Below are 121,896 nucleotides of genomic sequence, written 5' to 3'. Positions count from 1 at the left end.
AGCCTAAATTAGTTCAGAGTTACATGTAGTATTTGGTTTAGTTCTTTGTCTTTCCTGTACTTCCATTCCCCTCACTGGCTCCTGGTGCACCCACCCAGGACACCACCTGCCAGCCCCAGAGGGGGTTTGAGGCTTGCCAAGGCTTGCTGTAGTGCAAATAGACCTGCAAGGAACACCTGCACGGAGTGGAAGCACCCGCTTTCCCCAGTCACAGGGAAGTACTTTAGCAGCTGAACATGGAGAGAGAGGAGGGAGGCAAGACAAAGGGAACCGAAAGAAACGCTTCCAAACAAAAACCCCACTACACACCAGTGTTACAAGTCACATTCCCCTACGCCATTTGGTCAAACAAACCTTTAAACACATTCCCTGACAAGACTACCTCTAAGAACAAGCCTAGACCATTGACAATTGTCACCTATATACTCTGTGATATTTATATTATGTAAACAAGGTTGTGTGGAAACAGGTTTTTTCTATTTTTTCCAAAAGATAAGTGCAGGTCCTTACTTAACACACCCAGCCTAAATCTACATCAGCATCTTCAGCTTTCAAAAAACCTCACTGACGCTCATACCTGACAGTCCTCTGGCTCACCTTGGCCATACTGGAAACAGAGGGCTAGAGAAAAAAAAAATTCAGCAAAAAAATTCCTGACCACAGACTAGAGTTTACATAGAACACAAAAATAAATTAAGTAGTGCACAGTAAAGCCAACAACAGCTAAATATTTTTATACATCAATTATATGCAGCATGAGGTAATATTGCTCACATTATGGAGGGAGATTCTTAGTTGGTTTTGTTTCTTTTGAAGAGATTGGATTTGTCCTGTGCGTATAGAAACTCCTGTAACGTAACACTGAAGTAACAGAGACTTCTGTAAAATATATACCACTATCAGATAGAAACACACACGCTCTTCATTACTTATGTATACCACAATTAAATAGGTAAGTGATTTGATTCTTAGGATCTAGCTGAAGATGATTATAGTAAGCCATCCAGATTTTTATGAACCGTTCGGTTCTCCTTCCCATTGTTGGAATCCTCTGATGGCGTGTATTGGACCTGATATTCTTGGAGAATTTTAAAAACATCATGGTGTCCGAAATGTAAAGCTTCATCCATAGGAGTGTTATTCCACCTACAAGAAGCAACACAGTATTTTTAAGACCAGCATGTGAAGCACAGAGCCGAAAGCACCAAAAATCTAGTTCTTTACATGCTGTGCTGGTAATTCAGCACACAGACCACACTCAGTTCAGTAACTGTGGAATTACTTCATTAAGCTGAGCATAATTTTTTATTCCTGCTTGCTCTGCAGAACCTACAAAAAAGGACCTGGTTCCTTTTGCTTCAGCGGACTGGATCAATACATTTCACTCTTATTTGACAGACACCTCACTCAGAGAGTATGGAGACGCTATTGGAGCATCTTTCCCCCAAAACAGCAATAAAACCACTCACCTGTCTTTGGGGAAAGGATTCACTTTGCATGCTTCCAGTAGAAACTTAACAACATCTACATGTCCTATAAGAAAAGCAGGTTTGTGAATATATGTACTTATATACACCCACGTATATACAGACAAAAGCAGGTATGCACAGAGAGAGCAAAGATACTCTAAAGCAAGCTGACCACCTCCCACTGACAGAGAGAGCAAATGACATGTGAGGAGACATTACCTTCTGCAGCTGCCACATGCAGGGCTGTCCGTGAGTCATAGTCTCTTTGCTCCATATCCATTCCTGACAGAGCAAATCTTAAAAAAAGATTACAGAGAAAAGTCTTACATAATTGAAGCAAGTTACAAAACTAGCATGGAACAACATCCCTCTGCTGAGGGTACCTCTTTGATGGTTAGGTTTGGGTCTTTCGGTTGAGTTTTGGGTGAACATATTCAATCTCTAGCTCATGCAGCTCAATGTCCCCAACACAGAAGCAGTGCATGTGTATGTTCATAAATAAACAACAGCAGGAACCAAACAAGCAGCATTCCTGTTCCCAGACCCCCACTGATTTTTACCTCCGGAGTGCAGACACATCCCCTGTGTAGGCAGCAAACAGCAGATTTATCACAGACTTCACCTATAAAGAGAGATGAAGTCCAGTTTATTGATCTTCTTTCCTCAAAAAGGAAACCCAGAAAAGCCCAGTGTGGCCAGCTGGTTCAGTGCTTAAGAAACTTGCTCATTGTACCCCCTGGCTTGGCCACATTTTGCAGTACAGCATAAAACACTGGAAAAATTCACTCCAGCTTGCTTCGCTACCAGTACTGTAAGGTCTGTCTTTCTAAGGCTGAAGTCATTAAAGACAGTAAAAGAACTATAAAACATGCATTTCTGCTGTACTGTGGTAAAAAATATGAGCTTGCTGGATGGACAAACCGTATTTCTCTCTTTGATTGCCCAATGACACCAAGTATTCAATTGCACAAACAGTATCACTTTAACAATTCATAAAACCATGAACTCCTCATAAGACCAACTCATTCTGGAAAAGTAAGATTTTTTTATTTTTTTTTTTATTAACTGCAAAGATTCCTAGTGCCAGGACAAATCTGTGTTAGCAGAAGAGAAGAAACAATACTGTCAGGCTACACCAACCTTGCCCCATGCACATTAAAAATGTGTCCTGGCTATAACAACTCCACAAGTTTTAACAAGAGCCAAAAATGACAAGCTAGATCGTTTCAAGTGTCCCACATCAGCTTCTTTCATGAACTGATACAGCCACTTCTAGCCACTGTTTATCAGTAATTTCCAGTAAAATTTCTAAATGCTGCTTTTGCTTTTTGAGTCTACAAAGCTCTGCCGCTGCCACCAGCCAAAAACAGAGATAAAGGAGGAAACCGATGCTGCATTGACCTTCTACAACAAGGAGGAGAAACAAACAAAACAAAAAAATCCCCACCCACAAGCAAGTCTCCCACAGATTCCCGCAAGAACACTGGCATATTTTCACAAGGCCACAGATGAGCCAACATCTGTGCCTCTTATAAACCACACTTGTGGAATTGCTTGTTGTTTTTTACACCTCAAATATGCACTGACGCAAAGAGAGACCCAACTATAGGGAGAAGGTGGCGCAAAGGCCAGGATGGAAATACAAAGGGGACACAGAGCCATCCTCACTCCAGTACCCACAAACTACTGCAGCTCCTTTTTAGCTTGCATTATGAGCCCACCCACCCCACAGGCAGCTCCCCCAGCTGCCCCATGGCTGGGCTTGCCTCCTCTCCAGCCCTGGCTCAGCATCAGGGTTGCAGGACCACGGGAATGAGCCACTGCCCCGCAGGGTTACGGCGTTTCTACCTTCCTGGGGTGATCTTGTAGCTGTCACAGATACACAGACTTGCACCAGCAAGTCCAGCTCAGGGCACCCAACCACAGTCTCATTGGGCTTTCCATAGCAAACAGCACAGCCATACCTAAGTACCAAAATCTCCCAAAAGAATGCACATCTTTTACAGTCACTGGGCTGCAAACTGTATTTAAACACAGGTGTGAAAGGGCAATTTGGTTGCATAATCTCTACATTTCATCAAGATGATTCAGGCGTTTTCCTCAGGGAGGGAGAAGCTGAGCACTGCTCTGTTGCTGGGGCCCTGCAGGCAGACCAGGCTGGCTGCACTCCCACGTTTCAGGTCCTGCAGGTGCTGAATACTCTCCCTTTTCAGGATCTAGGATGACCAAAGGACACTCTTGTCTTTCATAAAAACCATTTCAGAGGTAGCTGACCATTTTGGCTGGGCTTCTTGATGTTTCTGGGAAATGCAAATGTGTAATAAAGCAATAACATAAAAATAACACACATTCCATTTTTCAAAAAACCTTCCAAGTGCAGCCAGGGCCCAGAATCCCTCTGGATTCAGCTGAGCATTTTGCTAAGAAGCCATTTTCTATAATGATGTGACAAAATGTAATTTGGAGGTTTCTGAGGTTTTCTAACACAGTCATCTTAGGCCAGGTCTCTCAGCAACCTCTGGGAGAGGTTAAAGCTGCTCCTTTTTTAAGATATAGTGTGTAAAATCCAAGGCTGCATTATTATGCATCTAAACTTCTTAACATATCAAAACAAAGAAATACAAATCCAGACACATAGAAAAAAAATATCTGCTTATTTAGTTCAGAAGAAGTAAAACTGAGAAGAAACACGGCTGCTCCCTGTACAACAGCAAAAGTAACAGGATACAAAAAACAGGAGAAAACCAACAAATTCAGCAGGACAATTACTAGTCGAGTAATTATCCGAAACTGGTCAAAAATGAGCTCAAGCTGAGAAAAAAAAGCAAAATGTAGCCATCATAGCTGAAACAATCCCTTTGGGGCTACCATCACTCCTGCTTCTAGAAAGACTTCAATGATTTTATGGAAGAATTGGATTTACTAGCAACAAAACACACCTTGATTCCGTAACTGAACCCCACTCTACCAGCAGCATAGCCCAGGCCAAAAAGTTAACAAATTTTATGAAGTGAAAATTTGTTAATGAACAAATGAAATTGTTCAAAAGGCATCCATAAACAACAGAAGTTTTACTGGGTTCACACACAAAGAAAAGTTAACTCAATAAAATTTAGAAATCTGCAAACACAAAATACATTTTGAATTCAAAGTAAGAATATACCATTTCCATGAGCACCTTAAGGGTCTTAGTTTTCAAGAGAGTATTAATCCAAGAAGGATATATACTAAATCATCATGTAAGAGGCCATCATTTACACTGAGAAAAAATTACTATGTGAACAGCACTTGCTGCCAGAAGCTTTGTATCTGTGCAGAATCTCACTTAAGCTGCCATAAAGTCAAGTACAGATTCTTTACCCCCAAACTCACACAGTACTAGCCTGAAATAAGAGGTCCATTGCAAAAAAATCAAGAACCAAAATAAACTCTAAAGTGGGAGTGGCAAACATAAGATTTTGGGAGGTTTAACAGTAGGGGAGAAAAAAACCAGTGAAGATGACAGATGAGCTGTGTCCATTCAAACTAGGTAGGGCAAAAAGCAACTAATTTAAGTGTTTAGAGACTGTGAGTGAGTTTCTCACCAAGTGGCTCACGATCCTCATGATCCACATTCAGTGCTGGTGCTTCTATAACTGCACTGGTGAACACAATTTTTCCTAATGTTTGGAAACAGAAAGTTTACTACCTTCAACCCAACAGCCATGAAACTACCTTTTCCTACTGCACATAATTCCATAACTATGAAAATTTAATAAAATGAGAAGGGATGGAGTCCCTCTGCTATATATGAGCTGGATCACACATTACCATACAGCTGTATGGCAGGATCAAACCAAGAGTGGAAACTGTTCCACCTTCTGTCAAATGGGAGAGAAAACCCACATGCACTGAAGCAGAGGAACTTGGCAGTTTTCTTCTCATCATGCCATCAGCACAGAGCACTGCTCACTCAGCTACAACAAAACCCTCTTCTGCACAACACTCTTTCCTCAGTGCTGGATATAGTCCTGGTTATCCAGGCAGCAAAACCAGCACAGAAAGGTTCCTCAGGAATACTTGTATCATTCAATGCTAAAGATCAGAAACACACCTCGTTTTTTCACCTTCAGGTTAGTAGGTGTTAGAGGTCTTGGACTCAGGTGGATGAAGTTATGGAGGATTCAAGTCCTGCTTCACATTGGAGGTGACCAAATGACCCCCACCTCCAGAGGTCCTTTCCAGCCAACAGTCCTGCCAGTCTGTGGGTGAGGACAGGCATAGCACAAGAAAGAAAAATCAAGACTGTTGTTGCTCAAGAACTACACCGAGGCCAAGGTAAAGGAAGGAAATACCCAGAGTTCAGAGTGGCAGGAAGTCACACCGCTGCACCAGACACTTCAGATAAACACAGGGGACCAAAAGGCAAAGAAAAAAAAAGCACCAACCCAAAACCCCAAAAGCACAAACAGAGTGTTCTACGGCACTGAAAGCTGCAAAGGGAAACTCAGTGTTAGCATGACTCCTAGTCCAAAGCTTCATATTACAGTTATTTTAAATACCTCCTAAGCCTGGATATGTTAAAAGTTTCAAAGAAGTCTCCTTCAAGCAGTGCTAAGATGTGAACTGACCACACAGGAACAGAGAAGAACAAGGGCTGCCTGCCTCTGCCTTTCAGGGAGCACATGCCCAGCACACAGCAAGTGCACTGTCAAAGGACTTGGGCAAGACATGAGAGTTTTTCTCTTGTTTTTCAATTTCTCAGTGTACCAACTTGAAAAATCTAATAAAAAAAAAGTTTAATTTCAGTGTTAATATGCTGAAGTCACTGCAAGTGAAATTTCAACACATCTACTCGACCTGAAAGGCTTAGCTGGAACATGCAAATTGCCTTGGTGGAGCATTTGTAACAACAATCTTTCCTACTTGAGCTGCACACCCAAATCCAGACTTATTTAAATGGTCTCATGATGGCTAATAGCAAATGACTGTACAAGACTGAGATGGAATCAATTCCCTCTTTACACAGACTGGGTTTAGAGGATTTTATTTTTTAGTGAAGAAAAGTGTGTCTATCACTGCCTGGCTCTAATTCCATCAACAGAAGACCACTCCAAACACCTCACAGAGAGAACTCTGACATCATTTTTGGCACTCAGATGGAAAAACGAGGCCCAGAGATGGAAATTAACTGCTACAGTCTCATGACAGGAGAGTGACCTGACACCTTCTGCCCACTGGCTCTCACGCTTCAGCATTAATATAAAACAACCAAAGCTCAAGTGGGAACCAAACCCAAGCAGCTGACCGTACTAACTCTATGCTCTGTCCTGCCTGCATGTCCCCATCACTACAGGGCTCTGTCCCTTTCTGCTACTGCTGCAGCACCTCCAGCATGGCAGGGAGAGCCTCTGCTCTGCACTGCACTTGGGTCAGAAGAGAAAAGCCAAACAGCTGTGCATGCACGGAAAACAAATCCTTTAGAAAAAATTAATTTAGCTCAAAGCTGGATTAATTCCATGAGAAGCTCTTAGCTAAAAAGGTCACTGAATCAGGATTTTAATTTCCTACTCTGTCCTGCTTCCTGAGAACATCTCCCCCTCCAATTTCTTTGAAAACATAACAGAATTTACATTCTAAAAAAATATTACTTACAGCTTTACTGTTTCTCCAGGTGGCTGAGCAATACAGTCAAGCCCAATAGTTTATAATAGTGCTGCTCAAGGCAATACAAACAAGGATAAATAAACAAACTCCCCTAAACTTTCCAGTGCTCTTTCCATGATATTTAGGGATGACGTCACAGGCTAGCCTTCAGAGATGTTAAAAATATTGAGGAAAAAAAGGGTTTAAATGCATATTGTTTCTCAGGAACTTTACCATATCTGAACTTTACTATGCACCAGATTGAGTGTGCTGACAGGAGACCTTCAAATACAACAAAAGGAGTTAAAAAAAAGAGAGTAGAGCTAGTTGAGAGAAAATGAGCAGCACACTCTTCTCTCACATCCCATTTTCTGTGCTTAAACTGGGACGCAACATTTCCCTTTGGGAACCCTGCCCTCCTGGCCAACTGGCTTGAAGAACAAAGTTTTAAATGTTCCCCTGCACAGCACAGAGGTATAGAGACAGTTTGGGATATAAACTTCAGCTCTTGCAGCTCAGGACTTCCCCAATGAAATCTGACTGTCACCCAACCCCAAGGCCTGATGCACTGGGATCCCAGTGTGGGTCCCAGGTAAGCAGGGCCATGGGAACATGACACCCAGCCTCCTGACAAATCCTCCCAGCTGCAGGAGAGCTGCATGGCAATGGGAATGAAGTCCTGCAGCTCTTGGCCAGCACAGAGCACAGCAGGACAATCAGCAGGGCTTGTCTGGAAGTGACCTGACTTATCCACACCACCACCACCCACTCACGCCAAGCACGGCTAATCTGCACGCACGACATCCTGGCTGCCTTCCTGGGGCACCTGCACGCACAGCAAGGGTGACACAGCCCAATTCCCTATTTATACCAAAAGTCTGTCAGATGATAGTTCCAAACTGCAGATCCTGGTAGCACACTGTTACAAGCGGGAGGACGACGAGCGCCAAAGGGTTCAGCGATGTCCCACACATTCCCTCCTCACCCTGCTGAAGGCCACCCACCCCGTTAGACGGCGGGGCCATACTGACACAGGGAGCACATGAGCCAAGGCCCGGGGGCCAGGCGGCCCCAGGGACCCCATGGCCAGCGGCAGCCACTGCCCATGAGCTCAGCTTTGCACCCATTGTTCAGAGCACACAGCACGGCTAATCCGGCTCAGCGCAGGATTAACTCGGAAACTCAAAAAATAGACTGCTAAGCTGTCCAAGGTGAGCACTCGTCTAGTGAACGGGGATTAACGCTTCACAGCGGAAAGAGACCGGCTACTCCAAACTCTGCCTACTCCAGAGGCCTCTGCAAGTGGCCAAGCACTAACAAGGACAGCAGGAGCAAAGAGTTTACGTGAGCCACAAGCACAAAGCCATAAAAGCTCCTGAATCAACAGAAATTCAACTTCACAGTAGCGCTCTTCAGCTGCTGCTTTTCCTAAAGCTGATGAGGGTCATCGGGGTATGCAGCAAAAAGCAATCACTCCTCCTGCTCTCCAGAAGAACTGCTGGTTTTTAGATGCTTATTTTATCCATGGAAAAAAAAATCCTGAAATATAAGACACCAGTATATATTCCGAAACTGCAACGCTGACCTACAAAACCCAGGAAAAGTAAATCTAGAGCACAAAGTAAACAATTTAGTCATCCAGTTTTTACACACTGAACTTGTAACTCAACTATGCTTGAAACACAGCCTTTAGACAGCTTTTTCCCTGGATGCAAGGTTTTAAAATCAAACTGGAAAACAAAAGAGAAAACCCTCAAACCTGCTCAAAATGAATTTTGAAGCTTAACTTTGAAATTAAACACAGAATATAAGCAGCCCGTAAAAGGACAAAGATAAACCAGGGATGAATCCGAGAGAGGATGCAAATGTCTGTACCTTCAGACACTAGACAGGGCCACTTATTTTACAAATTAGCCATTTTTGTATTTACATTTAATTTGCAATAAACTGGAAACTGCTCTCTCCCAAGCCTAAAAGAGATTGTCACAGTTTTCTTTTAAAATACCATGATTCAATACGAAGGCAAGTTGTACTTTTTAGGGAAAGAAATCTCAGTCAGAAGTCTGTTTTTGCAATTGAGCTCCTGCTTTGTTTCCCATGAAATAAAGTGAAAGCTATTACCCAAGGGGAAGTGAAGCATTTACTTTTAAAAGTAAAAACTAAGACTGACTTGTAAACAAATACCCAACCAAAATAATATGGATTTGTGAAAAGCACATAGGTATTGCTCTATCCACAGGCTGAAATTCATACAGCTTTTAGAACTGCTGGTGTTCAGTCTGGCACACACAGATCTCTAAAATCCAGGGTATGTGAGGAGTTGGAAGTGGTATTTCGATGGCCACAGTGCCAGAGCTCGAGCAGAGCACACCTAACACCCCTCACGCAGAAACCTCCAAGCACAGCCTGGACCTGACCTGCCTGCCCCACTCCAGTGCCAGCAGCCTGTCAGGATGCAACTCCTGGACTTAAGTGCTGTGTCTTCTTCACCAAAAGACCCCCTGACTAGTTTAAGTGTCCACTTAGGTGAGGGCTGGCTCTGAAGCAGCCTCAGAGCTTGCTGGTCAGGTTCTGCCCATGAATATTTCTAGGGATAGGTAATCCTTAAAGGCACTCAGTCTCTAGATTAAGCCTCAACATTACAGTATTCTACAGAAAACTAAGTTACATAAGAACAGATAATTTATCTAAATAATTTCCTGAAGCATGCAAGAGGCTCTCAGCTTCAGTAAGAGTGATATCTGATCCCACATATCTCTACAGCAACCCAACACCGACTGCCTCCGACAGAGCCTCTTCCCCTGACTTCAAATGAACACACGATCATAATATAAAGTTAGAATTCTTTGGGAAGGTCTTTGTTCCCATTATACTATGAATAATAATAAGATACATCCAAAAATTAATACATATACTTACACACATTAAAACACTGACATTTTTGAAAATACAAACAAGGCTAGCTGTTCCACAAAACTTTCATTTATTCTTCCAAGACTTTTCCCCTCTCTTTACCCTATCTTCTGCACCATCTATCCTTGTTTCCTCATGTAATTTGAAGAAAGTGCAAAAATAACTTTAGAATCTGTCAATATTTACTCTTCTGTGTTTTGAAACTAACACAGGAAACAAGATTTTGTCAATATTTTTCCCCAGCCCATTTTCTAACCCTCTGACTATCCCCTCTCTTCCTCAAGATGGTGCAAGGTCCTCTTCACAGCTGGGGACAAAGGACCATACCCAGCTCCTTTAGTTTCACGAGCTGTGGGTGCAGTGTTTATTTTTGGACTCAAAGCTGCCACAAGTGACTTTCCTAGCTGCTACCACAGAGTTTATTTTTGGAGTTTCCCTGGTAGAATTAACTTGAAATGCTGTTTGCACAGTATTTATTCATATAGCTTGTGCTGTTGATAGAAAACTAACAAGACTCACAAAACACTTATTTATTACTCCTTAGAGTTTCCAGCAGCCATGTTCAAACACAACCCATGCATACAACCAAAAGCTGCTTCTCCCATGAGTGATGTCTAGACTGCAGCCACACAAGAGGCTGTATTTCCATACCTAAAGCAGCTCTAAATCAACTGTACTGCTATAGCTGCAAAACCCTCTGGTAAACCAGTTAGTTATTATTTTTATCTTTTTTTTTAAAAGCTGGACAAAATCCCAGTAGGCTTTTAAGCATCTTATTGCAATTCAACGATTAACATTTTCAAATCCAAATTTAATCTTTTAGCATAAAGTTAGTAATTTTCTCCTTCTGACTTCCTACATTTTTTAACTGCCTGGTACATACTGACAAAAAAAATTTTGGGTGGTCCTAAAAGTGTCTGTTTAAAATCCAAAAACAGAGCAAAGAGTTTTCACTAGGTTCAGTAAGCATCCAAACAAGCCTGTACCAGTAGCTCAGTCTTGGTACTTGTCACAGAAGCTGTGCATGAATGTAAGAAGTATTTAATTAAACCAAATACATACACCAAAGATTTCTCTTGACACCAGGAAAAACAGAAGTCATAAACCCCTTCCTTCAACCTAAGAAGAACTGTCAATCTGCTTTCCTGGAAAACATACAGGTTAAAGCTGCCAAAGGAGAATTGCAGCCTTCCTGGATGGAAGGTCAAGTAGAGATGGTTTGTTCCCCTCTTCCCCTACTCAGCCACTGGCTTCAAATGGATTTCTACCATTCGTATCTCCCTCTTATTCAAACCTTTTGGAGATAAGTCAAAATGTTTAAAGTACTAGATTATGCCACTCAAAATTGCAAGTAAGAGTATTGATATCACATGTTTCAGTAAACTGCACTTCTTTGCCCATCTCTGCCTGAAGTCCTTTTTTTGTCATCTAAAAATGATACTTGCCACAAACTAGCACAACACCATAACTGTTTGTTCTTTTTTCCCCTGCTCTATTAATGTACTATTTTGAATAAAATTTTAAAAGCTTAAGGACACAGGAAGCAGTAACTGTAAACAAAAGGTACTTTTCCTCTGATCACATTTGGAGCCATGAAAGACAGACTAAACCAGAATTCACCTCTTCCAACACCAATTTCTTGCTCATAAGATGGCCACCAAGTGGACATAAAATTTTTGGAAAGAGGTTGGTGTTCCTCAAAACAAAATCTGTCTACTTGTGAAAAGGCTAATTAATCCTATATTAACTAACAGGTAGGAGGTGCAAACTCTTCAAGAGTACAAAAATATCCTTTGACTCATACAGAACACATCAAGAGTCACAGACAGTGCTGAGCTCAGTTCCACAATTAATTCAGCCAGTGAATGCTCAGAGATGATTACACTGAATTATTCTAATTTTTAAACGCTAAATGAGATTCAGTGTCTTGTAAACGAAGTCTAAAACAATCCCTATTTCAAATCCAGCTTGTGGATCCATAAGTAACAGTCTGCTTCATACAATGTTTGGTTTTGCTCAAGTGCCTGAAAGATGGTAACAATGGCACTGACAAAAACGGCCTTGACGACAGCAAGCGACGGAAGCAGAGACCTGGTTTCATGGCAACAAACACTGGGAACTTGCAATGCCTTATTATTTACAGTTCTGACTATTGATTAATTCTAAAAGTATTAGTAAACCCATGCAGTTTAAATTACAGATAAAACTATTTCATTAAGATGAATTAAAAGTAACTAAACAAAATGTTTACTAGAATAGGTGAAACATCTACTTACCTTGAGTAACTGAGATTCTTTCAGAAAGATCATGCCCATCTATTCCACTCCCGAGATGTGCAAACCCCATGGGGTGAGCTGAGGCTATTTTGGCCAGCCAAGTTCCTGAACTCCCCCACTCCCACCCCCGCCTCCCCTGACGGAGGCAGAAGAAACAATCCTTCACCAATCCCAACTCCAGAACTTGATCTACAGACGTGGAGAGTGCGTCACACAAAGCAAAGTGCAGTTGAATCCTTTCATACAAGCCTCTCCCCACAAGAATCAGGGCATTCAAACTGAATTTTACTAGAAAATAGTATCATAACAGGGTGTGCACATGGGGCAGTTCCTCCTTTCCAGTACCATCATCAGAAGCAGGACAGCCCAAAATGTTGTGGGAAGCAGTGCATTACTGGTTTTGCCTTTCCCCTTTCTAGCACATAAAACCACCATTAAAGATGAATTGGTTCAAGGGGTACACAGAAAAAAAACCCCTACACAAGTCAGAGCTCAAGATTCAGAGTCATTGACTCCATCAGTATTAGATTACAGGACCTCAGGAACACACACTGCTGTAGTTGAAAGAAAATTCCTGGTACAAAGTGTCAAGAACAGGTACTAGGATGGACACAACCAATACTGATGTCACAGACACCCCTGAACAGCTCACAGACCATCTTCAGCTTTTAGGCCTGAAAGCACCTAATGCTGAAGCTTCCCCAGCACTCAGAGGATGATGTAGTGACTGGAGAGTTTCCCTCCCCATGCACATGTGCCTGGACAAACAGACAAGCCTGGAAAAAGAGGAGCTAATCTCAAGTGCTACTCACTAACAAGTACTGACAGATGCCTTATCCTTTGCTTGATACCCATGTTGGTACAGACATACCCATCCCCAACCCTGTGTTTTGGGGATGATTGTGTTGATTTCAGAAGGTACAAATACTGGGAAGAGGAGAGAAAATTAAGTACCAAAACTGCCTTGACTAGTTTACAATGAGCATGACCATGCTTGGTTCCACCTGCTGTTTCCAATTTCTTCTGGTATCAATGAATTAACACACTTCTTACTTTTGGAGACAACAGAATTAAGCACATCACTGAAAAGACCCTCAAAATATCAAGCAAAAATTCAATCATCTTTCACTAGACTTAAGACCTAAAGTTGGCTGATTCCACATACTATTTTTTAACAAAAAAAAACCCCCACCCTTTCAAGGACATTTATAAACTCACAAATTGAGCTAGCAAGTAAATTTTTTTAACACCTAATGAAGAAAACCAGGTTAAAACAGCAATAGGGAATGATAGTGAACCAGGCAGTTCCAGAGAACCATAATTTAACAAGAGGGAGTTATAGAAAAATCCGACCTGGCTCCTGTCCTGATGACCAAGGGTGTTAGAGTTGCATTTGGCCATTAACGGTATGACAAAGGAATGGTAGGTGGATTAATTATTTCAACAAACAATTCAGTAGATCAAGTGAAAGATTTAAACCATAAAGACTTCCACCCTCCAAGCCAGAAGATGAAGACTAGGCAAAGTTTCTGTTCTGGGTGGTATGTGTTTGCCATCAGTAGTTTGGTGGGAAGTACACAAATGATTCTTTGGACAGGACAGGAACAAAGTTATGAATAAAAATTACCCTCTCAAAGACTTTAACTTACTCTGCTGTCAAACTTTTTCAGCATTCCTCATCAGCAATGAAATGTTTTGTCAGTGAATTACGATGACTTGAAGCTACAAAATGGTAAAATAACAATTCCTGCAGTAAACTATTACAGGAATCTCACAATACAGACTTTAGTAGTTCCTGCTCAGTCCTTTCAAAGACTAACCCCCTGCTAACAGTTCTGCAACAAAAAGCATGGGGGATATATACAGAAACCTTAACAAGTGGAATGAATGCTGAGCCATTGGTTCTGGATGCAGGAAAAAAACAAGAGCCTTTGAAGTAGTGGATACAGACATTACTAACACTGCAAGATTTGGGACCAAAGGACTGGGATCAACGACAGTCACATGAATAAAGTGGAATGCTGATGGGTGCTTTAGTGACCTAGCTGTGTTAAGCAGACAGGACAAAAGGATGTCTGCCTTTTCAAGGACCTATTGACAGGACTGATATCCACACAACAGAGCAGAGTGGAGTCATGCTCTGGCTTCCCAGGCTGTAGGTACTTCCCAATTTATGGATGACAGTTTACTCTTCAATACAGAACTTGGAACTGGAATTATTTCCAAAATAAAGGACTCTGTTCTCAGAAGATATTTAGGGCAAGTGCACTAGCAACAGACTGATTCCAACCTACCAGCTGAAAGAAGAATGGGGAACTCTTACCAGAAATCTGTACTCTACTCTAATTGGGAAGGATTGTTTTAAACTACTAGGATCAAGTTTCTATAAATCTTTTTCTAATTTCTAGGTTGTGTATTCAGTTTTCCTTGTATTGGAAATATTTAGTAGCTTAAACAAATCTTCCACATCCATGCTTTTATCTCCAAACCCTGCAAACAGGTATTATTCCCCATCAGCCTTGGTATATGGAACAAAATGTACTCAGCTGTTTTAGTCCATTTCTCTATGTCCTCAATCATAATTCTTAATCCTGTTCTGCAATAACAAGAGTGGGATTTCTTTTTTAAACACATTTAATCAGAAGACTTTATTCTCAGACCAAGATTGCATCTTAATTATTTGACTTGTAATAATTACACGTTGGAGAACTTTAAAAGACAAGTCCTTTAAAAGACGTGTGAAATGCACTTCCCATTCAGAAAGCCAAAACTACACATAAAACCAAAACCAGGTCTATCAGTCAGAAAAACCCAGATATTGAATGAGTAATTCCTGAAAAAACAATAAAGTTGCCTGCCTCAAGGAAAAAGCTGGGCTGGTGAATGACATCAACAGGAAGTGAGCAATATTATCTCTTCCTATCACTCCACTTGTGTTCTCAGTTCATTGTTTGGATAAGTGCTCTGATCACAAGGGGTCCTAACAGTAACATGCCATCCTTCAGCAAATAACATACTTCCATGCTGGCGTTTAGCCTGATAGGCTTCAATAGAAAAATAGAGGGAATATGGTCTTTTCAAATCCTTAAACAACTTTATTTTCAATGATAAAATGAAAAAAATATTTAGAATGCAGGGGGAAAATACAACAGGAACTGAAAATGTTGGTTATGGCTGACAAAAAGCCAGTTTTACCTATGCCACTTCTAGGACTCCCTAGAGGCCAACAGATTACAGCATGATGGTAAGTTCATCATGCTCTGTGAAGAGACAGAAAGGGAAAATTCCAACTGTAGGTTAGGAAAAAATTCTTCAATTACAGTGTTAAAGCATTCAGATTACAGAAACCTAGTCACTGGAGGTTTTCAAAACTTGACTGACAAAGCCCCTGAGCAACACCATGTGACAGTGGATCGTTCTTTGAGCAGGAGGCTGGACTGTAAGACCCCCAGGAATCCCTTCCAAGCTCTGCAACCTTGCGGAATCCCCTGCACTTCATACAGATGGGTTATGGTGGCTGCACCCCAATAAGTAAAACTGACCTGAGTTAAGAAAAAAGATACAGCAGGAACATAAATTTCCAATTTACAGTGTGCACACGAATTTTGTAAAAAGACATGAAGGCACAGCTATGTGCCAGGCCAGCTGGGTCAGAACTGGAGCAGAGCAGCAGCTAAAACAGGAAGCGGGACCTTACAGCAGATACACTCCCCCACATGCCTGCTCAGTACATGAAATACACCAACGTAGGGCTGGCTGGAACATTTTTGAGAGCAGAAAAGCATTCTAGAATTACTTCCTTTTCCCCTTGTCCTTCCTTCAACCTTGTTTCCTGATCAGCCTTAGTGCCAAGGTGTCAAAGCGTCTATTATTCTCCCCACGTGTGAACACGCCTATCTTGTCCTTTTAAAAATCTGCCTGGTCCAGTTAACTAAGTCAAGCATCCCTTCTTCACTGCCTGAATTAAGTTCTGTTTCAATTACTTAAACTGGTAAAAAAAAAAAAATCAGAAAAACAATAAACAAAACAGCCAACAAGTGTGTCCCCACCACACTTCTGCCAGTCTGAACTCTATCTCCTAGGTTTTAGTTAAACTGCAGCCTCAGACGTAACCATCACACACCCCTGCTACACAGAGAAGAAATGCACCTGCATTTCCAGAAGCAGCTGGACCACGTGCAGAGCTGTGCCACTCTTAAGTCTCGCAAAAACTTTTAAATGCTAAGTGTCCAAGTGATGCCAAAAGTCTGCATAAAGCAGTATTAAGATGCTGATAATAAAAATTACCTCCTCCTTGCATGAAAACCAAAAGGAAACAGGGCATTTCTATTTCGTATGCAATATTCTCTAGAGGGAGCAAATGGCAAGTCGGAATCCACGCTTGATTCAAGGTAGGTATTTTAATAATTTAGACTATTTAAATTATTCAACATACTAGGACATAAATTCCTGAAAGAAAATGGGGCCGTGCATGACCCAAGCACGTCGTTACACACACTAGTTAGTCACACACTTTCTAGACTGGACAAGAAGTGTGGAACAGACAAGATACTGGCATGATAAAAAAATAATAAGGCTTTAGTTAGATTTCTACCTGATTTAAAGCCTCCTGCCATCCCTGAAACTACCAGAGACACTTGCAACACTCATGCTCAATTAGACTCTGCAACGAAGGCAAATTATTAGGTGTATTTAGTCATCCCAATAAGAACTCTACTGAAACAAGTCTATTCTTCTTTCACTGCAATAACTGCTCCAGGACTCCCTTCAGAAAACTACAGAAATATTTTTTAAATTTAAAAAAAAACCCCAAACACTAAAAGCCTACAAATAACATTTAGGATACTAAAACATCATACATAAATTATGAAGTTCATAATTAATTGCTCTGTTCACAGCTAACTACTGTGCATCAATGACATGTATGTATCAAGACCAAGAGCTATAAGACAAATGAAAAAACAACATATGCCATCCCCCCTCCCACCCACCCTCTTCTGAATTCATTGCCTTTTTATTCATCTACCCACCCACTGGTCTTCTGACACAAATACACAATGAAAACCAAAATGTAAGAGCCAAAATAATTCCACGGTAAATCACCAGTGGCTCTCTCTTCGTATGTACTACTCTTCTACCTTTTATCATCTTTATGACTTCTACAGAATAAACTCTTTTGATATGGGATATTTTTATATTATTTCATGTTATAATCCAGTCTACAGAAAAGCTAAATTAATAATTATGGTCGTCCTCAGTATAGGCAGACCCCACTATCACTACTAAAACAATGTGGGGTTTGGACCACCTTCCTTGCTACATGTGATTATTATTCTGTATTTTTCCCCTCATAATGCTCAGGATCAGCAGTTACTACCCTGGCACTAGTACCATTAGCCACATATTTTCCAAGTGACTGAATCTGTATCTTCAAAACCAGACAAATACACAGTGATGCTGATATTCTACTGCACCAGGACTTTTTTATTAAAAAAGTCACAGTGAGAAAGTTTGGCTTCTTTGACTTTTGCTTCAACTCTCTAAGATAACAGTTCAAAGAGAAAAAATAATTAGATTACTGTACAAAATATTTAAGAAACCTAAGGAAGGTTTTCAATGACTGGTTTAACTAAATCTGCTTATTCCACCTACTTTCCCAAAATCTTTTTAAGAATGGAGTGCTTGCTATCTCAACTTCAACTTCAAAAACGTGTTCTCAATTGAGAGAAAAAAAATACAATAAAAATCAGCTTAAAATAAATTTATTAAACAATACAAAAATAAGCATGCTGGAAATCAAGATACATAAATAACATACAATGCAAATGAAAAATGGAAAACGAGACAGGTAACTTAACAACTGAGTCAAAAGGTACAACACAAATGCTAAAATAAAACTTTAAAAAGCATTTACATTTCTAATGAAATGTTAATGATGCTGACAAAGAAAAACAAACAAACAGCTAAAATGCTTGAATATCAAGAATTGCTATTACTGTAGCACAGGTGAACACTAAAACCGTTGCAGACTTCACACATGGAATGACCAGCCTCTATCACCCATCCTTTGGGACCCGCTCACCAGACCCAATGTAGGTGGGGTAAGTCATCAGGGCAGACCTAACTCTGGCCTCCAGGCACCCTGCCATGAAAAAGAGCCATCTGCAGACATGGCAGGCCAGGACAAGAAACTACAAGTGTAGGCAAGTTACAAAATAATTGGTTCAAAGGAATCTCCTCCTGAGATTCTCCTCCTAGCTAGAGGCTGCCTTCAATTCTGAGACAGGCTTCAAAAGCATATATTACAGAACTGTAATATATATATAAATATATAAAGATTGTTTAAGCTGTACCCTAAATATTCTTATTATGCATATTAAAGATCTAGTAGTTTCTTTATTTTTCTATTTCCCACGCAGGACTTGACTCTACCACAAATTCTGTATTTAACTGACAAACATAAATAGGGTAAAACTTTTTATTTTCAAGTTGAAACCCAGATGGAAAAATCTTCCATCTTCAACCACATGAAGTGGCTTCAAACAGTACTAAAATCCAGATGGGTAGAGTCAGATCAAGCAAATCCTGCATCATGTATTTTTCATTTTTAATTAAATCAGTAATTTAACCAGCAACGTCATCATTGTAAATACTTTTCATTAGCAGCACAGACACATTACATTCCCTCTTGCAACTGAGGGTATTTCAGGTAAGGACATGTAGTTCTGCAGGATCTGAATACTTGTTATGTCTCTGTATCTACTAGTTTACTGTAAAATCCTCAAATGGGTGAGATTTTAATAATACAAGACTTTGCCTTTACTCACTTTATTTTCAGGATAAGCACTGACAAACTTAACCTTATCATCAGTGATAAGATTATAAAATAATTCTTATTCAGCAATTTATGACTGACACTTATTACTGACATCTGCACCACAGATCTACCTCTTCATCCCAGTAGGGCTTCAAATTCACTGAAAATTGCTTAAACACTTTTCATCCCAGGCTTCAAAGACAGGGAGCCTATCCTTTTACAATATATTGCTAAATGAAGATTATTCAGGGTTTCGTCAGTTTTTTTTTCCAAAAGTTTATGCAAAATAACAATACCTAAACAGAGCAATTAAGAGGAGCTTGCTTTTTCAGAGAATATCAACTTTGCCTTATGCATCTTCCTAAACTCATAAACATCTAGATGGGTCAAAAGAGGGGCAGGAAAAATTGAACTCTCCTTTTAGCAAAACTCACATATGAACACACCTTGGAGTTTTAGATAAACTAAAAAGGGAGAGGGAGAGGGGAAGGTGAGAAGAGGTGAAGGAATTGTATGTCATTGCCTCTTAAAATCCTCAATCAGTTAATACCATTTATCATTGCTTGGACAAGTTTTCTGCAGTTTTATAAACTTGGACTCTGCATGATGTGTAATGGGGATGGGATGTATCAGATTATTTGCAAACTTATAAAAGTGATACAGAGAATAGTTTTCTAAGATTTTTAGCATCATTAAGAATCTAATACCTACAAGTGTCAAGAATTTAGCAAATCTTTGACCTCTGTCCAGCATTGCCTACAGAGCCTATCTGAAGCTTAAATATATCATTTTAAGCTACACCCTACTAAAGATACTCAAATTATCAAATGATGCAGCTTGACAGATGCTCTTGTCTGTAGAAAAATGCAAGTCCTGTTCTTCAGCAAACTGACAGAGCTGCAAACTCAAAATCATTTGAAAAAGATATCAATTAATGATAACTTTTTAAGAATTTGCTCATGTGTAAGTAAATTGAAACCTCTCATCTTCATATGTGAACATGGGCACATATTAATGGTTGAAAAGTAAGTTAATCGTAAACAGTTTTAATAAGATCTACCTATCTGCTCTACTCTGAACATATTTCCTGCTCACTGCTCAGTTAGTTAGCACTCTAAACCCCAGATTGCTTACATTCCTCTCCAGGGTGGAGCACTGCACTATTAGTAAGGCAGACTTCTGAGTCATAACTACCAGCTGGCAGCACAAGCAGCTAGAGAACAGTTGGGTCAGAAATCTTTCTGCTTTGTTAGTTAACTTGCAAATAAGACAGGTTTTTTCCTCCTCCTCCCCGCTTCTCCCACTCCTCCCCAGCCATTTTTGCTCTTTTTATTTAAATATTGGCATCAATAATTATTAATGGTCTGATTAAAAGAGAAAAATAATCTTCACTAGCATGGCATATGCAAAGGGTCCATTTCCATTCAAAGCAATTTGAAAGCTCACATTAAAAAAGAAAGGATATGATAATAACATGACTCAGAACCTATCTCCACTTAATATACAATTATTTAGAGATTCAGGAATTTGCTGTATTTTGCTGACACTATTTTATATTTTAATTCATATTCTCCTATCTTTACATGCTGACCCTTCTCAGAGGACACGTAAGTTCTTGCTTAGCTCTACAGCTCATTTACTCAAAATTCTGAGATATAAACAAAAATAAACAGATATACACAGAAATGGTATATCTTTGAAAACAGTAAGATTTACCTTTTTTTTTTTTAACTAAATGTGTTCTAAGTAACTACAAAAGTCAGTTAACAGCTTTGGGTTTGTTGTTTGCATATGCTTTTTCCCCACCCCGCCCTTGAACTTTGACAGTCTTTTTGGTATAGCATACAGAATTTACACAAAATATATATATAAATGGAACACCAGGCAAACAATATTCAAATCCAAGTTAAATCTAGAGATGCTTGAGGGTTTGTAAAATGAAGAATTTAATGAAACTAGAACCCATTCGTTTAGTTCTGCTCTCCCCGACCTTCCATTCTATACACTATGGTTCTGGAGATGTCCTCGTTTGATTCAGGTGACACTTTTTTCCACACTGTTTCTTTTAAAGCAAGTTCTTGCTGGAGATTCTCATAGTCCATTGGTCCAAAGGAATGCTAGTTGTTCAAGCAACATACATTATTTATTAGTGTATTTGAAGGAAAAAAAAAATCCATTCTTGCAGTCAATGCTAATAGACTCAAGTTTTTCAGCTCTTCACATAAACTGCTATTTTCTCTTTTCCAGTTATAAAAAATTCAAATTCAAACCTGGTAATTTTTAGATGTATACATGCATATCGAAGCACTTTAAAAATCATTCTACTGCATCTTCTCCTACTGAAATCTTCATGCCTTAGTCAAAACATTAATGGTAATGAAAACAAAGAAGTTTTCCTTACCTCAAGCACCCTCACACTTTTATCTTTTCAGTCCATTCCCAGATATTGCTTTTGCTGCTTCTAAGTAACAGGCTCTTGTCTACAGGACTATTCACACCTGAATTCACTGCCTATGCAACTCTCAGCAAGACATGTGGTCTCAGAGATATCCCCATGAAAAGTACAGCTAAACACAGATCTCATGCATTGCAGCACAGAACAGAAAGGTTAAGCCCACCAGCTGGTCAAGTCTTTATTAAAGGCAACCAGTACAGTAAAACTCTTAGATCAGATATCATCTACTAAATCTAGCAGGGGAGATGAACTGCATGAAATGGAGTAACAAATCTAATATGAAATTCTGCTACATGAAACCCTGTGACGGTGTGGTCCACCCAGGTAAGTGTCCACTAATAATGTAAACTAACTAGATCATCTGAAAGCTTTGATGCAACACATGTCATTGAGCAGTTTTGTATTTAGAGAAGAACTTCCCGTATTTCCTCTGATGTCTACTAGCAATACTCACTAAACACAGACATCAACTTACCCGCTGATCACCACCTTCTCTGCGAGGATCAAGCTTTTTTGCAAAGTGTCTCAAATTATCGTAGTTATGGAAATTGCACAAAGAAACCAGATCCTGTAAATATTTAGAGAATATTCATTATTATCTGCATATGATAGCCAAGTGCATATGAGATAACAATACTACTACTAATGTTTTACATCATATCCTAGCAACTTAAGCCAGCAATAAGTTTATTTAATAAATCAGTATCAATGTCCATAGGGCCCTTTGAACGTAACATAATTACACTGTAAAGTTCTAATAACACCTTAAAACTCCTTCTTAAACAAGTAACAATTTGCAAAATATCTATTTTAATACCTTTCTATTCCAGCTGTACAGAACACTTCAGGAACAGAAAGAATAGCCTGGGCTAGTCTAGTACATCAAACTTCAATCAAAAGGGTGAAACAAGAAAACATGACATAATGGATTCTAATTCAGTTTGAATTACAGCACGAAAGGTTATAATTACAAAACTTGGCTATGCTGTTCTATTTTTAAAAGTGAATGTTACATTCACGTTACTTGTACACCATGATCATGAATCAGTTTTTAGGTCTCATTACCACACACATAAATGCAGTAAATCCTGTTGTTCTATGATTTTATAGTTAATTTGTTTGAATGTTAGATAAATAGAAGCATGAAAAGTTTTAACTGCTGCTCAACCTCCCATTTATAATTACATAATTGGTACTACAAGGTACTTTTCAGGAGAAAAGAAACAAGGAAGAAAACATTTTTCACATTCTCCTCTCCCACAAAACATCTTTATTAATCATTACATAGTACTCGACAAAATCTCTCCTGCTTCTAATGCTGCTATCAACAGACTATCCACAGCCTTTTCACTGGCAAGAGATGAAGCTAGGAAGAGCTTGCCCAACAGCTGGGTCTGATCTATAAAGACATCTTTTATGTCAGATGGTTTACAAAAATCAGTTTAAAAATACATCAGAATGGCAATATTTCATTACAGCCTTCTTCTTTTATTGCAAAGAAATAAGAGCTGCATTTGCAGTGTTTTGCAAATTGTTCACTTTATGACAGGAGAGGGGAAAAAGTCTATAGAGCTCTACAGCTTCTAATACAGTATATAAGAGACCAACATTTTCATTACTTCATGAACTGTTCCTTTTCAAAGCTTTTCCACAATAGATTTCTCTAGTGTTTTTGGCATCATATTTCCTTAATGGTCACTGAATTCAAGTGCTATTTATTACTAAAACGCAAATGTGTATTCTTGGACTTCCAGCCTTGAACCAGATGAAACTTGCTATGTAGGGAAGAATCACAAATCACTATTTAATTCACTTAGACCTCAGCTATGCTAACTGAAGCTCAGTAAACATCAGCTGCAAAAGGAAAAAAAAAACACAAAAAACCCCAAAGACAATGCAGCTTACATGACAAAAGTGAATTCCTTTAACACTGTTGCCCATCTTGTCCAAAGGAGGTGACCAGCACATCAACCCCATGACATTAGGAACAACCAGAAGAATCCCACCAGCAACTCCAGATTTTGCAGGAAGACCAACCTATAGAATAGAGAATTACTGGCCTCTGCAAACATTCTTCACTATTATAACACAATGCATCACCATTTTACTGAAGATTATTATGCAGTATTTATAAAACATGGATCTGGAAAGCACTTTAAGCTGGGAAAGCATTATTACTTCTCTCTTTTTAGACAGACAATAACCTGAAGCAAAGTTGTGGCAATCCAAGGTACACAATCATAAAACTATTTGCTGTCAGGAATACAGTGAGTCAGTAATACAGTGAAAAAGGATAATTTAAATCTATTATAAAAAAGCAATTATGACTAAGCAGTGGTGCACAAGTGTATCTGTCATGAACAGCTTGCAACGATGTAGTAGCACAAAGCCGTATAAATTTTTTAAAATCTTGACTGGAAAAGGTAAAAACCAAAACCACAAGAAAACTGAAGAGTCTGTCTATGAAATCACACAATAACCTACTTATTTACAATCTGGACAAAGGCATTACTTTTTTTCCAATAGGAATTAACATCCTTGTAGCTCTCTAAGCAGTAACTTTCAGGTCACACAAAGCATCATAATCAGTTTTACATGGATGAAGGAAACAAAACAAAACGCTGAGAGCACAAATAAGGTACAGTCCATCTTGAAATACTTACATGTAAGGAACATACTGCTGGAAAACAGAAAGGTGGTACATGTGCTCTGTGTGACAGACACTTTTACAACATGTAAGGACAATTTATGAGCCTGAGTTAGTGAAGAAAAAGCCAACTGTCTGCAAATGCTTTCTGCTACCTTTTACTCCCATGTAGCAGGATTTCTTCAGTTATGTTTTCAGTTACACCTGCATCATGACCTGTTTCTCCCATGAACAGCCCTTCCTAGTGAAGAGTATTTATGTTTTGACACGAAAAGGATTCCCAATTGTGAAGTGGCAGAATGCTATAATAAGGTATGTGATATTAGTCGTGCCATGAACCCTAGGTGAGATTCTCCCTTTTGGTGTGCTCACTTTCTAAACAATTCCTGGAACACGGAAAACAGTTGCAGAGATTTATCTTCCTGGTCAGCTATAATTAATATCTGAAAACTACTTACATGGAAGGCAAACTGCCCTGAAAAGTCATACATGCCACAGGAATGCATTAAGCTCAAGGTATTCCGGACTGCTTCAGGACTCAGTACTCTTTCACCAGTGATTGGGCAAAAGCCACCGTTAGCCAGAGTTGCTGCCATCACACTTGCTGATTCACATGTTACTTCTATTGAGCAAAGCTTATGAAAAAGAAATAGAGATTATAAGCACTGATACTTCTAGCACAGTAATGCCAACTACTGCAGGATCAACAATATGTCTCTACACAAATAACATCTCAAAATCACCTGCAGCATAACATTTGTTACAGATGACACTAAAAGCATCAATTAATACAGTCTGAATCTTTCTACTACAAAGATCCCAGCGACAGTGTCTGTAAGCCCTCTCAAAAGTTTGGGACAGTATTTTTATGGGTTAGTGTCTCTGCTTGATTCCTCCCCCCACCCCCCCTTATGTTCCTTTGAGAGGACGAGGTCTGTAAAACAATCTCAGTATTTTGCATCTGCTTAAATGTCAAAGCCACAGAACGACTGTTTTTTTCAATTTGAGCTCATTTTGTGTGGGTTTTTTTTTTTAAAAGCCTTAGAAGATCCCACACATTATTAGAAGTACATTTTAAAGCTGCAAATTCTAGCACATGCAAGTCTTAATGCCAGCACTTCCTGCTGATGCAGCCTTATTTCACCTTTCTCATATATGCTTTTTTATATAGTAATGATACAACCACACAATAGTTTTTCCCAGGATCCCTGCTTCAGTACAGACTATACATACTTTGGTGACACATCAGGAAATGTGATATGATGCCATCACCTGATGCTGCCTCATTTCTGCAGAAACCAAAAGATAAGTTGGTTTCAACCTGAAGCTGAAATGCTGCTCTAAAAAAGTAAACAAACTAATGCTCGTATTCTTGCTTTTGCCAAACAGTCATTACATGATACTTCATGAAGTTACCTAAGCCACGTTTGCATGAGTAGTTACTACCTGGAATTCTTATTTTCCGGGTGCCAAACTCAATACATCCTAGTCCAATCAACTGGAGTTGCAAATCAAGAGATTGTCAGAGACGCATCTAAAATGGCAACTGTGTTTTAAACATATGAAGTATTACATAATATCACCTACTTTGAAAAAAGAAAATTCTTTCTAGGTTCTCAGTTTAAGCACCTGCATTTTGTACCTTGTTTCTCTAAACTGAGAATAATCCATCCTCACTTTACAGAGATAATAAACAAATAAGTTTATTCCTGTTCAGAAAGTTCCCAGTTACACAAGGGATGAAGGAGCATTACAGAAAACCCAAAGAAAGAAATAACTAGACTTTTAAGTAGAATCTGAGTGTTGGAAAGCTAGTCTTGTACCATAACAAGAAAACAGAAATGCCGCTCGTGTATGAGCTACCCTTTCTGGGACTTTTCAAGGGAAACAGAGAGGATGACACACAATCATTAAATTAGAGATCAGAATGCACAAAAATGAGGCCAAATTAAATACGTCAGACAAGTTAGCTTTAGCATTTCTTAACTTATGAATAGCTTTGTCTCAGAAGCATATCAGGTCTCGAGGCAGTGGGGTACGAAGCATTTAAAAAGCATGTTTAAACAGTAAATTCAAATAAATATCGGTTCAAATATCAAATTCAAATACTGGTTTTGTTCTGTCAGAAGGGAAGTTCAGAGTAGACTATTAGCTTGTACCTAGTTTCTAACTCAACAAGAAGTCAACTACAGTTAATCACACACACCTTACTTCATAAACAATCATCCATCTGATCTATAGATAAGAGCAGGTGCATCCCAATAGAAAAAACTCAGACAAAATTTGCATTTTGAAAATAATGGTTTATACTTTGCATAAGTAAGAGCAAGTCTCTGAGTCAAAAACAGATTCATTTTGAGAACTGAACTCTTTATTTTTTTAAACTCTCCCAAATGAGCTGAATCAGTTACACAACTTGAACTGCCTCCTGAGAACTCTATACAGCAGAGCTAACTGAGCTGGGAATGTTTTAACATTAGGAAACCCTCACTCAGGAAATACCTCGCACTTGCCAAGTTCTCATTTTGTGACAGTTGCAAATAACTTGCTGAAAGTGAAAATGAAAAAAAAAAAACAGAGGAGGGCAGAATATATGGGACACGACTATTTTACTGGTAACCACTGAATAAACAAAGAGGAGGAGATATTTATATTACTTCACTTGTAACACTAGGCTTGAGCTTACAAAAGAACATGCATTCTTCAGTTACACAGAGTTTAAAATACTTGGCAGTACTGTAAGAAGCAGCAACCCGAAGAAGCAGAAATGTTTTGTCAAACTCACTGAAGTAATACAAGACATTTTAAGCCTCTACCTATCAGCCTTTTAAAGATTATTGCTAGTTTCCATCAGCAATAAAGACATCTAAGTACATCCCTTAAGCAAAAGCAAATCTGGATACATCAAACATACATCATTCATTTCCAGAGTCTAACAGAAGCTGACAAGTTTAAGTCATTAAAACCTTCATATCTAGGCACAAATCAGTTTTTACTGCTTATATTAGCAATTCTAAGTCTACAGTCAATCTCAATTTTAAAGTCAGTTACCTGAAAATAGAAGTCTAGTATAGCAACCATATCCGTGCCTTCAGGAAAGCACTGAGGAAGAAAAACAAAGAGTCTTTAGGTAAAATTATTATTTTTTTACAATATTGCTTTTAGAAAAACATAAATTAAGCTATATTTTTGTCAGCATGCTAAGCATTAGGCATATTTTAAAATAAATATTTAAATGCAACAAGTAGAAATATTTAATCAAATCACATTTTAAATAAGTGCAGTGAAATCAATAAGTTAGGTATTAAAATATTTTTCAGTACAGCTTTTAACATCTTCAAATCAGTAAACTGAAAAATGCAACTAGGAGTTTTATGAAGTCATCTGGACAGCACAGATTATGCATTTTACAACAAACAAATTAACATGGCTATGATAAAAAAAAGTTTAGAGGTATTCTATTAAAATTACATAAGAATCACACTCTAAATGACAGCACTTTGAATAACAGTGAGAAAACATATACAGTAATAATTTGTGCCATACTGTACATCAAATAAATTAAAAATCTTCACAGACTATGAAGAAACCCCCACGGAGTCTTCAAATCACATTTAAAAGAGATATCAACCTTTTTTTCTTTCAAGTAATAGCCAATTGCAAAGTTTCTATCTCCACTCTCTCTTTCAGACTGGAACCTAAAAGTGAAAATAAAAACAAACAAAAAACCCAAATAAACACAAGGCAACATGTCAATCTTGAGTTATGCATAATGTCATTTATGTCTGAACACACATATTCTACTAATGGGACAGAAGTTCCATAGATGCTCATCCCAGTTCACCCAGATGGAATGAATTAGCCTTGACATCCAAATACACACAGTAGTGGTGACCTACACATACATAAAGGAGATAAGACTTGGAGATAAGGTAAAGAAGGGTAAGATCCTACTCTTGGAAGCCTTTCTAGATAGCCCATAGTGGAATGAAACATCCCACACTGAGATAAAGTGAGAGGGTCATTCCCTGAGAACTCTGACCAAACCAGAGCAATCTGGGGATCAAGAGGCAGCTCAGACAATGATCAGACTGAGGGCTGCACTCTTTATCGTGATGATTAAGGTAAGGATGTAACCTAAAGGAGGAATACGTACGACACAAGGATAAGTAATTCTCTCCTGCCTGGTTCCTTCCATGGTACATACCTTTTACAGGAACAAAGTTCAGGAAAAACACTAGTTATCTCATTCTGCTTCTCTGCACCTGCATGCCAGCTGACATAGAAGCAACTCTATGTGGAATCTTCTTGATTTTCCCTGTGCTGCCTCAAAAAGCTCTTGAGATTTCTGGAATGCTATACATTAATTTTATAAGGGAACTGTTTGTTTGAGAAAAGTATTTAAATATGCAAAATAAAAAAACAGAACGAGTGCCAGCTGTATGAACTATGCTTTCTAAAACATTTGATATGCAGCTGTCAACATGTAGGGTTTCATTTTTAATACGAATGCCAGGAAGAGAAGAGTTGCACTTACAGCTCTCACTGCCATAGCACCAACAGAGCACTAAGACAGAATAACGACAGTTCAAAGAGGTAACCAAAAATTTTAGGTGAAATTTAGCCACACTGATGTCAGAGACATGCACAACTTTAGTTTTAAATTTTAAGCCAAGGAGACCCTCTGATATTAGGGATGAAATGCTGATTCAATGTAAATAATTGAACTTATACCAATTATCAGTTAAAGTGCTTTCTGCTCAACCTCATTAAGTAAATAAAAAATACTTACGTAGCATTACTGAATCCAACATACTCATTACCAGCCATTTTATTCATGAACTGCATCACCTGTTAGAGACAAAGAGGGGGAAAAGCATGCTAACATCTTTACACAGTAAAAAGTTATGAACTTTCAACCCAGCCTTACCCCAAAATTTTGTAACACAATTTTACAGATGCAATCCAAATCACTAAATGTTTAAACAACCAAGTGCAGCTACAAAGACAAAACATATATTACTAATATTTCACTTGCAATTCCCTCGCCATCTTTAAACTTTTATCACTGAATTTAATTAAAAAAGGAATGTTGTAACATTAACTTACGTAGTCAAATTTTTCTGCATTATTTGCTCCTTGCTGCAAGAAAAGAAAAAATAATTTACAAAAATTGTTAACGTAAGAAAGAAGTTAGTTCACTTAACAGTATTAGGATTTTAATGCATATAACTAAGGTATGAGGCTAATTAAGAATAACAATCATTTCATATATTAATGAAAAAATTAAAGTGTTAGGTAAGTAAATCTTTAATTATCATTTAAATAATCCTATAAGAGTCTTATCAAATACCTGTATGTTGGAAATTAATTTAAACTGAGAAAGGTATGCTTTACTTTAAGTGCTCTCTATTCAATTTTATGTGCTTAGCATAAGCAAATGCAGTAGCTAAAGCAAAAAATACAAAAGTAACTACAGTCAAGCTAATTACAGTAAAAATACTAACTTTTTACAGGTTAGTAATCCAAAGGTATTCTCATACTACCAACAGAGCTGAGCATAGGGAGGTTCAGGCTACTGAAGTTAAAATATTTCCATGGCTAGTGCCCATACTTAGAATTTAGATTAAAGACTTAAAAGAAAGTGTTATCCCTTACTAAGAAAATAATTGCACTTAATAAAAAATATCTGATTAATGTCCTACCTATCAAAAACTGTTTAACAGCTGGAAAAACAGAATCTCACAACATAGGGCATATCATTGTGCTAACAATGTACAGGAAAATCTAAATCCAACTTAATAGGGATAGTTTGTTGGTTTGTTTTTTCAGGGAGGATAAGGGGTGTTACTTTGGGGCTTTTTTCTGCCCTCTCATTTAAGAAGATCCTCCAATTTAGCAGCTGCCAGTTAAAGATGTATTAATTCTTTAGAGGGCTCTGATGGGTGATCTTTCAGAAATTTCGATAGGAAGAGACTGAAAGAGGAGTGGGAGGTAAAAAATAGTGCAAGGTCTGTTGGGGGGACTTCTTAATTTTTTTAAGTAGCCAAGTAGAATTTTTTGAAGAAGTTTAAAAAATAGTGGCATCGCACACACAAATGGAAACAACGTATCTGGAGAAGATGTTTTAATACATAATTTTAATATTAAAGATACTCTATTTGGAATAACAAAACTCTAACAAATCTCAAACAATTCAAGACACTACTTGCACTGCGTTTAGTGTGGGGACGGAGAAGGCAGTGGAAAAACAGGAGCTTCATATCAACCAGTTATTTTACTTAATGAAATGCATAAAGCCAGTCTTATTTCCCACTCTGCATGTGGAATTAAGGTGTTGCAGATAATCTCTGAAGCCCATGCATCAGCTCATCTACCAGAGGATGTGCAGCCATACACGTACAATCACTAGTGAAAGGAACACCACACTGTTTTGTCAGAGTTATGTGCCAGTGGTTGCCTTATGCTAAGAGGCTAATAACCTTATTCTTAAAAGGCAATAATCTCTAGCTAATTTGCAATAAGATTAAAAAAAAAATCATGATACATTTCATCAAAATGTTCCTGTATAATATACCAGAACACAAGTCTTAAAAATTTAACTCCAAATCTGTTCAATGAAAAATAATTAAAAGAAGAAATTACCAACTTCATTGAACTGTTGCAGTTGTCAAAATATTCCATAGATCCTAATGCTGTAAAATATGTAACAACATTTAAACCACAAAAACCTTTTCAACCTTTCAAATGCACAATGAACATCTTTTTCTGGGAAAGTGGGTCAGCATTAGTTATGGGATGCTGCATTGATAATTGTATGGTTAGACATGTATAATAAATTGAAACAAGTTCTTTTGTTAAAAAAAAAGGAAGAGGGAGAAAGGGATCATGCTTTCTGAAAAAATATAAATGCATAATACTTCACTTTTTTGTTTTGCCCAGTTGAAAAAAATTCCCCTCAACAAAAACCTAGCTTTACCAGCAGCACACAAAATTGGTGGGCAAAAAGACTCAATGCAAACTTTTTCCACATGAACTCTTTATAAAAAAGGTTCCTTTTAAAGTTTACAACTAAAGTCACAGTTTGGGAAGAAAATCTTCAGTATATTAACTCAGGCAATGCGTTCTTAGTCCTTGATGATCCACACACTTGTATAGGTATTTTATATCAAACCAAAAGCATTGTTACTGAAATTAGACTGCTCAAACACCTGAACTATTTGCCAAAGCAATCACATGATCACGACCTCAGTAGATTTACTACAACGTGTAACTGAAATAGAAAACTCTGATCCATACACACCATGACTAAAACCCCAACATATTAGTTTCCCTCTTTCAGCAGCCTCCTAAAAAGCTGAAGAGACAGTGGCAACACACATTCTATAATTAACATTCAAGTGCAAATATAAAATCCTAACACTCAGAATACTGAGTAGCTTTTCCAGAATAATTTAAACAAACATGAGAGACAAGAAAACTTCTGTCCTTCCCACAAGTGCTTCTTATTTTTTTGCTTGACTCTATAAACCTCTGAGGTTGGGGGCACTGTGACAATATTTCTTAAAAAGCATTTTTTAAGTTCAGATGCAATTCACCTGTCCAAAACATCAATGAAAACATTCCATGCACTAACTCCACAAACACTCTGTACATTTACTGGAACATATGTCCATATACACACTTACTTATACATGCTCGTGTGTATATACATATGAAAAAACATTCCTAAATGAATACAAAATTAAATTTAGAATGTTAAGATTGAAGCAGTTTGATAGTCAGAAAATTCAAACTTGCAGAAGACAGCTCAGTACAATTTTGTAAACACTTCAAATACCAATGGACACTATGGCTGGCGATCATAAATTTGAATTTTTTGACTGTGTCAGGTTTTAGTGATCTTCCCTTTTTTTTCCCCTAAAAAACCCCAAGCTACTTGCACTGTATTATTTGTATTTTTACTAGGAAAATATAAACAGTTGCAAAGGTTGCATGTCTACGTAGAAAAGAGACCCACAGATACTTATCAGAGTTTGCAATAACAAAATTAGGCAATATTTATTAGAAAAGTAGTTAACATTAGCCACTTTTCATTGATCAATATTCAGTGTTTACATGATTAGGCCACATAAGCTCTTACTATGTGTCTCTTTTAAGTAATTTTTCAATTTTGAATCTAAGCAAAATTAATAGAAACATCTTGATCATGAGAAGTTTATAATCTTCTAATAACACAAAATTACTTAAAAATTAATTTCTGGAATCTTTAAAGCCAAATTTATAATCTAACACTATACTGTGATGAAAACATCTAGAAACAGAAAATCATAATACTATGTCGGAGTGCAAGAAAACTGTTTTATATTTGTGCACTTTTCATTCAATTATCAATGTCTTTATTTCAGTTTTCTGTACTTAAATGCACTTTCTAAATTTCATTTGTTAATGTGGTTCTGTCCTGTGAGAACCAGTGCCTTGACTGTTTAGTGCACCATTTTCAGCTCTGAAATAAGTACTTGTCACAGACAGCATTTGACCCACTAAGACCAATACTATTACCATTTCAAATACATATAAAAATTATTTTTGTGTCCTTCACTTATGGGCACATGTGACCACTGAATACATGTAATTCACAGTGTCTATCGCATAGTCTATGTCAAATAACACCCAGTACACTTGAGTTACAATAAAAAGCAAGTGCAGAATAAAGTGGACGTATGTTCTATCCAAAATAAGTTACTCCAAGAAAATTAATAACCCAGGAAGAGACGACACATCACCAAAATAAAGACAAGTATCTGGTAGAGAAGATCACAATGCCAACACATGTTTTAAAAGTGGTATGTACATACATTCACACATCAGCCTATCAGGAAGGATAACTGGAGTGGTAGCACAGAGCAATTAAGCTAAATCAGTACTATTTATTGTAACTATAATAAACCCAATAAACCATGCCTTTTCCCACCCCTCAAGTATTAGACTAACTGCACAGATTTCCTAATAACTGAATCCTGACAGCAAACAGATGCTCAGCACAGCTAGGCAGGTTTTTTCCACCACTCCTTGACTCATTTATTTTATGACTTATCAGGATATGCAGAAAGTTCTTAAAGTGCATTGCATACGCCTCTGTGTTTTATACAAAAACAAAGCTCCCATTGAATTAAGGGTTTTTTTAGGGTCAGCAACAGCAGTATTTTCATTTTCTCATACACCAAATTTTTGCAAGGACTATGAATATCGTTGTCCTACCCCCAACACGTCTAAATGCTTCCCACCTTAATTCAAGACCACAGAATACTTCCCTTCAAGGAGCATTCAAATGTCTACAACTGTCTGTGTAGGGTCCTACGTGTGGCTGTCAGCACTTGAGGATTTACAGACGCTTTATGGGCCTGAATCTTTGCTGTTAGATTAGGAAAACTTTTATCTACAGATGGAACGTTAAAACATACAATAAAAATGACTTATGATTAATCCCTTGTCCTCTGGAGATTCCTTCCACAGCCATCTGCCTCCTTCCACATATTTCACTCTGAACCCTTCCTCTTCCTCTCACCCACACTTCTAACGTGCCAGTCAGTAAAGGTAATGTGGAAGTGGCAATCACTGACACAACCACTGGACACAACCCCCATGCCTGGGGTTGACAAGCTTTGAGAACTGAGTCTAAGATTTAAGAAAAAATAACAGATCAAAGCAGTAAAATCTATCCATGCTACAGGCAATAAAGGATTTTCCCAGTCAATGTGATGTGCAAAAAGCTGCACTGAATCTGTACTAAATTTGTACAGAAGCTGAATCATCTTCTTTTGAGCACCTGTATTTCCTTGGAGACGTGAAAGAATTTACCATTTTATCAAATATCACTCTTCCACAAACTCCTGTAATTGCCAATACAATTTTCTTTTGATAACAACTATTTGAAAATTGTTGTAACTATGTCATTTATATAACTAGTAATAAAGGCAAATGGCTGTACGACTATCAACAAGGGAAAAAGGTCCTTAGGGGTTTTTTAAATTTCATTTTATTAAAAGTGACCCATAGGATGTCCTTTTGCTAATGCATTTTTATTGTAGATCCATGCTTTAAACTGCTAGAACAGTCTGTGGAGTATAATGCAAGTATAATAAGAACAGGGCCATGAGTTAAGGCACCAAAACATAAATACATCATAGCCCCAAACATTTAAGCTGGCAGAAACATGATACAGTCATGCCTAAGTAACTCAAACAAATGTACAATTTAACATGCACATACCCTTAAATTATTTATTATTATGAATAGCAAGGACTAAATGTAACCTCACAATTTAGGTCCATACTCTGTTCCAAGGTGCATATACCAAACTCTTATGGCAGTCAGAACTGGGTATGTGATGCTAAGAGCCCTTTTTTCCCCTAAAATGTTAACATATTACATGTTAACATATTCTGACAGAGAGATTACTCCAAGCATCACCTCTTATCCATAAATAATCATAATCTGTGTCAGTCTCTTAGGACAGTTGTGTGCAAGATCACATTATATCCACAGCTCCTAAATTCAGTAAAACACTGTACTGTCAGTACAATGTAAATTTTGAAAGACTTCTAAGATCAATTTCTCAGAAAGAGATAAAATAATGACTCTCAAAGGAGATAAAACCATTCTTAACCATCAAATAACAGCAACAATCTCTCCATAGCTATCAACATGCTAACATTAGATGAACCTGTCATACACAGTGAATTCAATCATGTTTCATCTCTTAATTTTCTTGGACTCTAAGAGCCATACACAGTCTTCAAGACATATAAGTAGCACCTTAAATAAAGAGAATGAACATAGAGGAATTGAGGGCAAAACACGAGTTAATGAAGCCACCTTTTTCAGAAAAACATTTGGTATTAGATCAAATATAAAGGTGAGTTACTTAAATCACCAGTTAGTAGGAATACTGTTAACTTGTAGATTATAAAGAAGTTACTTCACAAAAAATACAACTATTAAGTAATTTTGTACCTGTGACCCTCCACATAATTTTCTTCAGAATATGTTTAGCTTGGTTAGTTATTCAAATGATAAATGGTATCTTAGTGAAAGCAGTACATAAAATAATCTGCATTTTAATCACACTAAAAACAAATAATGGACTGTGATAAGTAAGATATGCGTCCACTAGACGTGCAGCTACTACATGCAAAAATGTTAGTGCAATGCAACACTCTTAATAAAACATTACAGAAAAAAAAGATTTAAAAAAAATACAGCAAAACCAATCCCCCAACCTTCTAACAAATATCACAATGGCATGCAATAAACAAATCCATGTTATATATTCAGGAGTACACCATTTATCAAAAACTACGTGCCTTCCACAGGAGGCACATGCTTGTGTTTTGCCTTATGATCAGTAGGGCATGTTGTAGTTGGACTAACATTTTGACACTTCAGACAAATGTGTTAAGTCATATTTTAAAATTCACTGTTATCCAAGTGAATTTCAATGCTCAGTCAACCTTCAAAAAATATTAAATGTGAATAAATTTACCTGTCATACTTAAGGCCATTTTCTTTCTCCTACAGCTATTAAAGATAAATGTCTTTAAGCAGGAGTTCTTACACCTTCTTTAAATATAAAATAACAGAAAATCATGATCTAAGTAATTTTAAAACCAACAATTTGGAAATAGGAGGTAGGAAATACACTGTAACTAATGGGCTTTGAAATGTAATAAGAAAAAGGTTGTAAACAAGATTTTTCAACCTCTGAAGTAACAGTATTAAGTTTATTACTTAAAAGCTCCAGGGAATTGACATGTTCCCCAAAACTCTATGCAGGTACCCATAGAAAAAGAAATATTTTTTGTACCTGTGGCTACCAAAAAAGGCAGAAAATATAAGTAAAGTATCAGGTAAACATTAGCATTATATGAAGTTTATACCATTAACAATTTCAAGGCATAAATACAGCTATTCTATGGAAAAAATAAAATGCAGCATTCCAAAAGTCTCAAGATCATGGACTGAAGATGGTAAGTCATTATTCAGCCATGATTTACTCAGCAAAATATGAGTAACTGTTTCCAAACACTCTTTTTTTAAGAAAGTACATTTACATTGCAACAGCAACCATATAACATAGAAGGTAAACATAATTTAGTTGCACAGTATGTTAACAGCAAACAAATTCAATATTAAGACTGACATTCAGATACAGCGACACTGCTCCTGTACAGCATCTTCCATTTCTTCTGCACAGCAAGAAATACTCTTGTAACTTTATGTTATATGAGAGCATTAGACATTCCCAAAGATATTTCTGAGTGCTATAAAATATATTCCTGAGGAATATACTTCCACAGCATTCAACAAGAATGAGCCAATACTCTCAAGAGACTATCACAAGTTGTGCAGCTAAAGAAGAAAACCAAAACATTACCACTAAGGAAGAAGAGACTCTTTCAGCTGCACTGTTACATTTTAAAAACTACTTAGTCTAACACTGCACTTGTTTGGGCTACTATGTCCAAAACACCAGAGCTTGTCTCCCTGCCAATGAGTAAACTTCCATCAGACACTGCAGACAAAAATTGCAAACAGTTCATAATCTGTACAAGATACTTTCTCTACATTCTGTTAAAATACTCCAAGAGAAACTAAAAATTAACTTTTTACCTTGATTAAAGATGTGATCACAATTGCTCCAGCATTCACCATAGGGTTATGAGGCCTGTCTGTGAAGTAAAGTTTTCAATCATAAATATATTCGAAGACATGTTTGTCAAACAAAACCAGTCAAGTGTTTAAGTGAAAAATTATTCTACATTCACGTATGACTTAAAGCTATTATTACAGAACAGTTTTATATAATCCTAAATTTTTTAAAAAATCCTGTAATCCAACACTACACACAATTTTTTGTAATTCTGAGCAAAGTATTTTACAGCTGAGAGCACACTAAGCCTTATGCGACTTCACCAACCAGTAAGTTATTCCGTCTGGTATAATTTCTTTTCTTGAGAATTATGAACCCTTTCCAGTGTCCTAAGGATAAAACAAGTGGAACAACCCCTACAAGACTTTCAAATTTTTCTCCCAAGTTACCAAATCTCAGTGATTTTAACAGTGTTCAAACAGGTCCTTTAAAAAACAAACAAAATACATTTCTCGAATTTCCTTATTGCTGTACATGATTGCTTTTAAGAATCAGGGGGTTCTGCTGGCAGCTTCTGAAATGTAAATAACAATTTACTCATCCTCACTAGGACTTCACTTACTTCATGGCTGACTTGCATATACCTGCTATATTTAAGTTTTCCTTTTTATCACTGACCTCCATATCAACAGTATCTTGGCATTCCCAAGTCATTCTTGGTTGCACATGTGAATGAATCACCTTCTTTTTCATCTTTTTCAAAAAAAACATTCCTTATCAACTGTCTTACTTTTCCCAAATATAACATCTACCTCCTACAGTCACCTTTTCCTTTTTTAACTAACATTTCTGCTGTGCCTTTTATCTAGAATATTGACTTTTGAGCGTTCTGGTGTCTGAAAACCTCAACCAATTCTCAATACATTAATATCATGAGAGGTGATTGATGCCCCAGCCTGTCATTGTCTAAGAGACACCTGGACAATGGCCTTAATAGGGAATTGCTGTAGGTCCCTTCCAGCTGCAATATTCTATTTTACAGTGAAGAACATCTCCACAGACTTAAGATATATTGGCCTTCTCTAAGGACTAGGATGCCTAAATAAAATCTTACATTTTGAAAGATTCCTGCTAATTTCAAAGAAGATATGTCTTCCACTCCCATCAATAACACTTCCATTCTTTAAGGTAATTTTTCATCTCTTGAGGATACATAGGTTCTGACACTACATTAATTGTTAAGGAAAGTCATACATTGGTCTACTTCTAAAGCAGCAGCAACTACTGATGTACCTCACAGTGGGTGCCATCAGCAAGAGGATTCCACATTGTACAGCAACAAACCATGAAGACTGATACTGTAGTTGCAAGCTTGCCAAAGAGGTGAACAAATTCATCCCTTAACCTTTAGAAAGAGGTAATCCAACTCTGCAAAGCTAACTGACACACTTTACTAAAACTAATCACACACACAAACTCTCTTATCAAATAACAAAGGCAATGATCTGCTCAGACTGAAAAAAAAAGACATCTTTTACACAGCTTCTCTGCAAGTTACTTATACTGCTCTATCATCTCATTATACTTCAGAGTAAATTCATGTCTCCATCCTTAATGAAAAGCACAAGTCATAATAACTCTTCATCTTTAACTGGGATGGCCTAATTAAGTCAAGCCCTGATTCAACATGTCTCTTGCATAAACAATCCACCTAACAGCCTCTGAATAGTAAATATATTCTTCACCAATAAGGTGTTGTTTTTCCTGTAGGAAGGAGATACTTGTATAGAACAGACTTTTACACAGAGAACTCCAGTATCTTTAACAGACAGAAAAAAATATAATTTATTTAAGTTACCTAAGAAACTTCTCCACTAAACATCACTATTAAATGGAGAAAAATATGTATTTATTTAATAGTCAAAACTGCCTGACAATTAGCACAACTGCTCTGGCAACCTGCCAGGCAATTATGGCATATGCAAACTAGACCTTTTCTCTAATAAGCTCAAATTACAACACTTCTCCTCTGCCAGTTCTTCTGACCTTTTTGGTCCATCATTGGCCTTAGGCCTTTTTTGTACAACTAGACTGCAGTCTTTGAGCACAGCAAGCAGAGGTTGCCACACTTACACCATATGGCATTTTAATACACAGAACAGTTCATCATGGAAGCTCTTGAAATGACATGAAAATGTGTTTCTCCAATAAAAAACTTAGAGAACACATTCCATTTTTGGTGAAGAAAACCCTTTAGCAAAATAAACAATTTCCATGCAATCCCTCATTTAATGAGAATACAACATTTATTACTGGACTAAGTTCCATAAATAATAATATTACTGGACTAATTCTGCAAATAATTATCACCAAGACAAGGTTTTATGTATGGATAAGGGATATTAACTGTTCATATATACACAGGTATTGTCAAGTTGCATCATGAACTTAACAGGCATGAAAAAAATCTGTAAACTGCTCAGTGACTATAGACAGGAAAATTATTCCTAATAATGCCTGTTTCAGACATATTTTACTATGTAAAATTTCTGATCTACTTCAGTCAACTAGAATAATCTTTTTTAAATTAACAAAAATTACTTCACTCCTCCAGAAATCTGAATTGCTGGAGGGGCCATATATTCCCTTTGATAAAACAAGTTTTAAAACTGAATATTCACAAGGCTGCAGAAGTTTCCAAATTTCCATTGCACAGCACGGATCATACTCAAAATATAATAATAGTTTTTTGTTATAGGTTGGTATTTTTAGCTGTAATGTAAAATTGTCTTATAATATTCTCCATTCTTTCTAAGTTAACTCTTGATACTAGTAAACAACGAAAAGGAAGAACATCCTGCTTTAGGAATCTTCAGTGTAGTAAATATAAAAATAATAGCTTCAGAGGCATGTCTAACCAGTCTTCAAATACCTGTGTCCCTTGATTACAAACATGAAATTCAACTATATCTGAATAATTAGAAAACAAATAGATTAAATATCTATACTTTTTTTTTTCAATTTTCAAATCCCGTCTTCAAAGTCTTTATGCATGTTCAAACTGACAAACACTCTGCATATCCAAATTTCATACATCACTTTAAATCTGCAAGAAAAGTGCAATCCCTTCTTCCCTCCTCATCCGTCAATTGCAGAAACTCAGCCTCCCTTCTCCCTATAACTGAAATATTCCTATTTATTAGACTTCCACCTCTTCTCTATTAATTTCATAATCATTGGTCAAACTTTCAATAACCCAAATTCTCTGACGTATAACAGTCTTACAAACACTCTTAAAGAATAACAGTAATGTAAAACACCACAGCCCACCAATTCATCTTCTCCCTTAAGTTCAATTTCAAAAGTAGAACTAAAAAGAAGAAAATATTTATTATACTTTCTGTCATTTTATTAAAAAGAGAAAAAAAACAGAATATCTATATCAGTCCAAAGGACTAAATGGGCAATTTTCAGCACCATCAAAACTTTTTTTTTATAGTAAACCTTTTGTAGCATATGAAAGACAAGTCTTCTTCACACTGTTACAACAGTGTATTTGGAAAAACAAGAAAAGCAAAAAAAAGGCAGCAAAGCTTTGACAAAATACTTAATTTCCTCCTGGCAATATATTCACATGTTGGCATTTCACCACCATTTACTAGCACAATAAAAATGAAGAAATAAATTGTCAAGATATATTTTAAGTATGTAGAGATGGGTTTAATCCACAAATAAATAAATTTTATATAAAAATTATTTGCATATATGTGTAAATATATTCAATATAATAGTGTATCATTAATACAGTAATAATATAGATATTTAAGTCAGAATTCAATACAGCCCTAGACAAAAATATCATCCAAGCCCTATGCTGTTAATTAAATATTAATTGCAATACCATGGCAACAGAAACATTGTCTGTTCTCTTACTGAGACAGATCTGCTAGAAGAAACATTTGTGTTTCAGAGATAACATCCAGTATTTCCTCTAAGGCTACATGAGTCATCCTTCTCAGATTTTTGCCATAATGTTTTCTTTTAAAATAACATATCCATACTTGAGAATTAAGACAATATTAATAATAAATAATCTAGATAAAGTACTGTAGGAGAAATTCTTGCTAAAACACTCCTGGCCACAGGGGAAAAAAAATAAAATAAAAACATTGTTTTGAATCAGTAGCCAAATTCCATTTAGAATAATCTGTGGGAAGATGTGTTTAATTTTGCCTTCTGGAAACCAGTCAGCGCTGGCCTTTGGCACCAGCACCTGCTTCTCAGAAGGCCAAGAAGAGAAGTGATATACATGTTTCTTAAAATCATTTTAACATCTTTGCTTCTTTCACCACCATTTTACAGAAGGTATGATTAAGGAACACATGCTACCAACTTAACCAAATAAATACAGATTTCAAATACCTGCATTATCAAAATCCTTTGGGTTTTCCTACAACTCAACAGCTAGTGAAGAGAACAGAAGCAATAAAGTATCTTTAACTAGCATTTTAAATGAGGCAAAAGGACTGACAAAGACTAAGTCTACCTTGCTGGTGGCAAAATATTTTGAGATACTGTCTAGTAATAAGATTTAAGAGGATACAGTAAAATGAAGAGACTGAAAAAACTGCGTAGCTTGTTTTATAATTTTCTAAAATTCAGTTTTGCATTATTATGTGTTATATATCTCTTACCATCTTCGTTCAGGAACAATTTGTTGAATCTTAGTCCACTAGGCTCTTTCCCAACATATCTGTGCACATACTCTGTGCCAAGATCATTAACAGCAATAGCATATTTCAAAGGCTTTACGCAGGACTGAAGACAAAACGGAACTTTGGTATCACCAACAGAATGCCTGGGAAAAAAACACAGATAAAGAAGTTTGAAATTTCCTGTTTGTCAGCTGTGGTAGTAGAGTGTTATATGCTACATCTACTCTTCAACATATAAGGACTATTAACAAAAACACCCCAAAACCCCAAATCATGTTATTATTAAGTACCATTTTAAAGAACATAACAAAGAGATTTAAAGATTTTAACAACTGACTCTATAAGCCAAGTATAACAAAGTCAGTTGCTAATGATTATTGTAGATGTAATTAAAAAAATAAGCAAATTCAGAAACAGGTCTGTACCAGGGCAAAAAATCACCTCACACCTCTAGTGCCACACTTACCCTATGCAATTGCAAACTAAATACTCAACAGGGTACAGCTGACCTGAATATAGCCACTATTCATATTTATGTCTATATAAACAAAGACGAGATACAATTTGGTTTGGGAATTTGGGGACAATAATTAAATAGCTGTATTTACATCCCCTTTGATAATGGCATAGGTATTTTATAACAACTACTAAATGCTATCTTTGGGAAAGTTTACTTTCAGCATCTGTCAGACTGCACCAAAGCATGACTCATACAAGCAGCATATGCCACATCTAGAGCAAAAGGCTTCAAGCAATCACTTGTCTAACGGCAAAATCGGAAGTTTATTCGATTCTTTTCTTTGCAGAAAATGCAAGAAGGCTTCAGAGAACGTACATTATAAAAGCAAACATTATGCAACATTAAACATAACAAAAATAAACATTATAAAAACTTTCACTGGTACATGATATAACATCCAAAACAAAGCAAAATGCCAATTTAAAATATTCAAAAGGATGAACATTTTTATTTTTGAAGTTGTTTTACTACGAATAGATTATAATTCAGACACTTAAACAGGGAGATGAAAAAAATACTTCAGCTCACTTGTACAGCTCCTCCCCTAGAGATTACAGAGCATATGGCTAATTAGAAACAAACATACAGATCATAACAGATCACATTAAAATGATGCTCTCTCAGGAATGCCCCGTTCACAAACTCAACACCTAAAAATTACGGTTCTCAGGTTGTGTGCAGTACCACCACACAACCTGCAGCCCAGCAGGGACACCTGATGAGCTGATGAGCATCTGATTGTCTAGTCACAAAGGCAGACACAGAGCTCACATTACTTCTCAGCTAGATAGTGTGAGATACTCACATCTAGGCTCCTAACTGTCTCTGCTACACTGAATTACTAATAAAGAAAACAATAAAAGTAAGATTACTGACTATATCTAAGACTGACACACACTCTTTACAGGAGAAAGCTTAATAAACCTGAAAAGCAAAATCATATTTAGTTCTGTCCAGTTTCCACATCTTTTTCTTTTTAAGAGCGTGAATCTGCATTTTTTTGGTGACACATACAGATTATATAATAATGCTACAGTAAAAACATTAAAATGCAGAGAAGGAACTAACTCTTAAGAACATCACAACCTGCACAAAAAGTAATACAGCTTGATGCACAAGTACTATCAGACAAAGCTTTGATTTCCAAATTAATACATATTAATACTACAGAAGTGTTGTCTCTGTCCTGTCCTTCAAATATTCCAGCAACAAAATCTAGACATTACAATATACCTCTGTCCATCCACGGTGCAAAGGGACACACCCCACAAATCAGGGCTGAACTTGGCCAGTTGTGGAATATAATCAGCAACCTATCACAGTGTGAAATAAAGACAGAGATGTAATTACAACATCCAAAATATTTAACTATATGTTAATTAAAATAAATGTCAATGGAAAGGATAACTCAGTTGTGCCTTGTGTATCCCACTAATAATCACCTGGTATATCTAAAACTTCATTACAAATTATATTCACAAGATCATTATTAAATAAAACATTTTTTCAAAGTAAAAATTTCAGCACAAAAATTCTAAAAGGTATTTGAGTTCTGTATTACAGCATGTTCAGGATTTTCAAATCATATAAAATTTTTGCTTTTAACAGTCTTGGATTTTTCAACTAATTTACTGAAAATAAGCACTAGAATATTTTATTTACTAACAAAGGTACTATGTTGACAATTACTTCTGTCACGCAATCCAGTCAATTGTGTAGAGTTGCATAATCCTTCTACAAAGTATAGTCTCACAAATTATACAGCAGTTTTAGAGTTCATGCAGAATAAGGAACAATACTATTCTCATATTCTAAAGGCAAAACTCTACAAGACTGGTAGAGGTTGTGAGCTGTATTTGTGACCCAGTTTACAAGTTGTAGACATAACTGAACTTCCAAAACTTTTATCAAGTTATCAGTTTAACATTTTTCTAAAAATGTTAAGAAAAATCTGTCTTACTTAAAAAAATAATGTATTTGGTTAATATCAAGGAATCTATAGAAGTTTGAAGTTGAATTTATAAGTTACCTTTCCTCCAGATTGTTTTTTAGCACTTTCATATAGCTCATCAATATGGGAAGTAAACGACATAAAATCCGGAATGACAAACTTCCTCCTGAAAGCTTGAGTAAGCAACACAATATTACTTTGTACACACCTGTAAAAAGTTAAAAAAAAGTTTATTAATATTTTGACAATGTACTGTCAAAAGCCTACTTAGGTAGCAATTACATGTTATTTAAATAAGAACCTTCAGTCCCTTGAAGTTACATGCCTACAAGAACACGTCCTTATTAGAAAGACTTTTCAAATTTGCTGCTTTAAGTTGTATATTTTTTTAAAGTATTTACAATAATTTCATTGCATTCACTTTTATTCCTTTCTAATTAAATCTTTTGAAGTTTCAACTGTGAGGCTGTACTGCCAGGTACAGCCTATCTATCTGCCTTCAAGCAGCATCTCAGCTTGCAAAAAGGATCTAAGCCACCCATTTCTTAGGATCGAGCCATGTGAGGGTTATCTAACTCAGCCTTTGTCCAAAGAAGTGCTAATTTCAGAGTTAGATTGAACCTGTGAGGTTCAGGGTTGGTTTCTTAACTTCATTGTTTCACCATGAACTGAGTGAAAACAGTGCCAAGAAACGAAACTGGAATGTGATTCCACTTTAATAAGAACAAAACCCTGTGCAGAGAGTCGATAACATCTCCTAAACTAAGCAAAAGTTAACAGTGAGCAGTTCTGCAAGTATCTGGCTTCCAACTACCAGCAGTTAAGGAATCTTCACTGCCTTTTGCCTTTTAACCCAGAAGACAGTTACACTACGTGTGTCCACACCCTCTGAACATGAGCCCATCTGGGACATCTAAAAAAACGATAAAGTAAAAGGGAAAGGACTTATCTAGCACAAACAGAAGGCAAGGATGAAAACACAAGCTGAGACATGCTGAAAGTGGTGTGTCCTTGGGTGAGGGGGGGTGAGCAGGAGTGGGAATTGGGAGCCATTATCAGTCAGTTGAAATATGACCTGATAAAGGATATTAACAGCCCTATCCCAGTGCAAAGAAGAGAAAGGGAGGTTTAACACCAAATAAACAGTTAACACCTTCATACCACGCCTTCTGGCAGTGTTGACCAAAGCAGAAACATACTATTAGTGCACGAAAATAGGAAGTTAACAACATCTAGACACATGCTACAAAGGAAAACATATCCTTCCAATGAAGACCTACTCAGAAAAGTAAAAAATTAGGGAAAAATTTTTAAGGGAAATACTTTCACTCGAAACAGATATCCCAACAATACTATTATTGAAAGTTATCATCAGTTCAAAATGAATGTGCATAAAGACCAGTGAAGAGACAGAATTACCCTCCCTTTGAATCCCCCCTCTTTTTTTAAAACCTTTAGTTTTAACTCCTTTGTACTTAGACGACTTTATCCCAAATTCAACTGACAGCCATTTCAAATGCTGGTAGGCACTACTCTCCAAAACCAAATAGAAATGTTAGAGAAGTTTCTGTTGTACATACTGTCACCTTAGAAACTGCTGTCTGTAATATGCTGCTTTGTTAGTTTACATTAAAATTGCAACTGAGTTAGTTTTGTTGCAATCTGCGAAAAATCCTGTTTGTTTTTGCTCCCAGTAACCTTTAATTACAGTCACCTACTCCAGGTGCAAAATCTCTTTTCAAAAGTAATTAATAACGCTGATGGCAGCTAAGTGTGCAGAAGGAGTAACAACATAATATGCACTACATTTAAACTTCAGATGCACTTCTACATTGTCTGTACCATCTGGACAACATTATGCATTCTTATAAGAAAGAAAAAAAGTAGTATCTGAGGTACACCTAAACCTATTAGAACAACTCAATACAAAGTGTGGAAAACAACAAGGCAGTATGCACTGACATACAGTCCTCTGAGATTGTATTATGCTTCTGAAACAGGAAGGGCATTTATACACTTACAACTTACAGCAAGTCTATGATGCTCACTGCAGTAGTTCAATCATTTTAACCTACAGATTGAAACTCACTGCAGAAATGGCTATGCTGGTTAAGGACATTACCTATTTTAACCAGTTGTTCCTGGACTCTGTCCACGTATTTATCCTGCTACTCCTTAACCCAGGCAAATTACATGAATTACAGACTAAATTAAATACAGGGGCCCGAGTAATCTAGAGGGGTATTCAGAGCAATTACTGCATGGACAAAATAAACAGAGGTCTTAGTACACTCCCTTTAACAGGGCATAATATTTTCAGGCAACAGAGGACATGAGCCACGACAGCCTCTCAAATTCTGCAACTGCCCTCCTCCCCACCAGAGTGTCCAACTGCTTTATGTTCCAGGTAACCCTTTGAAGATGACTGGCCTCAGAAAAAGTGGAGCAGCAGGAAAAGATCACAGGGAGGAATTCAAGTAAATGAATATACTGATAAATAGAAATCTTTCCACAGTCAAATTTTATTAACAGCTTGGCTCTTATCTCCCACATGGCTTTAGAGGTGTTCTAGATAGGTACACTAAAAGCTCCTACTTTGTAGTACGGGGGTTCCTACCTCCTACGGTTCAGGGGTTTTTGGAAACAGCATCTTTGGTCTCTATCATAAAGTTAGGATCACTTTGTTTCTTTCATCATACAACTTGTTACATTTATCCATTATTTTTCAAGTTCTGGCTCAGACTGCTGATTAGTGTTTCCCTACACAATGGAGACCAGCTAAAAACGCAGTCTGAACTACCAATTCCAAAGAACTCTTCTGCTGTCTATACAGATGAAGGGACACCTTTTTTCCCATTTAAAAAGTATAAGCATTACAGAAAGGCACGTGAAACGCCATGTCCAACTAGCAATATTAGGTCTGTAGAAGTGTTCAGCATATTTAAACATTTTAGAAAAAAAAATGACACTATGTTGACAAATCAGATATTAACATTCTAACATAGCGGAAGTCCTCTATATCTTCTGTCAAAAGATTGCTCAAATCTAATTGCTGAAATACAGTGAAAGCATTTATTAATAGCTGGGTTAAGGTTATCTAAAATTAAAGTTTTCATCAGGATTTGCTACCTATACTGGGAGAGCAGCACAGCTGTTCAGCAGCAAATAGAAAATCCTGTTTGAGATCCAGCAACGAATTGTCAGGTTTGTGCTCAGAACATAACACACCCAGATTGCTGCTTCTGACCCGCACACCAGAGGAGATGTGCCTGCCAAGACCTCAGTTCTGGGTCAATAAAGCGGGACAGACAGCACCTTGTGACAAAGGCTAACCCTACAGAGCCAAGTAAGCTATTCTGAAAAACAATAGGGTTTAAAGTTCAGAGTTGTATCTGTTACTCAGTAGCTATCATCTTGTTCAAGTGTACAACACTTTCAAATTAACTCAATTTTGATTGCCTTGTGCCTTTCCTTCCCCTCCATTGACCAAAATATTGTTAGTTAAGAAACAGCACTCTCGGCAAGTCATACATTTTTCTGTTAGGAACATGCTATGACTTAAAGGAAAAGCTAAAAGTGGTTGGAGGATTTCTTACAAAGAGTATTGGAATTTTTTCTACAAATTAGCTACAGTGTCATAGAAACAGATCTAAAAAACCAGGATATGTCAAAATGAGGATGCTTTATGAGGAAGGCTAGCACGTACAATCCTCCATGTTTATTAAGGTGCCTAAGTTCCATCTAACAGTAGACAGTACTACTACTACTATATTAAGTAGTACCACAGCTAAGGTACCAAAAAAACAAACAAAAAAGAAAATTAAAAAATTCACATAGCAAGCTAACTAGCACACTGCACTGCTTTCAGTAACAGGCTGTTCTCAGTGAGGTGTCACTCATGCTACAAAGACCACGTGTTATGTTACACGTTACACAGATGCAACATGAAATTCAAGAAATTTCATCAATTCATAAATTCAAGAAATTTATCAAGCCCTCTCTCCAAAATGTGCACCCCAGAAGTCTTCAAGAAATTCTGGAGATCAAAGGTTAAAATCTCAAGCTGTTCTGCCTGTAACACAGAGATTTTTTCCAAATTTTTACTATAAGTGGAGAGTACTGTAAAGCCAAAAAACTTCAAAAGAATGCAATTTTAGTAAAATGGGAGCCCAATATTTAGAACCACTACAAAGGCATAGAGAAGCAGTCACTACAGATGTGTGAACTAACATATTTTACAGGTAATTTCTATTGGACTTGATTGATTTAGGCAAGCTTATGCTACCACTGCTCCACATCATTTACCCTTGACACTTTATTTGATTTAGCAGCTTCGGATTCACATTTAAGAGGAGAATTACACCACTGACTTTTATGTTTAGGGAACTGATGCTTCAAAGTCCTGAGGTAAGTACAGCCAAGGAGATAAATTATTATATTTCACACCTTAGACACTTGTAGAAGAAAGAATAGAGGGACCCTGTACAAGCCTTTTCACAGCAAATGCAGTGTGCTTAGGAGGAACAGATAAGTGAAGTCTGGGGTTTTATGGTTTACAGAAAAGGTTGCAAAGGAACCTTCTGCTGCTGCAAAGGAAAACCTGCTATGTGAAATAAGATTCACCTCTCCACTCTCTGTATTGTCTTTATGTTCAAAACTCTTCCTACACAAACAACTGTGTAAGCTTTCTACAAATTATTAAAGTAACTACTGTCCTAACACAGAGGATCAAACCCCAGAGATGTGACACACAACATGAGCTAATCCTGCCAATTAGCAATCACTTGTCCTTTTTCATATGTAGAGCCCTTGCCTAAAACATAATTCATAGTCTACTATGACAGACAAGCCCTCTGGTATGCATGTAATGCAGAAGAGCAGAAGTATTTCCTTTCCAATCCATCCATACACCCAGGAAGGTTTCTGAATCTAACAATTTAGCATTTTTACCAAGCTGACAAGTAACCAGCAAAGACCTGGTCTCGAACCTAATACAGGAGTAAAGTTAGTCCATGTTGTACCTTAGGGAAATATTCCATATCTGATAAAGGAGCTGACTGGTTTGTTATTTTGTCAAACACACCGACATTCATTTTTTTTCTCAATATATTTCAAAAAATGCTATATATGTTTTAATATATATAACACATATACTTTATATTTATATAAATTACGTAAATATAATACACATTTAACATATATTAAAATATATACAGTATATGCTTACACTCTATTATATATTTTATATACTTGTATGTCTATAAAATATACAAAATAGTATATGTAAATACATCTTTTTTAAACACATACATATTTTTAAATTGTAACTGAGAAGAAACAGCACTAAACAACATTAGTTCACAAATTCAAAAAAATGCTACAGATCAACAAAAATGTACCAATTTTACAAAAGAATACTCTTGATGAAAAAAGCAAGTGTCAGATATTTTATGATTTACCATGTAAATGGAATAAAAATACACACTGAAAAATAGCCTGAAAATTTCATTTTGAGATTTAAGAGCCTCTAAAATTCCAATCTTTTGGCACACAAAAGCTTTAAGTAGAGGAGCAAAGGAGTGTGCTTGGAATCAATAGAAGACAACCTGAACAGTGCTTATACTGTTCATCTGACCACACACTTTGCTTAAAAAAAAAATATTAGAGCATCACTAAAATATGGCACACAAATCTTTTGCAAAACAGACCAAAGGAGTGTCTGCAGCCCTAACTACTCTCAAATCTCCATATCTTATAGAAATTTCACTTCACTCTGTTTTTCATACACTCACTTTTAGCATTAACTATATACATACTCCGATCATCTTGCCACACAGAAGCAGTATCCTGAACTTCAGATTAAAAACTGGTGATGCACTGAGAGAGCAGTTTTATGTAATCATACTAAATAGCCCATGCTGCATCAATTACTTTATTTGGCATCTGACCGAGAGCTGCAGTATGGGGTCAGACACATGTGCAAACACTGACACATTAAACTCTTGTGGAGATCACAGAGCCTGTCTGCTACGTGAAACCTGAGAAAAAACTCGAGTGAAAACAGCATCAGGCGTGTATGTTTGACTCCATTTCTAATTACACATTGATTTATATACCTTATGTCTCTCAAGACAGCAGCCAGTAACACATAGACAACACTCATTCAGAATCATACAGTTACATTATTGACAGAAAACTTACTTTTTAAAAAGGTCTTTGTCCAGCATGACACCATCTGAAGTTGTCTGAAGAGTCAGTCTTAACATATCCATGCACTCTTTCAATCGAGGGTCAGATGTACGTAATCCTGTAGATTTGAGTGCCTGTTACAATAAAACAATAATTACTAAAGGGAAAAGATATGCTATTACAATCAAATTATCTACTGCTTGGTGTTTTTATCACTGTAAGACACATCTGCCACTGCATTATCAACACAGACATTTTGACACCTTATTGATCCTTTGGCCCTTCTGGCTGCATTTTATGTCAAAGCATTAATGTAATTTGAAATTCACAGTGGTCTGACTACATTTTACAAAAGTACAAATACTATCCAACCCTGCCATAGGCACAAATGCTTTCAAGTATGCTCCTTTGCACATCAAAGAAGTGGATAATAAAAATACACTTATTCTTTTACTTAGCTACAGAAACAGTATTAGGGAAAAAATAGTTACACTCCTTCCCACAGCCAAACATGTATAACAGAAATTCTTTGCTTTGCATTCTTGCATTTCAAATGTAAAATAACCCTGCAGTAGCCACCTTTCATACAGCACTCTGGAACAGTAAACTTACAGTTATGAATTTATGAACTGGTATTTTTTCTTGTCCTTCTGCAATAGTATAGAAAAGTAGATCTTCTAAGCTAGGAAGGAGACCTTGCTTCATTTTACTGGAAAAAAAAGAAAAAAAGAAAGAAAAAAGCAACATTATTTTACTGCCTATTTTTATTTACACACATTTTTGCATTCTCAAGGAGACACATTTTCACTATCAATCTTACTACTACCAGTAATTTCAAAGGACACTTCTATCACTGAACACAAAGGTTAATTTGGCCTTCAGTAGGAAAAAAATGGTAATATAAAAGTACTGTACATAGATTTTACAACAGCAAACACTCTTAACTGAACACAATCATATATTTACTGTCATACACATATTGCTAAGATTATATTTATATTTTTGGGGGGAGCAGATTAATCACTTATCCCTCTTCTTGATGTTACAGAGGATAGATATGCTACTTGCAGAGAATAAATTACTTGTAACATTCAAAGACCTACGTGCCTCATCACAAAGTTGTAAGAACACACCGACCCAATTGTTTTACAGGCAAGAGAAGGAGATGGTGAATGTGCAGTACTTTCTTCAAAATGGTCCTGTTTTTAGAACTCCACAGAGGAGTCCTGAAGCCCCTGTGCTCCTGGAAGCTTATGTAAGGCACATCAGTTGCCGTGAAAGCAAGCAAAGCCATCTGCAGCACAACACAGACCCTGAACCAGCTCAGGCACCAGGAGCTGGGATTCTCATCACACATACTTAGCAAAGTAAACGTGCAGTGCAGATACACCTTTAATGGTCACTGTGCTTATCAGTGCAAACACACCAGCTCTCCAAGGATTCCAGGTGTTAGGTATTTCACTCTGAGATACACTGGCCCTATTACTGCAGTCTTTTTGTACCTTAATCTCCATTTTATGCAAAATCTGAAGGAAACCTACCCAACAAAGCACTGAGATTCCTGCCAGGACAGAAAGCTTTCCCTTAAAGTCTTTGGAAGTTTATAGATTTAACCTATAAAAAGTTCTGCCTTTCCCTGATATTCCAAAGCATCCTGAAGCAGGCACGAGCCAAAGTCTGTACTCAGCTCTTTACACTTCCCCCAGAAGTATGGCATCGTAGCACACAGCTGGAATGGGCACTTCCAAACTGCCAGGGGCAGCAAAAGCAAAGGGATTCGGATCAGTTCTTTTAGTCCTCTGAAGCACCCAGGTTTGTTTGTAGACAACACAGTTTAGAGAAAGACAACGTTCTGACGTCTGATAAGCAAAACTAAATACAATCAAAAAACAGTTCTCCAGCAAATGCACACATTAACTAAAATGCAGAGTATGAAGTCTTGCATTATTTTAGCCACCAGTTTCAAAGGTCAATCTTATAATCTAATAATATGGGCAATACTGTATTAGGTAAAAGTTATTGCCTGAAACTAGAATGCTCAGTGGCAATTAATGTATTTTTATACATTTATGCATGTGTGTAGGTCCAAATTCTAGTCACTGAAGTTTTCACTAGATTAGTAATTCTTTGAATAACAGAACTCAGAGTTATAGGGACAAAAATAAAATGCTACAACTAAGCACAGACCCCAGGTAGGCCAATTCACTCTTACAGACTGATGTTTAATCCTCTTTCCTCTCCCAATAATTAAAGAAGTCAGATCTATGATTATTTTAAATAAAAATCTGATTATATCCAAATACACTTTTAGATTTAAGACAACCTCTAGATTGCCCTTGCCTCCCTTCTTCCCTCATAACTAGCTGTGAAAGCCAGTAGTAAAAAAATATCACCTCTCATTTTCCAATTTAAAACACTGTACTTACACATAAGAACAGAAGACAGCTTTATAAGCCAACAGAACTTTCCTTGTCTTACAGCCTGGATTTTTTTTTTTAAATTATGCTGGCTGACTAATGCACAGACAGGCTGGCAATTCAACCAACACAAACGCTTGCAACTACCTCAAATTACTGAGTGTCCCTTTTCCTTCCACGCAGCACATTTCACCTCCAATCTTCTGAGAACAGTGTGTCCAGTCAAGCCAACAGAACCAGAACTACCCAAGGCACCAATAAAAGCTTCACCCTGTGTTCTGCATCTTAACTCTGCAGGTACCCAATTCTAAAAGTTAGGCTACACCCCGATATCCCCACCACTTACACAAAGCATTTAACTAAGCTCCCCTAAGTGTCAAGATTCCAGGCTTTAAGGAACATCACTGGACTGCTGAAGGTCTGGCAGAGGAAACTTTTCTATTTCACTTTGGCAAAACAAGCCAGCAAACACACTGTGAAATTTTAACTGATTACCTATTTAATTGGACATTTTTGAGCACTTAGTCAGAATTTTACAGCTGTCCCAAGTATGGAATTTCTATCTGAAAAGGTGCAGAAAAACACTTCACACATTTGACCAAGATTTTATCGACCTCTTCGTAAGATTTTACACAGCATAAAATCTCTTGACATGGTTTCCATGTCTCTTACATCTGCTGCTGTTCAGTATTGGGTCACTCAGCCTAATTAAACAATGGATCTGCACTGACTACCAAAGTAAAGAGGATGACATTCAATATATTTACAGAAAAATTCCTTTTTGTCAAATAGTCCATCTTTTGATAAAGTTTATCAGCTAAATAGAGGTGAAAAGGCTTGCTCTGCAGTTTATCAGATCAGTGATGCCAGTAACTAATATTTGCTTAACCTAAAAGATGTGTGTTTTGGCACCATGAATACACTTAGCAAGATAATTCCATTCAGCACATGTAAAAAGCTGCTTTTCAGGTCAGGGAACTTGCAATTTTCACAGTCAAATTAAGTGGAAATTCCAGTTTACCTGATTTCATGAATAAAGATTTTTGATACTTACTTCCCTTCTTTAAAAAAAATAAATAATTAAGCACCAGACTATTATACAACTACACTTCTTTGATCGTATTCTAATCTGTGGACCACAATACTGGTGGATGGTCCACACTGCTCTTTAAATACAAAGAAAAAAAGAACATAGGAATCCCAAGCACAAGGTCTTTGCAGTATGTATCATTCCTTCCTTCAACTCTTCTTTTGCATCAATACCATGCTAACAACCAGACTCCAGGGAGGATTTCATTTTAACAAATGCTGAATTCTAATTTCTACAACAGAAACAAGATTAGATTTCAAATACTGTGAAACATTGCTACTTTCTACTTCAAGACATAACTGCCAAAATGCAGACCAGGATTTACAGAACAACAAATGATATACAGATATGATATTGCTAATAATAGTTTTAGGCTCATTATTAACCATCAGGCAAGGGTCATAAAAATATGAGGTCACAATTACTGTCACAAACAATGGTCCCTCAGGGATCTGTTCTGAGACCAGTGCTGTTTAACATCTTCATCAGTGACACAGATAGTGGAATCAAGTGCACCCTCAGCAAGTTTGCTGCTGACACCAGGCTGAGTGGTGCAGTGGACAAGCCTCAGGGATGGGATACTATCCAGAGAGAACCGGACAAACTCAAGAAGCTTGCCCCGGTATGAACGCCATGAGGTTCAGTAAGGCCAAGTGCAGGGTTCTGCACCCAGGTCAGGGTGAACACTGGTAACAACACAGGCTGGGGGATGGATGGATTGAGATCAGCCCTGCTGAGGACTTGGGGGTGCTGGTGGATGAAAGGCTGGACATGACCCAGCCATGTGCACTCACAGCCCAGAAAGCCAAACGTGTCCTGGGCTGCATCCAAAGCAGCGTGGGCAGCAGGTCAAGGGAGGGGATTCTGCCCCCATACTCCACTTTGTTGCCACCCCACCTGCAGTGCTGCATCAAGCTCTGGGGTCCCCAGTACAGGAAGGACACGGACCTCTTGGAGCAGGTCCAGAGGAAGGCCACTAAGATGATTAGAAGGATGAGCACCTCTCCTATGAGGTAAGGCTGAGGGAGTTGGGGTTGTTCAGCCTGGAGAAGAGAAGGCTCCTGGGGTACCTCATTGTGGCCCCCTTCATAAAGGGGGGTCTATAATAAAGATGGGTACAGACTTTTTAGCAGAGAGTGTTGTGACAGGACAAGGTATAATGGTTCTAAACTAAAAGAGGGCAGATTTAGATTAGCTATAAGGAAGAAATTTTACGATGAGGGTAATGAAATGCTGGAACAAGTTGCCCAGAGAGGTGGCAGATGCCCCACCCCCAGAAACATTCAAGGTCAGACTTTACGAGGTTCTGAGCAGCCTGATCTAGTTGAAGATGTTCCTGCTCATTGCAGAGGAGACTGGACTAGCTGACCTTTAATGGTCCCTTCCAACTCAAACTATTCTGTCATCCTCTGAAAGCTGCAAAGGCTGCAAACCACAGTCAGCAGCTACTCTACATAAAACGGGCACTTTGAAGAAGTTGTCATCATACTACAGACAAATGTCTCCAACCAAGAGATACAAACACTTGTCAAGTCACTAAATAACTACTTTCTGTACCCTTGCACAGTGAGACACTGATCCAGTAGCAGCGGTGGGTAACTGTTTACCCAAGAACTTACCAAGACTCAAGAAAAAACTATGTATTTATAAACTTAGATCAAAGATAGACATGTTTAATAGATATCAAAGTGTTTATGGTAAAACCAAGAACTGTTGCTTCAAAACCTTGGACTCTACTGGAGTTATGAAAGGTCTAATGAAAGTGCACTTCTAACAGTTTTTTGCATCTCTGAGTATTCCATACTCCAACAGGAGTACCAGTTAAATGAACCACTGCCTGGTTACTACAGTAATTCCTCTGGAATCTGGTTTGGCTGCAAAAGCCAAATTTATTTTTAAAGGTATCTCCAGAATTCATGTCTGCCCTTAAAAAAGAGCACTACCACTCCCTTGTCATGAAAAAAAAAATTAATAAAACACTTTTTTATTCATTTTGCTATATTCCACATACTAGTACCAACCACTACTGCAATTTAGTATAAAAAGTTAGCAATTTAGCTTTTAAAAGTTAAGGTCGCTCACATTTTGCTCCTCCCTGTCACCTTAATCAAGGCCTTTGCCATTTAGAAGTAGCTTATACAAAGATAAAATGTTTGATCCTTTTCCTGTCCAGCGTGAGGTGAACAATGCACACTTATTCCGAAAGTAAAAGTAAACACTGCACAATTATACTGAAAGTAGAAGCAAACACTATTAAATATAACACGAGGACACTGCCAGGATACTGTGTTTTAATAACTCAGGCATGAACACAGATATGAGTGCATTTTAATCCAGGGTCTTCATTAATTAAATTTACCAGTCTATGACCACTCTCAGTTTAAGCTCCATTATTTTTTCTCTCCAAAATATATTAAGTTTCAGTTAGATACACAGTGTGAAGGCTGGATAGCAGGGATAAGGAGGTGGTGATGTTTTGGAAAAAATGCACAAGGGGATCTGGTTATGCAATGGGATACTAGTTATTTCATCAGCCACAGACCTCATAAATTATTCCCTCTATGAGGAATTAAACTGTTCTAAATTTCTGCATAGTCTTTGCACAAAACATTTTAGGCGTTCACTTGCAACTCCTACTCTCTGTAACAAGGACTGTCAGGTAAGGAAACATGTAATAAAACCTTAGTTCTACCTTTTGACACTGTGAGTTATTCCAGTATCCTAGAACTTCAAGACGAAATAGAGAAAAATAATCCCTCAACACTAACAAGCAAAAAAACAAAGTGTAAAAAGGACTACTGCCCTTCTAGCTGGGTCCACAAACCATTAGCCTAACACAACTCACATGTTAGATACTCCAGGTGGCAAAGTGCTGGAATCAGCAGAATACAGAGACTGCACTGACTTAGCCCAGTTGACAACACAGTCCAGAAACCTGTCTTTTGAAGAACTTCCCTTTTCTTCTGAACCCTGTACTCTGTCTTAATATAGCAATGATTTCCACATGTAACGTACCACTTCCTAATGCTTAAGGAAGATTTTCATAGTTCTGCATTAAGAAAAATACAAATGAAAGTATCCAGCAGCCTGACTAATTAATGTGCCACCAGGAATTCCTGCACAGCCTGAAATGAAAAGAAAGTTTCCAGTTTTTTCCTTGTTCATAACTATATGCTAGACGTTTTACAGATTTTCTCCTTGTTCTTTTCGCAGTAAAGCTCAAAGAACAAGCACCTGACTTTCAAATATACCCTTTTGTCAAAAATTATTAAAAGTGTTTAACTGGTTTCTGACTACATAGCTTTACCACACATTAAAAATTATAGAACTTCCCTAATTGATGCTAGCTGTAGGAAGCTGGTAACAGCTCAGTTTAAGAAAATGTTACCTCTTCAATAAATCACCTCTGCAGCACCTCAAAAACTCACCACAGCTGGCATGTTGCTTTTTTTCCAAAGTTTTTAATGGTATTGTGTGTATTTCTTATTGAAAACGAGTGCAACCTTTATGAACCACACCTACCTGAGCCACAGCTGAATAATTTTTTGTTCCAAAACATTATGCACAGAGCCAATTCAAAAAGGAGACTTCATATTTGTTGAACAATAGTATAATACCCAAATGATTGTGCATTATACTGTACATGGTTACATAACCTGACATGTATGCATTTTTTAAGGCATCTGACAGCAGAAATTGTAAGTGATGCCTAAAGAAGGCTACACCCCATTAAACCAAGCTGAGCAGCTATGGCCTTTGCTGGGAAAAAGGGGAGAAGAACAAGGTGATAGTCTCCTTCCCCACCTGCCATGTTGAAAGAGTGCAAGTTCATGCTAAAAACAAACCCCACAAACCACAGCTCAAAAACAGAACTATTAACAAGCTAAGGACTGAAGCCTTCCTGACAGGCCTTGTGGAATCTTTTCCAGACTTCCTCTTAGCGTTAGACTAACAGAGGCTTTGCTCAGTGTAAAAACAAGGTACTCCTTTTTTGGCTCTATTTCTTCTGTCATCTGCTTTTTTTCATAAGCATAGCAAATTCTGGGAAAGCAGTTTGGGGTTAGATTTTAATTATGCCACCCCATACAGGATGCCTACAGGAGAGCCATGGGCCACATTTCAAACACACACAAAGGATGTGAGTCCTCACGGGGCTTGCAGTTAAGCTGTCAAACTTCTTTTAAAAGGTTTTCCGAGATACTAAATGCAGCCAGGTTCAAACAAGGAATGGGCAAACCGTCAGAGAGGGTGATAGGAAACGAACAAGACTTTCAAGAACTGCATAATGCTGAGGACTAACAGAGCAGAGTGCTTTGCCAAACCATTTACCTCATTATCATACTCTGTCCCTGGTACCCACTACCAGTCATTACCAGGGACAAAAACTGGAGCTGATGCATCTGTCCCTGACCTTTTTTTTAAAAGAATGTTTCAGGTCCTGAGTGGAAGAATATTAACTTCATAAGCATATACAGCCTTATCATTCTATTACCTGCACGTATCTTTGTCACTAAGGGACAAATAAGGACCTCTTGGCACGGACACACATCCTGCAGCACCTATGAATATCTGTACTCACCACCAACGGCTGGTAATATCTGTCCCTGGCTGCACTAGACCACAAAATCACGGAATTGTTAAGGTTGGAAGGGACCTCTGCAGACCATCCAGTCCAACCCCTTTGCCAAGGCAGGGTCACCTCGAGCAGGTGACACAGGAACGCGACCAGGTGGATGTAGACGTGGAGGAGACAGCGCTGCAAAACTTCCAAGGCAGCACTACGCACCACGTACCCTGCCTTTAATAATTAATGCAAGATGACACAGCTTTGCCTTCTCCTGGGAAATAGTTTTAGGCGAGTAGCAGCGCTAGACAGAACACCCTAGCGCACACCGCCTGCTCCGAGCCTCACATGGGTGGGAGGGACGCCAGGACAAGGGGACGCCCGGGACCCCAGGGAGCGGTGAGAGGAGCCCCGGGGGGCGCACACGCCCCCCGCCACGGGGCTGCCGCTTCCCTCCCGCTCCGAAGCCCGCCCGCCGTGACCGCGGCCGCCGGCGTAAGCTGGCCCGATGGACCCGGGGACCCCCGCGTCCCGCACCTGCCGGGGCAGCGCCCCGCCCAGCCCGCCCGGCCCGGCCGAGCCCTTCGCAGGCACCACGCGTGATGCCGGGAGGCGCGCGCTCACATGGCGGCCTCCGCATGCATCCCCGCGCCCGCGCGCCCCCTTCCGCACTCATTCTCCGCCGCCGCCGCCTCCGGCCACCTCCTTGCCGCCGTGGTTATTGTTTGTGCCCGCTGTCGGCGGGGGGCTCACCGTTGAGCCGCCGACGGCGCCTGCCGCCCCCTTCCCCCGCTCTCAAGGCTCCCTACGAGCGGTGCACAGAACCCCGCGCCGCCGGCAGCGCCGCCGGAGGCCGTCGGCGGCGCGGCTGCGGCGGGCTGTGCGCCGAGGGCGGCGAGCGGCGGCGGGAGGCGCCTGGTTGCCGACGGCGGTGCGTCCCGAGGCCGCGGCCCCGCCGCCGGCCGCCCCCGGCGGGTCGCGAGCAGCAGCAGCTCCCGAGCCACGCGCGGAAACGCCACAGCCGCATCATCCTGCGCCACCGCGCCGACTGGCCGCCCGGCCGCTCGCCGCGCCTCTCGCGCGCCCGCGCCCGCCCCCCGCCGCCTCCCATTTTGGCCGCACTCGGCTAACTGTCAGGTGGGCGCGCGCGCCCATTTGGCCAGCGGAGACGCCACTCTGGGGGCCCTTGCCACGCCCCCCCCGAGGCGTCGCGCGGAGCGAGCTCCCCAGCGGGCCGGTGCTGCGCGCCGGCCGCGGGGCGGGGGCAGCAGCGCCCCCAGAGGGCGGAGCCGGCGCGCTGAGGGGGCCGCGGGGCCGGTGCCGCCCTCCCTCCCGGCTCTCCTCCCTTCCTCTCCCTTTGCTTTCCTGCAGCCCTCCTTCGCTCTGCGACGTGTAAAGGCGTTGGGAGCGGGCTGTGGTGCGGCGGTGCCGGGTCAGGTTGCCATGGATATTGGCCATTTTTTTTTTTAAATTGTATGGTTTTGATTACGAACTGCAAGCGCCTCTGATGTGCGTGCAGGATCAGAGAATCACAGAATATTATTAATTGGAAGGGACCCACAGGGATCATCGAGTTCAACCCTTAGCCCTGTACAGGACATCCCCAAGAGTCACACCATGTGCCCGAGAGTATCATCCAAACACTCCTTGAGCTCTGTCAGCCTTGGTGCTGCGCCCACTGCCCTGGGGAGCCTGTTCAGTGCCCAACCACCCTCTGGGGGAAGAACCTTTTTCTAATATCCAACCTAAACCTCCCCTGACACAACTTCAGGCGCTTCCCTCGGGTCCTGTCACTGTTCACCACAGACAAGAGAGAAGGATGTGCAGGACCTGCATCAGCCACCCCATCCTGCCCACCAGGCACCCCAGGAAAGGGCTCAGGAAACAGGAGCCTGTTGGAAATACCCTCAGCAGGAACACTAGTTCCCAAATTGTTTGGGACAAATGCTTCTGGCAATGAGCAGAGCTACTAAGGGCTTTCCATGTACTTTCAATAAAAATGTAACTGCGCAGTCATTGCCAAAACTCATGGTGGAGGCTCTAAGTCTTGGTCAAATGTCTGAAGTTTGTTGTTTTTTTTTTTCTTAAACCAAGAAAAGCAAACCAAACAAACACAAAAAGACAGAAAACCACCTGGATGCCTAGGTGAACTGGGTGCAGCCATTCTTCATGTTCATCAAACATTTAGTCAGTGTGAAAATGACCCATAGTAGTGCAATGCTAAAGGCCAAAGTGGGAAGAGCAGCAGAAAATAACTACAAGGCTTCAGCACAAGGTGTAAATGTCACTCCTTATATACACTCAAGCTTCTGTCACAGCTGCCAGTACATAGCATTTTAAAAGTCACAGATTTTGCAGTTAGTTGGTGAAACTCTTTGCTCTCATAACCAGTTGCTAAATTTGTCCTAGATGAGTACAAATCTATATTAGTAAATTGTATCCATTATGGGTAACAGTAGAAGCAGAGATCTCTTGTCATCCAACTTCATCAGTAATGCCAATGTGCAAACCAGCTTTTAAATTGTCCCTGGTCTTCTCACTTTCTGAGCAAATGTAAATACTTATGGAGCTGTGAGTCTAATACTGCTAAATATCCTTGTGAATAATTTCCCCATGCGCTGAGGTTTATTTCTTCTGGTATGTTTATTATGTTTGGCAGAGGTGGGTGCGGTTAAGTTATAGTTCTGAGTTAAAATGATCTTGCTGCACACATTATTGAAAGTGTTTTACTCTGAGGATACTGATATTTTGTTTTCCAAAACCCCTTCGACTGAAAATTCCAGCTGTCTAGGTGTAGTAAACTGCTCTTATAGACCCCCATAAAACAGAGAGGGTTTTGTTACCCATTTTCCATGCACTCTGAGATAATCACAAATAGACACTGAGAATAGCCTTTGCTTATGCTTATACTTACACCAGAGCACAAATACCCACAGGAGTTCCCTATGCTAATATATTGTCACGACAGCCATGAGGGATTTTGGAAGCACATTTAAAGATAGCTGATAATCTATGCCTATAAAATGAGTCCCCACGCACCAATGGTTTTTCTTCCCACTGAACAAGGAAACTTGAAATACCAGTGTGGGATGTGTAATCTTGTGCTGCACTTACTTCACATACAAAAATGCAAAGTACCTACAATTCTCACATACTTATTACGTTACCTATAATATTTCCTGGAACTAATTTTGGATTTCCATTTGCTAAGTCTTTTTTGGCAAGCCAATATGCCTCTTTTATCCTGCCACCCAATAATAATATTTCTCATTTTTAAAATTCCGTTATGTAAAATACTCTAAAGATAGAAGTCTCTCGAGCACCTTTTCCACTCTCTTTACAGAGGCTGCTGCTGTAAGACCAGAGACAGCGAGCACGCTTCCAGGATGTGCTAATTCCAGGTCGCTAACTGAACACACAGTTCTGCAGACACTATAAGATTCCCTGATGAATTTTAGTCCCAAGGTGTTTTTCTGGTGTTTAGCCATGACCTGGTACAAAATTCATGTAATTCATCTCTTGTACTGCAGTGGGGGAAGAAGTGGAAGAAGGCAAAATGTAATTGTCTGGATCTTTCCTTTTAGTGTTCCAGTTTGTGTTCAAAACATTGCAGATAAGGAGGTGAGAAGGAAAAGAAAAAGCTAGTACATTCACAAAAATGTTTTCCTCTCGTAAGAGTACCGCGTGCTACACATTCTTGACCCTACAGGAACTCTTTAATTTTACCCACTTCCTTTTTTTTCTGCTTTGTATGCTATTGCCTCAATCCTTCATATAACCTTTTAGTATTACCTTCACATCAGTTGCCTCCCGATACAAGTATTCTTCAATAAAGCTTTTCTTAAAATTCACTTAAAGAAATTAATCCTCAACTTTGCTCCCTGGAAATTCCCTTGTGTGTGTTTTAGCTCTTGAGGGCAGAAAAGGCAAGTTGCTCTGTGTGGGGGACTGCAAACACGCAGCTTGGGAACAATGTGAAATGATAAATATAGTTTCAGATCCACAAAGTTCAAGGGCAATAGTGACTCATTCCCTATTCTGAGAACTTTTGCTGCATAATTCAGGCCATCACTCCTTGCTCCTACTATGACTAAGCCTGAGACACTTCACCCAGTGATTCTCTCCCCTCCTCCCAATGGCACAGGTATACCAGCGAGTCTTAATCTAAAAAGAGATTTTTTTTTAAAATTTTAAAATAAACCATAAGAAACATAGTAAAAATAGCATCAGAAATAGAGCCATTTGCTTGTGAAAAGTATTACACATTAAACCTGTTAAACCAACACTGATTTTTGTTTTGATCCAGATATTAGACTGGGCCTTCCTATATTCCAGTGAAACCCTCTTTAGACTTTCCCCTTGAACAGAGTGATGTTACTTGTCTCTTTGTAAAGAGAAGACACACCATCTGTTCTGCCATTCTGGGTTTCACACAGTATCCCAAGAGAAAGAGAAAATTACAAAATGGTTTCCAACATAGCTCAAAGAAATTTGAAATTAAAATTCCCGATAGCTTTTGATTTGGTTACACAACCAACCACAAGCCAATTATTCTCTTTTTAATTTCCACAACTATACGTGTTCTTTTGTAAGACAAAAATTATGAGAATTTAAGACAAGGTTCTTCTGTAAAGAAAAAAAGAAAAAGATCTTTTAAATAGGCTTTTTTAAAATTTTTTTAGTATTTCCCTTAAGCTGTACTGTAGCAAAAAGTCCTAGTATATCCCTCTAAAAATAATCCATATTTCAAAGGTTTTCCTTTCTAAAAAGGGCATAGCAGTGTTAATCTCCTAGGAGAAAGGGCTCTGAAAAGCAGGTGGAAGGAGGTCTCCCCAGTTCAAGCACATACACTGATAACAGCTTTCAGGAAGGTTAAATCCTCCCATCAGATCAGCAGGGCAGATCTCAGATAAGCAGCAGAAATTAAGGATTATCTTGACTACGACATGAACTGTTTACTTTGCTATTTTAAATGGTTATGTTGGCTCCATTTCATTTGTTGCTGGGTAATGCTTTCCAAAAGAGAGCTAAGGACCAGATACCACTATTATCTATTCCAGCATTCTACTGATTCCAGCAGCAGTTCCTAAAAATATTTTTTTTCTTTTGTGAGGCTAACTTGCTGCACATTTGGGTAACATTTTGATACTGATTCAAATGAAAAGTAGTCAGTCACAGGAAACATTCCCCCTTGGATTGTACAGAGGATACGGAACAGCTTCCTCTGAGCACAGAAGCATGAGCAGTAAATGGTTACTATTTAATCTAAGAAAATGAAGTTTCAAATGTCTAGCAATTATAGCTCAGAAAACCAACAAGAAGGAAAACATTCAGAGGATTTAACTGGAAGGTAATAGTTGAGGGAGTGACCCCAAATGACAAGCAAAAAAATAAAATCAAAAATACCCTCCCTGTTGTAGTGCACTGATGAGTCCATAGTTCGTTTCTCGTCACTCACATTCCAGGCAAACGGGGAAGTGACTAATTAAATCAAAGGGAAAAATATTTGGAGGATTTGCTGAGAATGACATGAAGAGAGAGTACAAGAGCCTGGGAGATTCCTAGCACAGTTAACAGACAATATATCATATGTTCTAGTGTATATAACAGAGCAAGCAAATCACAGAAGTAGGATTATTGAGGATGATCTGCAAAGACTGGCACAATTTTTTCCTTTTACTCTATTTGTTAATTTGTTTCCTTTCATTTTGGTCGGTGAGACAGCACCATCATTCCTCATGCTTATTATCAGTCATAGCATATTTCAGATGTAAAATTCTTTGCACATCAGAACATTCACCTTCAGAAGCCAACAGTTTACCTACCAGAGAAGTATTCTCTGCTGCACCCAGCACACTGCATATTATTTGCACTATAATATACCTAAATCATAGTGTTACATACCCCATGCATTCCTCCCACAATCATATTTAATGCTTAATTCGAATGACATCTCTCAAACTGCAGTCCAGCTCTCGATACTACAGGAGGCCACGGAGTGGAAGCAAATTTGGATCTTCTGTTTGTGTTCCTGATCCTCGAATATTAGCTTGGTAACCTCGTGCAAGCAAATAGAAACAAGCGACAACATCGTCTGACTGCTCCATCATATCCCAGATGTCTGTGGTGAGCATGTATGAGAGAGATCAGGGGAGTTCATGAACTCATGTCTCGCTGCTCTTGAGAATGGACACATAAAATCGGTGCCTGCGTTGAGCGAAGGTCGGAGCACTTGGGCTGACCAAAACCAGGCTCATCATGTACAAAGCTCCACTGCACCGGGTGATCTCTGGCTGACCATTAACATCTCAGTACCTAAAGGGGCCTACAGGAAAGATGGGGAGGGACTTTCTACAAGTGCATGCAGTGACAGGACAAGGGGGAATGGCTTCAAACTGACAGAGGACAGGTTTAGATTAGATATGAGGGAGAAATTCTTCACTGTCAGGGTGGTGAGGCACTGGCACAGGTTGCCCAGAGAAGTTCTGGATGCCCCATCCCTGGCAATGCTCAAGGCCAGCTTGGATGGAGCTCTGAGCAACCTAGTCTAGTGGAAGGTGTCCCTGCCCATGCAGGGGGAGTTGGAATGAGATGATCTTTAAGGTCCCTTCTAATCCAAACCATTTTATAATTGTATGATCTGCATGTGCCACCCCAGCCCTGAATTGATGGATAAGCCAGTCTGTGCTGCAGCCACCCCTCATCCTAAACTGGTTACTTTCACCTCTGAGTTCCAGCACCATAAGAAGACACTTGGAGAGGTGCAGTCTTGCAGGCAAAGGCATAAAAGTGAATCCTGTTTAATGGTCCCATGTAAGAAAAGCCTTGGTTTTACCCTTTCACAAATTCAGGCTGAAATTGCTTGTGGCCCCCCTGTAGAAGCTTAAGCTTAATAGAACAGCCAGGCTTAGGAGCAGATCTACCCAGCCTGGAGAAAAACAACAAAAAACAAGCTAAAATCAAGCAAGCAAAACAAGCAGTCAGACTGTAACGGAAACTGTCTCATTGTAGGTGGTAATCCAAACAGTTTAAAAGTCTCCAACCTCCAGAAGGCTCCTCTGGAGTACATAGAAACCGCTCTGATCAGGTAGAGGATATAACGCCAGCACCAACAAAATCCTGAAATGGCAAAACTAGCTCTGAAATGGCAAACTAGTCAGCAAAACCACATTTTTTTTCCTGCCTTGATATTTTTGACACCCTCTCATTTCTGCAGCTGCACTGAGGGAAGAGGAATGTACACTTCAGGTGATTTGGTCCTCAGCCATCCTTTGCAATTGCCATGAGTTGCAGGTCTCCTTGTAAGTTGCAAGACTGTTTATGTCTCCTGTTGACTTAAAAACAAACGGTCCCATAAAGACTAATGGGAAAACAGACAATGTTTCTTAATTCTTGAAGGATGTAACCTTGAAAGATTTCCCTCCTCCTCCCACATCTAAATCTCCCTTTATAAACATGTAACTTTCTTAAGGAGGTGAAAGGGAGAAAGACCAGCAGCACTTCCAGTAGCACACAGTGTACCATCACACTCCAAGGGTGAGTTAATGTTTAGACAAGGACTTTTGAACATTTCCACAACAGTAGGCCAGGGGACTGAAGATCTGAAAAACTGGATCCAAAGATTTAAAAAGTAAAGCAATCAAGGTTGTAAAATAGCCTGGATTGAGCATGTGTTTTTTGCTAATAACAAATAACACTGGTCTAGTGCTTAAACATGTGTGTATTCATCCTAAATTCCAAGGAGACAAACATGCAAAATTTTTGTACGGCATTTTTGGTGCATTTGAAATATTCGTGAAAGTCCAATATTTGTGCTTCTTTAGAGTTAACTGCTGGCACAGAACTTCTTCACATCATCTTTAACTGCTTCATAATGCTCCATCTTTTCAGTCAGGGCTTGAAACAACTCTCACTAAAGTCAGGAGTTGATGGGAAAATGTACAAGAAAAGAAACTCTACCTTTTAAGTAGTATTTTTAGCCCTTAGCATAGTTTCCATAGCAGTATTAGACCCAATTATTTGGGCTTTTACCTCAACTGACTGGGTTGTGCTATTGAAATTGGTAGTGTTTCTAACATTACATGATCTCTGGTGGCAACATCACTCATTCCCACACACATGCCATGGCTTGTCACTCCCTCACAGCTGTCCTGAGACAACTATTGAACTGGATCACACTGTAAAACACATAAGTGAAACAACCTGGGTTACAAATTGACAGGTCATCATTCTCTTTTTTGAGAAACAGGAATTTGACATAATAAGTCTGTGAAATATGTCTCAAGGTGCTTTGAATTTAGACATGTAGGATGGTGCAAAGAAAGAACAGCAGCCAAGAAATGCTGATAATTTTGTTTCTCTCTGTATACTTGGCCTTGTACCACAGGAAAGGGATGTTGTCAGACAACAGACTTCACAGCCTTCCTGTCATGGGCAATTTTTAAACGATGACCAAGTGCTTGGATATTTGGAATATTTAGATAAAGTTTCACCTGATTCCTTGATCAACGAACAGAGCTTCAGGCAATTAGATATCCCTATAATGAAGCATGAAGCCAAACCAGTTGCCTGTCTGGATAATACAGTTATATTGATTTTAGGAGGAAATATAAGCAGTTCTGAAATTACTAGACCATCCCCTATTCTGCCACATACTTGTACAAAAAGTAACCTTGTAATACCCTACACTGATCACTCAAGACATCATGGACTTAGTTTGAGAACAAATCTAATACACCCTATTGGTAGTCCGTTCCATAGGAACTTCTGTGTTGTCTTCGGGCTCTTTGCTACATGTTAGACTAAAGTCTCATTGGACACTTGAGGATCAGCTCTGCTAAAACAATGTCAGAGAATGGTGGCACAGCTGAGCAATTCAGCTGTGGTAGGGAGGATATTTTGGGCTAAAAATACTTGAAGGCAACAAGTGAAAAATGAACTATGTTGAGTATTTTGGGCCAGAAGGTGTGCAGAACAGACACATGTAATTATTCACGTGTCTGTGGTTAGGAAAACATCATCCAACCACCTTTCTGTTTCCTCCCCAGCTTTGGCTTACTGCATCATGGCTGCAGCAGAGTTACAAACTCTCAAGATAGGGCACGTGTCTTCCTATTAGTCATGTTTAATCAAGAAGTTACATTTGTTTCATGTCTTGGACTTTCATTATGTGTATTTTGATGTAATTCTTCTATTCAGTTTTTCTTACCTTGTACATTTCTGCAAGTTTTTCCTCTGGTTATCCACCTTCAAAAAGTTGTGTCTCTGTCTTTTGATCAATATACTGTAATAGAGAAAGCATAATCTAAAAGGAAAAAAAAAATAATTTAAATATTGACTCATTTTGTTCTGCTTTGTCTGTTACATTGTTTGATATGTCAGCATATTTTCTTAACAGTAGAGGTGAATTCAGAGTTGAAAAAGCACAAGCAGTAGAATGTATTGCCTCTTTACATAACAATATGATTGAAGAGAAAGGTCAGAAGTGCTCAGCAGAGCTTACTTAACTTGCCTTGGTGTAAAGCCAAATAAATTCCACCCTTTGAAATAAAAAGTAATTCTTGAACTACCAGTAGCTGTTAATGATTACTAGAACTGGAAATAATCAATCAAAACCACATGCTTGTGAGTAATAATCTTCTAGAAACATCCTGAATATAGAGATTATACTCTTTATTTAACAGATAAGAGGGAAAAGGTTAATTTACATCTCAATACTAATTTGAGTAGTGAGAACTATTAACTTATGAAGTTAATGAGCTGAAACATCCACCAGCTCAGTCCAATGACCCTGTACTTTGGGAAAAGCAGAAGGATGTGTGTGGTGGAACGCTGCTGATTATTTCCTAAGGATTTGGCCAGGTTTTGGATGCCTGGCACACCCCAGCCAAATGGCATTCAGCCCTGCTCAGGATAAGTGGTTGTATAGAAAAAGAAAACCATGAGGAACAGTGCTCTTCCCACATAGTGGTTCTGAAAAAAATTGGTAGCCTTTTTTTGCATCCCCAAATAGATTGCACAGAATTGGCTCCAACACTCTTGAATAAACATTACAGGGAGGAGAAGAAGAACGAGCACCTTTAAAAGCCATGCTTTTCTGCCTGCTTATTTCTGTCCCTTGCACGCTTCTAGTGTTCAGGCCACATTTTTTGGCACACTGAGACTTGTAGCTTAAAAACCAGAGGAGCGTTGTGTGCATGAGATGAAGGGTAGAAGCAGTATGGTCACCAGGCAGCTGTCACCCAGACACAGAGTCACAAGCCAGTTCAGAAGTTCAGTACTGCTGAAACTCGATGTTGTTGGAATTGCTGTGCTCCAAAACCAGCAACAGCAGAGCAGACTGGCTTCAGCTTGCCCGTAGCAGGACAGAGCTAGTTTCTCCCTACCTCTGTTACCTACTGGTGTTCTCAGTTCAAGGGCGTGGGTAAGAGGCAGCTTTACTGCAGAAGTTACAGGTGTAACCTTTGAGCGTCTGTTTCAGAGTTCAACTATAAAGTCAGCTGCATCTTCCACCAGCCAGAACTCAAACTGCTTAACCTTCAACTCTCAGAGGTTTTAAGATCAGGGCTGCAAATGAATAGCGAAGATTATTCCCAAAAGGGCTGGCACTCTGTTACACGTTATCTTGAAGCAGAGTGAGAGGAAGGATACCAGGGTGTTCTCTCTGGAGCAGAAAGGGATCTTCTGGGTAAGAGTCAGTCCACTGGGTCAGGTCTGCAGGTGTGCAAAGGCCATGTGATGCCCCAAGAGAGAGGTCATTTGTATAAAGGCCTTCCTCAAAGGTGTCACAAAGCTGTCCACTGAAGACAGAAAGAGAGCTAGGTGCTTTAATGCTTTAGAATTGGGCTGCATGAGAATTAAATGATTCTTAACTAATTCACTCTTCCTTCCTAAAGAATTACATATATTTTAACCACATAATAATAAAGTGACAAGAAGAGAGAAGTGATGAGGAATGATGCTACTGGTAACCATGAGCTTTTTAACAAAGCTAATTAGTTTTGGATTTATGAAAAAAAGAAAAGTCTAAGTTTTGTAAGTGATTCTGTAAAGATGAACTATGCCATATTCTACTAAAAAAAGTCTAGAACTCAGTGCACGCTTACACAGAAGAGTGGCCATTTAAAGAGGTATTTTTTTACTAAGCAAATAATCTGTTTATTCTCATTGTTGTGAACCTCTCTGGTTTTAAGTCTTGTTAGTGCACCAGATTGCACCTACCTGTGCGTGGGAAAGGTTTCTTTCCGTAGCATTTGATGCATCCCCAGCAGAATTGTCTACGGCACAGTATACGGTAGTGGCAATGCCAATCTGTCCCGCACTTGTGCGACACGAGGCAGCACACGGAAGCAGCGGTCCTGGCACGGACACAGCTGCCGGTGCTCTGCCTGCTGCCCTGAACAGCAGGAAGACGGGCGTTAGGAGCTGGTGTCACCAGCAAGTCAGAGCAGAAATTGTTTAGCAAAAGGTCAAACACGGAGGCAAAGCAAGACATTTTTACAATTGTCTTTGAGAGAAAAAAACCCCTCATTTGAAGTCATTGTTCTGAGAACAAAACAAAAACAAAACAAAACAAAACAAAAAAAAAAGGAAAGAAAAAGACAAAACAACTTTTAAAAGCCTTTTCTGCTACGAGGAAGTTCATCTTTCATGAAACCTGGAGGAACAGCTGTTATTGTGTTCCCAGGCAAGTAAAATCTGGAAGGAAATGAACACCATTATCCAGGAAATGGAAGTGATGGGAAGCAGCTGTGAGCTGGAGCCTGCTGGCTCTCCCTGGCAAGTTCCGTGGCTGCTGCTCATCCCTGCAAAGCGGGGCTTTGGTGTCCCTTTAATTCCTTTTACACTGGCGGGGACACCCCCGTGAAGGCTGGCTGCCACGGCCCCACTGGCATACTTGAAGATTAGTTTAGGGAAAGTGCAGATGCTGTCCTAATCCTGTGCTGAAGCCATGATGGAGTGAGTGTTACACAACAGGATCCCCTCTCTGACTCAGTGGAAAGGATTTCCTGAATGCCCCTGGCAGTGTCGGTCAGACACAGGGAAGATATGCAAGGGAGCGGGTGCAAGGCTCAGTCAGTTACAGCACAGACATGACCTATCCGAGCACTTGAAATAAGAGTTGCTGGCATGTTTCCATGCTTTTGGGCAGCCTTCCCGTGCACAGGACCCACACACTCACGTGTGAACCCATGCAGTCATGTGTCTCTAAACCCCAGACTCACGCAAGGCTTCCCCTCCTCGTTCTCAGGTGTGCAAAGTCAGGGTCCGTGTATCTGTGCTGCGTGCCCAGCTCACAGAAGCATCCTTCCTAGCTGCTGCTGGAAAAGGCTGCTGCGATCGCCCTCACCTCGCAGCCATCCTCCACAGCCTGGCTGGCGGCCGTCAGCGCCTCCAAGGAGTCGAAGATAAATGAAGCAAGGGCTTTCAGCAACCTGATAGTGCCACAACTGCACAAAGCAAGCTTTCCCTGCCCCAGCAAAGGTGCAGGATAAACGAGGCTATAGTACTACAGTCATAGTGTTATACAAATAATTACACAAATACAAAGTCTTCTGTCTGGAAAGCATTTGCAATAGTACGGGCGATGTGTTTAACCATTTACATTTCTTGATTTGCTAAATCATCTCAAGAGCTCTGACACGGGGCAAGTGGAAGAAATCCTTTTGGTTCATCTGGAGATGAATCCCAACTCCATCCCTCCAATTTATTTCACTACTCAACTTCTGCTAGAGGACTAGCAGCACTCAGTGCTTCATCAGCTGACTTGGGACATGCAGGCAACATCAGCTGTGGCATTGAAGAGACGGCATGACAGTAACAAAGAAAGCACGAGTTATCTCGAGCGAGCTGGTCTGTGCTCTCCAGCTGGCTCCAGGCCTCAGCTCAGAAGGTCACAGAGCTGACATATCATCCTATGAGTCAGCCCCCGATAATGCCTGTGTCCAGCATAACTCATGTGGTTTGGCAGCATCGAGGGAAGTTCGTTCTCATTTCTTGCTGCCCAGAGTCAACATTGCCCTACAGAACAGATAAGACACAAAAGCCACCAGAAGGCAGATGTACGGCAACTTGACCATCTTATTAGTCATCATCACCTCCTAGAGTGGCAGCACCAGACAAGATTCATACCACAAACATTACTTACAAGCTATCTAGATGAAGTATGTATCAGCACAGCCAAAATACATCTAACCACACAAAAAATAAAGGTTTACAGCCCAGGTCATCTAATTGACCTAATTCTCTGAAGTATCTGCTGAAATACCAAATGTGTGCAGGTCTTAACAAGGCTGAAACAACAGACATCTTCACTAAACACTGAGATAGATACCTGGCCTCCAAAGCTCTGTGGAGTCAGGCCCATCAGGTTGTACAGGTTTCATTCACAGTCTGCACTGTTACACTCTCTGAGTCTATTCCCTAACCAGACAGTAAAAGCATTAGAGACTCAATTGGCACCCTGACAGCACTAGGATACTGCCAAGTGTCACTCCATCAAACAGGTGCTCAGTCAAAGCCACTGTCCTCCAACACAACCACTGTTTCTGCTTGGGCTGGCTGGAGTCAGCTAGGGAAGCAGGAACTGAAGACACACATAAAAGCAACAGGGTACATTAATCACTGAGAAGGGCAAGTAGAAAGCTCAGATTCAGTACATTTTCTGGCAGGAGATGAAGCAGAGAAGTTTGTGAGCAAGGGAAGAAGAAAATAACAAAACAAAACAAACTCCTGTCAAGTACATGTGAAAATTATCCTCCTCAGACTAAAGTCAGGCCTGAGGCCCCTGAATTTTAACTAAACTTAAAAATGAAAAAAATGCATACACTAAAAGGAAGACATGGTGTTTCAGGAAAAAAGACATGCAATCAACAGATGAAAACAGCAGAAGTGTGGTGAGACAGGACTCCCCAGCTTGCCAGGTGAGACTCCATCCCTTCCAGGTAGTACTGTCAGTTATCCTGGAGGAGCAAATGCTATGTCTAGAAGGAAAACTGCTTTGCTGTAGTGTGCAACAGCACCCATCGTGTAATTTGCCAATGTAATGACAATGAAAGGATTTTGTGATTAGGCAGGTAGCTATAATGAGAAAACTATGACAGATCACGCACAGTACATCTTTCCAGATGCAAAAAGGAATGACCATAATGGTTGAGCAGTCTGTTGACCATGCAGACAGATATTTGAGATGGGTGCTTAAGCACACTGTTTTTCATTAAGAGAGCAGAGCAAGTGGTAGTCTTATAGATTTTTTTTCTGCCAGGGTAAGGTCTAATTTTTCCACTGGTTCTGATGACCACTTTGAGAGAAGCTGGAATTTTTCTTCTGCAGTGAAAGAAAATATACATTTCAGCATTTAGCTAAAAGTTATCATCCTGCAGTGCTGGATGAAGTGCTGCAAAGTGCCACGGCTGCTTCAGACCCTTGCAGAGGTGCTGCATGCCTGTGAGGGCTGTGCTAAGCCAAGAGACATGCTGAGCCACGAGGCTACTGGCCATAGTGCTCAGCATGTGCCACACCAACTCCTGTTGGTTTGGAAGCCTGTGGCAGGAGCAGTGCCACCAGCAGGACCTCAGTGGCTGCTGTGACCACCCTTGCTCAGAGATTAGTGCTGCCACAGGTGCAGTGGCTGCCCTGGGCCTGCTGCAAGTGGCAGCACTACACACACAGAAGTCAGAAGCCAGAAAAAACATGCTCAAGAATACTTCTCTAGATGGTGCAGTACTTTCAACAGGCAAAGAAAGCCGAGGGTTTTAACCAAGAAGGGGTTTAAACAGAAGAGCTTATACCCTGTTTCCTGAACTACATGCTAAAGTTACTCCTTAGCAGTTTGCATTCAGATACAGCGATGTTTGTTTGGGGCAGGAATGTATGTTTGTTTTTATTTTCTCAAAAGCATGCAGCTTACATCTGAGGAAGATCAATTATTAACTCCAGGCTGAGATGAAAGTGTTCAGGTTTAACTTTCCTGCTGTGTTTCTAGATCTGACAGGTTCTGATGTGGCTTGCTCCCATGCAGGAGGTGAAGCACCAGCATGCAGTGAAGGGGTCCATCTGGGAGAAAGGACAAAGCACTAAGTGTTGATGAGCATACAATAGGGATTGACTTCATTTAAATTCAAATTTTTACATTGCTAGTAGAAACAATGCTGTGAAAAAAAGGATTTTTTTATTCCTAATAATTCCTAGGTCTTGGGTTTTGCCAAAATCAGTAAGAGTTTTTGACAAGGTGCAATGTTACTGCACCTGTGCTCCGTGGATGTTTCAGACCTCTACAGAGCCACTTATGTGCATACATAATTAGTGTGGGGAAACATCCTTGAACTTCTGAAAACTGCTCTTGAAGTGTGACTTCAGACTGATTCATCAAGACCTAACTGAGCTCTTGGGTATCAGATGTTTCTGCACAGACGTTTTCTCCATGTGCAGCAGTCTGTTTGTATATACAAATATACACACATACACGTTTCACTCTTTTGTACTGTGAATCCTTCAATTAGGGGACCTGAAGCTTTCATTTACTTACACCAGCTTTTTATAATTTACAGCTAAAAGTCACCCCAGCTTTACAGCTACATGACAGAGTAGCATTGCCCATACCAAGGAACAGCCGTGGATGGTATAAGTACCCTCACAAGCAGGTTTCATATGTTACATGACCACCTGCCCTCAGGGTATATTCTGGAGCTAAATCTGCTCCCCTAGAAGTCATAATCAGGCTCATGGCATTCCTGACAATCATAACTAAACATCTTCCTCAGAGGAATCCCTCCCCTTCAGGGAGGATCCATTTACCTCCAGAGCAGGAGCTTGATGAAGCTGAATTCCCAAAGCATTGGAGGTCTCTGCCCTGTGCCGTGGTGTGCAAAGCTGGGTTCAACAGTACATGGCATCAGGGGAAGCTCTTCTGTTGGATGACAGTCTGTGCATGGCAAGCTGGCGGGGATTTCTCAGTTTTGGCCCTTGTTTTCTAAAACGAGGAAGGGAACTTCCCCACATCTGCTTGTTTGCAAATTCAGTTTCTGTCTGACAGTGCACTTCACTAGTCTGCTATGGCAGCACCAGAGGCAGCACAGGCAGAGCCGGGAGCTGGACCATTGCCACGATGATCTACTCTGGGAGGCTGCCTTCCATACAAAGAAAACCTTATACTCTCCCACCAAGGCTGTGTTTCATTCCTCCCCGTTCCAGCAAACCCTCTGCAACCACTGTCTCGCAGCTGAGACGGCAAAACCCAGGGGAGTCACATGGCTGCGTTACAGACATTAGCAGATCTATTTAAATTGATTGTGCTTCAAACAAAACTGGTGCTGTCAATGTCTACTTGCATTCCCGTTTCAGGAACATTTCATAACCACTTAGCCTTTTAATTAAAAAATGTATGACTTCGTTGCTGAGCCAGCAGTCTTTGCAAAGTGTCTTTGCTGTCTCTCTAACAGCACATTAAGTCAGGAAGGGACCTGAGGCACAAGAAGAGAACCCACTGGCCCAGTTTCCTCTCTCAAAACCAGTGAGCTGCCTGGGCACATCTGCAGATGGGTGAGGCTCTTACGGACCACAGCACAAATGATCTGCCCCAGGAGTCAGAGAGGACAGCTCGTACTGGTGGATGGGGTGACAAGCCAGGAGCATTTCCTATGCCAAGGGAAGGACCACTCTCCATCCAGCTGAAAGTGCCTGGTGAAAGTGTTTATAGCTTAGAGCTGATAAGAAATCATCTAAAGTACCAGCCTGCAATAAAGACTCTGCACTGGCTGTTACAAAGGAAGCTCCTGTTCAGACAAACTTGTTGCTGTTTCTTTAGCATGACTCCACACACTACTCCTCAGAAGGAAGCTGGTGGCTTCCTCCATGCTGAAGTTTTGCTAAGTTATTTAGAAGAGTGGTTTTTTTCAGGCCATCCCTGCAAGCTCCTGTCTGACACAACACTGTTGCTTTCTGGATTTCCCTCCCAAGGAGAGGCTCGCTGGAGATCTGTGCTTTCTGGCAGTTCCCTTATAAGGCAAAGCTTTGGGCTCAGCTGGGTTTAGCTATTCCCTTAGTCTTTAGTCTTCAAAAAAATAGTCCTGCGCTCTGATAATCATTGTACCAGTGTCAAATAGGAAAGAAGAAAACAGAATTCCTCTTCTCCCTTTGCTAAATGCCAGCTGACTTCACCATTTGAAAAAACCCACCCCACCCCCCAAAAAAAACAATCAACTCAGAGAATGTGTAATGTTTGTACCATGAGCTTTGCCCACCAACAATAGCCTGCAAACTCTTCAGCACTTGTCTCTTCATCACATGTTCGTACAGTGCTTAACTCGGCAGAGCTCTGCCCCTCATCCCTGATCCCTGGGCATCACAGTCATGTAAGCACCACGGAAAATAGGGAGAGCCCCATCTAACAATGCCTCACAATGACTAGAGTTACGAGGAGACTGGGCTGGGCCCTGACTCATCTCTCCCAGGAGCCCTCTCACAAAGGGTACCAGAGAATCGGTAATAACAAACGTGCCAGCCCAACTAACTCCCTCTTGAGCCTTTAGCCAGAAAAAAACCAAACAACTATTGCCTCAAATCCAGGGACTGCAAAGCAATTTGAAGATGACAAGCAGTTCTGCAGTAGCTGAGTAAGAGAGAAAGGAAGGGACAAAAGAATATTCAGATTATGATATATGTATTTATACTACACTCAAGTTGGAAGTCAAGTTAAAACAGGACTGTGTTTTTGTGGATGAACTGATAACAGTCAGCCAGATCTCAAGTCCTAAATTTTCAAAGGAGCTGTAGAGATGCAAGTTTGAACTTACTTCTACACGATTGTGGTGCCCTGGGTAAAGTTATTCTGTGTCAACTGTCCTAACACATAAAGCCTTAGCAATTAACACCTCACTGCTGTGTAAAGTGGATTACACATTTGCCTAAAAACTGTGCTTTTCATAAAGAAAATCTATTGCTCAGATCCATATTCAGGCACAGATTCAATGAACTGTTTAAATCAAGGTGACAGGAAAGTTGCTATCCTTGGGTGCCCTGTCTGCTGAGGATTATCAAGTCAGTGGCCAAGAGTATCTTTAGATGTTTGCCTTCTCTTCCTAAGCAACAGCAATTACTTTGGGATAGAAAAATAACAAGAATTTATCGTTTGTTTGTAAATGATTAGCTGTGTCCCTATTGATTTTTTTATATGCCTACTACTGCCCTACTTATAGGTTGATAACTGGAGCTATAAATGCAAGTCACTGTGCTACTAAAGGCCATTGCAAGGCATCATTGTGTGCTCCTCAGTCTGGAGATGACTCACTTCCAAAACTGAAATGCCACTAGTTATGTAGTGGTTTCTCAAACCCCAAGAGCATTCAGTTGGGATAATGTCACTGGAAAAAGTCATGTTAGCTGAAGGGAGAAGCTGAAATTCGTCACCTTGTAGCTGCTGCCCAATTTATTTGTTACCTGCCTGTTGGGGAACGTCGCCTTACTAAGTGTTGTTTCCTTTTTGGAGGGACACCAAATGAGCATTGCACAAAAACAAGCACGTAACAGACTCTCCCTCCAGAACCCCACGATCCTTTTCCCTTTCCCAGTGGGGAGAGAGGGGCTGCCGCCCTGCGCTCCAGTGGCCACGGCACGTGAGCCCAGTTGAACCGGTGTGCAGAGTCAACGGGGATTTACCGCTCCACCCAAAATTAATCTCATAATAATCCAAGGGTTTTGTGCATCAGTGTAGATAACAACCAGGGCCACCGTGTCACAGGAGGCTTGTCTGTCAGGCAGGGCACGTAGCGTCTGCCATTCCTTTCATGGCTTATCTTGCAAATCTACTGCACCAATGAGAACAAAGGCTGAGAGATCATAAAATTAACCGGAGAACAACAAAAATGTTTTAGACTGGTAGGTTTGTAGCGCAAGAGGAAGGAGTTGTGGTGCACTTAGTTTTGTTTACTTCCTTGAGTAGTACCACCATGCATACCACAGCGATGGCTTAATCCAAAATAACATCTTTTTTATGTGTGAGAGGAGGAGGAGAGCTGAGAAAGGAACATGCTGTAAAAACAATGCAAACTGGATTTGCAGAAACAAGGGATATTTTTGTTTCTTCTAAAAAGTCATTAAGCAAAACAAAATAAAACCTGTTGTAAATAAATTCAACTTGTTCTGAGCCAATCTGCCTGTTTCCTCCTGCGCCTGCCATATCCAAGCTACTTCTCCATTTAGCAGCACAAGGCATAGCCCTTCCGCACTGTAACAGCAAAATCAACCCAGGCTTTTCACTGCATTTCACAAAGTTTGAGGAGTGGCACATTATCAGGCGTGGTCACTGACAGGGATATTTCATCATGAAAAACAAACAAACCAACCAAAAAAAAACCCCTCAACCATAGAAAACCATATCAGCCCCAGCATTTTTCTCATGCCACTGACATTATGCATGCAATAACATTACTGCTCCAATATCCTAACCAAATGAGGCCCTTCCTCACTGCCCTTACCCCGAACGGCTGTTTGCTCCAAAAGTGCTCTGGGGCAAAGATCTGTCTTCTAAGGCTTTGAAGTGCTTAGAGCAATGCTGGCATCATGTGAAAGTATCATAAAGCATACACAAGCATATATCTGCATAGATTATTACTAGTAAGGCTGTTGCTACATTTGTTGTTTATTTTACCATGCAGCAGCTATCTCCCTCTGATTTCTTATAAGATCGAAATAGGTTTATACAGCTGTAAAGGTAATCTAGCAAATGCAAGTGATTAATCATTTCCCCAACAAACATAATCTGTGAGCAGTAAGATAGAAAGTGCGTCACTTTCCGGGATGGATCTCAGAGAGCAATTGGAGCTGATGGGAAAAGCTGTCCAGAGGCACAACCTACAGGTACGAGCTGATACTGCAGCTCAGCTTGCAGGGCATCGGGAGAGCTCATGCCTACGGAAAAACAGTTTGTCCAGCAGGGTAAAGCCCTCCTGACAGGATAAAACTTGTTACGGATGTGAAAGGGATACAAGCTCCACGGCCCCCGTGCATAACATCCAAGAATTCCCTTGCCAGAGCAAGAGTATGCACTTACCCTTTCGGGGCAGGGGGCTGGAAGAGGATTTCCAAACCTGTTATGAACACAAGCATGGGGTACTAGGTAGAAGGGTGAATGAAGGTTGAATCATCACATTAATTATGGTTTTTTCTTGAAGTTCTTCTGTCCTTGAAGTGAATTAGTCGCTGTAATTAGTAATATCCACCTCCTTCTCCAACAAGTCAGCAAGACTTGGAGTCCATGCAGGCATTATTTACACCCAATGCAGAGAGGAGAAATGGCAAAATGAAAGGTGACTGACTTCCAGGCGAGGCTCCTGGTCTTCAGGGAACTTCCTGAGCAGCCCTGCTGGCTACCCCTTCTGTTTCCATCCCCTTTTCTGAAGTGATTTCACAGGGAGATAGTCCAAACTCCATATTTCTGCATCCCCTGGACTTTATTTTTATCCCCAGGGAATGATTACCTCTGGTCTCCCCAGCATACCCAGGGCCGGTGAGCTCAGGCGTAACTCCTGCTACAGCCAAGGGACTGGAGGGCACCCACCTGTCACAGGCAGGGCTATGCTGGCATCAGGTTGCCAGGATTATCAAAATCACAGGCAGGGGAAGAAGACAGGAGTCCCTGGCAGGTGCTAATGCTTAGACAGCTACACTCCCAGCTGTGCTTCCTTGGGGGTCATACACCAGAAGGGTGTCCATTTCCCCCCTTCCCAGGAAGCTCTTTCTCCAACAGTCTTATGACTCACAAATATATGAACACTTCAGTGAATGTCTTGAAAAATGTGGGCAGTCAGCCACTCCAGAACTAATGAACAAGTGTGTCTCTGAGCTGGTGTCTCTTTAAAAAGCCCGGGTTTCAGCTGCATAGCAATTTTTCTGAATTGGCTTCACTTGAGAGGTTTCAAATGGGATGGTCAATCATTGCCTATGGCTCTTCAAAATACCAGCCTTCATATTTGCCTTGTGAAGGCCAAATATGATTTGAAGACCCTTACTGCTCCCAGGTAATTCAGTCATGCTGTTAACTGCAGCAGATCTGCGTGCGGAAGTCGACTGGAAAAACTGTTTCCGAATCACTGCAGACATGTTGTTCAGGGATAAAGGGAGCATTATTTCTTTGACTTTTTTTTTCTTTATTCTTTTTTTATGGGTGGAAAGTCATATGGAGGCAATCATCACATGGGCATCTGGGAGAGATTCCAGAGCAGAATCAAAGAACAGGTTTTTTCTCTGTGTTGCTATTCCGGTAATTTTCTTCATGTGGAAAAATCCCAACAACGGTTGAGCTCACAGTGTTGTTTACCTCTCTTAGGGCATGGAGGGGTGTCTCATACCACCTACTTCAGAGTTAGCTGTTTTGGCTACATGATGGAGTCATTTTGGTAGGCGCACAAAACTGGTAGAGACTTCTGAAAGCACTGGGATCTGCTGCAGGAGCCCTCCCAGCCAGGCAACCTCCCTGACTTCCACAGGTCCCTCTTTATCAGCTCATGCATCACTGCTCATGTTTTCAGAAATGAAAACCAAGAAACAGATACCATGACCAAAAAAAAAAAAAAGTTAATTTAGATTCTAAAGAGACAGGAAAACTGCCTTTTTATAAAGTGTCTATGTATTTCCTTTGCAGTCTCCCTACAAACCAGCAGGGTGTGCCTGTGGACCAGCTTTCTTACACACACACAACTTATTTCGGGCCTTAAATGATGCAAACTCTCCTCTTTATGCATCATAGCTTTCTTCAGTCAAAATAAAAAAAAAAGAAAAAGAGGCTATGGCCCAATTAAACTAACAAAAAAGATCATCCCTGCTGATGCTACACCACCTTTCCCACCTTTCTGTAGTTTCTCACTAAAGTACAACTAAACTTCAGCAACACGTAAAATGAACAGTAAGCCAAGAAACAGAATCTCCTCTGGTTTTCTAATAAAGATAAAACACTCACAAACTCCTCCTTACACTGCCTACTCTTAGGTGGATCAGCTTGGCAGCCTTCCCACCAGGACCTCTAAGACTAGGTTTCCTGGGAAGGCAAACAAGGGCACAGCAGCTCCTTCTTCCACCCCAGTCCCTCCAGCCCCTGCTGAGCACCACTGAATGTAGCAAGTTCTCCAGCTCATGGAGTTGGGAAGGGACTGTGCTGCTGTGAAGTGCCCCATCAACAATTGGATGCAAATGCTAAATTGTACCACCCTGAAAGCTACATCTACAGAGAATAATGCTTTGATAGCATCAGGCAATTTAGTTTACTGCTGAGATGCACATGGAATTGATCTGTGTAAAAAGACATGAGAAATAGCAGTTTAAGCCATTTAAAAGCACTTTGTGCTGCTAAAAAAAACACCTGATCTTTCCCTGCTGCTGCACGTTGCAATATTGTGCACATCACTCTGTGAATTCACCTCCACTGACCCAAAAGAGCTACAGCTGGCACTTGATCTATTTTTGACACTAATGCAAAAAAGCTGTCCTGGATCACTAGCGAGTACCATCTGCTCTTTGCAACTGAAATGCCATCAATTCACACACCAGGGCCAGAAGCTTCAGAAATAGCTAGTCTGAAGTGAGATGCCTCGATCCTTATTTAGGCACCTGCCTGACTTTCAGGGAGAGCTGGGCATGGTGCAGCACCCATTAACCTGAATTCAGTACCTCCTGCTACTGCAGCCTTGGCAGTGTCTTCTGGGTTTCTCTAGCCTGAGACTAGAAAAAAGGAACTGGTTTGTACTTAATGCTGATTTAGCATTAAGATGAGTGAATTGCTCCAAAGCATCCAGACAACCGAAGTCTGAAGTGACCAGATTACTACTGACTTTCCAGTTCTTAAGCCAGAACTACCTTTTAGCTCAGTTACTTTAAAAAAAAAAATGAACTTAGAATGATAATTTTCACCTTACAGAGATAATAAAAAACAAACTCCAATTTTTACTGTTTACAAGGTGGAAAACAGTTTGCAGAAGTGATGGGAATTCTGTGCTAAAGTTGTAGTTACAATATATTGCACCCTACTTACGTAAAGCACTTTCAGGACTGTCCTTGTTCCTACCACACTGACATACTATATTCATTTTCTTCTGAAGGGGACCAGAGAAATGCAGTCTCATACCTAGGCTCAGGAAGACATTTCCACACCAGTGGAGATCCAAGATTTATACAATGCAGCACAAAAATCCTGAAAGCTCTAAAAGATGTTTTCACTGTATTAGTGACTATCATTTTGATGTGAAACCTGCTTTAATGAATACCTGACAACTAAACCTCTTAAAGGAATGATTTCACTTGACATGAATGCATTCAACTACTGTTTGTTGAATGATATTCTTGTTAAACAGCCAGCCAAAGATTCTGGTGACACTGTAAATCAGGGGTTCACAACCTTAGCAGCATTTGGGGCCACGTTTGAAACCTGCTGCTCTCAGGGCAACGTTGGATTCCAGAGTAAGCTCAGGGGGTGATTTGCATAAGCAGAGAGAGGCCCTCAGGAAGTCGGTATTTGCTCTGTATCCAGGGAGCAGTCCTCACCACAAACTTTATCAAGGGCTGCACACAGAATATCTTTTTTTCAGCCAGCATATTTACTTTTTCCCCATCAGACACAGACCGACGTAAAGCCAGCGTCCACAGGCCAGGTGCTCACCGCTCATGGGTCAGGTCTGGCAGCCGGAAATTCCTGCTCAACTCCAGCCTTGCCTCTCCAGCTGGAGAGAAAACCAGTGTGTAAATACACCTTGTGGCTCCATGGCCCTTCCAGGCTCTGCAAAATGCCATTCAAGCACACCTTGACTAAGTGGGTTCCTCCTGCTCCAGAGCAGCCCACCAGGTTTGTGTTGGGAGCCATGGAGCTTTCCGTCACAGGGTGTCCATACTCCTGCTCTCCATCCCACAAATGCAGCAGGCAGGTGAGGTTACTCAGGGGGCACGGGTTGTGCAAAGCTGGTAACATCATAACAGCAAAATAATGAAGCATGAAATAAAATCTGGTGGTGTCCAAGATCTCTGTTTCAGTGTGAAAGTATGGTCACGTTATGTATAGTAATGGCACTAAGACACGTTGTACTGGCTCACATTTAGAGCAGTTTCTGTTGTCACTGAAATAACTGAAACTTTAATTAGTTTATGGGGGGGGTGGTTGTTTGTTTTTTTGAAAGCCCATTTTCTGCAGAACCAAAGAAATCAAACACCTAAAGAGATATGTCCTGTACACATAAGTGCTCTGGACAAGTACTTTCCAACCTGCCAAGACGAGTCAAAGCACTGAGAATACCAAAAATGAGCACCAAGAAAAGTTGTAGAGGAAGAGCTTTTTGGAAAAGCGAAAAGGCACAAGCAGATCTCCTCTCCAAAGGGCAGCCGTGCCTTTTCCTACCAGCAGGTGTCACATGGAAATAAGCTGTCATCTCAGCTGACACTGCATCCCCTGCCTGTCCCCAGATCAAGGTGTGTGGGGTATATGGTCCTGGCCAGGAGATAAATGGAGTTGTCCTCCACGTGGACAAGGACAGCGATCATCCACAGGTGCCTTACATCCCACATAGGGGACCTGGGTAAGCATTCCAGGAGCCACCTCTCACTAGGCACTTCTCTAACGGGACATACAACCCTGATATAGGGCAAGGATGTCTGACAGCTGACCCTTAGCTGCTTTGTTAGGGGCACCAAAATGCCTTATACATTTTTTTTCATGACATATCACTATTTCGTGCCACCTCAGCCTGTGCTGCTCTTTGCATGGGGTCAAAGCCAGGTCCTCCAGGCTGCCACATCAGACTGCCCCACTGCACAGTCCAGTGTAAATACATGAATGGGATTTGAGCAGGACATGCAAAAGTGAGGCTTTGAGTAATGTTTCTCTTCGGAAGAGCTGAGATTCCCAAAGCGCCCCTTTCTGAGATGTGAGTGGTGAATGGTAAGCAGAAAATAGAGGCAAATAGCAACTTCTCATCTCACAGCAGTTTCTGAGCTCCAGGTAAACACTATTTGGGTCATTTTTTAAATTGCTTCAACAACTGTTCTCACTCAATGGGATCTGGAGCCCAAATCTCTTCTCAATCAGCCCACCAGAAACACTGTGGGCCTCAGCAATGTTGCACAGCAGCTGCACTAATCCTCACTGCTTTCAGAGCATCATCTCCTGGAGGGAAATCATCCTGGAACCACCGGGAACTCACCCAAACCTCTACCACCACTTGCACTGCAGACTTCCCTGCCCTGGAGGACTTTGCACAGGGGGCCTGCAAAAGGTGTCTCCCGGTGCCCTAAGGGCTGGGTCACATTTGTTACAGCCACACTGTGGGACCTCAGCTCTGCAGGGGAAGCCTTCAGTTGGACAGCAGCCCTAGGATAATAGGAATTTGTCCCTGGATAAGTGCCTTTGGCTCTGCTGGACCACTGGTAAGAAGGAGTGACATCCACTGCTTTGCCCAAGAGGAGATCTGAGCTTCAGAAAGGAGGCATTACCTGTGGGAACCCTCCACATAAGCAGCTGCTGGACCACAAAGTCTCAACTGCTGAGTGCCTAGCAGTGAAGCAGTTATAACTCTATTAAATATAAATATTAGTTACTATGGTTCATAAAGTCTGAAGTCTTCTTGAATTATGCCATGCTACCTTGCTTTGGGGATAGTTTTTGCTCCTAGCTGCTGCCAGGAATGTGGGGATCCTTTCCATAATCCATACAGCCTTGTATTTTGTTCCCCTCCTGGAACAAATACAAAGGGGAGAATGGATGCTTCACAGAAATCCATTTTCAACAGCCCTGTGAAAGTGTGGGAGTACAAATATCTGACATCCCCCTGCACTGTTTCAGGTATCTTCAGGCCCATCTACTGCTTACAGGTTCCATCAGCCTATGCTAACCTGAAATACCTTGAAACAGAGATGAGTCATTTATAAGACCTGGTGGCTAGCATTGCTTCCATCATCCTTCTATGAGCAAGAGAAGAGCTTTTCAATAAAATTAAAAAAGACCAAGAAAAGCATGAGTTTTGAAATTAATTAGGAAATTTATTAAAAATGAAATTAAATGTTTCAGTAAAGCTTTAAAATTATAGAATAAAACAACAGGGAGACCAATACACTGACTACAGCTGGGGAATGCTCAGGAAAGCAAAAAAGATTTGTGCTTCACTAGCTTCGAGCAAACAGCCAAGTTTGAGTAGCACAGGTGGCACAGAAACACACGTGGCCCTAACGCTGCTCCAACAGCACTGAGACTACAACAACCCGCACTCATTTTTGCCAGAAAAGTAGCAAGCTCACAACTGAAGCCATCATCTCAGGATGGAGATGCTCTATCAGGGATGCAGGGTGGCATTTCCCATGCACACAAGCAGCAGTGAGAGAGGCAGACTGAAAACACACAAAAAGAAGTGCTTGCATGGCCCTGGTGGCATTGTCTGAGGACTGCATGGCCCCATCATCCACATCAGCTCACTGTCCATCCACTTACCCGTCAACTGTTTCCAACTTTCCCTTTCCAGCCCTCATTCATCCTGGGACAAGCAGCTCTGAGAGTCTCATGGCAGGGAATGTGTCCTCATGCACTTCTGCTACAGTGACTACAGGCTGCAACCAAAAATCCAACTGTTCTCATCTTCCTTTCAAGAGAATAACTGGCTTTGACATCTACCAATGTTCATGTAGGGAGAAAATACGAAAGTTATTCAAATAAACAAATTCACTCTGTAAATACTATGTGTGGCCAAACCAGATCTCACAAGGCACATGCAGCTGCTGCTCAGTGGGTACAAAGTGTGTCAGTAAAGGATATTTTCTCAGAAAGAACAGCCCTGGGGAGCAAAAGCCCTTGTGACAGGGCAAAGATAAAAGTGACTGGAACTGAGAAAAAGAGAAGAAGGGAAAAGGAAAAGTCAGAAGAAAATTAAATGTCATCTTTTCAACCACACATTAAGGGGCGTTGAACAGAGGCTAATGTTACACCAAACAGCAAAGCAAGTCTTGCCTTGCAGCTGTACTCTCTACTGTGGCATATTTGTGCAATGGCTGAATATTTCCCTGTGTTTTTTTTTATCAAGTGCAGCACTATCAGTGAAGGTCCCAGCGCTTACCCCTTCCCAGGGCTTGGAGGGACCCCTCTGCTCTTGCTCAGAGAGCAAGATGGTGTGAAGGGGGGCAAAGAAGGGCCAAGTGGGGCCAGGGCAGCTAAAATGCCCTTGCTCTGAAGGCCAGTGCAGCAGGGCTGGCCCACCCCAGGCAGGTGCTGCACCAGATGAACTCCGCTCCAGTCATCCTTCTGAATCGCCACTGGAAAGGCACTGGGAGCAGCACAGTTGTGGTTTGCTCCTCAAATTTTCTTTCTCTTGCAGAAAAACTAGATCATGATTTCCTCCATGGGACGTTTTCCTGACTAAAGTCCAAACTGCCAGAATCATGTCCCTGGCTGCTGCACATTTAATGACTTACCCCCTTCCCCATCACAAGTGGGGAACTGACATCATTAAAAATTTATATTTTTGTAGATTTAGGTGAAAAAACCCTTGCTCTTCTTATGGTTTTACTCTCTTCACACACTCAGTGTCTGCTGCAAGCCTGGGGCAGCCGCAGCCAAATTGCTTGGCTGTGTCAGAGCTCTGCTGGCACAGGAACAGTGACTGCTGGGAATGAATTATCCTCCTGCATCCGTGGTGTATCCCTCATCCTGTTTCTTCCCTTCTTGTCAATCCTCCTTTCAATTATAAACTTCCAAATTGGAGTTATTTTTTTCCCTACCCCGAAGTCCCTTTGCCTATGGGGCACAGGTAGCAAGGGGTGATCAGAGCTGTGCCACCACCAGGTCCTGCTGCAGCTACGGACAGGGTAGCACCAGGGAAGCCCCAGCAGGAGGCCTTTTGGTGCAGGAAAAGAGATGAGAAGGATAGTCTGGTATCAACAATCCCAAAACATTGAAAGTTGAATGTTTCAACAACTATGTAGTTATGACATTTACCAGAAGCAGCATAAAAATACTTGTTACACTCCTACCTGGTATCCCACCACATTCTTCAGGAAAATGAAAGCCAAGGGAGGTGCTGGATCTGCTGGGCTGTGGGACCCAGTACTAAGGGGGAACAAATTTTTAAAGATCTCAGGAATCTTGGCACCATTCCCTGAAGCACCTGGACAGATCCACAAGCTGTTTCACACCTTGACTGAACCACAGGGAGTACGAGGTGACAAACCAGCATAAACAAGGGGCTGCCATTCACTGCCATCCCCAGAAGGGTCAGGGGAATGGCAGGAAAAATTGGTTTTGATTTTTAAGTGCTTCAAGAGGCTTAAAAAAAAAAAGACATGATGCAGGGAGCAGAGAAGAAGCAACAGCAATGTGCGAAGGTGCAGCAGGGCAGGAGGATGAGTCAGTGTGAGTGGGTTGTGGTGAGGGCTGTGAGTGGGACGGGGGGAGCAGGGGCGTGGGCACGCATAGGGCTCCTCCTTGGGGCCCTTGCAGAATGTATGGGCTCCAACTGCCTGCCACAGGGAAAAAACAAACACAAAAAACACCAAAGACCTGATTTTACACAAAACTGGAAAGCAGAAAACTGATAGTTAATGTCTCCAGACTCTCTCCTGCATCCTGCACATCAGGCATCTTTCCAGTCACCTCATCCTGGTTTTAAGCCTACAATACTTCTCCTATGACATGTGAAACTATCCTGGCCTGGTGCACGGCCACCAGAGCCCAGCCTGCTGGGCAGAGCTTTGGGGAGCAGCCCTGGTTCTGGGAGAGCCTTCTAGCAGGAGGGGCTTAAAATGCTCAGCCCCCTTGAAACAGCTTTTCAGAGTGAGCAATCATTGTAATCAAACCACAGCCAAGTGTCACAGCACAGCAACAGCTGAATTACAGGTCTGAGAGGTGGAGAAAGTCAGGGGTCTGACTGCCTGACAGTCAAAAAGGGTAAAGGAAACTCTGAGCTCCTCAGAGTTTTGCACTCTGTAATTGCACCTCAATCTGAGAATAGGCAGGAATAGAAATTTGCCTCCAAAAAAAATCATGTTGCAATTACATTTCTCTCCCTTCCTAATCCATAGTTTGAAATATAAGTATTTTAAATTACGATGGGCAATACCTCTGTAGAGACCAGAGTGAGTTGAAAATTAAAAACTACATAATAAGTAAAAGTAAGCTATCTCCAGTAATTTATATTCAATGAAACCGCTCGCAGGCAATGTCCCAGGAATTGTAGCAAGTAAGGTGAGCACCAGGGTGGCTGGAACTGACAGAGTTTCATCTCACCTCAGTACAGTTCCTCACCTCTGTATAGGACATCTGAAAATTCTCCCAGCCTGAAAATATCCCAACTCAGCAGCAGGTGCCTTACTGCTGGCAGGATAACTAGCAGTGAAGGTACCACAGTGGGCAGTTGTTTCAGTATGACCTTGTTTAGCTACAAAAAGCAAATTGTTGCACCCAGGACTTTGTGAACTGCATTTATAAACCAGGTGAGATTTGGGTGTTGGAGCTGGCAGTGGCCTTGTCAGCAGTGACTGTGCTCAGCTCTGTACAGGGACAGAGTTCAGGGCTGCTCATACATGCTGGGAAATGCAGCAACTGCCTGGGCTGTGTATGCTACAATGGACACACTTAGAAGCACTTACACTGACACTTTTAAAACTACATTAATTTCACACATCTATTGCTTCAGGAGGTTTGGTGGGTTTTTTGTTTGTTTGTTTTAATTATTCAAAATAACACCCTTTCTCCCTGCTAAAATGTGTTCTGAGTATCAGTCAAAGTAGAAGAGCAATCCTTTGGTCCCTTCTCTGTGCAGAATACCTCAAAAAAAAAAACGTATCAATAACTTATAAAGCCTTTCTTCCACAGCATCTGCATGGAGAAGGAAATCCCCACTGTACATGTCTCCTCATAGGGCCACTTTATTAAAATACCACTAACAAACACACACAGTTCCCACCAGAAGTTAGGAGGTTTCCTGGAGCATACAGGCAATCCTAAACTGGCAGACCTGGAATTGTGCAGGAGCCCACTTGTAGGACCTGGGAGGACATCTCACGGCACATGAGGTGCCTGAGCCATTTGCCCTTGCTGGAAGCAAATCCAATTACAATTCATCATTAAAAGTGACAGGAAAACACATAGGGAATTATGTCTTTATCTTGTTGTTACAGAATGGCAAAGCTGGCCTTGGAGAATGACTTTTTAAATTCTGTCTCCTCAAAACACATAAAATTTACTAACAGACTCAAGTAAATTGGTACTACGAATTAAGTCAGCAGCACTGTTACATGGAAGCAAAGCTTGAACATCAAAAGCCTAGATGCCAGCCCAAAGCAGGTGTCATTCCACTGATCCCTCGCCCAGGTCACGCCCAGGTCACGCTGGTTATGCAGGTTTGTGGCCACAAGATTTGAGTTTCCTTCATCCCTTACTGAATGAGGGCTTTATTAATTTATTTATTTTAATCAGATTTCTCTCATATCACGCACACTTATCAAATCTGATTGGCAGGGCATGAAATAGCAATACCTAAAAATAGCAGCGAGGAAGAGAGTCTCGCTCTACTTTCCCCCTTCTCTCAAAATCTGCCATACGGGGCTGCCAAGAGGTGGGATCCCGTGGGATGGAGCCATCCAGAGAGTGTAATATGGGTGCTGTTGCCATCTCAGGGTCACCAAGGCCAACAGCAAAGGAACCCAACCCAGGTCCCTTGGAGGCAGTTGGTTGCAAAGGATTTGCATTGGCTACAAAGGCAGCAGTACAGCCCAAGAGCAGGCTTTGTGGGCTGGAGCACCGGGGCCACACCACAAGTAGGATCCAGCAAGGGTCTCTAGAAGTGACAATGATGGGCACCATAAGAATATCCCCACTAGCTCTAGCTTTTCTGTGAGCTCTGGGCATGATCCTAGTCCCACAGAAGTGCGTGGGCGTTTTGCAACTATTCACAGTAAATGTAGATCTGTTCTCCTCCCCTTGTTCCCTAACCATCTCTGCTTGGCATTCCTTCCTCCCCACAGCTCTCCTTCCCTGGCAGGACTCCGCTGGGGTCAGGGCCTGCAGCCCCAGGGAGGGGTTCACCACCCATCCCATGCCCCTGTTGAGGTGTGCACAGCAGCTGGAAACCAGCCCATTTCCAACAAGCTTGCTTCCTCCCACATCAGCAGGGATAACTGGGTCCTGTTGCACAGCATCCAACGGGAAATGCCCGCCAGCCCCCGAGCTGCCGGGAAGGAGCTATCCGGGAAGGCCGCATTTGCATCCTGCGCCTTTAAATTCATTTTACTATTACAGTCATTTCACTAACTACTTAATTGCAGCCATCTCTCTGCGTCTGTCTCGGTCCGACACCCACAGCTGCAGCCGCCCACGCAGCCACCCACGCCGGCCCACGCTCTGACTCATGCTCCCAGCCGCTCTCAAAAAACCCCGCTCCCCGCCGAACACAAGCGCTCCCTTCAAATGTGTGCTGCTACTTTGATCTATTTCCATAGATTCCTGTGAGTCATCTGATCCGTCTCTGATCTAAACCCAGTAGACTAGAGCCTACATGTATGGTGTTTTGCATGAATTTGACTTGCACAGAGAGCTGACCCTGCTGTAATGCACAGGCTTGCGAGAGCAGAAAATTCCTGGGAACTTCTTCCAGGAGGGAATTGCTTACTTATCCAAAAACAAGAGCAATTATTTCCTATTAAAAAGTCTTATTGTGCTCTAAATATATATATATATATATGTGGTGGAATGGCATTATTCTAGGATATAAGGTCACAGTGATGTTCAGAACCCATCTCCATCAAATCCCTTCGCAGCATTTTCCCACCCCTACCAGCTTGATATCCTCTCCTCGCTTTGCAGATGGCAACATGGTGGTGCCAAACCTTAAGGTGCATTTCAGCAGGAGTGGGAGCCAGCCTGCCACCAGCAGCACAGCTTAATTAAGGCATGGGGGATGATCAGTCCCGGGCACCTCCGGGCAGTGTAATTTGGCTGCTGTCACAGAGGAAGGCAGTAATGACACCCAGGCTACCACCGAGGTGCTGAGCTCATCAAAGGCTTCACGCCTACTATCTGGCAGATTTGTGGTCCCTCATTATCCCAAACCCCAAGAGCTGTGCCCCAGGGACACCCCAAATTCCTCCCGAGTGGATATTTTCTCCTGGTGATCTATTCAGCACTTGTGGGTGGATCCACAAAAGCCATCGGGGAACATTTCTAAGCCTGCAATGCTGTTATGGCTAAGAGTGGATAGTCAGAGGTGCTCATTCCTGCCTGGAGCTTGTTGGCCAGGTCATGCCAGCCTGCACCTGAGCTACCCCCTGCCTCTCCTCTCCCGTGGCCAACAGCACTCGCTGTGCCTGTGCTTGACCTTGCAGATGTACCTTCCTCAAAAATTGCTGCTGCAGCCACCAGCATTATTACTTTTCCACAGCCTCTTTGTGCACGGCAGGCAGGCAGCATTCCTTCCTGAATGCTTTGCAGGCAAGTAGCAGATGGTGCCTGTCACTAAAAGCAAATAAACGCTTTGGTGCCCTGATTTATCTGCACAAACACCACCTGAGTTATCAAGGACAGGAGGTCCTGGTAGAAACACCTTTTTAGTGGATTTGCACTCAGTGGTAACGAGCTCTGAGCACATGAAGTTCATGCTTTACCGAGTATGTATCACTGCTGAGAGCTTATTTAGATTTGCACAGATGCATTTGAAAAACAATTAAAAAAACCACAAACAAACAAAAAAAAAACCAAACAAAAAAACAGAAAAAGAAAGAAACAACAACAAAAAAAGCCCAAACCAAAAAAACCCTCAAACACAAAAATAAACACTAAACAAGAGAAACCAGATGGGTTGCATGAAGTTGTCACAAGGATCATTCCAAATGTTAAATATTAAGAAAAAAAATAAAGGTATGCAACTTGAAGCCTACACCTGAGCTTCCTGAAGTCGGTGGCAAAGCCACTGCCACCTCCCTGTGAGAACAGATCTGCAGGCATGCAATTAGAGGTGGGAAACTGAGGGCCAAATTGCTTCCTTTTGCTCCTGTGTGTAAAACCAATTAACTCCCTCCTGCACAGCAGATGAGTAACTGAAAGCTGAATCCTCCTGCTAGATTCAAAGCTTCCCAGTGGCTGATGTTTGGGCTCACCCTTTTATTTTCCCCATCCATCCTCCTAACGGGCCTCAGCATTGCCATCATGCCTGGCACCAGTGGAGAGGAGGGAACCTGTGGCCATCCATCTTGCCCTGCAACGTGCAGCCCAGTTGTAAAGGAGCCCTGGGAGCCAGAGGTTTATTTAAACCAAGTTGGTGGGGCCGTGCGCTGCCTGCTCCCAGCATGGCTGGTCTGAGCTCTTCCCAGGAGCACTGTATCTCCCAGCAATTCATGGTGAGTGCAGTGCAGCACAGGGAATGCTCTGCCAGCCTGGAGGGGGATGCTTATTGTTTTAAACATCTTGGATCAGTGAAGCACGAATTTCAGTCTGATAATTTGTCATGGGAATAACATCTGCATCAAGAGGGTGACCAACCCTTACTGCAAAACACAGCTATGCCCCATTCCTGGACACCTCAAAAAAGTGCCAAAAATAGGCCAAGCGTCCCAGGGAGCACAGCAAGGCTCAGCAGCAAGGGGTAACACTCCCTGGGTGTTTTTTCCAGGAAACCTACAATTACGTTCCACTTCAGTACTGAACAACCCCTTCTCCCTTTTTTTCCTGCTTGTTTTTGTTCATTTTCTTTCATTTTGTTTTTGTTTGTTTTCAGGAGAACTGGGGGAGGAGGAAGAGAAAGGGGTAGAAAAAACATTGTGTGATTTGAATTGCATTGCACTTTGCCTGTGCTTTTTTTATGCTCAATGGGAGTGATGCGTGCAAGTCTGAGAAAACAGCACATTTCACCAGCCTGAAAAATACTGCCTTGGGCCTAACCCAAATTTTCATCAGTTTCACTGGAAGTTGAATCTAGTCTTTTGAATAGCTGGAGCTGCAACTAGCGATACCAGGGGCTCCAAGAAAATAGATGGTATATAGCCACTGAAGTCTCAATAGTCTCAAATATTTTTAGGGCATTGATGGCCAACAGCACTGCTGAGCATCACACTCAGAAAGCAGCACACACCACCCTTGCCAGTCCCTTGCAGTGCTTCTGAATGGGATGGGAAGCAGTAAGGCAACCAAGGCTCAAGAGGGAGATTTTTTGTCTTGCAGGTCCATAAATGATATGCGATATATTAGTAGAATCAAAATGAATCACAAAAACACGAGGAAACTGCCTAATTTCCCCCATTACTCCCAACACATCAGCTCTAAATTATACACCCCAGAAGAGCTGCAGTTAAAACGTGGCTGTTTATTCAGTTATTTCCATATGCATCTTATTTATTTAAGATTGAGACAAATACTACTCGCATGCCTGCTCTGCCGGCATTAATCATCTACTGCATCCCAGGCTACCAGGGATGCAGGAGGTGGAAGTAACATGACAGCCATGTGTGTGGGCAGGCACAGAGGTGGGTGTTTGCCTGTTGGAGCAGAGGTTCAGAGCAAGCCAGGGCGAATGTTCAAATTCAGAGCCTTCCAAGGGTCTTGCACAACACTCCCTGTTTATTTATCAATTTTTTTGGTTTAAATATCCTTTCTTTGCCAATTTTATTTGTGATCAAAATGCATATTGTTGGGGCTTGGTGCTGAACCTCCCTTGGTATTTGTTTCCCTGTGGTGGAGACTCACAACTTTGTGGCCTTTGAAAATCCATTTTCAGCCTTGCCTCTGTGTCGCTTCTTGGCACTCGACCACTCTCACCACGAGCCCTCCCTCTCCATTCAGAGCTGCTGAAAGCACCTTGGCTGTGTCTGAATGGGGGAACATTTGTTCCCACTCACTATGGCACAGGGAGAAAGCTGTGTGTCAAGGAATGACGTTGGTACAGAGTGCAGAAACACAACCAATGCAGCCTTTACCAACACAGGCACATAAGCGTGAGCCCTGCTGCCTCCACTCGCAGCAGGAATTAAATCAATTCAGAGAAGCAAAAATACACCTGTTGAGAAGTCCCAGGCCATAAGAGCCAGAGCATCGCCCTGCAGAGGGGAAGCAGCCCATAGACACCTGGTGCAGGGATGGGGCTTATGGCTGTCCCTCCACCACCAGCTCCCTGCATTCCTCCAGCCACTGCCTTGTTAACCAGCCCAAACCCTTTCTCAAACATTTATTTAGCTTGAGAAAATCACTAGTTTCACTTTGAATGTGGTCCTAGTCTATTTAATTAAGATAAATTAATCCTGTTTCCAAAAAAAAAAACAAAGACAAAAGAAAGGTTTGTGCCCCAGCACCAGTAAACCTGATTAGAGCAAGCCTGATCACGCACTCCCAAGTTAAACACCTCCATCGGTCTGTGCACAGCCACACTGAGTCAGTCCTTTAGGTTAAACCCCACTGCAGGCACCATTTGGGATTTTAACTCACCTCTTCTATATCTGAATGCTCCCTCCTATCTTAGAATCATAGAATCGTTTAAGTTGGAAATGGCCCTTACAGTCACTGAGTCCAACCATAAACCTAACACTGCCAAGTCCACCAGGAAACCACGTCCCTAAGTTTCACATAACTTCTTACTTCCCATCAAGTTCCAACAGTGAGAAAACCTGTGACACCTCCTGTAGACACGGTTCACAACCCAGCTGTGCCTACAATAAATTAGGCGGATTTTCAACTTGGAGAACAACTCTCTTTGCTAGGTACCCTCTGCCACAAACAGAGCCCGAGTTGGCATTACAGGACTGCTGATGTCCTGCTGACCTGAAGATCAGCCTCACAAAGGCAAAGCTCACAAAAGCAACAAAGTAAAAGCCAGTGTCACCCACCTTCACCTTCTGCTGACAACTTCCAGTAACAGAAAGGTAGGCTTTAATCTCACCTGAGCGACTGTGGTAGCATCCATCCTCTTATATCCTCCTTTCTCCATCTTTCCCAAGGAAAGTCCTCAACAGAGCAAAGAATAAAAGAGGTTAAAACATAGAAACTGTTCAAATATGCTTTCTGCCTTCATTTTGAAAGAGAAATTTTAGCAGAGACCCTGAAGTGGGAGCCTAAGGAGGGAAAGGCTGCATCCTACCCTGCCCACAGGAAATGTAATCAGCATGGCCCTTGCGAAACAGGGGCCAGCTGCTGCCACTCCCAGCTGTACCAGCACCACCTCTTTGATTTCAGCTTGGAGCTAAACGTTAAAAAAAAAAAAAAAAAAAAAAAAAAGTCACTGAATTTTGGTTCCTTTCGCCAAGGACCAAAAGGGTGGTGGAGGAATGGCAAACAGGAATCTAAGGTGATCTGCGAATCAAAAAGGACCTCGCGCTTTGTGTTCTTTGAAATAAATATAAAGACTAACCTTAAAGGATAGTTACTCTGCTTTCTGATTAACAATGGAAAGAAAAATAAAAACTTGTCATTTTTGCCCTCAACCACAAAGACCGTGAATTTATTTTGGGAGAAAGGAAAATGGCATCTCAGAAGCTAACACATTCAAGACTCCAAGTGCTCCAAAAATAAAGCTGAGCATCACAAGGCAGGCAGCCCTGTCAGCAGGCTCTGTGTGGGGATCGCCTGCCCCTATCAGAGCAGATTTCATGAGGCTTTACAGCAAAGGCGTCTGGTGAGGACTCTGCTGTCTAATCCGCAAAGCACACCTGATATTGCAGGAAGAAATCTTGGATGTACTCAATAGTCACACTGTCAGACTGGGGCCCCATATAGCATCGAGAGCTGTTTCTAAAGAGCTTAAAAAAAAGTGAGTGAGTGAGGAAAGGAGGAAGAAAAAGGGAATAAAATACAGGATGACACTTACATAGATGTAACGGCTAACAAATGGCTTACTTGCTACCTGTAGAAACACTTCTGTTGAAAAAAAACAGAGCAGTTGTCTCCCAGTATTGGAGGCTCTACAGGACACCTTGTTCTTATATGAAACGCAAGGTAAACATGGTCCCTATGGTGAAAAATTTGTGGGGTCTTGTTCCAATAATGGGAATGGATCATTTCTGGAATTAGTCTTCAAAGTCAATACAATGCTTATTAGGCTATAAAATATGCATTGGGTTTCCTGAGTAAATCAGCATTTACACAATGAGACACAAAGGGGAAATTCCCTAAACACCACTGAGGAATCAGCTCATTGGAAAAGCCCTGTTTTACAAAGTTAATTTGTCATTACTGAGTCTTGATTGAAGCTCCTTAATGTGTTTCCTGCACTCCTGGAAGTTTACCATCATTTTACAGGGACTGTGTGTACACCAGCCCCAGGTGTGATGTATCGTAGCAGACAGCCCCGACAAAGAGCTGTCACTTCCACGGGGAAGAGTCAGAGCATCCTGCTCCCTCCTCCTCCTCGCAGTCCTGTTATCAGCACAACATCCCTACCCCAGAGGAGAGGATTCCCACTACATCCTGGTACAAGGATGAACTGCAGAGCCCCCTGACCCTCACATTTTATTCCCTTTGCACTACTGAAGGAAAGGAGGGCATTTGTGGAATTTGGAGCCTGGCTCTGGCTGAGCAACTGGCTCGCAAGCCACACAGTTCTTCCTGCAGGAACCCTCTGCATTTTCTCCACAGAAATATATTTGTGTAGGAATGAAGACACTGTCATTACAGGTAGATGTTAATAGTGATATCTAGACAAAGAGTGCAATTTCAGCTGCTCTGTTCAGGACTTTACCCCACAAACATCAATGTTCCTGAGTAGGGTGAATGAATAGGCACATGACCCCATGGGATCACTCCCCTGACTTGCTTTTTATGCTAATCCCTGGTGAACTAAAAGATACTGTCACCTTCACTGAAACTCAATATTTAGTCTTTGTGGAAAAACGACAATAAATCTTTACATTCAGTGGAATGCTTTGGGGCAGGGTGTTATCCAGCATTCCCTGACCCCACGCACAGCCTCTGATCCTGTCACCTCTGCAGTGAGGAGCCTGGGGGTCCCCAGCTCCCAGCCAGCCATGCCAAACATGCCAGGCTCTGCATGGACACCCAGGGCTGTCACTGTTCCTGCTCCACTTTTCACCTGACTTTTCTCTTTGAGCTGTAACACTCGTTAATTACTACTCTGAGCAGCATGATGGATTGGGATGGGTTTGGCCTTTGAGGGGGCGGAGGAGAAACAACAGTTTGGTGGAATCCAGCTTTCTCCACGTCTGCATCTCTGTCCCTCACTCGAGCGGAAAACAACAGCCGTGACAAGCGGGGGAGCAGCATCACCCACTCCCTACTCCCACTCATTCCAGGAAGAAAACAGCCTGCTCTCAATTCTTCCTCACTTCTGTCGGCTTCCAGCAGCGCCGGGCTGCCAGGGAGGCAAGAAGTCATGTCAGCCCAGCAGATACACCTCTAGACATACAGGGAGGTCACAGATTAAACATCTTATTGATTCATTTCTAAGGACGGGCGTTAAAGAGGGCCTGAAGAGGTTGCAAACTGTCGTTATGGGATGAAGTTCACCAATAGTAGCTAGCCATGAGCAGAGACTGAGTGTCAAAATCAATTATTTGTTATTTATTTCCCTGGATTTCCACAATACTAAGGAGGCACCCTTCCAAAAAGCTCTGGGCTCAGTGCCATGATTTAAAACACGTACACCCGAGGTCATCCACCCCCTGTCAGCCTCACCCCCAGCAACACCCAGCTGCAAGCTTTGTGGGGGGAAAGAAAAAGGAAAAAAAAAAAGGAAGAAAAGCAAAAAGCAACCCTCTTGGCCACCCCACCCTCCTCTAGGAGGAGCAGGACCTCCCTCTAATGCCCAGCTCCCCATATTTTCTCTACCTGCCAGGACTCAGGCCACCAAGTCAGGACACAGGGTAGACCCCAAACCCTGGTGTCAGCTAACAGCACTACCACAACCTTTCCCTGCAGCCAGGCTTGGCTAGGACCTCCTTACATCCCTGTAGGGATGCAAGTGGCAATGCCAAGGACAAGGATCTCTAAATCCTGGCTTCTGAGCAGTTAAATGAGGATGGGAGACTGTCTGCAAGGCGAGGGAGAGCTTTTTCTCAAGCCAGGAAAGGGAACAGTGCCTCTTAATATAGCAAGGGGAGTAATATAAAAAGAGTTTTCCCTATCTCCCACCTCCCACCCCTCCTACAGCCTAACTTATTTTAGTGCCTGGCTACACCCCGGCATGCAGGAAACCATTAGGGTTGCCAAATGCCTGTTTCAGGAGACAATTTACATACACAAAATAATTAAGTTTTTGTTTGCTGCTCCTCACTGGAGCACCTGCAGATAAGGCTGGCCAGAAACCCTGCAGACCTGGAGTTCCTGGAGTTCCAGCAAACCTTGCCTGCTGGTTTGGAGCAGACTGTGACTTCTGGCTCTTTCCCCTAATCCCAGAAAGCTTCCTTGGTCCTGCCTGTGCCTCCAGGTATGTTGGTGGGTAGGTTGCAGGACCGGGATGCTGTAGGGCATGGGAAAGGGCCACATTTGGTCCCTGCCCACCCTGGCACCTGCCAGGGATGAGGGGGGATGTTGGATGTGTCATGGCCATACAACACCATGGCTGTCAGCAAAGCAGAGTCCTTGAGTTTGGAGGGAGGACAGAGAAACCCCAGGGCTAAGCTTCCACATCAGCTCTCTGCCAAACAGTGAGACATTACTCAGAGCCATGAAGTGAGGTCACAAAGTCACACACTGAGACCACAAGGGCTGTTTGCACTCAACTTGGGAAAAAGCCTGAGCAAGTCAGCCTCTGTTGGGAAGAAATTCTGCAGCTTCCCCACTTTTCAATGGTGGTCAGCATCCTGCTCCTGGTCCCAGCAGAGCAAAGCTCGTCCTGCCTCCTGGCACAGGGCACATCTGCAAGAACATCTCTCCATCCCAGGAGGCTGCACACCGAGGGCCCCAAGCTAATGACATCTGTTTCTTAATTTCTGGTCAAACTAAATATTTTCCATCACAAAGGCACTTGCAACAGAATTCAGTTGTTGATGAAACATGCGCATTGATGAAAACTGCCACTTCACAAAAGAAGGATTCTCCGTGAAAAAAAATAATTCTTATTTTATGGAGTTTCCTTCTAATAATATTATTTTTACCTATTAAATTACATGTCAGAAGTAGTTACTGAATCATGTCATATTATGACAGGAATAATAGTTGAAATATTCTCCTTTTATGTGCCATTACAATCACAAAGAGCAGCTGTTATCTGGTACTGTTTGAGACATCTTTTCTTTGTTCTAGATCAAAGGGGCTCCTGTTTGTGCCCCAGTAAAGCCATCAAACCATTTCGTTACAACATGAACATGAGCCACTTTGATCTAGAGACAAAGGCAAGGGAGATTAATCAGTATCAAGCCAAACCACTCTTAATTAAAAAATAAAAAACACGAGTAGCTGAAGCTCTTACGTCATACTATGATGTGTCAGTAATTGTAAGGCGCTTAACACACTGCCTCTACAGGGATGACATGGAAAATTGGAATGGCAAAACATATGCACACACTAACCAAATTTTCCTCAAAAAAAGTCTAAAATTCTAAAAAAACCCCAAAACCAAAAAAAAACCCAAAAAACCTCCAAAGTTCCAATATTCCAATTTAGGGAAAACTGAAAATATTTGGGTTTGTTCTAATTCAGCAGCTATAGATTATTTTCCTTTGTGACATTCCATAATAATACTGAAATCCAATGAACTTTATATGTCTGTCATGTATTGGCTTTCCAAAACATCATCTTCAAATAATGTCTGCTAATGCCTAATTCGTATAACAATGTATTTCCACACAAATTTGCTGAAGTCTTTCTGAGCCAGCAGACCTCCATGGAAAAAAAAAAAGATTTATTGAATCCAGAACATTTCAAAGGAACATTTCAGTCTCATCAAGAAGGTCCAAGATAAATATTCTAAGCTTTTCCTTAAAATTTACAATACATTTATAAATTAAAATGGCAAAATAAATTATAAAAATATTTTGATGAAAACGTTTGTGTATGAATTGTATAAAGTTTTAAAAAGACATTCCTGAATCTTCAATTTCTAGACTATAAGATTACAAGTGTAGGAATGAAACAACATTCCCTTGGTTTTCTCATCAGCTGTACAGACCATCTCTTTTGCTGAACAGGGTAAGAAAAAGCCCCAGCAGCTCTGCTGTGCAGAAGTGTTTCCTTGCTGAAGGCTGCAGCAGCAGCAGGAGAGGTCTGACAGACCAGAGGTTTGTGTTCTCCTCTGGAGGTCCTCAAGAAACTCTGCCTCCTGCCCCTCCACTGCAGAGCATCTCTGCTTTCCCTTTGGTTTGCCATCCCTCAGCCTTGATCATTGCTTTTATTTATGCAAACTCAGAGCTGCATATTTTAAAGGACTGTTTCAACACTCCAGCAGATGCAAAGCACAACAGCTGGATATTAGTGCAGCTTGGCATCACAACCATTTTGTGCCTTTTTTTTTTTTTAATTAATGCTCTGCCATATTACAACAAGGAAACAGTTTCCCTTCTTTTATTACCATCCTAACCCTGAGCCAAGTATTAAACACGATTTAATTTAATTAGTTCTTATATTCTCTCCTCTTGCGCGATTATTCAGTAACACAAGGTTTCTACCCAGCTCCCTTTTTTGCAGGCAGATAAAAATCCTGCTGATGGTGGTGGGAACACGTCAGACACCTAATTTACATGTAAGACGGATTACTGGGTTATGAAAAGTAAAGATATTTTCAACCAGTCCTGTGGCTCACCTTTTGCTCTGCCACACATTCCCAAGTTCTCCGTGCTCTTCTGCAGTGTGTGGGGATGCCACCAGTGTCAGACCTCACTGACACTCAGCACCACCAGGTTCGTCCCACCTTTGGGTTACTCCAGAAAAACCAAAGCTGTAGGTTCAAGGGTTGTATCCTGGCATCCCCTTATCCTGCTGGCATCACTTCTTTCCCTCATCCCCAGCTTTTCTCTCAGACTAGATCAGCCAGTTTCCCTCACCCTTGTGTTTTGGAGGAAGGGTCAGCGGTCCTAGCAAATGCTTCTGGTCTCCATTCTTAAGCATGTTCCTGCTTGGAGTGGACCTCTTGCATTCTCAGACCTGCTGGGCATTTGCATCCAGATCCTGCCACCTCCTTTATGAGTCTGCCAAGTAGGACCCCATCAAAAGCCTGGCTGAAGACAAGGACTACGGCATCTATTGCATTTCCACACTCCACCACTAAAATACCAAACTAACTGGGCAACTGCTGTGCCCCAGCAGAGCTATGCTCCCTCCATCCAGGGAGGCTTCTGCCAGGATTTGAGGGGATGGAGTCACTGCTGTGCGTGCCCAAGGCAGAAACTGAGCGAGTGGGACCTCGAGGGGCGGGGCTGCCAGGACAGAGCTCTCTAAGGCACACGAGCTGCATCAACACGGGTTGGAGCAGGAGCGAGCCCGAGTCTCATCCCAAATTTCATCCCAAGTGGGAACAGCACTGAAATGATGGCTGTGCCTCCAGCGGAGGCCCAAGCTGCCCCTGGTGCTCACTGTGAGTGGTGAGCTGTGACAGCAACCATGCAGGATGCTGCTGAAGGGTGTGACACCACTGACACTTGGGCACGGCTAACCTTGGCTCGTCACCTTGATCCGTCCTCCTGGTGACCAGGAGCAGCAACACATGTCAGGCAGCCTGGGCTGGACCTGACTTTAGAAATCGTGTAGGTGTTTTGACTTTGGAGTGGGCATCTCATCCTTTTGAGGCAGCAATAAATAAACATACATGTTGTGATTAGTCAGTTAAAATCAATTGACATTGACAGCCACAGCCTGGATAGAACATGGAAAGTGAAGCCCTTGGGAAGGGGAGGCAAAGTGTCATGTCACAAAAATTATCTTTGAGGAATAACAAACCTGTGCCCCAGGCTTATTAGCTAGGCAGTGACTGTTCCACAAAGCACACACTTCCAGCCAAAAACGGGGAACATCACCGTGAAGCAGCAAACCACAACAAAACCCAGAGCCTTGGAACAAACACAGCCAAGAAGATGAGCAGGACACAGCTCTGAGGGTTTTGTTCAGTCCAGAGCAGAAAATGCATAAGCTGAGTCAGGTTGCTCAGCCATGAGTCACTTCCATAGGTTTCCCAGCACTCCTGCCAGCAGGCTTGCCCAAGTGGGGGTTACAGCCTGCCTGCTGCCAGCCCTGCCCTTGGCACCCACATCACCATGCCCACAAATACACCACCTGCAGAAAACTGGTACTGATGCTCCAAAAGTAGAGCAAGGAAAAGTTCTGGCCACAAGCAGTGTCTGGAGGAGACATCAAACAGCAGCAGCTCTGCAAGGGGAAGGGAGGGATTGATGGGAAGGACGAGGGGGCGGGAGAAGCCTGGGCAGGAGTGGGTGTGTTGTCCAGGTACTGGTGACAGCACGCCAGGAGGGTTTTGAGTCTGCGAAAAGCACTCTGCAAAAGGAAAAAACACATTCGAGCAGCGAGGTGAAAGGTCTGGAAAAAGCGGCGAGCGAGAGGGAAGGAGTAGGAGGAAACGTGGGCGCAGAAGTAGGTGGTGCCACATAGCAAGTTTCTGATGTAGCCGGGAAAGGCATCCAGAGCTCCCAGTTTCCAGTCCCACACCTTCACCGGGAGACCATCTGTCCTCTCCCAGAGGGAAGGAGCCCCCAGGTCAGGCGAGACCGCTTTCCTCATCCTGCAAAAACTAGCAGGCGGTGCCAAGCCTCGGAACGGCACCACTTCTCAGGGTTCCTGCACTGGCAGCTACACTCCAGGCTGAGTCTGTGCCTGCTGGTACCCACTCTATAGGAGAGCTGCATCTCTGCTATGAGACCTGCCATACTTACCTGTCTCCTTAAATGGTGTCTGAGCTAACACTTTAAAAGCATCAGATGATAGCTCAGGGTTTTTTCTCCTCAATACACAGCCATAGCTAATCCAATTCTTCCCTCTGGAACATTTTAATGAGGGTTTTGTTTTGGACTTTTCTCTGATGAAAGGTTGCCTTTTGGAAAGACAGACATTCCTCCAAATTCTGTTGAATGCAGACTGTAGAGCAAAGGAACAAAACAGTTCAGTGGTGGGTCTCTTTTTCCTTTTTTTTTCCCCTCTGGCCTTAACTAAAAGGAAAATTTTAACAGTTCCGAATAGTGATATCTTCTCCTGGTATCATTTGTGTTTGTGAGAGCAGGCAGAACATTCACCTGTTTTCCAAAGTCCTGATGCTCAGGCACCACTGGAGGAGGACTCACAAGCAGTGTTAGGAATGCCTTCAGGCTGGTCTGTGCTGCTTAGCTGCAGTGAGGGCATGTCCCTGTTGCACTGGCAACATCCCCTGGAGCTGTCAACATCCTGTGGATCACCTGCCCTTGCCCTGTCTGTGTTTGCCACGGCAGGTACTTGTGCTCTGCAGCAGCTCTGGAATGGGGAGGATGTGATCTGGACAGGTCCTTCAGGAGGGTACCAACCTACTGCCAGCCCATGGTCAAGGGGAAGCATGGTAATGGCCCAGGCATCTTCTGTTATGCAGAGCACATTGTCCAGCATGATTCAGGAGACTTCTTATCTGGAGCTTTGAAAAGCAACAAGCTGTAGGGGATGCTTACATGGATGGTTGTAAGACTGGATGCATCTACCATTGGGTGCACACAGCTCATCATCATCATCACCTCTCCCTCTAGGTATATCATAGAATCAGAATGGCTTGAGTTGGAAGGGACCTTAAAGGTCATCTTGTTCGAACCCCCTGCCATGGGCAGGGACACCTTCCACTAGACCAAGTTGCTCAGAGCTCCATCCAACCTGGCCTTGAGTATTGCCAGGGATGGGGCAGCCACAGCTTCTCTGAGCAACCTGTGCCAGCGTCTCACCCCTCTCATAGTGAAGAATTTCTTCCTAATATCTAATACCTGTCCTCTGTCAGTTTGAAGCCATTCCCCCTTGTCCTGTCACTACGCCCTTGTCAAAAGTCGCTCTCTGCCTCTCTTGTAGGCCCATTTAGATACTGAAAGGCTGCTACAAAGCCTCCTCTTCTACAGGCTGAACCCCAGCTTTCTCAGTGAGAGACGTGGTTCAGTCTTCTGATCACTTTCACAGCCCTACTCTGGGCTCATTCTATCAGATCCACATCCTGAGGTTTAAGTGTGCCAGACTAGAAGACTGAAATGCAGCTCAACAGTTCTGAAAATCAAGATGTAGCTCATCCACATAAAACAAGGCACTTCTGGTAGGCAGTTTAGCAGCACCTCACAGGGTCAGGAGCAGGGCCAGCAGAAGTAGGTGACACATCCAACCTCTTCCCCAGAGTGGCTGCAGAACTGCCCAGACCCCCTGCCAACAACACACATATCAAAGTGCTTTGCAAACACCACAGCCCATGAGCAGCAAAACACATTAATTTAACAAAGAGGGTGTATGGCAGGGGGACCGATGGCCGTGCCATCTTCACTGCCAGCCAGGGACAGGACACAGGGAAACAGGGCAATGTCAGACCCACATCCCCCAGTGTCCCCTGCCAGCAGTACACACCCCCTGGGAGCACAGGGGTGCCAGCAGCTCCAGCACAGCCACAGCAAAAGGAGCAAAACAAATCAGTCTGTTTCCATCCCATGGGAACGCAAACTTTTGACACTGTTCGAGAGGCCCTGTTGATGTGAGCCGTGCATTTACATGTCTCTGCTCTCTCCCCGTGGAAGCTGGCGGGTGCCAGTTTTGCTGCGTTACCGGTAATAAACTTTTAATGCCACGTATTCAGAATCCCTTGTTTGCCCTGTAGAAAGTTTCTCTTCGTGCATCAGACTCGGAGAACAAAGCAGGGACTGTTTAGCCGCAGGATTTAACCACCTGTTGTAATACCTCGTTGATCTAATCTTTTGTTTTAATTAAAAGCCTTTCAGTTTGGTTTGCAGGTTTTTTCCTCCCTGCACCCAATGCCGGCTTGCCACCACTGTCTCTGTCTTGGCTGTGGAGTTCACATCAATCCTCTTTGAATTCCCCCAGTTGCATACAAATAGGAGAAAAACCCAATCCATCTCAACAATTGTCCAGCCTGAGACCCAGTACTGTCTGGCCACTGCTGGGCACAGCAAAGGATGGAATGAAACAGCTGCAGAGAGTGCAGAGCCAGCAAGGCAATTTCCATGGTGTCCACTGCTCTCTAGGCCAGCTCAGCTCTATTTGAGGGAAGAGACCAACAGACTTTGGGCAGTGAGATGGGACCCCACTCCGTGGGCATCCAAGGGATTAGTGTTTCAGATACCAAGAGAAAGGTGTTTTCATGAGGATGAGATTTAAACTTGGTTTCAAGCACTGACATGAATTCTCCTCTATCTCATAATTAAAACATCCACAGCTACATCAGGGATCTACTGCAGTGGATATATACTTTAGAATAGCCACTTTGAATATTATTCCAACTTTTTTCCTATGAAGATTTAAATAAAATCCAGACTCCACCAGCCAGCAGAAGCACTCTTTAGCCTTTTGAGTAGGTCACTTCAGAAGAGGAAAATCAGCAAATCAAATAACGAGATTTCAGAAGATGCAAAACAGAGGCAAATCCAGCCACAGAGCTGCCCCCAGCCCCCTGCAGCCACGCACTGGTGCTGCCTTCCCCAGCTGCTCATGGCAGCTCCTCGGCAAGATACGCTCCACTCTCCTTCCCCTTTGCAATTCGTTGCTCCTATCAAGCTTCAAAAGCTTTGCTTACCCTTCTGAGAAGTACAGTGATGGCTCTTTAAAGCTGGCCACGTGCTTAACACACCAAAACCCTTTGAAAGCTCTGTATTCACACTATTTCTTGCCTTTCACCTCTCAGAGCTATCAACACAGTAGGGAACCCAACACGGCCCGACCGGCCCTACGCAGTCACCTTCATCCAACGTGGCCACCACCGCCTGTGAGAATGAAAAGCAAGGCTCTGGGCACACCCAGTGGCTGCGGTTTTCCCTGCTTCTCTCCCTGCTTTGGCAAGGGGTACGTTAAAAGCCAAGAGGCCTTTGGTGCCATCATCACCCACAGCATCCAGTACCCTCCTCTGCTTCCCCGAAGGTGGGAGCCAGTGTGTCCGGCCAGCGAGGCAGGAGGGTGCAGCAGAGACAGCTGCTCCGTGTCGTCCCCCGCCATGCCGCCGAGACCTGTCAGGATATGTCACAACACGCGGCGTGTCGTGCCTCACCGCTTTGTCGAGCAACAAGCAAAAAAAAAAAAGGGGGGGGGGGGGAGAGATTCAGATCTAATACGTGAGTGGGCCGGTATGTGCAAGAGAGATGAATATGAAGTTAAACATGCTGGGTGCTACAGTAATAACCGGGCGCACGCGGAGCGGCTGGAAGCGAGCCAGGGAGGGGAGATTCGGGAGGGGAGATTCGGGAGGGATGCTGCTGAGCTCAGTCTGTGCGCGGCAGCGAAGCTGCGGCTCTAATGAGCGCGAGGCGGATCCCGAGGCTGCCGCGTGGGCGTCAGGCTGACACTGCTCCACCAAAACCAGCGGGAGCCCTCGGCCACGTCACCCCCTGGGCTGCGGCTGTGCCCCCTCCCAGGCTCAGCGGTGGGGTCACCAGACACCCGGGCAGCTTCACTTCGTGTGCACGGGGGAAAAAGCTAGACTTTGTCCCTTAAAAATAGGGCAGTTCCTATATATGTGCTGGGTCCAGTAAACTGCGGTGCCAAAACAGAGATGGGAGACTTCCACAGGTCCCTGTGAAACATAAGAATGTGTCCCCAAGTATTTCTGTATTAAGGGAGGGACCAGTTCACGCCTCTTTGTATGGCGATGCTGAAGCTGAGGGCCCCTCTTATAGCAGCTTTGTGTCCATGCAAATCTCTTTTTGGGGACCAGTGGGAGGAGACCTGAGGTCGCAGGCAGCCACCTACCACCAGACAGCATCCCTGCCTCTGTGTCCTGCCTGCCGGAGGCGGCGGGAGGAAGGGCTGCCTTCCCCAGGTCCCGTGGGCGTTCACATGGCCCCTTCGCAGCAGTCAAAGACACATTTACGAAGTGCAAACTTCTAACGGCATGGGAATGAGTCATTACGGGGTTTCAAAATGCGTAAATATGATCACATCCTAATTCGGTGTGTCACAACGAGCTACCCTGTGTCTGCGGGGTTACTCTGCTCCGCAGAAACCTCGGAAATTCCTACCCAACCTTCTGATGAAAAAAAATCATCAGCATTCGTGTCACTGCATGCAGAGAGTTAATGTGGTTTTTAGTTTTGTTTTGTTTTTTTTTTTTTTTGGCACTGGATTTCAATGAAGGCTTATGTGCAGTTTTACAACCCAGTACTGCTGTTTTGCACCACAAATTTACAACTGAGTAATAAGTAAATACAAGATTTTTTGGCTACATAGGATTTTCCAAGGTGATTAAATAATTTTCTAAATAGCCCTGAGAATGAAGCTGTCTGAAATCCCCAAGGTAATAGGAAATTAAATGCATCCACATATGCTCCAAAGACATAGGAGAATTTCAAATTTACTGAGAAGTAATATAAAATAAGAAAGCAAATAAAATTGAATAAAACCTCTTGCAATTTAAATTAAATCTACCCAAACCAGCAATGACTACCTTTGAGGCCATAGCTCCTCTGGGAGGAGCCTCCATCCTCAATATGTGCCCCAGGCTCTACATGGCCCCTGCCCCTCCAGAGCCCGTCACAGACAGTGCACACCTCAAATCAACGAGCTTTGAAGACCTCTGAATATTTTGTTAAATGGGCAAAAGCAGTATTCTTTGTGGACTTACTCAAAGAACAGGGAGACAGGAACATCAGGAATCTGGCCAAGGGGCAGGTTTGGGGTGCGCAGGTATCTAGGGCACCATCTGATGACCCAAGGACTTGGAAGTAGCCTACATTAGGGCTTCCCAAGCTTTTCCACAGTGGCAGCCACCTCCACTGTCTCCCTCAGCACTGGAACTGCTGCCTGCTGGCACAGCCAACTCTCCCAGTGGTGGGCAGCCAGCCTCGACCCCTCCCCTTGGGTGAGAACCACAGCCCAAAACCACGTGTGGAGGGGACTCGCCCTTCCCCGGGGCTGCAGGTGCAGGTGATAGGGCAGGGCAAGCAGCCCCACCTGGGGGCCTTCCCTGGAAGGGGCCGGCCTTCATCGCAGCACAGCAGGGCAGTGGGAGAGGAGAGCCGCCGGGGGAAGGGCTCTGGAAAGCCATTCCTCCTGAGCAGCTCGAGGAAATTCATATTTCATGTTCTGCTCCTTCTCTGCCCACGGAGTTCTTTCTCGTGGTGGTGTGTAGGTGTATGTGAGGGATTTATCCTTTCCCCACTGAATCACTGCAGCACAACATCTTTTCAACCCTTCTGTACAGCACAAAAGAGCCTCATGGCATTTCTCCTCATTTTCCTGCTTAAGGAGACAGCCAGCAAGCTCCACATTGTGACCCAGTTGCACCCCAGCTCAAGGCTGGGAACAGCACAAGCCTTCCTAGCCCTGGTGGGACATGCTTGGGAGGGGCACACACCAAAGTGCCAGTGCCAGCTGGCACCCCAAAAACACAGCCCAGCTTGGCTGATGCCTGCATGAAGGTGCCTGGGATGCTGCAGCTTGTTTAGCTGGAAAATGGCTCTACACCCAAGGAAAGGAGCAGAGTGGGGTATCCTGCCTCAGGAGTCCAGGTCCAAGCCAAAGAAAGTGTTATCAAACCCCACTTGCCACAGTTACAACCCTTTATGCTTTAACCAGGGGCCGCTGGAGTATGCTTCCACCAGGTCTGATACTGGTGTGGTGTATGAGTTCTCTGGATTTTGAAAAGAGAACGGGGAGTAAATGAGTTCTGCAGCTGTCATCATGGGCAGAGGCATCACCATGACTAGAGGTTCAGCCATGGATGAAGGCTTTCCTGGCTGAGCTTCTTATCAATTACTTATTTAGAAAAAGACACAGGAGCTTTAGGGAGGTAGCCAACAATAAAAAATTAAATTACCTTTTTCTGGCTGCATGAGAAACAGGCACTTCTTGCAACTTCACATAAACATTAAGGACCTTTCTCTAAGTTGTTCCACCCAGCAGCACCTTCCAACCCAAGGACCTCACAGCACTCAGCTCCACAGCAACTTGATGAGACACTGTATCTAGTGGGCCTGAGGCAAGCCAGTGGGCTCTGGCACCACCGTGCCTGTCCAGCATCACTGTGTTCTTACTGAACTTTGGCCAGTCACTGCTCAGCCCACGTCAAGTTAAAAAAATGTCTAAAGGTTTTCTGATTATCCTTGTGTGCAGTCTGATAGATCAACATCTTGGGGCTGTTCTGCCCCATCTTTGCACCTTCAACACAACAGTGCTTGGCTCCTTCCCTCTCCTCTTTCCTCTCTCAGAACAGGGCAAGACTGCACTGAAGTACAGGCAAAAGCCTGCAAACATTGAGCCATTGGTTCTGATTTCCCACATTTAATCTCCTCTGGGCTGGGAGGAGGCAGGGAGATCACTCTTACTCTGCCCCCATCTCTGTGTCAAATCACTCCAGACTTCTGCATCAGCTCAGCAACCTGATGTTTTGAAGGTTTTTAGAGGGGCTCCCCACCGTACACACACACTTCTCTTTGCTGTTTTTGCTCCCTGGTCTGTTTCTCTTCTCTTTTTATACCCCATCTCTCATCCAGTTTCTGCCCTCCAACAGTCTCTTAGCAGATATATGGGCTGCTGCTTAGAGAGCAAGTTGAAACAGGGTGGATCACCAGGACACTGTGGAGAGCAGCAATTAAGGCTAGACAATTCCCAAAGACCACTGACATGCCTAGCATCCCCTCCTAGCAGATCTGGGCTGTTTGCAATCTTGTGTAAATATGAGCACACACGAAAGGTGGGGAGGGCACTCAGTATAAGTGCTGTGCTCCAAACCCTTCCAGGGTTTTAGTTCCTCCCTCTTGCCTGGGCCCACTGAGCCCTGCAGGCTGTGCACAGAAGGTAAATGAGGATTCAACCACAAGAGCAGGAAAAGGCTTCCTCCAAATGAGAGCTGCAGTTCAAGGTATTCCCTCCTCCCCTGTCCCCCCAAAATTAACATCTCCTTTTAGAAAATACAATTAAAAAAAAAAAAAAGAAAAGAAAAGAAGGAAAAACCCTGGGGAAACTAAAGAGTTCTCACGGTGAATTTTATTTTGTAAGCAACAATATAAACATGTGAATAAAACAGGCATCATTTGCAGGGCTGGCCTTTGATCCAGAGTACCCTGGATCTAGCAACCCTTCACGAGCAGACGAGGGCAAGCCTTTACCTGCGACTCCAGAGGCTAGCCAGGTTGCAGTCCACCAAGACCTTTGTCATGGAAAGACCAATGCTTGAATATTTGCTATTACCAAACGTATGTGCAATCTCGGAATGTACCTCCCACCTCCCCCCCAGGTTAAAAAAAATCCAAATCATACAGCTGCAAACCAGTAAAAAAAGTTGCTTCCAGCTTATTGAGACTGAAATGGCCTGTTGGACTATAAACTGAAATATTGTTCTGGAGATAACCAACTGGTCGTGACACAAAGTACTGTATTTACAACTCAAAAATATAACTGTTATATACTTTAATTTATAGCAAATTTAATACATTAGTGTTTACAAAATAAAATCTGGACTCGACTGAAACAGCGTGCTGCTTAGCAAGTTATTCTTCCTTCCTCTTGCTTTAATTGAAGAGACCAGCAAGCTTAAGAGCTTCTTCTGTGATCCACGCATAACATTTGATGGTGTTAGATGTTGGAGAAAACCGAATGTTTCCTGCATCTCTAAAGGTTTGTCGCTTGGTACCTTCTATTGCTCAAGCTGTACAGTTCAAACCATAAGCTGTCCTTTAACAAGTTCCATACACGTCTCATGAAAGCTACTCAGATACTAACCAGGGCACTGGTTAATGTTACAAACTTAAGAAACGTCCGTACTACTAGCTCACACAACAGGAAAGAGGAAATATAACTACACATTCAATCTCTTATTCCTAACAGCAAAGCTGTGAACTCCATTGCTTTAAGATACTTCAGTAAGTGAAACAGTACCATACAGTTCAAGAAACATTTTTTTTAAAAAAAACCAAACATTTTAATAGTATAAAAAGTTGTTTTACTGGTGTTTCTACTATAAAGCTTTGTTCCACAAATCAAGTGATAAAATAATTAGGTATGTTTACAGTGATAAGAGACTGCAGTGTAGACATTTCAGCTCACATTTTGCTGAGCATTTCAGAACAACAGAGACTGTGACTGATTTGTTAATACAGACCTATGACACAGAGCAAACTGCAGACATGAAGTGCATACTTGAACAGGGAAGTTTACCCACTGGCATTCTAACTTTCTTCAGCTATCCCTTTCACCTCCAGAACACATCATAAGCAAAACCTGGATTTGGAAACTGAGGCATACAACCATCTTGACTGCAGAGCAGCACAGTGGAGAAATGGATGCACACAAACACACCATGGTAAATTCCAGAGTTATATGCCAACTTACTTCTCCTTAGATAAAATGACATCTTCAAAAGTGAACATGTACAAAAAATAAAAACTGTCAAATAAATAAAGAATACAGATGTTAATTAACCACATATATAAAGAAACGTATTGGCATACTGTATGCAGTATACGGTATATTCATAGAATCATGTGGGCTGGACAGCACTTAATAAGGAGTCACATGCTAAAGACATGGCTCCTTGTCTCTCTCCCCCAAAAAATCTTATGGTTTCTGGATATCAAGTGCAACCTTTTATACTGATGCATAAATCCTGCATCGTATGTCATCTTTGCCACACTGAGGATGCTTTTCTTTTTTTTTTTTTTTTTAAGATTCACAGAGAAGTCCAAGAAGTTATAATGGTTTGAATCACAATTTTTGCAGCCCTGTCCATGCTACTTGGTCTCTTGAGTTTCCTACCAAATGAGGTTTCAGTAATTGTACGGTTTATCAAACCCCAGTTTTTCCCAAGGAAATGGGAGCCAATCATATGGACTCTTCCATACTCTAACTGGCATTTCCTATACTCCTGACTTGTAGGTAGGTATTATGCTATAAAAGTGTTACACAAAGGCTGCTGAAACCATTGAAAGTGATGTAGCGATAGTTAAGTGTCAAGTATGTCTGCTATGATACAGAATCAGGGTCTAGGTCTATCAAATGCTATATCCACATAACATTTTTAACCATGAAATATTTTATGCATTTTCCTTTTTCTATAAATATTGTTGAAAACTTGCTGTTAATTGTGTCACGAGGTTTGCATTCCTAATTTTCCAATGATTTTAAATTCAAATGTTTAACAACCATATCTACGCTAGGTACACTGAAAGTAGACATTGAAATTTCAAGTAAAATGAACTGTAGCCACATCTACTGGACTCAATACACGTCCCGACATCTAGATTTACTTTGATAAGTTATACAAATACATAATACATTCTTAAATAATGAAGACCCACAATATTAATTTGTGAATCTTCCCACGTTATAAAACCACTTTTACAGGAATGTTTATCCACCTGTATTACTGTTTGAGTTTGCAGTGTCTCTTGCTTTCCTGTTTCCATAGATTACTGTACCAGTTCTTAGGCTTTGGCTATTGAAATCTCTTATTTGAATGAGGCAACACTGGTTATTAAGGCTGTTTTTTTTTCTCCTGTGAAGTTTCATTCTTTACTATGACACTGTTTTCCAGAGCAGAATGACTATCTTGTGTCTTCAGGTTCTGTTTTTATGACCTTCCTTTCTATGTTGTTAAAAGCCGAATGAGGAAAATCCTTTAAAATACCAAGGCCTTCTGCATTGAGAAAAGAAAGAAAGTAAGATGTTAAAACACTGCTTGGAAACAAACATATTCTGTTTTTAAATCAAGAAAAAGGTCCAAGAACCATATGGATACTAAGAGTTGAAGCAATAAATTCTGCCTCCTCATCCTGGGCTTTAACCCAGCTGGGTTAGAACCACCTCAGTTACACTGCAGTGATGGCTGAGGAAGCACCACAGATTTACTTCAGTCCTCTCCAGGAGCAGGGCTAAAGGAGATGCACTCTGCACTTGCATTTTGAGAGGGAACTGGTAAAACTCCCCAGCTGGAGACTCCACTAAGTGTATTATCAGTGGGATTGAGACAATCTGCAAAAAAGGTGAGCCTAAGATTCCAGTATTCCAAAGAGGAAAATGCAAGGTTCTGCTCAGTCTTCAAAACAACTTTTGCACCTTCTCTTTCAAATGAGCTCCTTTCAAACTCAGGTGATATTTTATCATTAGCCCTAAAATTACAAGAGTCTCCAGAATTCCTGTCTTCATCTCAGTCCACCAAGTATTAAACTGAAACCACCCAGAGAGATTTCACAAAGGTTTCTTGCTCTCTTCTATCAAACTTAGAGTGTCTCCCACAATGCCAGAGGTAAATTACAACATTGCCAGTGAGCAGAGGCCACTGAATAGGAAACCAAGGTAGAAAAGACTTACTGCATGACATGCAGTTCACAGTAGAGAAACAGTGGCAGTTCCTTATAAACCAGAATAAAGAGGTGTTTTTATAAAAAGTCTCATTCCTTTATACAGAATGAAGCCATATTAGAATCATGTTGCTGTGACTGTAATGCAGTTTAAGTATTTAACAGCAGTAGCTTGGGTCAACAGCACTGAGGACAGACACATGCCAGAACTTGCTTATCTGAACCTAGTTACTGCATCCCCAAAGCTTTTCCCAAATCAAATTCAATCCAATTCCAGATTAGCAAGTAACACTCCTCTTGAAGTTTTCACCAAAGCCTTGACTGCATGGTTCCACACAGCACATGCCAGGCTGCCTTGCTAGCTGCTCCACTCAGAGACATCACAGATTAGTAAATTTATCACAGGCTTTGTAAGAAACAGTGGGTAATTTCCACAGGACAGCACTAACCTGAGGACTGGGACTTCGCCTCACCACCGGGATAAAGCCGGATCAAATCACTGCACAAGGGTTTTCCAACATGCTGCTCTCCATCAAGTGAAATGTGCTGCATCTGTCTGCTTGGCAGATTGGACATCCGGAGGTTCAGCGGCCTTTCACCTGCAGGTTGTTAAAAGAAAAGCAGTATTAAAAAACAGGTAGAGACCTAAAGACATACTAATTCCATCTGCAAAAGCGCATCCTAAATTCCAGCTGCTCAGGGAAGTTTCACAGCAAAACAAGGCTTATGTAAATATGCTGCTTTGCAGACTACTCCACAGGCACTGCTAGAAAAAGACACTCAGCCATAGAATTTTTTTTTTTTTGTAACATCTCTTTATTCTTTCAAAAAGCCCCTTGAGATACTAAAAATTTCTGCTCCCACTTCAGAATCCCTCTGAGATCCTAAAAATTCCCACTTTCCCTGCACAATGGATTAAGGGTATAAAAAAGCTTGCTCTGCCAAGGAAAGCTGGATCCACACACCTTCATCTTCCTGTATACTTTTGTACCTCATTGCTTGACCAATACATACAAATGAAAACATGTTTTATTGCTTACTTGTATTGATTCCCTTAGTTCCTCCCTCTACTGCTCCTCTTCGCCTCCCCTTAAACAAACTAGCTTCTAAAAAACAGACACGAGAACTTCTGGTTGTATTTCTTCTGTTTGTAATATTTTGTCTCATTTCACAACAGTACAAAAAGAAATCCAAACAGAAAGTGCTCCAACAAAACAAACACTCCTAAAATTAATTCAAGCTAAGGAATAGCCAGTTGGTAAATCAAAGAGAACCACAGAACTGAAAGCTTTTTGAAGAATAACAAGCTACTAAGATCATCATTAGAATCTGCTTAGCTCTAAGTAATTTACACAGCCAGCTCCTCAGGTTTTGTTCCTAGACTGCACAAACAGGTAAAAAAAGGAGTACCAACTACATTATCTTCTTTACTTTCAATTTCCATAAAACCAGGACACAAATGAAATGCAACATTCTGCTCTGTTTTCAAAACCGAGGATAAAGGCAGAGCCAAGTCCTGCTCTCAGTAATAGGGATGCACCCCACCTTCTTCCCTCCCCACATCATCCAGAGGGAAAGCAGTTTGCCCAGATACATTAGAGTAACAGAGCAGAACCTGAGTATACACCTGATTGCATTATTGAGACCGTAAGCACTTCAGGGCAGAGATCTTGTCTTGTCCATTCAGTGCTCAGGGTTCTGTACCAGATAAACGACACCTCTGACACGGGTTGCATAACACCAAAGGTATTTGCTGGCAGCAACGCCGTGCCTGGGAGCTACCATACCTTGTCCATCAGCATTATCTAATGACATGCCATTGGGGCTGTGCTCTTCCGAGTTCTGTCTGTAACACCCTGTGGAAAGGCGTCTCTCCAATGCTGCCTGGTTGCAAAGAAACTCCATCTGTTTTGCCATCACCTTTTCCGACTGCAAATAAAACAGAAAAAAATTCCTCTATATATACATACATATAAGCAAGTCAAAACACAGGGGGAAAAACAATATCAGATGATAAAACTAACAGCCTAGATAGAGGTTTTTGTTGACTCATATGTACAGATGTGTGTTTTACGGTTTCTCCAAAACTATGAAGCAAACAAAATATTTTTGCACCCATAGAGATTTTCATAGTGTACATCTGAGTCACTCAAGAATACTTAAAATGCAAGCTGTTGTAGTTCATCCACACAGAAACGCTACATTAAATTCTGTTCTTCAAAAACACACAAAAATCACTTTCTGCACTTTAGGACTCCAGGTTACGTGAAGAGAATCTCAAGAAAAGCAAATAAGAACGTCTTAATTATCCAGTTAGCTCTGTTCAAATACGTGTCTTCTCAAAGTACTCCAGAAAGTATTCCAAGAGCAATGGTAACATCTGCTAAAAACTTATGCCAAGATTTCACCAGACATCTTGGAATCTTTATTTTAGGAAACAGCACTACACAAGCTTAAAAATCTGCCATTCTGAAAGTGTAGGATGACAGTATGTTTGTGGGGGATAAAGGTGTGAAATGTCTGTCTAGAAGAAGAACAAGACCTATACACCTCTAGAGAGTGGAACTAAACAATCCAGTGCAACGTGGGAGGAAATGGCGTCTGAATGTTTGTCATTGACTTTAATGCCAAGAGAATTCTAACTTTCACTATGATCTTGTTCTTGAGAGAATGTAAATAAGCATCTTGCAAAAATAAAAAGAAAATCACAAGTCAAGAAAGTTGATTTAGAAGAGCCACAATGAACATAAGACTGGAAAATGTACAAACTTAACATTTACAGTTGATAGGAAAAAATAATTTGTCTTTAAGGTAATGCCATAATTGGTTCATTTAGTACAGAGTCTTATTCATTGCAGACCACTTCACTTTTCTTGGGAGATGATGAAAGCCCTGACTTCCCACAAAAGTCCACTTATTCAGCATAGATAGGTAATTTACACATACAATGACAGCATAACAAACCAGCAAACCCTGTGCTTTTTCAGCACAGTGATGACCCTGACAGCAGGGTAATAACATGACCAGTATTTACTTACTCTGGCTCAGAGCTCATCAGGTTTTGCAGAAGACCACTGATAGCTCAAGCTTGGTCTTAGGAGGTAGGTAAAAAACTATTTTCAAATAATTCACTTTCAAGTGTGCTTTCACTTTGCTATTCTGTCACTTTTGTTACCAACTTTTCAACTGTAATTTTAAAAAAGAGTATTTCTGATTCATGCCATCTTCGTTGTTTAATTGGGATAAATCCAGAATTTTAAACTGCCATGATGCTTCTGATCACTACAGAAAAATCTGTAGAGTTGTAGATACATTTAAGCTTGAATTAAATCTCTAGTCCATTGTTATTTGGCAATGACCAAACTTTAAAGCATACACTAAATGAAAATAAGCTTGCAAAAATCAAGTTCATTTAATTATTCTGTGACATCAGAACACGTAGCATAATTGCTTTTTGACGTATCACAATGAACAGATTTGTATGACCAAGCACTGCTTTGCAATAGAAGGTGGTAAATGAGAAGGTAACACATCCAGTCTCAGAAAACAGGGGGAACTCCTCAATGTAATCTTATGTGCAAATTCGGTGATTACATTTGGCCAAATCAGTTATACAAAATAAATTTGTTGCAACTTAGCATGAAATCCATTCTTGCCAACAACTGGCAGTGGGAGACGCATATTTTGCCTCGAGGCTGGGATACTCTACAGAAAAGACAAAGAAAGAATCGGAAACCAGTCTTCATTTATACAAAGCTTTCTGTCTGCTCAAGAATACTGCACTTCCAGCAGAGGAGGTGTTGTCTAGAAGGCCAATTTTTCCTCTCAGATCCAGAGGTTCGCTAATTTCCTAAATATATTGGCCTTTCTTCTTACAAGACGTGTCAGAACTGAGGACTCCAAGATCGCCTACTCTATTCCTCTAGACTCAGTAACTTGAGCTTTCCATTTATAGCGAATAACGCAAGTAACACAGCACAGACTGTACCAATACTACCCTACTTGCTCCCAACAGGCAACCACAGATTGTCAAGCCTACTATGCTAGATCCTACCTCCTTGGAACTAACAAGGGCAAAGCCACAGTACTGTGTCAGAACAGTTTCAGAAGGTAAAACCCCAATTAAGAGTGATGCAATTCCAGCTGAGCTCGGTAGCCTTTGAAAGCTGATGGTAATTAATTTAGTCATCAAAACAACACATCAAAACCAATGTGCAGAGACGTGGCCTGTATTATTCACAGTGTAGTGTAGTTGGTTTACCTGGGAATTAAGAGCTGTTGGGTCTTCACTCTTTCCTTTAGCCAAAGCAAGTGGCATTTTGTCTTGCTGATAGAGTGTCTGGACTGTGTCCTGGAAATCAGGATAACCATCCTATTGAGCATAAGAAGAAACCAAACCAAGAGGGGTACATTATTAATTTTTCTTCACACTCTCCATACCTCAAAAGAAAAAAAAAAAACAAACCCAAAACAAAACAAAAAAAAACCCCAAAATAAAAAACAACCTGAACCAAAAAATCAAAAACCACATTCCTGAACTTCTATGAAATTCTGGACTGCAATTTATATGTTCGTGCTCTCCACTCCATTTAAGTTTGTGCACTAAACACACACAGCCCCTCTACAACAACTGCTATATGTATCTAAAATGGCACAGACAGAAGATCTCATCTCTCATTTTTTTGTGAATCCAGACTACCGTTGTTACTGACATTAAACTAGTTTGCATTCAGCCTTGCCAGGCAAATTTAGGCCTGTGGTTTCTGTCACTCATAAGAAATCAAGTTTATATGTAGTCAAGAATTTATACTAACCTTGTGAAACTGAGAAAAGCCTCCTGAAATTCAACATATTTCACACAGAACCTTCACTAGTACCACAAAATGAAATATCACTATTTTAAAAGTACGGTAGAGAATTTATATACTATGGGAAACCATGATTCAATAATTCTTCCAGCCTGAAATTCTTATGACATGCAAATCTCTTCTGCAGCTTGCATATGTACCAATAAAGCAAATAAAGTTCCTGTGAAAGCCTGCCAGAATCCATTAAAATAAATTAATCATCGAAGCAAAGGTTCAAGATGAGGAATTTATCCAGCTCAGTATTATAAAAGGAAAGCTCACGTACACTAGAGGAACATCCAGAAATGTTTACAAAAGCACAGCATAGATGACACTGTCAAAATGTGAGAGGAAGCCAGAGATCTTAAGACAGACCCAAATCTGAGAACACTGACATCTGCCACTGAGGATCTGCAGAACTGGGTATCAAAAGTATGCCACATTAGGTATATTTTCCTTGTGGATTTTAAAGACAGATATATGTCAATAATTATATTTTTGACAACAGCTGGACAAAAGGGTTACAGCTCAAGAACAATTAAAGTGATCTTTCAGAAAAACCACAGGGGAAGGACTACAAGGTTCCTGCCATTGGCAGGCAGCCCACTGACCTGCAGAGCTGTGCTCTGACCCACAGCAGGTTGCCAGAGCCTCAGGGCAACATAATGCCAATAGACCTATTCTTCATGCTCAGGAAAAAAACCTAAAATCAGTCTGAACACTGTATACTGCTTTTATCCACCCAACATAATCCCTCATGGAACAAATAAACATGAGAGCTATGCAAAAATTTCATAGCCAGGTAAATTGCCACAAAGCCTCATCCACTAGAAACAAAGGCTTTGCAGCACTTTTCCATGAGCACTGACCACTTTCACAGTCAGACCTGAATTTGTTTGGGAGACGAGAATGATCATGTGTAGGAAGATGAGGAGCTGAACGCACAAAAAAACCTATCACTCAGGATCCTATTTTTGCAACGTAACAGGTAACAGGTTTTTTTATAACGTATTTGTGAACGCCTGCCTATACAAAACTGAAGGCTGTTTCCCAAAAGTGGGTCTGGCTGCCTGTCTCTGTGTCTGTCACCCATCAGTCAGACAGGTAATTCTCGGATGATGACGTGGTTCTGGATCACCTTCCCAGAGCCCTTCCCCACCACAGGCTGTTCCCCCCGTCAGTGAGGGCTGACAAGGAGCACGCTGTGCCAGGCGAGTACCTGCTCTGCCCCATGGTTGCCTGGAGGTCCTGTTGCATGCAGTGCAGCATTTTTGTTTTGCCATGCTGCTGCTCAGTTGTTTTTCAAGCGGTTTCATGCAGCAGATGTTCCCAGTCCCACATGTGCTTTTTCGCTCCCTCTAATGACATTTCTCCTATGAAAACAGTAGCTTCTACTCCTTTTGCTGTTTCTGTGAAAAACACAAATCCCACACTTTGGTTTTCTTTTCAACCTTCTCAGCAACAGCAGAGGTGGGCCTGTTCCCTCCTCATCCTCCACCTGTACTGGCACCCAGGGAAGACACTTCTTTGCAGCCTCCGCTCAGGTCTTCCTGCCTGTGCCCCCTGACTCCCACTGAGCTTTGGGAAATTAGCTTTTGAAAGCTCTTACCACCCTTCTCTTTCAGCTGAATGAAGACACTGACACACAAAACAATTTCTTTATACTACAGACAGCAAGAACATTTTAAAAACTCTCTTTTTGTTCTCATGGCTGTTCCCATTGACTCTGAGGGGGAACCTGGTCGACCCCAATGGCAATGAGCAGCTTCCCTTCTCCATGAATTCTGTGTGATACACCTGTGACTTGTTTTGTTTTCTAGCTGGTGCCACAACAGCTCATTGCTTTGAGCAGTGCCAGCACTGAGTCACGGAAGATGACAAGGTAAGGGATGCCCCTACCTCGCTACACCTAAGCAGGAGAGATCCTTGCTCTGCAGGAGGATACATCCTTTCCATCCCTGTTCGCCTGTCCTACTCTTTGTCCAGAGCACGTTTAGGAACTACAACCCCTTTTTTATAATCTGCTTCCAAATCCCAATTCAGTCCATTGCCTTTTTCACTCCCTCCACACCTTTAGTCTGTCATTTGCCTGGAATTTTTTCCCTTCTCCTCTTTACACTTCACTCCCACAGCTCACCCACCCACTCTACGAATAAGAGGGGGAGAGCAGGCAGGGGAAGAGAAAGGCTTTTACAGGTAATTTGATGTAATTCATGGCATATTGTTTCTTTGTAATGCTTGTGAGAGTTTCATATTCATGAAAAGGATAAATTTACAATGTGGCTGTAGCCTGACAATGTTGCAGCTTGCACACACAGCTCTGCTCAAGGATGACCTTCAGAGTCTCTCTGGAGGCTTTTTAAAGTGTTATTATATTTCAGGAAATTAACTCATCTTTTTTTTTTTTTAAGTAATCTTTTACACTATGCAAAGAGGCTGTGAAGTCTTTCCAAATTGAAGCCCTAGTATTTTAGACCATGCTTTACAGAGACATTAATGACTAATGGGTAAGGGAATGGTGAATCAAAATACAGAGTTCAGCCTTAAAACAGAAAGCAAAATGAGCATTATAAAAAAAAAAAAAAAAAAAAAAAAAAAAAGACCTAGTTACAGCAAAAAAAAATCCCCCACGTTGAGATCCTCTGTGTATTACTATGACAGAGCCACAGTGAAGCATTACAGCTTCAAAAACAGTGTAAGGAATTCTTATCCAGAACAAAAGGAAAAATTTGCAGCATTTGCTGCCATTTTCCTTTTTACCTTCACCTTTCCAAAACAAACCAAACCAAAAAAACCACACCCAAAAAACCTCCCCAAAATCCCCAAACATACTACCAAAAATGACCTTTTTTTTTCCAAAATGTGTGCCCCAAGAACCCAAAACACCATATGTAACAGTGATCTACTATGTAATACTGCATCTTTCTTACATTTCATTGAGGAAAAATCTATGATTTACAGCAGACCTCAGAATCATAATGCACTAAAGTAATTGTTTACTCCTTTGAAGACTCTCAAACTCGTGAGGAAAACAGACATTTATACTGACAACAACACTGGTCACTTAAAAAATAATAACGCTGTGCTATCAAATGCAAAAATATTGAATTTAATTTTCAATTTTTTATTTTGGAAAAGTGTCCTATTTCTGAAATAGTGATTTATACAATTAGGACATTAAATTCCCACAAGCATTTTAAAATACAGCTGGTAATTTTAGATAAAAAGATAAAAAGTAATTCTCAGAATTACTGAACTAAAAAGCAGACCTTCCAGAGTTTCTGCCTCTATTTTTCACTATTTAAATTTTACACCTTCTTTCAATGAAGATCCTGCAGAAAACAGCACCTCCCTTGCAGTGTGTCATTTTAGACACTTGCTCATCATCAATTATTACTGAATGAAGGAAAAACTTCCTAATGCTGAAATCTAAGTCATTGAAATACTACTTCAAGCAGAGGAGTAGCAGTTCCCCACCAGCTCATATAAATTAGAGCTAGACTGAACAAAAGAGAGGAACCTCAAGCAACCATCCTGCAACATGCTGGTCAAGGCAGACAGTGGTGAGGCTGGATAAAATCATTTAATGCAGCTTTTCCCTGCTCTCTTTTGTGGATCGAAGAACCAGCACATGTCAAAGCAAATCCTAACAACATGTCAGTGACATTACTGACTTATCAAAGCTACCAGTAAATCCTCAATGCACATGTATATTTTGCATTATATAAACTCAAACTACGACTGTATACAGACTGATGGACTTATTTATTAATCATAACTGCCTTTTCAAAACTAACTGCTGTCACCAGGGTTTGCCTCTCAGGAAAAGCCTTTGCACAGGTAAAAGCATCACAGTACTAAAAAAGATTAAAGCCTTACTACATTCGGTACATCACTTATCACAGAGTGAGTTACATGAGAAACACCCTTCAGAATATGTTGCAATTTTCCTCTACGCTTCAAGAATACATCCCTCATCTGTGTCACATGCAAATCTAGCTCAGGTCTAGCTTACATTATAATACACATTTAACCTACACCTTTTGGAGCAGACAGTACAATAAAAAACACCCACAATGCTAAGGATAAATTAGATACCCACATAACAGTGAAACAGTAATTTGTTTAAAATATAAATTAAAAAGGAAGATCTGCTACTCTTACGAGGTATATATATATATGCATACTTTTTTTTTTTTTTAAATTAAAAGTATCTTTTTAAAAGGTCTCAAATTTGCTTTCCAACAGTGGTAACTGAAGAAAAAGGTAAGCTACATATATGCTGCTCCTGCACTACTAACAAGGAATTCTCAGAATCTCTCTAACAACAGCTTGTGCAGGTATATATATCAGCCGTGTATACATGCACGTTTTACACAAAACTCAATCCAAAAACTGTAAATTAATATCTAC

At 41.3% G+C, this 121,896-nt stretch overlaps 2 protein-coding genes across 3 annotated transcripts in view; both read right to left on the bottom strand.

Moving 5' to 3' along the window:
- Positions 1-814: 814 nt before the first annotated feature.
- On the bottom strand, positions 815-64,224 carry GLS (glutaminase). Of its 2 annotated transcripts, XM_018071709.2 has the most exons (18): positions 64,205-64,224; positions 50,842-50,938; positions 50,242-50,363; positions 44,119-44,248; positions 43,323-43,402; positions 41,549-41,712; positions 36,875-36,933; positions 29,312-29,344; positions 28,995-29,053; positions 27,834-27,900; positions 27,254-27,304; positions 24,661-24,837; positions 23,461-23,592; positions 22,031-22,123; positions 2,030-2,091; positions 1,689-1,765; positions 1,470-1,533; positions 815-1,146 (listed from the first exon to the last, which is right to left on the bottom strand). In XM_018071709.2, exons 1-18 carry the CDS (start codon positions 64,207-64,209, stop codon positions 990-992), a joined length of 1,629 nt encoding a protein of 542 aa, XP_017927198.1. In that variant the 5' UTR covers positions 64,210-64,224; the 3' UTR covers positions 815-989. The 2 variants fall into 2 exon arrangements, with proteins under 2 accessions (XP_017927198.1, XP_025750799.1); XM_025895014.2 differs by lacking the exons at positions 815-1,146; positions 1,470-1,533; positions 1,689-1,765; positions 2,030-2,091 and adding an exon at positions 18,030-21,217.
- Positions 64,225-109,733: 45,509 nt separating this feature from the next.
- NAB1 (NGFI-A binding protein 1) overlaps positions 109,734-121,896 on the bottom strand; it is a 24,019-nt gene continuing 11,856 nt past the window's right edge. Inside the window, exons 5-8 of the mRNA XM_029959574.1 lie at positions 116,898-117,008; positions 114,424-114,565; positions 113,086-113,235; positions 109,734-111,972 (exon numbers count right to left, since the gene is read on the bottom strand). Of these exons, the coding sequence (XP_029815434.1) occupies positions 111,881-111,972; positions 113,086-113,235; positions 114,424-114,565; positions 116,898-117,008 (495 nt within the window). The 3' untranslated portion in view covers positions 109,734-111,880. The remainder of the gene's footprint in view (positions 111,973-113,085; positions 113,236-114,423; positions 114,566-116,897; positions 117,009-121,896) is intronic.

The sequence above is a fragment of the Manacus vitellinus genome, unplaced genomic scaffold, assembly GCF_001715985.3.
Source record: "Manacus vitellinus isolate BGI_N305 unplaced genomic scaffold, ASM171598v3 scaffold_20_pilon, whole genome shotgun sequence".
Taxonomy (NCBI): Eukaryota; Metazoa; Chordata; class Aves; order Passeriformes; family Pipridae; genus Manacus; species Manacus vitellinus.
The sequence above is the reverse complement of the archived record's forward strand: the minus strand, read 5'-3'. Positions and strand labels throughout refer to the sequence as shown.

Excerpts from the sequence above, each read along its gene's own strand:
- GLS (XM_018071709.2), bottom strand. Across the intron at positions 43,403-44,118 it reads AAAAACAATCTGGAGGAAAG|GTTGCTGATTATATTCCACA; the intron begins GTAACTTATAAA and ends ACACTGTGATAG. Across the intron at positions 27,305-27,833 it reads ATTACTTGAAAGAAAAAAAG|TGCTTTCCTGAAGGCACGGA; the intron begins GTTGATATCTCT and ends TTTCTTCCTCAG.